Source organism: Bombina bombina, chromosome 4, assembly GCF_027579735.1.
Source record: "Bombina bombina isolate aBomBom1 chromosome 4, aBomBom1.pri, whole genome shotgun sequence".
NCBI classification, from domain to species: domain Eukaryota; kingdom Metazoa; phylum Chordata; class Amphibia; order Anura; family Bombinatoridae; genus Bombina; species Bombina bombina.
Window position 1 is genome coordinate 1,025,483,451 of NC_069502.1, and position 144,179 is coordinate 1,025,627,629.

The window sequence follows — 144,179 nt, forward strand, 5'->3', positions numbered from 1 at the left end:
GTTGCATCTATTATTATTTTTATTATTATTAATGTTGCTGTTTTTTTGTAGCAAAATAAATATGTTCATCAACTGGGAAAATAAACTTTTTTTGTTTTTATGAATTTGGGGTGTTACTTTCCAATAGAACTGTGGGGGGTTTCTTTATCAACCAGTGAATTTCTATGCCACAGGCCTGTAATACATGAACATGCCCTAACTGTTATTTTTAAAATTAAAATAAACTGCATTGACTTAACCTGCCTTCATGCAAAAATATTGTAACGTTTAATTAGTGCTCTCATATTTTAGAAATTAAAATGGAAATAATAATAAATAACCTATTAAGAACGTAATAGAAAATAAACCTCCGTATGCTTTAGTACATAATATTTTCTGATAAGAATGTCACATATTTGCCATGCTAGCAGCACTTTATAGTAGTGTTAGTGAATGAACCATTGTGTAAATAGCACAGAAGTTGAAAGAAAGAATAAGGGCCCCAGGTGGCAAAATAATGTTGCTTCCAACTCCGAATGGTCACGTTTGACAGTATTTAATAGGAACTTTATGGAACAGTCCCCTGATAAAGGTTAAACCTATAATGGGTTGAAGCACTCAGAGAATAGACACAATGCTGTATATTACATGAACCTTAGGGTTAGTTATAGCCGGAGTACTTAAATCAAGTAGTACCAGTGCCGTGGTTATCATGTCAGGCTTCTGTAATTTCTTTTCTTAGCATGAAGGCCAGTTAAGCTAGTTGTCAGCATAGAAGTAGCTCTGACCCTGGAGCTCTATTTAGTACGTGTATGTAATTCTTGCATCGTGAAAGACTTCTAGAAAAAGATGGTTGCTAGCAATGTTTTCCGTTTATAATAATCCTAAACTTCTACTCTACCGACATCTTAAAAATACCTAGCAGCTCGGATTCAAAAGGATATATTCAAACTCTTAGTTGGGATACTACATTTATTATTGAGGGTGTTTACCATACACAACACCCACCAATTATTGTCATTGTTGTCACCACCCTTCCATTTTGTGGCATACATAGTATTTTCAGCCATGTTGTGTGTACAAATACATTCAGTTTTATTTTGTTAGATTAATGGTTTTCATACTTACTAACTGTCCAATTTTTCCTTGGACAGTTTCAGTCTTTCACCTCCTGTCCTGTGGTAAAATTGTCCTGAGAGTCTTTCCTAAATTGAAAAATATTTACCTGAGGTTTAGGCTTAGCATATATGTCTGGCTGAGTGTATTTGTTGGTCTATTTTTTTTGTATATTGTGACATCTGATTCTCCTGTAGTTTATATAATGTAATATAATTTACATATTTTATAAAAATTTACTTTGTTCTCTTGGTACTTATTTGTTCAAGACTAAACATAGGTAGGCTCAGGAAAAATGCATGTTTTAAGAACTATATGGCATCAGCCTTTGCAACAATGTTTGGAACAATGTTAAAAGTCACTAAAATGTATATTAAAAAAGCAGAATATCTGAATAAAATATACCTAAAAGTGAATATCCTAAACTTTACTGTCTTGCAGAAGTTGGGCTGTTTGTTTAATTAATAAATATATACTGTAATAGGAATTTTTATATGCAGAAATAAAACTGTTTAATATTCTATTGTGTGTCACTGTTTGTAATATTAACTGTTTACAAATACTGTGCTCTATTAAAAATTACAGTGTGATTTAAAATTAAAATTGAATGTACAAATTTCTTACAACCTTGAAGTATTACAAAATGATTATCTTTAAAAATCACATGCGTTTTGGCATTACACGCGGCTATATAATAGGAAAAATTGCCAGTTCTCCAAAAAGCTAAATTATAAAACTATGAAATGAATATGTAGAAGATTAATGATCACTTTGCAAAAATAGCCTGAAGAAAAAGAGATCATCATTAAAGGGTCAGTGAATGTCTGTGAAGCAAGAGCACATTTTCAAAGCTTTTGTAGATATTTAATAATAATATAAAGTCTTTTTTATATAAAGGGGCAGCTGAAAATTTGATTCAGTCTCAAAGCAGTCAGATACTAATATATTAGAAATGGTGTATAGGAAATCTTTATTAGCAACTGAGTATTACTGGTATACAACCCTCAGACTTTTGCTATAGCTGATATCAGTGTGTTCATTTGTTAATTAGAAATTTCTCTACAAAGGGATCCAGAATTGACTAAAACATAGCAATGCAATGTAGAAACAAAAATAATGATTTTTAGGGACAAAAAGTAATTTTTTAAATAAAGATGTATTATTATTATTATTTATAATACACCAAAATATTCTGCAAAGCTATACAGATGATATAGTGGATAATAACAAGAAATGGATAATCAAGGAGCTTGACTATAATGTGTCCTACAGAAATAATTTCCATTGGTATTAAGAAATATTCTGGCAGTCATTTTTTTAATTTTAAAAGAAATTTCAAGTGTGTGGATAGAATGTGTAAAATGTGTGAAGTAATAAAAATCGGCAATACCTTCAAAAGTGCAGCTACATGAATACAATTTGAGATTAAAGGGACAGTCAACCCAAAAATTACTTATTTAGATTAGTTAATTAACAATCTTTACATCAAACTCTAGCCCAATTTTCATCTAAATACACTTTGGCAGAAAATACACTTACTAGATCTCATCTGGCTGTTTTGAAATGGCCACCTGACTCCTCCTTCTCTGACGTCTCTCAAAAGCTTGAGCTGCAGCAATAGTACAGAACCTCTCACGCTCCTTTCATTCAGTTCATTGGGACTGATTGGGACCCTGCTGCCAAAATGGCTAATTTGTGTAGTCCGTGCACATTTATCTTGCAGATTTTACACCCAGCTCTTTTTACCATTACTGTGTGACAAGAGTGCTGACTTACTAGTGGGTAAATGAGTTACGTTACTGGTGCAGTCACATGACACAGTATTTGTCACCATATCACAGCAGCGACCAGTGTGCACAGCCTAGGAATGAGAGGCGCTCTAATAGCTTGTTCCACGGCTGCGTTTTGTCTGACTCCCGATATACTAAGTGTAGCGTGTAATCTGCTACACCGTCCTCCTCACTGCCTGAAACGTTAGACTATGTATCACATACATACATTTGCTTCACTTGGCATAACCCGTATACGCAGATCCAGACACATCCCAGCAATCACTTTGTCTGCAGTTTTACCTCCTGAGTTATTCGTGGGCAGACTAAACTAATAGGATTAGTCAGGTCTTCGCTCTGTGTGCGGGTTTGCTGGCCAAGAAGGACCGGAGAACATCCACATGTGCTTTTTCCAGGACACATGCCACCTCCGCACACAGAGCGAAGACCTGACTAATCCTATTAGTTTGGTCTGCCCACGAATAACTCAGGAGGTAAAACTGCAGACAAAGTGATTGCTGGGATGTGTCTGGATCTGCGTGTACGGGTTATGCCAAGTGAAGCAAATCTCTGTATGTGATACATAGCCTAAAGTTTCAGGCGGTGAGGAGGACGGTGTAGCTGATTACACGCAACACTTAGTATATCAGGAGTCAGACAAAACGCAGCTGTGGAACAAGCTATTAGAGCGCCTTTCATTCCTGGGCTGTGCACACTGGTCGCTGCTGTGATATGGTGACAAATACTGTGTCATGTGATTGCACCAGTAACGTAACTCATTTACCCACTAGTAAGTCAGCACTCTTGTCACACAGTAATGGTAAAAAGAGCTGGGTGTAATATCCGCTTATACTGCAATGTAACAATAGACTGTATAAAAATAGAAATTACAAGCAATGCATTAAAATACCTTTAGAATAAAAATCTGTTTGTATTTGCATCTGTGACATGCTTTATAACTTCACTAGTGCTACTCTCAGCATGTGCAAGATAAATGTGCACGGACTACACAAATTAGCCATTTTGGCATCAGGGTCCCAATGAACTGAATGAAAGGAGCGTGAGGGTGCAGGGACGAGAGGATCTGTACTATTGCTGCAGCTCAAGCTTTTGAGAGACGTCAGAGAAGGAGGAGTCAGGTGGCCATTTCAAAACAGCCAGATGAGATCTAGTAAGTGTATTTTCTGCCAAAGTGTATTTAGATGAAAATTGGGCTAGAGTTTGATGTAAAGATTGTTAATTAACTAATCTAAATAAGTAACAGTATTTTTTGGGTTGACTGACCCTTTAAATTTAGGACACAATATGTGATCTACTTTATTGAATGTGACCTATGTCATCTTCAGTATGAAGGGCAAACATCCAGGGAGTTCAAATCAATGGGTAGAGAACATCTTATAGATATTTAAACACATAATAGAAATTTGGCGGCATTTGAATAAAATTAATTTTACCAATGTGCCAGCCATTTCAGTTAAAATAATTGATGTTGTTAGGCCCTTTCTTAGAGGTGGCAATAAGTAGATATGTGCAATTCATTTCCGATCGATTCGGAAATTCGGCAAATTCGGAGATTTGGATCGAACCGAATTTCCGAATTAAAATACTGTCGAATTTACCGAATAAATCCGAATTAGTTTGGATTTATTCGGTAAATTCGGATGGCCATGGATTATACTAGTATTGTACAGTATATTAGGTTATCTCACTCTGCTATGGGTTACACCTAATATACAGTACATAATACTAGTCTAATCCCACCTAACACTTACCGAAATTCCGAATTTCCGAACCGAATCAAACCGAATCCAGCCGAATTTCTTCGAATACGAATGAATCCGAAACGAATCCGAAACGAATCGATTCAAAATTTTCAAAATAGATCCGAACCGAAATTTGAAAAATTCCGAATCGATCCGAACCGAATTTTTTCGCCATGCACATATCTAAAAATAAGTTCATAATGTTGATGAAGAAAAAGAAAATGTTTGGATTTATAATTTAAGAGATTTCATCTATTTTATTGATTGATTGTATCTGCTGTATATGTAAGCCTTTAAGTAATGCATTCAGCTTGTTTATTTTCTTTTGAAGAAAATGTAGATATTTTGATAAGTTTGCATGTGGTTAACTTAAAGGGACAGTCAACATCAGATTTGTTTTTGTTTAAGAAGAAAGATAAAGAAAGATAAGAAAGGTAATCCCTTTATTACCAATTCCCCAATTTGCATAACCAACACTGTTATATAAATACACTTTTTACCTCTGTGATTACCTTGTATCTATGCTGCTTAAAACGGACCCCTTATTTCAGTTATTTTGACAGAATTGCATTTTAGCCAATCAGCGTTCACTCCAGGGTAACTTCATGTGCATGAGCTCAATGTTATCTATATGAAACACATGAACTAATGCCCTCTAGTGGTCAAAATGCATTCAGATTAGAGGCAGTCTTCAAGGTCTAAAAAATTAGCATATGAACCTCCTAGGTTTATCTTTCAACTAAGAATACCAAGAGAACAAAGCAAAATTGGTGATAAAAGTAAATTGGAAAGTTGTTTAAAATTGCATTCCCTATTTAAATCATGAAAAAAAATTGGACTTGACTGTCCCTTTAACCTAAGAGATAGGGTCTACATATTGATTGGATAGTCTACCTTTAAGTAGTGAAGGTTGTTTGTGAGATATTTTCTATGGCTAAGAGCTAGTTTAGCACAAAATATGGAGAAACTTCAGCTTCCATAAGTAAATTTAAAAGGAAATGTCAATAAAAGTTATTGTTTTTAATGTGTTTAGCTACAAAGTTCAAACTCACTTTTTGTTTATATTGTCAAAGCAATGTGTCTGATGGGGTTTGGAAATGTACGGTCATACAAAAGCTCCTCTAGCAGACTGGAACATAGCCCTTAATATAGAGAATTAGCAGTGAATCTCATTTTAGAATGACTATTATTTTTCTTCTAGCAATATTGTGTACCATTGGCAAGTTTTCAGTTTATTTTATTTTTTGAATGTAATGAGAGATGAGTGAAATAGATGATACGCTGATCATGCAAAAGTTACTTGGCCATAGCCCCTCCTACTGAACATTGTAGTCAATTTGTTTTATATTTTTATTTTTTCTGTCCTAAATAAATGAATATTGTCTTGTCACACTTGCAGATGTTTGTAGAGGCTGGTCATTTTTGTCTTATATGGAGCGGAAGTAAAAAGGGCCTCTTAAAAGTACCCCTAGTCTGTGAATTATTTGTCTTTGTTATGACCATCATCTGACAGTTGAATAGACACAAAACCACTCAAATATAATTGATTCAATAAAACAAGAGGTCTCAACTATGTATTTTGGGGGTGTATGATAGGGCATACCCCACACCCTGATGTTGTTCCATGAGGGCCAGGCTGGTCTATTGAGACAGCAGGGGATTTCCTAATTGGCTGCAGCAGCCAGCGCTAGCCAGTAATAAATAATTCATGGAGTCACTGCCACTGCTGCTTGCTACTGCTACAATAACTGGTCCGATATCTGTAATTGGATTTTTCCTACTGTGGATGGTTAGTGGGAAAATCAGGGAGCTGTAACAGTATTGTGTGAGCCCTAGATAGCACCTTCCAGTACACAGGCCCCTCCAGCTCAGAGAAGGCTTCTCTAACAGGGAAGTGGACTATCAGTGTGCTCTGCCATCCCATTTTCCACCAGTATTCACGGAACAGCTAGCCTTGGAGTGAGTAGTGCTGTTTAAAATTATTACTGTGACATTATTCTTAGTGGCACAAAGAATTGATGTTTTCAAAATATTGATGACTTTAACTCTAACATCGAGTCAACAGAGAGAGCATTACTATTTCCCAAGATGTTTGACCGCGTCTATTAGTCTGTTTACTGTGAACATTTCCCTCATGCACACCCCATTAATCACTTCTAGAAATATAAAGAAACACCAAAAGGATGCAGTTTAACTCAGGAGAAGGGGATCAATATATGAACAAGGGCATACATATAAAAACATAATAGATAAAGGCTATGTATATTATACAATAGTCACAGCAATTAACATTTTAATTATCACTGAACTCCAACTAAGAAGTACTTATAAGTTACCAAATGTACGCTACATTACCAGCTACTACTTTTATGTAGTTTCATCTAAAAAATATTTAGCTTATAAATGTCAAGTGAAGTTCCCAAAGATACACTTATTTACTAATGTAGTTTGTCCACAAAGATAAGATGAGATGGGGATACTGAAAGTCTCACATCAGAGAAAAGAACAGCATTAATAAATTATTCAGTATTTACCTTTAAAGGAACACTAAAGTCAAATGCAACTTGATGCAGGCAGAGCACCAAATTTTAGACAAAATGTTTAATGGCCATACCCGGACTTGAACCTGGGACCTGGTTCTCTATTTGCTGCTGCTGTTTTCCTGTCTAACCTCTTCACCACCAGCTGGCGTGTATACAGGATAAGGTTTCTGGGATCTAGGATCTTGCAGCTCTCACTCTCTGGATCCACCAGCCTGCCAGCTGTAGGTAATCATGTAATCAGCAGTATGCTATTTAAGGCAGGTTTGCTGTGATTTATGTACCCTAACATTAGGAGTTCTACTCTGTCTGAGCCTCTGTTCCTGTTTCCTTGACTGCTCATCTGTTAGATTTTCTGGTGCCTGATTTCTGATTTGTTTGTGATTTCTCTTCTGGATTATCCCCTTGGCACTGTGGCTTTGATTTGGACTGATTTCCTGGCATCTGACCCTGGCTAGTGTTCCTGATATTCTTCAAGGGGTTGTCCTAGGTACTTTCTTTTTTTCTGAATTCCTGATTGTCAAGTGTCTACAATTTCCTGCCTGCATCTTTTATCCTGTCTAAAGCATTGCAAGTATTAACCTTGGCTTCTCTATTAACACTTTTAATGAAAACTGTGGCATTCAGCACTCCTTTTCGCAACATACTCAAGTACCCTGATTTGCTGCCTGCATCTTGTATCCTGTCTACAGCACTGCAAGTGTTAACCTCAGTTGCTCTATTGACACTAGTCCTGGAAGCTGTGGTGTTCAGCACTCCTTGTTGTAGCATATTCAATTATCCTGTTTGCCAAGTATTTTCAAGTCCTCTCTGCCTTTGTATTTCCTCATTGCTGCATTCCTGAATCTCTTCCTGTATGGTCTACGCATCTGATACTTATTCATCTGTTTATATTGTGCCACTTGCCTTCGTCTTCTGCCTGCCAGCTTTGAGACTGTCTGAACTGTGTTACCTGTCTTGTACACTTGCAAAGACGCTTTCCTTTCTTCCAGTTTGTATATTGTATTTATCTGCATTGCTAATATTTCTGTTGATTAAACTCTGTACCTTTAATCTCTGGACCTTGTACTAGTTTTCATCATGCCTAGGAGAGACTCATGTAGTTACCACATATCTCTAGCTCCAGAACACCTCCGCACAGTAGCTCCCAATTCCTGAACCTGCTCCCACAAGGAGCATGACAAAGTGTGCACAATCTTTTTAAATGCACACTCATTGAGGCACCAGCTCCTACTAAGTGCTGTAGTACCTACGTCCAACCGTCTGGTTCATGCTGCAGTTCCAGCTGTCAGCTTTGACAGCGAAGACTGCAGCCAGGGGCAGAAGGCATATGCCTTTATTTGGTAAGGAAGAACTGACTGTTCTTTCTTTATCATATGAAGGCAAATCGCCGATACAGACATTGAAATTCTGTCTCACTGTCTGTATCGGCTTGCGGTGATGCTGTGGGTGGTGTGGGAGGGAAGGAGAATGCCGGGTAGGTGGCGCATAACAGAAGGGGGAGAGAGGGGAGGAAGGGAGGGTACCCTATGCTACAGCAAAAGGATTTAATAAGGGATAATGGAGGGTTCCCTATGCTACATAAAAGGGGAATGGCAGGGGAGGGGGGTAGGAACAATGGCTTGGAGGGTAGAGGGGGATTCCCTACAATACAATTTTTAAAAAAAATTTAAGAAATATATTTTAAAAATATTACTATAAGGAGAGATCAGCGAGGTGAGAAGGTTGAGGAGGGATTCCTACAGTGAAAAGAAAAGTAATTTTTTTTTTTTTAAATGTACTAAACCTGTATACTGGCAGACTGTTTGCCAGTACCTAAGATGGTGGTCACCAGTGGGAAGTGAGGGAGGAAAGAGAGCTGTTTGTGAGGGATCAGGGGGTGGGAGGGTAATCTCTACACTAGAGCTAAAATTAATTTTACAAGCTAATTAATAAACCCCTTCACTGCATGCAATATTAGAAGTGTTGTGTGCAGCTGCAATTAGCAGCCTTCTAATTACTAAAAAGCAATGGCAAAACCATGCATGTCTGCTATTTCTGAAAAAAAGGGGAACCCGGAGAAGCTTTTACAACCATTTGTGTTATGATTGCACAAGCAATCCAAACTTTGTAAAAAAAGTTAACAATATTTTTAATATGATCGCATTTAGTGGTGAAATGGTGGCATAATATATACCAAAATGGGCCTAGATCAATACCTTTGGTTGTCTTCTAAATAAATACAAATGGCTAGATTACGAGTCTTGCGTTATGAGTAAAAAAGCAGTGTTAAGCCTCATAACGCTGCTTTTTTACTACCGCTGCTATTACGAGTCTTGTAGGTACAGCTGTCCCGCACACTTATTTGGCCTTACCGCAAATCAACTTACGCAATTTGCGTATAGTCTATTTTCAATGGGACTTCCATAGCGCCGGTATTACAAACTTTTTTTTTTAGGCTAAAAAGTGAGCGATACAGCCTATCCCACAAGATTTGTAACACATTCTAAAGTCAGTAGTTATGAGTTTTACACTACAAAGCCATAGCATAAAACTCACAACTAAAGTGCTAAAAAGTACACTAACACCCATAAACTACCTATTAACCCCTAAACCGGCACACTCCCGCCTCGCAAACATTAGTTAAATATTATTAACCCCTAATCTGCTGTCCCTAACATCTCCGCCACCTACCTACATTTATTAACCCCTAATCTGCCGGCCTCAACGTCGCCGCCACTATACTATATTTATTAACCCCTAAACCAAAATCTAACCCTAACCCTAACACCCCCTAATTTAAATATAATTAAAATCAATCTAAATAAAACCTACTATTAATAACTAAATAATTCCTATTTAAAACGAAATACTTACCTGTAAAATAAACCCTAAGCTAGCTACAATATAACTAATAGTTACATTGTATCTATCTTAGGGACCAGGGTTTATTTTTATTTTACAGGCAAGTTTGTATTTATTTTAACTAGGTAGAATAGTTAAAAAAAAGTTATTAACTATTTACTAACTACGTAGCTATTAATAGTAGGTTTTATTTAGATTTATTTTAATTATATTTACTGTAAGTTAGGGGGTGTTAGGGTTAGGGTTAGACTTAGGTTTAGGGGTTAATAAATATAGTATAGTGGCGGCGACGTTGGGGCAGCAGATTAGGGGTTAATAAATGTAGGTAGGTGGCGGCGATGTTAGGGACAGCAGATTAGGGGTTAATAATATTTAACTAGTGTTTGCGATGTTGGAGTGCGGCGCTTTAGGGGTTAATATGTTTATTCTAGTGGCGGTGATGTCCGGAGCAGCAGATTAGGGGTTAAGAATTTTATTTTAGTGTTTGCGAGGCAGGAGGGCCTCGGTTTAGGGGTTAATATGTTTATTATAGGTGTCGGCGATGTCCGGAGCGGAAGATTAGGGGTTAATAAATATAATGTAGGTATCTGCGATGTCGGGGGCGGCAGATTAGAGTTTAATAAGTGTAAGATTATGGGTGTTTAGACTCAGGGTTCATGTTAAGGTGTTAGGTGTAAACATAAATTTTGTTTCCCTATAGGAATCAATGGGCTGCGTTATTGAGCTTTATGCTGCTTTTTTGCAGGTGTTAGACTTTTTTTCAGCCGGCTCTCCCCATTGATGTCTATGGGGAAATCTTGCACGAGCACATTCAACCAGCTTACCGCTGACTTAAGCAGTGCTGGTATTGGAGTGCGGAATGGAGCACAATTTTGCTCTACGCTCACTTCTTGCCCTTTAACGCCGGGTTTATAAAAACCTGTAATACCAGCATTGTAGGAAAGTGAGTGGTGAGAATAACATGCAAGTTAGCACCGCACCCCTCATAACGCAAAGCTCGTAATCTGGCCGAAGGTTTTTATAGGTAAATATTTCTGTTTAAATCAAGTGATATCAAAAGTTTTTCTCTAAAATTCACGGTCTTAAAGGGAGTAAAAATAACTTTGAAATATGGTAGAAAAAAACTACTAGCCATTCGGAAATTCAGACTAAGAGCTACATTTATCATATGCTCAGTGGACAAGATTCACTCTCAGGAATCTCCTCCACTCGGAATTGTGGCAATCGGGCAGCATCCACTGCTTGTGCAATGCTGCAACCTCTTTGTGCATGAGCAGGGGCTGTCAGTAATCCCGATCTGATATGATCAGGATGATTTAACACCACCACACTTTAGGTGAGAGACTAAGTAGCTGTGGTATTAAATGCTGAGGTCCCAAAGCTGCAAACACAGCTTAAAAATTGGGCCACAAGTACATACAAGTCTTTTTAGTACGCATACTGTATTTAGTGGTTCTTTAAGATACAACTGATAAAATTATGGTAACTACATACAGGGAGACTTGTTCAAATATATGGTGTCACATAAGAGACCCTGACCTGGACAGTAGTCTTAAAGGGACATTAAGCACTTTGAGATGGTGATATAAAATGATAAATTGTATATAATAAAACAACTCTGCAATATACTTTCATTATTTATTTTGGCCTGTAATTCCATTCTGAAATTGTGAGCTTTTCAGCTCCTGTTAGAAATGGAAGTGCAGAACACTGTTAAATCCAGCACAACCATTGGCTGCACACTCTAGTGACCTATTTATAACTGACCCTAATTGGCCACAGCAGAGAAGGTAACACAAGTTACAACATGGCAGCTCCCAGTGTTTTATAGACACTAAAACTTTTACACTTATTTTGTCACTTTTTAAACAACTAATGAAACTTTAAAAAATACATCTACATGTTACTCATGGACTAATCTTTTCTTTGAATGCATCATTCTATCTAGCATGTATTTAGTGTTTAATGTCCCTTTAAGCAGCATCCCTCAGACATTATGCATTGCATTTACACTCAGTGACTATATCCAGGTACCTGTCCAACTCCACATAGCCATTGAGTGAGTTAGTAAACATGACGGAATTTTTTTTGTGTTCAGGAAATATAAAGTTTTAACCAGGCATCCCCAGGCTTTCTCATTAAGCTTAACATCATTTTAATTGTTAGATATTTTTATTACAAATGCAGAGGCATCTGCAGTAAAAAATTGACATTTTTATAAACGTAAAATAATATATGTAATAAGATTGCTAAAATGAAGGATGTTTCCAATTTAATTTAGTATTTTTTTCACTAAAGCAAGAGAAGACTCTCAGTTTCTATGTTATTGTCAGACACCAATATAGATAGGGCTGGTCTTCTATTTTTTCAGAGCTGCTTTTTGTTCCCAGCCTGGCCTTGTGTTCTGTATGCCTATGGTTCTTTCACAGGGCATTACAGCTAGTTGATGTTGAAACAATAGGCTTTAGTCTCCTTTCCCCACTGACGTGTGGGGTTTTCAAGCATCTGGATTGGAAGGAAAACTCCAGGACAACATGTTGTCATCCTCCCCACTGTGAGGTTAGTGCAGAGGGGGATATTATTATTATCATTTATTTGTATAGCGCTGCCAAATTCCGTAGCACTGTGTACAGTGATAGGGGTACACAATGACAAAGATTTGTGATAAAATACAAAACATAACAAAGCTAAACAAATATAGTACAGGAGGAAGAGGGCCCTGCCCAGGAGAGCTCACAGTCTACAGGTTTAGGGTGCAGAGACATAAGGTTGGGGTAGCTTGTTACATAGGTTGTATTTGCAGCAGTGAGTCAGGCAGTTCATGTATTAGTCTGGTTAGGATGAGAGATGGAGGAGACAGTCTTATGGAGCGGGTAGAGATTTCCAGAGGACAGGAGCAGCACGTGCAAAGTCTTGGAAACGGGAGTGGGGCGTAGAGATAACAGGAGTGGAGAGACGTAGGTCAGAGGTTGATAGAAGAGGACGGGATATACTTGGTAATTCGACTGTTGAGTGCTTTGTAAGTTAGGGTTAATACTTTAAATTGTATTCAGGAGAAGTACATTGCAATAATCAATGCGTGACAAAATGAGGGAATGAATAAGTATTTTTGTAGTTTTTTGAGTAAGGAAGGGATGTATTCTGGAAATATTGCATAGGTGTGAATGGCAGGATTTGGTAAGTGCTTGTATTTGTGGGTTGAATATGAGTTCTGAGTCAAGTGTGACCCCAAGACAGCGGACCTGGGGTGAGGTTTGAGAATAGAGTCTCCAACCGTCAGAGAAATGTCAAGTGTTGGATGTCTTGAAGAGGAGGGAATATAACAATCGGGATCAGAAGAGGGACACCCCAAGACAACATAATATCATCCTCCCCGCTGTGAGTTTAGTATGAAAGATGACAACATGACATCCTCTATGCACAAATAGATCATGAAAATGTTTTGATCTTTACGTTAGCATCCTTGGTTAAAACCTGTTATAAAAAGTGTGATGTCTCTTAAGGTTGTTTGTATGACATTGCTACTAGACATGGATGAAAAATTTATTTTGTCTAAAAGATTCTTTTCAGATTTTTAAAAATGTTTGGTTCGGCCAAATTTCGTCCATGCAGGCATTAGGTTTGGACAAATATTGGATTCTTCACCATAATTTCCAATGGGAAGAGCTAATATAGACAATTAATATTAACAAAAATCTTACATTATAGGATTCAAACAATTAAAAGAACCTATCATTGAATGTTAAAAGAATATACAACTATGTATGACTAAAATTCAGTATTTAATGCCTGACCAGCTGTCCCTAACATCAATCATAAGTAATAGTATAGTATTGGATAGGGGACGATGGACAAATGCATGGTAAGACCCCCTAAACATTATTACAAACAAAGGAGCTTATTAACCAAAAAAATATAACTCTCCATTCTGGCTTTAAATGACATGAACAAATCGATTTTATCAAGCAATTATTTGTTTTTCATCCATTTTGTCCAAATAATATATTCAGCGTATATTGAAGCCCAAATGCACATCTCTGATTGCTACGCACACTGCTGAAGGCAAAAAGTGTTAAAGACACATGCAAGCTCCTGAGCCAATCTATATATGTTCTCACAGAAAATGGCCAAGCTTTAATCAAGGAAAAAGAGCCATATTTAATAAGAGAAGGAAACTGGAGCATTTTTAAAAACCTTTCACTGTTCACTGAATCATGGAAGTTTAATTTTGACTTCCATGTCCCTTTAGGCTGGGCTAATGCGATGGGCAAAAAGTCTAAAAGAAAATGAACCCAAAGGCAACCACTGAACGTTAAATGATTACTAAATATTTAGAATTGGATAAATGTCAAATTCACAATAAAAAGATAATGCAATATAACTTACTTTGAATTTGAAATGAGCAGTAAAATACTTTCTTGCTAATTTTAAAATTAATTACATTTTCCCTTCCCCTTTATCATGTGACAGCCATAACCCAATCACAAAATCCATATATGTATATACTGTGCACTTTTTTTTACATGATCAATAGGAGCTTCGGAAAATGTAAATATAAAAGGAATGTGCAGATTTTGATAATGAAAGTATATAAGAACGTTTTTTTTTTTAATTAATTGCTTTATCTGAATCATGAAACTTTAATTGTGACTTTAGTGTCTCTTTAATACTTAGTTTAGTAGTGTCTAGATAAGTTGTCAATAACAGCATATGCTGAGTTAATTCATTTTATTGTAAAGATCTCTTGCTTACCATACACACAGAAGTGATTTTATTTAGCGGCTGGCAAATCTCAAATATTTAAAATACACATTAGTTTATTACGTAACATTTTCAACTGATGTAGTAAATAAGTGATGTCAGTTAATGAGAGCAAGAAAACCATTCAGTGTTACTGTTTTAAACTGAGTTGAAGCACATGTTCTCTCACTCTCATTTAAACTGCAACTCAGCTAAACTTCCTGTAGAGTCATATAACTTTTGGTAAACTATGTTATTGTTTCCACTTGCAGATTCCCAAACTAAATCAGCTTTCCTTTGTCTTCATGTACAAATTTAAATTGGGTTGAATCGGGGCCAATTAAAGGCTCGTGCTATGAAAAAAATCAATTAAAAATTTCTTGATTTAAAAAAAATCATAATCTTAAAAAAATAAGTAAATCTTTTAATTAATTGCATATTATGTGGCACCAAATTTTTGTCTCCTCTTTATCCTAATTTATCATAGGGATATGAAACCTAAAAAAAAATATTTTGTGATTCAGGGGTCAATTTATTATAGTGCGAGCGGACATGATACAATGTAGCGTATCATGTCGGCTGCACATCGATAAATGCTGACAGCATACACTGTTGGCATTTATCATTGCACCAGCAGTTCTTGTGAACTACTGGTGCAATACCGACCCCTGCAGATTCGCTAGCAGGGGGTGTCAATCAATTGGATTTCCGAAGCTCTCATCCTATTGGCTAATTTGAACAATTAATAGGATTGCAGAAGCTCTCATCGTATTGGCTGATTTGAATTTGAAGAATCAAATCAGCCAATAGGAATGCAAGGGACACCATTTTGAAACGGCTACCTTGCATTCAGCTTCAGTGTACGGCAGTGACCGTATGAAGAGGACGCTCCGCGCAGGATGGGATCGGCTTCTAGTATGGCTCCGCTCCATGCCGCTGGGATGAAGATAGAAGACGCCCCCGGGATGGATGAAGACCTCGCCGCCTGGATGAAGACTTCTCCCCACCTGCATGTCCAGACTTCAGAAACCATGAGTAGATCTTCTGGGGTTAGTGTTAGTTTTTTTAAAACATTTTTTGGGTGTTTTTTTTTTTAGATTAGGGTTTGGACTTTTAAAAAGAGCTAAATGCCATTTTAAGAATGCCTACACATATTCTCTTTAGGGGCAATGGGTAGCTTAAGTTTTTTTTAAAGTTAGGTTTTTTTTTGTGTTTTTTATTCTGTTGGGGAGACTGTATTTTTTTATAGGTAAAAGAGCTGATTTCTTTAGGACAAAGCACTACATAAGGCCCTTTTAAGGGCTATTGGTAGTTTATTGTAGGCTAGGGTTTTTTTTATTTTTTGGGGGCTTTTTTATTTTTATAGGGCTATTAGATTAGGTGTATTTGTTTTTGTTTTTGATCATTTCATTTTTTTATTTTATTTTTCGTGATTTTAGAGTTTATTATTTTTGGTAAACTTCGTAGGATTTGTTTTTTTTTAGTTTTAGGTTTTTTAAATTTGTAATTTAATTATTTTAATTGGTAGTTTTTTTTATTTTAATAGAATAGTAATGTTAGTTTAATATATTTTTTAATCTTAGGGTTTTTTTATTTCACAGGTAAGTTTTTATTTATTTAAAGATAGTTATATTTTAATTTTAATTTAAAGTTAGGAGGGCGTTAGGTTTAGAGTTTAATAGTTTAATTTAGTGTTTTGCAATGTGGGGGGCGGCGGTTTAGGGGTTAATTTTTTTAGTTTTTAGTGGCACAGATGTGGAAGGCCAGAGGTTTAGGGGTTAATAACTTTATTTAGTGGCGGCGATATCGGGGAGTGGCGGAATGGGGGTTAATAACTTTATTATAGTGATATCGATGTCGGGGAGCGGCGGTTTAGGGGTTAATAAATTTAAATAGTATTGGAGATGTGGGCAGCAGATTAGGGGTTAATAGGTTTATTTAATAGCCGCGATGTAGGTGGACGGCAGATTAGAGGTTAATAGGTTTAATATAGTGTTTGCGATGTGGGAGGGTGGCGGTTTAAGGGTTAATAGGTAGTTTATGGGTCTTAGTGTAATTTGTAACAGTTTAGTTATCAATTTTGTGAAACATTTTTGTTACACAAAATCCATAACTACTGATCTCAGATGGCGGTATGGATCGTGTCAGTATAGGCTGTAACGCAAGCATTTTAGCCTGAACGCACAACCTGTAATACCGGCGCTATGAAAATCCCACACAAAAACTACATTTGTTTGAGTGCGGGATTGACGTTGCGTAACAGGCTAAAATACTTGCGGTATAGCTATACCGACACGACTCCCAATACTGCGTTCCTGCTTTTATGTTGAAATTGCCATTTTTTTCAGTTTTAAAAGCCGCAACGCAAAACTCGTAATCTAGGTGTTAGAGAGATACAGAGCTTTTAATGAAAAACTAGACTTACGGCGGTGTCATTGTAGAAGTAAAACACCTTTTTATATAATCATTTAATTTAATATGTTGTCTGTGAATGTATCCCACCAACTAGATAAAAAAAAAAATATTTAATTTTATTTAAAAATCAGAACTCACTAATCCGAAGCTATTAAAACTAATTAAATATATTAAAGGATACAAATCTAATACTATAAAAAAAAAAGAGCTGTACATAAAGAAAGCTGATAAATTATGGTACAATTTATATTTAAAATGATGGTAGGGAGAAACAAGATAAAGTATTCTTTATCAAAAAATGCAACAAAAAAACTTCCTGGATTAATAGGTTTTGAACAAATTCTTGTAGCATACCAGGATGTGATAATTTATTAACAGGATGTATCAGAAGCAAACAAAAGATTGTTTATCAAAGAAAACAAGTTTAATGTTAAATTTTTTGCCTAAGTACATAAAAAGCAAATTATGCATTCCAAAAAAAGCTAATGGTGCTTAAAAAATTAATTACATATTCACTGGAAATGATAGATACAGTTATCTGTGCCAAATTGAAGTTATTTCAAATGAATATATTTTAAAGTAAAGCAGTTTAAATGGCCAGAGGCACAACAAAAATTATATCTATGTCACCTGCAGGCACACTCAGTGATGGAGCTAATAAACAAAATGTCTCAGTGCAAGAAATATTTTTGCCCCATATCTAAAATTTAAATAACAATAATAACTCAAGCTGAACCATGGATAAGGATATAAATACATAAAAGAATATTTATTTAAGTAGTGTCAACATCACAATTTTACATCCTTTTTACAGCAGCCCCCACCCTCCTTAAAAGAAATCATTTTAAAAACAAATTTACCCGAGCTCTGAAATTTCATAAGCAACGCATTTAAAAATGAACTTGATTTTGTTGGGGGGTTTTTTAAATCCAAAGTGCAAAGTTGGTTATAAAATATCTGCATTTTAATTTACAACCAGTTCACCTAACAACCAAAGTGTTAACTTAAAGGGACACTGAACCCAAATTTTTTCTTTTGGGATTCAGATAGAGCATGCAATTTTAAGCATCTTTCTAATTTACTCCTATTATCAAATTTTTCTTCGTTCTCTTGCTATCTTTATTTGAAAAAGAAGGCATCTAAGCTTTTTTTATTAGTTCTGAACCAATCAGCAAGAACAACCCAGGTTGTTCACCAAAAATGGGCCAGCATCGAAATTAAATTCTTTCATTTCAAATAAAGATACCAAGAGAATAAAGGAAATTTGATAATAGGAGTAAATTAGAAAGTTGATTAAAATGTCATGCTCTTTCTGAATCATGAAAGAAAACATTTGGGTTCAGTGTCCCTTTAAAGGGACAGTCAAGACAAAATTAAACTTTCATGATTCAGATAGGGCATGCAGTTTTAAACAACTTTCCAACTTATTTTATCATCAAATTTGCTTTGTTCTTATGGTATTCTTTGATGAAGGATATAAGGTTTTTGTGTGATACACAGTCTAGCAGTATTAACCCACAAAGAGGAGTTTGTGGAGGGTGCTAAGTGCTAGAGAATGAAATAATATGGTAAATAGGAAAGAAGCACCATCTAGAGCACTCACTTGTAAGAAATGTATATACAAGGATAGAACTTAACACATTAAAAATGAACTTTTAGGGGGGCGTGTCCGGACGGCAGCCATGCTAGATCATTTTCTTTGAAGCTCCTAAAAGGCTCTTGCTTTTTTGCTCTATATTTTGTTCCCTAATGATCTTGGAAAGCAATACATTGGATCATTTGTAAGGGGAAGTTATCCTGATCAGTTTGATACCCTTATTGGGATCTTTATGTACATATAGCACAGGTCCGGACTATCATAATCTCAGGAAGCGGCCTAGTGCCGAGAATTCAGGCCCTCCACCTCTCCCTTGTGGAAGTGGGATAACACGACGCTTATTAAGCTACTTGCTACTACAGAATACCTACACCTCAACATTCAGCATGGGGGAGAAGTGTGAACTCCTGCAGCTCTTACTGTCACGATTGGAAGCTAAAGTGGACGACTATATGGAGGATCTTTCTGCAATCGTAAGAGGCACAAGGCGGGAGAAACCTATGAAGAAGGCGCAGCCCCTACAGCATACGGGATCTTGCTCCGAGATTGCCTACCGGGTCACCTCGACCATTTGCAAAGATCTGGATGTCCCTGAGGTATTGCGCTATACTGCCAGCCAACCCTTGAGATATAGCAGTGTCCAGAACCCCTATGATACGCTCGTACAAACTCCGGTTATGGAGTATTTCCACTCACCTATCTATGGCTTGCTTTTCTGGAGAAATACAGTGACGCATGCCTCGGCTTTGTCCAGAGACCGGGGAGGTGCGGCCGACTTCCGCGGTCCAGGGAAGACACATTTTGAAGCTCTATTTGCTTCTGAGACTGTGCTGCGTGTCTCCGCTGCCACATACTGGTTGCGGGTAAATATGCTCAGTTGTAGTGACTCCATACATAGAGGACGCTTATCGGAATCATTCCTCAGAATGGGCATAGGGTGAGCTATGGTTGGTTACCTGATGTATATCTGTAGACAGTTTGCTACACTTCTATACTGGGAACAGTGACTTTGAAAGTAGTTTCAACGCACCAATATTTAGACTTGTATGTTTCATTACACAGTCAGTTTTGCTCCATGCCGTCTTCCCGCTCTGTATGTACTCTTATGCCAGATGTAAACTCTAATCCCCAATAGCCACGGACAAATAAGTACAGTCCATTTTAAAGTCCACAATGGCTTCAATCACTAAAGTGTCGATGCCCCCATTTGTCTAATATCATAGAAGTTTTCATGTTTGTTGTAATGGTGATGTATGTATGGTTCTGCTGAGCTCGTTCTGAGCCTTCATTTACACACCTAATTATATGATATTATTCTGTAAGTTCATTGCATATACTATAATGTTTAACACTTGGTAGCATATTTCATGTGTCATAGGAATGTTCTTTTATGTCTGCTATATATATTTTATTATTGTTTTATCATACTTGCATGCCACATTTAAGCCACAGGTCAATCCCATGTTACCCACAATCACTTATTATAGATAATGCAGACAGAGATCTGGTCCTCTTACATATGGCTCATAAGTTCATAAAAATCCACAACCTTCTTCTCTCAGCCGGCAAGAGTGGAGGGGTCTTGTTGTATAATCCTAGGCATTAAATGGTATGTAAATTTAGATGAGGAGCCTTACTTAGACATAATAGCATCTTAGCTTAGTTACAGTGGGTACATGGGCCTTAGTTGAGAGATATTTACCTTTTATAGCAGACGTATCATTATATTTGTTATGCTCTAATTTATATGCTCCTATCTCACTTTTTGTATTTGATAATGTTCACTTGAATGTCGTCCTTATTCCACAACTGTACTTATACAGTTTTTAGCGGTATTAATCCGCTCCTGATATTAGTTGTGTTTCATCTCTATTCCATAAGAGTTAAGGTTCCAATTAATATGCTATATAGTACCTCCCAGGGAAAACAGTTCCCCCTTTTTTTTCTTTTTTTTTAACTGGAGCAATATTCTGCATATCCTAGATTAAAGTTTCATACTAATAGGCTGCAGATTTTGATAAAGAGGTACTATGGCAAAATATTACAAAAAATATAAAACTATGAGGTATCAATGCAACTTACATCATTTATATATATGATGCAGTCTAGCTATGTAGTTCCCTATGTTACTATAAGAATGATTGTCGTGATTTGCCTATGATATCAGATGTGTTTGTCTAGAAGTAACATATGTCTCAGCTTATGTTTGCCTCTCATTTCACTAATATGAGGTACCTATGTAACCTATATCATATATATGTTTGAGGAAGTTTAACTTGGTAGTTTGCTATGTTTACCATATGATTGTTTGTTATGATTTAATTATGATATCAGATGTGATTGTCTAGAAGTAACATATGTCTATGCTTATGTTTGTTTATTATCTTACTAATTACCTCAATAAAAAACTTTGATTTAAAAAAAAAAAAAAAAATGAACTTTTATTAGGTATCAAAAGCAATAAAATATCCGCAATTAGCGGAGGTGTAAACACGACATACATACACAAATAATTTAAAAATGGCAAATATTAAGCCTGTTTGAGACTGCTAAAAACAATCAGTCAACTAGAAATCCCAAAGGATGAATGTCAATAAAAATAGAGGACTCCCTATATTAAACTATAGTTACAATTTAATGCACCATATCGGGTAGGGACATGGTCCCAAATAAACAATGAACCTAGTAACTAAATACTCCTAAATAAGAGCCCATTATTAGCACTCATATAGCTAGCTTATAACGTATGTGGAACAAATTTCACACATAGGGGCATATTTATCAAGCTCCGTATGGAGCTTGATGCCCCATGTTTCTGGCGAGTCGCCAGAAACAGCAGTTATGAAGCAGCGGTTCACAAAGACCGCTGCTCCATAACCTGTCCGTCTGCTCTGAGTACGATCGAGTTGATTGACACCCCCTGCTGGGGGCCTATTGGCCATGAGTCTGCAGGGGGCGGCGTTGCACCAGCAGCTCTTGTGAGCGGCTGGTGCAATGCTGAATACGGCGAGCGTATTGCTCGCCGTATTCAACGAGGTCTGTCGGACCTGATCCGCACTGTCGGATCAGGTCCGACAGACCTTGATAAATTGGGGCCATTGAGAGGACTTCCTGTATTAAACTGTAGTTACAAATTATTGCACCATAACAGGTAGGGAAACGGTCCCAAATAAACAATGAACCTAGTAAATAAGTACCCCTAAATAAGAGCCCACTGTTAGCACTCATATAGCTAGCTTATAACGTATGTGGAACAAATTTCACACATAATCAGTAGCTCACATCAGGTAGCGGTCGCATGATGCATATTTCACCGTAGCTTTTTCAAAGCCGAACATGATTCAAGTCAGTCCTACCCTTAATAAGTGTGTAGTAGCCAATCCAGGTGAGGTATGTGAAACACACCCTCATTGCAGCCTATCCAACTAGTTTAAACCCTGATTGGTTACGCCCATCAAATTCTATTGGGCAATAGGTAATAATAATAATAACTAGTATTTATATAGCGCCTTTCTCCCAGTGGGATTCAAATCGCTTTTTCAGCGCTCGCTCTCGGAATTAACCAAATCGGCAGCTGAATAGTAATAGTTGTTATTATTACCCAATTTAATGGTACTCATTTTATCGACCTCGGAAGGATGAAGGCCTGAGTCGGCCCTGCCGGGATTTGAACCTGTGCATTTACCAACTGAGCTACCTCACCAGCCTAGGTGAGGGTGTGGAAGTTGAATGTATGTGTATTAACGCAGGACCCTGTCACAAGTATATCCACTCGATTTAGCACCAAGCCGCATAAATACCGGTATAGACTATTTATTCATCGATTTGGAAATAGCGCATTGGTTTATATTCTGGTATCATACCTAAGTTTATATACGCCACTATATTCACATAACATTGACACTAAGCCCAACTGGCATTCCGACCAGCATATGAAAATAACTAATTTTATGACATATATAAACCATCAGAGGAACCTTATTCAGTGAATCGGATCTCATGGTTTAAAACACATTTGTATATACAAAACCCACAATGAATAGACATACACGATTCACATTTTTATATGTAAAAAATTACAGTGAAGTACATTCTTAATAATAAAGTTAAAAGGTATAATCCTTACTACCTGATACTATGTGTGATACTGCTTGTGATCCCCTAGTTCTGGTCAGACTCACATCAAGTAGCCCCCCTATTGAACACGGGTACTCTATGAGCACAGGGTAACCTGCATATCCATATTTAAAAAAAATGCGGAAAGCAGAGTGTAAATTCTGTTACTTGTCCTGTTGATATTTCATTAAACCAAACTCTGGGTACCAAGGTGACATAATTGGATATGCAGATTATCTTTGATGAAAGCTAAACCTAGGTAGGCTCATATGCTAATTTCTAAGACCTTGAAGGAAGCTTCTTATCTCAATGCATTTTGACAGTTTTTCACAGCTAGACAGTGCTAGCTTAGATTGCACCCCAACCTGAAAGACTTGCATCTGTCATAATTACAGTTCAATTTGGACAGACAAAGGATGCCTCTGAAACAATAAACTAATGATTTTTCTACCAAGACAGAGATGGTCTTGTGAAATCTAGAAAAATCTTCTGCGACAACTGAGTGTAATCCTAATGAAGCATACAATGTTGAAGAGGTCTTATGTGAAACCGAACAAATGGAGTATAGCATCTGAATCTGCTATCATGAGACCTAATACCTCCATGCAAAGAGCAACAGAAGGAAAAGGAACAGACTGAAGATTTGCACGAGCTGAGAGAAGTTTAATCTTTCTCTGATCCATCAACTAAAGTATCCTAGAGACTGAATCTATTATCACACCTATAAACGTAACCTTGGACTAAGGAGTAAGAGAACTCTTTGGAAAATTGATTCTCCAACCATGCTTTTGGAGACGCAACAAAAGTCTGTCAGTATGAGATACTGCTAAATGTAAAGATGGAGCCTGTACCAAGATATCATCCAGGTAAGGAACCATTGAAACACCTTGAGCTCTCATTACTGAAAAGAGAGTTCCCAGTACCTTTGTAAAATTTCTGGGAGCAGTAGCCAGACTAAATGGAAGAGCAAGAAAGAAGACCCTTCACATGATTCTTTGGAACATGAGACAGAAGAAGCCTTCCCGAGGGGGGTCTTCAATTTGAAACCATTTCTGTATCCTTGGGAAACTACATTTAGAACCTAGGGATTGTTATCAGATCCACCTGAAAAAAGGCATAATCTGCTCCCTACCTGAAGATCTGAATCATGGGCCGTAACCTTCATGCTGACTTGATAGACAGGTTTCTTAGACTGCTTTGACTTGTTACAATTAGGATTTGGATTCCAAGAATATCCAGAAGAACCCTGTTTTTAAGAGGAAGAAGAGGACTTATGGATCCTAGACTGGCTAAAGAAACAAAAATTATTAGAAGCCCTGGTTTTACCCTTAGTCTTCATATCCTGAGAGAAAAAAACTTCCTTACCTCCATACACAGTAGATATAATAGCATCCAGACCAGGTCTTAACAAAACTTTTCCATGAGAAGGAAGGGATAAGAGTCTACACTTAGAAACCATGTCAGCTGACCATGGTTTCATCCATAAGGACCTCCTGGTCAGAACTGCTAATGCCATATTCTTGGCATTGATCTTAATAATGTCAACAACAGCATAACAAATGAAAGCATTAGCTGCCTTTGTTGGTCTAAAAAGAAAACATGCTTGTTGAAAAACCTTTCATGAAAAGACTTTAACTTTCTATACATAGGATCTTTAAAAGAGGTACTAACCTCAAGAGCAATAGTAGTACGTTTAGCCAGAGTAGAAATATCTCCATCCACTTTAGGGATAGTGTCCTAAAGCTCAATATTAGAAGCAGACAAAGGAAACATCTTCTTAAATTTTAAAGCAGGATACCTGGCTTCGACCATTCTTAAGAAATTAATTCAGAGAATTTGGAACTGGAAAAACCTCTGGAGACCTATCACCAGAAACCTTGGTACCCTGAACCCACAAGATACATAACACTTCTCTTTAAAGAGAACAAAGATGCTCACGCTTAAACAGAAAAAAAAAATAACTCTGTTTCTTGATCAGAAACTGACTCTAGATCTTCTGAAAATACCTCACCCTCATAGGATAATTCAGAAGCACCAGGTACAGAGGCATGCACCTTAACAGACTTAGATCTATTTAAATCAGATAAGCTAGAGGAGGGATCATCAGTTACCAACTTTTTACGCTTACTTGAAGGAAATATAGCTGTCTCAAATCAGTCTGAGGACCCCTCTCACTGAAGAACTCCCTTCTATAGAAAACACAAAGGGAATGTAAAAGCAGCTTTGGTCTGCTTAGAATTCATTAAATGATCCTTGCAAGATTTTTAAAGCTGAGCAGGGGGTATAATATCAACAAGCTTAAAAAAATACACACTTACTATAAGTAGGAAAGTGTTCAGTGGATCTAGTTTCTGAGAAACTAACATTAACAGTGGTGGGGACAGATTCAGTATGCTCCATAATGAAGCGAAAACAGGCCTAAGAAACCACAGAAAACATAATTAATGTGGAAACAAATATAAATCAATGATTAAAGCATAATAATCATAAATAAGGAATAAAGGCAGGAAAAAGAAAACACATGAGTCTTACACCACATAAAAAGTTCTTGGCAGAATTGAAAATCTTACCCCCTCCTCAAAATAAGGCTGAAACAAATGAAGGAATGTTAAGCATTCATCCAGCAGCGCTGAAGAAATGATGAGCGCTAACCTGACACAGCATAGAGGGGGAAAAACTAAAGTCAAGCAAAAGGATTGAAAAAAAAACAACTGACAGACGTGCAAGTGAAAAAAATAAGCTAATTAAATAGACAACACAGGCGAAAACCAAAAAGCACTAAAAAGCCGACATGCACGGCAGCAGCGCATTAAGGAAACTAGATACATGCATGCATGCACAAACCCGATGCACTCTAACCAGTCAGGCACTAAAAAAGCTGAATCACGCAAAACAAAAGCGTGCAAATACTTAAAACGCAGAGCGCTATATCGGCTAGATTTAGAGTTTTGTCAGTAACGACCCGAAAAGCTAACGCCGGCTTTTTTCTGGCCGCACCATAAAAATAACTCTGGTATTGAGAGTCCACATAAAGGCTGCGTTAGGCTCCAAAAAAGGAGCGTAGAGCATATTTAACGCAGCTTCAACTCTCGATACCAGAGTTGCTTACGGACGCGGCCAGCCTCAAAAACGTGCTTGTGCACGATTCCCCCATAGGAAACAATGGGGCTGTTTGAGCTGGAAAAAAAAACTAACACCTGCAAAAAAGCCGCGTTCAGCTCCTAACGCAGCCCCATTGTTTGCTATGCGGAAACACTTCCTACGTCTGCACCTAACACTCTAACATGTACCCCGAGTCTAAACACCCCTAACCTTACACTTATTAACCCCTAATCTGCCGCCCCCGCTATCGCTGACCCCTGCATATTATTATTAACCCCTAATCTGCCGCTCCGTAAACCGCCGCTACTTACATTATCCCTATGTACCCCTAATCTGCTGCCCTAACATCGCCGACCCCTATATTATATTTATTAACCCCTAATCTGCCCCCCACAACGTCGCCTCCACCTGCCTACACTTATTAACCCCTAATCTGCCGACCGGACCGCACCGCTACTATAATAAAGTTATTAACCCCTAATCCGCCTCACTAACCCTATAATAAATAGTATTAACCCCTAATCTGCCCTCCCTAACATCGCCGACACCTAACTTCAATTATTAACCCCTAATCTGCCGACCGGAGCTCACCACTATTCTAATAAATGTATTAACCCCTAAAGCTAAGTCTAACCCTAACACTAACACTAACACCCCCTAAGTTAAATATAATTTACATCTAACGAAATTAATTATCTCTTATTAAATAAATTATTCCTATTTAAAGCTAAATACTTACCTGTAAAATAAATCCTAATATAGCTACACTATAAATTATAATTATATTATAGCTATTTTAGGATTAATATTTATTTTACAGGTAACGTTGTAATTATTTTAACCAGGTACAATAGCTATTAAATAGTTAAGAACTATTTAATAGTTACCTAGTTAAAATAATAACAAAATTACCTGTAAAATAAATCCTAACCTAAGTTACAATTAAACCTAACACTATCATTAAATTAAATAAATAAAATATCTAAAATTACCTACAATTAAACCTAACACTACACTATCAATACATTAATTAAATACAATATCTACAAATAACTACAATGAAATAAACTAACTAAAGTACAAAAAATAAAAAAGAACTAAGTTACAAAAAATAAAAAAATATTTACAAACATAAGGAAAATCTTACAACAATTTTAAACTAATTACACCTACTCTAAGCCCCCTAATAAAATAACAAAGACCCCCAAAATAAAAAATGCCCTACCCTATTCTAAATTACTAAAGTTCAAAGCTCTTTTACCTTACCAGCCCTGAACAGGGCCCTTTGCGGGGCATGCCCCAAGAAGTTCAGCTCTTTTGCCTGTAAAAAAAAAAACATACAATACCCCCCCCCAACATTACAACCCACCACCCACATACCCCTAATCTAACCCAAACCCCCCTTAAATAAACCTAACACTAAGCCCCTGAAGATCATCCTACCTTGTCTTCACCTCACCGGGTATCACATCGATCCGTCCTGGCTCCGATATCTTCATCCAACCCAAGCGGGGGCTAGACATCCACTGAAGAAGTCCAGAAGAGGGTCCAAAGTCTTCATCCTATCCGGGAAGAAGAGTAGATCCGGACCGGCAACCATCATCTTCCAAGCGGCATCTTCTATCTTCATCCGATGAGGACCGGCTCCATCCTGAAGACCTCCACAGGGGACCCATCTTCATCCGGCGACGTCCAACTGAAGAATGACGGTTCCTTTAAGGGACGTCATCCAAGATGGCGTCCCTCGAATTCCGATTGGCTGATAGGATTCTATCAGCCAATCGGAATTAAGGTAGGAATATTCTGATTGGCTGATGGAATCAGCCAATCAGAATCAAGTTCAATCCGATTGGCTGATCCAATCAGCCAATCAGATTGAGCTCGCATTCTATTGGCTGTTCTGATCAGCCAATAGAATGCGAGCTCAATCTGATTGGCTGATTGGATCAGCCAATCGGATTGATCTTGATTCTGATTGGCTGATTCCATCAGCCAATCAGAATATTCCTACCTTAATTCCGATTGGCTGATAGAATCCTATCAGCCAATCGGAATTCAAGGGACGCCATCTTGGATGACGTCCCTTAAAGGAACCGTCATTCTTCAGTTGGACGTCGCCGGATGAAGATGGGTCCATGGTGGAGGTCTTCAGGATGGAGCCGGTCCTCATCGGATGAAGATAGAAGATGCCGCTTGGAAGATGATGGTTGCCGGTCCGGATCTACTCTTCTTCCCGGATAGGATGAAGTCTTTGGAGCCTCTTCTGGACCTCTTCAGCCGCCGGAAGATGGATCGCCAGCTCCCGCTTGGGTTGGATGAAGATTTTGTAGCCAGGACGGATCGGTGAACCTGGTATGGTGAAGACAAGGTAGGATGATCTTCAGGGGCTTAGTGTTAGGTTTATTTAAGGGGGTTTTGGGTTAGATTAGGGGTATGTGGGTGGTGGGTTGTAATGTTGGGGGGGGTATTGTATGTTTTTTTTTACAGGCAAAAGAGCTGAACTTCTTGGGGCATGCCCCGCAAAGGGCCCTGTTCAGGGCTGGTAAGGTAAAAGAGCTTTGAACTTTAGTAATTTAGAATAGGGTAGGGCATTTTTTTATTTTGGGGGGCTTTGTTATTTTATTAGGGGGCTTAGAGTAGGTGTAATTAGTTTAAAATTGATGTAATATTTTTCTTATGTTTGTAAATATTTTTTTATTTTTTGTAACTTAGTTCTTTTTTATTTTTTGTACTTTAGTTAGTTTATTTCATTGTAGTTATTTGTAGGTATTGTATTTAATTTATTTATTGATAGTGTAGTGTTAGGTTTAATTGTAGTTAATTGTAGATATTTTATTTAATTAATTTATTGATAGTGTAGTGTTAGGTTTAATTGTAACTTAGGTTAGGATTTATTTTACAGGTAAATTTGTAATTATTTTAACTATTTTAGCTATTAAATAGTTCTTAACTATTTAATAGCTATTGTACCTGGTTAAAATAAATACAAAGTTACCTGTAAAATAAATATTAATCCTAAAATAGCTATAATATAATTATAATTTATGTTGTAGCTATATTAGGATTTATTTTACAGGTAAGTATTTAGCTTTAAATAGGAATAATTTATTTAATAAGAGTGAATTAATTTAGTTAGATTAAAATTATATTTAACTTAGGGGGGTGTTAGTGTTAGGGTTAGACTTAGCTTTAGGGGTTAATACATTTATTAGAATAGCGACGAGATTCGGTCGGCAGATTAGGGGTTAATAATTGAAGTTAGGTGTCGGCGATGTTAGGGAGGGCAGGTTAGGGGTTAACAAATATAATATAGGGGTCGGCGGTGTTAGGGGCAGCAGATTAGGGGTACATAGCTATAATGTAGCTGGCGGCTCTTTGCGGTTGGCAGATTAGGGGTTAATTTTTGTAGGTAGGTGGTGGCGACGTTGTGGGGGGCAGGTTAGGGGTTAATAAATATAATATAGGGGTTGGCGATGTTAGGGCAGCAGATTAGGGGTACATAGGGATAATGTAGCTGGCGGCTGCGTGCGGACGGCAGATTAGGGGTTAATAAGTGTAGGTAGCTGGCGGCGACGTTGTGGGGGGCAGATTAGGGGTTAATAAATATAATATAGGGGTCGGCGGTGTTAGGGGCAGCAGATTAGGGGTACATAAGGATAACGTAGGTGGCGGTCGGCAGATTAGGGGTTAAAAAAAATGAATCGAGTTGCGGCGATGTGGGGGGACCTCGGTTTAGGGGTACATAGGTAGTTTATGGGTGTTAGTGTACTTTAGAGTACAGTAGTTAAGAGCTTTATGAACCGGCGTTAACCCAGAAAGCTCTTAACTACTGACTTTTTTCTGCGGCTGGAGTTTTGTCGTTAGAATTCTAACGCTCACTTCAGACACGACTCTAAATACCGGAGTTAGAAAAATCCCATTGAAAAGATAGGATACGCAATTTACATAAGGGGATCTGCGGTATGGAAAAGTCGCGGCTGAAAAGTGAGCGTTAGACTCTTTTTTGATTGACTCCAAATACCGGAGGTAGCCTAAAACCAGCGTTAGGAGCCTCTAACGCTGGTTTTCACGGCTACCGCCAAACTCCAAATCTAGGCCTATGAAAATAAATAATAAGCGGACAAGCACAAAACTATAACATGATTAAATATCCTACATACGCTAACAAAATATATAGGGTGTAAAATTATATTAAGATTCCTTCACAATAGTCCCCTGGCTATGATGTACAACCCCAAGTGCCTACAATAACAAACCTCATACTTACCTAGTAGGAACCCACACTACTGGATTACCACCACTTGCAGGAAAATACTATTTCCAGTAGACAGCCAATCCAATGCTGTTCTTGCAAGAGCAGAGGATCTATGTATATGGTGTATAAAGTTGACCCAGAAAGAAAAATAGAAAAAAGGAGCACTCCACAAGGGAGCAGTGCAAAACTAGAGAACAATAGACAAAACTTGATCTAAATATTCGATTAGAGACTTAGAACATTATCTTGAAATAAATAAGATAATAAAAATACACTCTAATATAGGCTTAAAAATAAGGCTAGTTTATTCATAAACAATATATATAATACTATTTGGTTAATGTACCTTTAAAGAATGGGACGTCTCCCAACAAAACATAAAAGGTTCAGAGTAATTAACATACAATGTGCATATAGTGCTAGTGAGAAACCTAAAATTGTGAAAAAGTTAACATTTTTTTTTATTTGATTGCATTTGGCGGTGAAATGGTGGCATGAAATGTACTAAAATGGGCCTAGATCAATACTTTGGGTTATCTACTACACTACACTGAAGCTAAAATTAACCCTACAAGCTACCTAATTAACCCCTTCACTGCTGGGCATAATACACATGTGCTGCGCAGCGGAATTTAGCAGCCTTCTAATTACCAAAAAGCAATGCCAAAGCCATATATGTTTGCTATTTTGTGAACAAAGGGGATCCCAGAGAAGCATTTACAACCATTTGTGGCATAATTGCACAAGCTGTTTGTAAATAATTTCAGTGAGAAACCTAAAGTTTGTGAAAAGGTGAACTTTTTTTTTTTATTTGATTGCATTTGGCGGTGAAATGGTGGCATGAAATATACCAAAATGGGCTTAGATCAATACTTGGGTTGTCTACTAAAAATATATATATATACATGGGAAGGGTTATTCAGGGATTCCTGACAGATATCAGTGTTCCAATGTAACTATCGCTCATTTTGAGAGAAAAAATGGTTTAGAAATAGCAAAGTGCTACTTGTACTTATTGCCCTATAACTTGCAAAAAAGTAAAGAACATGTAAACATTGGGTGTTTCTAAACTCAGGACAAAATTTAGAAACTATTTAGCATGGGTGTTTTTTGGTGGTTGTAGATGTGTAACAGATTTTGGGGGTCAAAGTTAGAAAAAGTGTGGGGGTTTTTTCCATTTTTTTCATCATGTTTTATATATTTGTTTATAGTAAATTATAAAATATGATTAAAATAATGATATCTTTAGAAAGTCCATTTAATGGCGAGAAAAACTGTATATAATATGTGTGGGTAAAGTAAATGAGTAAGAGGAAAATTACAGCTAAACACAAACACTGCAGAAATGTAAAAATAGCCCTCGTCCTTAAGGGTAAGAAAATTGAAAAATGGTCTGGTCCTTAAGGGGTTAAAGTCAGCTATTTTACCAGATTTTCATTAGAGAGACATGAAACTCAAAATGTTTCCTTCATGATTTAGATAGAGTGTACAATTTTAAAAAAATCCATTCTAGTACCCAATATACTTCATTCTCTTTTTTAATAGCATACCTAGGTAGGTAGCATGCACATGTCTGGAGCACTAGATGGCAGCAAAGAATGTTGTCATCTAGTGCTCCTTCAAATGTATAACATTGTTAAAATTATTGTTGCAAAACTGCAGCCATGTAGTGCTCCTGGCATGTGAACATTCCTAAGCCTACTTTCTGCTTTTTAACAAAGGATACAGATATATATATATTTTTTTTAAATGGACATTCTATCTGAATCATAAAAGAAAAAGTTTTGGTTTTAATGCCCCTTCATCTTCTATAGTGCAAACTTGCACCACTTTCAAGAGACCCATCTACATTTTAATAAAGCAGCAGAGAATAACTAAATACAGACATAAGTGGCAATGATTGTGAAAGATTGCTGGACCTAAAATCACAATGCCTATTAAAAGTTAAAAGTGACTTTATCATTTTCATTTTTTGACAAATGTCAGCTCTTTCAAGGCTCTAGTAAACATTATGACTGTGACTGTTAAAATGTAATATAGTTACAATTCTGCAAGTATACTGCAGTCAATGAACAATTGATTTTTCTGTGTAACTGTTATAATGTTTACATTATTAATACTAGGTCTATTGCAGAGAAAATAAGTATTTATTGTATACAATATCTACATAAAACAGAGACGCCATCACTGTACACATTTTCTACTATTAACAGCTAGTGGGGCTGCTGCCATTTCTTATTTCTATTGAATTTTTTTCTATAGATTTATTCCTACTGTTAAATGTTTGTTTCTTTATTGTTTGTTGTTAGACTGTTGTTTTTTTTTGTTATGATATGACATGACCGGTAAACACAGAAAAAAACACTAGATCAAAGACCAGCCCAATATACAGAAAACTATATCCTATCTGCACGTAATATACTTTATGTAGAACTGCTTACCAGTGTTCCCTCTAAGGCCAGTTTGTGCTATATCTAAATATTAGTTTGTAATTGGTTAACACCTGGGTAGCGCTTGCTAATTGGTGGCTACATTTAGCCACCAATCATATTACAAGTTGAAAGTAAACGGTTTTTGCTGTTGTGCTAATCCGACGCACGTAAAAAGCCGAACTTAGGATATCAAGCGCAGAACATTGGAATGTGAAATATTTACAGTAAATACACAGTATAACACTTTATTAAATATGAATATTGCATAAATATGTTTTATCTACTTAACTGCAAAGGGCTCCAATGCACTTATATATATATATATATATATATACACAGTATATATGGAACTATATATAAGTACATATGTTTATATGTGTATATATGTCTGTAAATACATATATACACATATAAATACATTAATACATCTGTACACAAACACATATATAATTAATATAAATATATACAGTGGGGCAAAAAAGTATTTGGTCAGCCACCAATTGTGCAAATTCTCCCACTTAAGAAGATGAGAGAGGCCTGTAATTTTCATCATATGTATACCTCAACTATGAGAGACAAAGGGGGCTACTTATCAAGCCGTCTACTTTTCTGGCTTCGCCGGCCCAATACGTCCGCCTAAGCTCGCCTACCTTCGCCGCCGCGGACCTTGAATACGTTCGCCTAAGTTATCAAATAAAGCTGTCAAAAAGCCGCGGGGCGATGAGCAGCGGACTGTGACAGTTATCACTCATCCGATCTCGCTGCCCTTCGGCTTTTTCCCAGCTTTATTGCTAGCCTGTCACTAAGCACTCACACTAAACTACACTGTTCTACCCCCTATACCGGCGCCCCCGGAGGCCCCCGCAACTAAATAAAGTTAATAACCCCTAAACCGCCGCTCCTAGACCCCGCCGCAAGTCTTATAAATGTATTAACCCCTAAACCGCCGCTCCCGGACACCGCTGCCACCTACATTATACCTAGTAACCCCTATCCTGCCCCCCCTATACCGTCGCCCTCTATTATAAAATTATTAACCCCTATCCTGCTGATCCCGCACCTCTCCGCAACTAAATAAATAGTTTAACCCCTAAACCGCCGCTCCATGAACCCGCCGCAACCCATAATAAATTTATTAACCCCTATCCTGCCCCCCACTACGCCGCCGCCACTGTAATAAAATGATTAACCCCTAAACCTAAGTCTAACCCTAACCCTAACGCCCCCCTAACTTAAATATTAATTAAATAAATCTAAATAAATTAACTCTTATTAACTAAATGAATCCTATTTAAAACTAAATACTTACTTATAAAATAAACCCTAATATAGCTACAATATAAATAATAATTATATTCTAGCTATCTTAGGATTTATATTTATTTTACAGGTACCTTTCAATTTATTTTAACCATGTACAATAACTATTAAATAGTTATTAACTATTTAATAGCTTACCTAGCTAAAATAAAGAGAAATGTACCTGTGAAATAAATCCTAACCTAAGTTACAATTACACCTAACACTACACTATACTTTAATAAATTATTCCTATTTAAAAATAAATACTTACCTGTAAAATAAACCCTAAGATAGCTACAATGTAATTAATAATTATATTATAGCTATCTTAGGATTTATATTTATTTTACAGGTAACTTTGTATTTATTTTAGCTAGTTAGAATAGTTATTAAATAGTTATTAACTATTTAATAACTACCTAGCTAAAAGAAATACAAAATTACCTGTAAAATAAATCCTAACTTAAGTTACAATTAAACCTAATACTACACTATCATTACATTAATTAAATAAATTAACTACAAATAACTACAATGAAATACAATTACATAAACTAACTAAAGTACAAAAATTAAAAAAAGCTAAGTTACAAAAAATAAAAAATTAAGTTACAAACATGTTAAAAATATTACTACAATTTTAAGCTACTTACACCTAATCTAAGCCCCCTAATAAAATAACAAACCCCCCCAAAATAAAAAAAATCCCTACCCTATTCTAAATTACATAAATTTCAAAGCTCTTTTACCTTACCAGCCCTTAAAAGGGCCATTTGTGGGGGCATGCCCCAAAAAGTTCAGCTCTTTTGCCTGTAAAATAAAAATACAACCCCCCCCAACATTAAAACCCACCACCCACATACCCCTAATCTAACCCAAACCCCCCTTACAAAAACCTAACACTAATCCCCTGAAGATCATCCTACCTTGAGTCGTCTTCACTCAGCCGAGCCACCGATGGAACTGAAGAGGACATCCGGAGCGGAAGAAGTTAATCCTCCAAGCGGCGCTGAAGAAATCTTCCATCCGATGAAGTCATCATCCAGGCGGCGCTGAAGAAGTCTTCGATCCGGCCGATGTCATCTTCAAAGAGGCGCTGAAGAGGTCTTCTATCCGGGCGAAGTCATCTTCCAAGCCGGGTCTTCAATCTTCCTTCCGCCGACGCGGAACCACCTTCTTCACTGACGGACTACGACGAATGACGGCTCCTTTAAGGGACGTCATCCAAGATGGCGTCCCCTCAATTCCGATTGGCTGATAGGATTCTCTCAGCCAATCGGAATTAAGGTAGGAAAATCTGATTGGCTGATGGAATCAGCCAATCAGATTGAGCTCGCATTCTATTGGCTGTTCCGATCAGCCAATAGAATGCGAGCTCAATCTGATTGGCTGATTGGATCAGCCAATCGGATTGAACTTGAATCTGATTGGCTGATTCCATCAGCCAATCAGATTTTCCTACCTTAATTCCGATTGGCTGATAGAATCCTATCAGCCAATCGGAATTGAGGGGACGCCATCTTGGATGACGTCCCTTAAAGGAGCCGTCATTCGTCGTAGTCCGTCGGTGAAGAAGGTGGTTCCGCGTCGGCGGAAGGAAGATTGAAGACCCGGCTTGGAAGATGACTTCGCCCGGATAGAAGACCTCTTCAGCGCCTCTTTGAAGATGACATCGGCCGGATCGAAGACTTCTTCAGCGCCGCCTGGATGATGACTTCATCGGATGGAAGATTTCTTCAGCGCCGCTTGGAGGATTAACTTCTTCCGCTCCGGATGTCCTCTTCAGTTCCATCGGTGGCTCGGCTGAGTGAAGACGACTCAAGGTAGGATGATCTTCAGGGGATTAGTGTTAGGTTTTTGTAAGGGGGGTTTGGGTTAGATTAGGGGTATGTGGGTGGTGGGTTTTAATGTTGGGGGGGGGGTTGTATTTTTATTTTACAGGCAAAAGAGCTGAACTTTTTGGGGCATGCCCCCACAAATGGCCCTTTTAAGGGCTGGTAAGGTAAAAGAGCTTTGAAATTTATGTAATTTAGAATAGGGTAGGGATTTTTTTTATTTTGGGGGGGTTTGTTATTTTATTAGGGGGCTTAGATTAGGTGTAAGTAGCTTAAAATTGTAGTAATATTTTTAACATGTTTGTAACTTAATTTTTTATTTTTTGTAACTTAGCTTTTTTTATTTTTTGTACTTTAGTTAGTTTATGTAATTGTATTTCATTGTAGTTCTTTGTAGGTAGTTTATTTAGTTAATTTAATGATAGTGTAGTATTAGGTTTAATTGTAACTTAAGTTAGGATTTATTTTACAGGTAATTTTGTATTTCTTTTAGCTAGGTAGTTATTAAATAGTTAATAACTATTTAATAACTATTCTAACTAGCTAAAATAAATACAAAGTTACCTGTAAAATAAATATAAATCCTAAGATAGCTATAATATAATTATTAATTACATTGTAGCTATCTTAGGGTTTATTTTACAGGTAAGTATTTATTTTTAAATAGGAATAATTTATTAAAGTATAGTGTAGTGTTAGGTGTAATTGTAACTTAGGTTAGGATTTATTTCACAGGTACATTTCTCTTTATTTTAGCTAGGTAAGCTATTAAATAGTTAATAACTATTTAATAGCTATTGTACATGGTTAAAATAAATTGAAAGGTACCTGTAAAATAAAAATAAATCCTAAGATAGCTAGAATATAATTATGATTTATATTGTAGCTATATTAGGGTTTATTTTAAAGGTAAGTATTTAGTTTTAAATAGGATTCATTTAGTTAATAAGAGTTAATTTATTTAGATTTATTTAATTAATATTTAAGTTAGGGGGCGTTAGGGTTAGGGTTAGGTTTAGGGGTTAATCATTTTATTACAGTGGCGGCGGCGTAGTGGGGGGCAGGATAGGGGTTAATAAATTTATTATAGGTGGCGACGGTGTAGGGGGGGCAGATTAGGGGTTAATAAATGTATTATAGGTGGCGACGGTGTAGGGGGGGCAGGATAGGGGTTAATACATTTAATATAGGTTGCGGCGGGTTCAGGGAGCGGCGGGTTAGGGGTTAATACATTTATTATAGTTGCGGTGGGCTCCGGGAGCGGCGGTTTAGGGGGTAATAACTTTATTTAGTTGCGGCGGTGTAGGGGGGGTCAGATTAGTGGTGTTTAGACTCGGGGTACATGTTAGGGTGTTAGGTGTAGACAGCTCCCATAGAAATCAATGGGATGTCTGTCAGCAGCGAACTTGTACTTTCGCTATGGTCAGACTCCCATTGATTCCTATGGGATCCGCCGCCTCCAGGCTGGCGCTTTGAAAACCAGGTACGCTGGGCCGTAAAAGTGCCGAGCGTACCTGCTAGTTTTTTGATAGCTAGCAAAAGTAGTGAGAATGTGCCGCACTTGTGTGCGGAACATCTGGAGTGACGTAAGAATCGATCTGTGTCGGACTGAGTCCGGCGGATCGAAGCTGACGTCACAAAATTCTACTTTTGCCGGTCTCGAGCCTTTGATAACTAAGGCGTATCAGCCTCGCCACAAATACGCTGCGGAATACGCAGCGTATTTGAGGTTGACGGCTTGATAACTACCCCCCCTTATGTGGAAACAAATACAGACAATCACATTGTCTGATTTGGAAAGAATTTATTTTCAAATTATGGTGGAAAATAAGTATTTGGTCAATATCAAAAGTTAATCTCAAAACTTTGTTACATATCCTTTGTTGGCAATGACAGAGGTCAAACGTTTTCTGTAAGTCTTCACAAGGTTGTCACACACTGTTGCTGGTATGTTGGCCCTTTCCTGCATGCAGATCTCCTCTAGACCAGTGATGTTTTGGGGCTGTTGCTGGGCAACACGGACTTTCAACTCCTTCCAAAGGTTTTCTATGGGGTTGAGATCTGGAGACTGACTAGGCCACTCCAGGACCTTGAAATGCTTCTTATGAAGCCACTCCTTCATTGCCCGGGTGGTGTGTTTGGGATCATTGTCATGCTGAAAGACCCAGCCACATTTCATCTTCAATGCCCTTGCTGATGGAAGGAGGTTTGCACTCAAAATCTCACGATACATGGCCCCATTCATTCTTTCATGTACACGGATCAGTCGTCCTGTTCCCTTTGCAGAGAAACAGCCCCAAAGCATGATGTTGCCACCCCCATGCTTCACAGTAGGTATGGTGTTCTTTGGTTAACTTGCAACTCAGCATTCTCTCTCCTCCAAACACAACGAGTTGTGTTTCTACCAAACAGTTCTCCCAATCCACTTCTGGATCATCCAAGTGCTCTCTTGCATATGTACATGTACTGGCTTAAGCAGGGGGACACGTCTGGCACTGCAGGATCTGAGTCCCTGGCGGAGTAGTGTGTTACTGATGGTAGCCTTTGTTACGTTGGTCCCAGCTTTCTGCAGGTCATTCACTAGGTCCCCCGTGTGGTTCTGGGATGTTTGCTCACCGTTCTTGTGATCATTTTGATCCCACGGGGGGAGATCTTGCGTGGAGCCCCAGATCGAGGGAGATTATCAGTGGTCTTGTATGTCTTCCATTTTCTAATTATTGCTTCTTCACACCAAGCTGCTTGCCTATTGCAGATTCAGTCTTCCCAGCCTGGTGCAGGTCTACAATTTTGTTTCTGGTGTCCTTCGACAGCTCTTTGGTCTTCACCATAGTGGAGTTTGGAGTGTGACTTTGAGGTTGTGGACAGGTGTCTTTTATACTGAAAAAAAGAAGATACAGGTCTGTGAGAGACAGAAATCTTGCTTGTTTGTAGGTGACCAAATACTTGTTTTCCACCATAATATGCAAATAAATTCTTTCCAAATCAGACAATGTGGTTGTCTGGATTTGTTTCCACATTTTGTCTCTCATAGTTGAGGTATACCTATGATGAAAATTACAGGCCTCTCTCATCTTCTTAAGTGGGAGAACTTGCACAATTGGTGGCTGACTAAATACTTTTTTGCCCCACTGTATATGCATATTTATCAAGCCCCTTGCTCTTTGGCGGCAGACAAAAATCAACTCGATCGAATACGATCGGGTTGATTGACACCCCCTGCTAGCGGCCGCAAATCTGCAGTTCACAAGAACTGGTGGTGCAATGATAAATGCCGACAGCGTATGCTGTCGGCATTTATCGATGTGTAGGGATGTGCAGCGGACATGATATGCTACTTCGTATCATGTCCGCTCGCACATTGATACATATGCCTTTAGTCTGAACTTAAACAAGTAGTAGATTTTTTTCTGTCAAATTTTGTCTATTTCCACTCCTACATGTGACAGCCATCAGCCAATCACAAATGCATATACATATATTCTGTGATTCTTGCACGTGCTCAGTAGGAGCTGGTGATTCAAAAAAGTGTAAATATAAAAAGACTGTGCACATTTTGTTAATGGAAGTAAATTGGAAAGTTGCTTAAAATTGCTTGCTCTATCTGAATCATGAGAGTTGAATTGAGTTTCCCTTTAAAGCCCTTTGCCTGCTTTTTTCCCTAACACCGGAGAACTCATATCTGTGAGCCCTAATAACTTGCAATATTGTTTTAAATATTTTTTATTATATAGTGTTATTATGAGTTTATCTCTTCTTTGTAATCGATTTTTGATGTGTTTTGTGACACTTTTTGTTTTGCAAAACAGTTAACCAGAGCTCTGGTGTTGCTCTAACCCGACACACAACTTAAATTGCGCTTAAGCAATCACGTTTACTTTCAATTTATAATAGGAGCAAAGAACCTGACGCACAAACAGCTGCAATAAAACCCTTATCGCTCACGTGTAACTGTTAAAGCACCACTCATAATATGGCCCATAATTGTTAAAAATACATGTACAAATTATTCTCATGATTTATTTAGTGTGTCATGTTCCTTTAAAGGGACAGTATACACAAATGTTCACATAACTGCATGTAATAGACAATACTATAAAGAAGAATATGCACAGATACTGATGTAAAAATCCAGTACGAAACCTTACTTAGAAGCTCCCAGTATATCACTGTTGATGACGTTAAACTGGGAAACCCACTAAAAGGGGCTGAGAAAGCAGGAAGATCAGACACCCCACCTTCCCCCCCCCCCCTCTACTGCATATGAAAAGACCCATTACACAAACAGGAGCAAGCAGCAATCTGTAGACTTGGGTCTACATCTGATACTTTATAATAACCAGAACAATGTTATTATAAAAAAAGCCAAACTATACATTGTTACAAAAAAACTCCCAGATGGGCTGTATAAATGGATCATCTACAAAACATTTATGCAAATAAAAATCTAGTGTATCTACAACATTCTTGCACTGTTTTTAAATGTATAACAGATTAGCTTTCTATCACATAGTATCCTGTACATATTCCCACATAATGTTTATTGGGATGTTGCATGGAATCTAATTTTGTGTGCTTCTATTGTTTGGTGACAAACTCATATAAAATTCTCAAACGACTCATCAAGAACAATATCATTAACATTTTAGCAAATTAAAATTCAAACAATCATACAGCTAATAAATGTCATGTACAACATCACATGCAGCTACTTAAAACATGTCCCGCGGCAGCATAATAATTGTTTCCTCTATTTGCCTAGCCCTGTGCATTTAGGGGTTAGTGCAAAGCAGCCGCATAGCAATTATTTATTTACGTGGCTTGTTCTTTAAGTTTCCAGCTGTGTATAATATACAGAGGCAAAAGCACAATGTTAGTATATAGTACACATGTGGAGATATGTGTATATTTTCATTGTTTTATGTGTTAGAGGGCTTTATCAAAATTATACATAGATTTTAAGTTATATGTATTTATGTGCATAAAACTTGTCTATCGGTGACACCACATAGGGCTCTATTTATCAAGGTCTGGCGGACCTGATCCGACACTGCGGATCAGGTCCACCAGACCTTGCTGAATACGGCGAGCAATATGCTCGCCGTATTCAGCATTGCACCAGCAGCTCACAAGAGCTGCTGGTGCAACGCCGCACCCTGCAGACTTGCGGCCAATCGCCGCCAGCAGGGGTGTCAATCAACCCAATCGTACTCGATCGGGTTGATTTCCAGCGATGTGTGTCCGCCGGCTCAGAGCAGGGGAACAGGTTATGGAGCAGCGGTCTTTGTGACCGCTACTTCATAACTGCTGTTTCTGGCGAGCCTGAAGACTAGCCAGAAACACGGCCCTTCAAGCTCCGTACGGAGATTGATAAATATGGGCCATAGAATCAATTATCCATGTTAATGTACAGTATATCATGCTATGTTTTACCAGACATTCAATATCTAACAAAGTCCTTCTATGTAGAAATGAAGAGTTTGGGGCCGATTTATCAAAGCTTCAACTGATAATGCGTTGGAAGTTCACGTCAAATTTGACGCAAATTTGATCTGCCGTAGTTAACAAAGCATCAAGAGCGTCAAAAGTTGAAATGTATGACATAATATACGCTCCCGTGAATATCCGACGCAGATCAATGCTTGTGTTTTTCGAGCGGAATACTGATCATCCGCCATCACATTCAACTCCATTTGACCCTCTTGTCAATTTATCAAACATTCAACAGGTATGCTCACGTCAATTCCGACGCAGTGTACCTATCGTTCAAACTGCCACCCTTGAGGCTGCGAATGCCATAGAAATCAATGGGAGTCTGAAAACACAGGAAGGTTATATTCGATACTGCAAGAGAATGAAGCATATTAGATAATAAAAGTAAATTAGAAACTTTATTAAAATTGTATACCCTTTCTAAATCAAACAATATTATTGCTCCAAATTTGGTGTGAAGTACTGCTCCAAAATTGGTGCACTAGTAAATATAGGGATAAAAATGAAATAAATACATTACAACTTATTGATTATGTTACATCTTTGTCTCTTATTACAAAGCAAGGGGACAATATTATTGCTCCAAATTTGGTGCAAAGTATTGCTCCAAATTTGGGGCACTAGTAGCTATAGAGATAAAAATGAAATAAATTCATAAAATAATAGATTTATTTTATTTTTTGGGGGGATAAATCTAATTGCACCCTGTTTAAGGCATGTAATACAAGCCCGATTCTCCACTTTGCACCAAATGTGACGCAATACTTAAAAACAACCCACAAATTAGTGAAATTTTCCACCACTTTTGATTGGGAAATGCATAATCACATGATTTATGACATAAGCCAATCTGATTTAAATATACATTTTTCTACTATCACTAATGAATCAAATTGCTTGATACTTGTGTCATTGATTAGCGCTGTTGAATCTGTTGGCGCTCTACAAATAACCGATAATAATAATAATAATTGATCACTCATCAGAACTTGTAAGTGCCATTCGTTACATTGTGTATTATATATTATTATACTTTGAAAGTATGTATATGTGAAATTAGTATTAAAGTTAAACATTGATGATGATATTAGGACACACAGTGTAATATTTTAGACAATGATTTTAAAATTTAAATGATGTTTGATTCAATATAATCTTAAAATGATAGCTCAAAGGGATAGTCTACCTAAAATTAAACTGTCATGAATCAGATACAACAGAAATTAAAATCAAATCTTTATTGTCATGCTATTTTCAGTGTTTTTCTTCCTTCTCTTGAATTTATTTTTTATTAAGAAATGTCAACCTGTGTAGGGGTGGTGTTTAAAACTAGACTGCAATCAGGAGGGGTTACACAGGTGCAGAGAGAAAACTAGCCAAGCTCTTAAAATATCCATTGATTGCCAATAAATACATATGATACCCTGATTACATGTTATATTCACAATCATTCCTGCTCAGAATAATAATACATTTACACTAAATACATATAGTGGTATAAATAAACACAGAGATATGAAAGACAACATTGTTTAGAACAAAAAAGGTAAATTAGGGACATGTAAATATGTTTGCAAAAGATTTCTGACATAACACACACACACACACATATATATATACAAGTATGTGCAAAGATATATGTAAAATTATAGCATTAATAATCATTTTAAAAAACAAAAAAACATGAGATAGGCATATCATAATTTCTAGAAATACAAATACACATTAATTTATGTGAAAATATCATATATCAGTTTTTTTATATAACAAATACATAGAAAATAACTTTTTATGAGATATTATTGTTTGTTCAGGTATAAATCTAGCTATTTCTTGGACATTACCATTAACATATGAAAAATAAAAGCTTAACTTTAGAGAAATGTGCTTGTTCATGGACAGTAATGAAATTATATAAATATAGTTGGAAAAAACAGAATATCTGCAACATCGATGACACTTATTTATCAAGAATCAGATGCCAATCGCTCTATACTTGACGCACGTGTTTTTAACAGACATTTTAATAAATAAGGCCGTCATATGTAGATTTGCGGCAGCAATGTCTGGCGAGCATATTTACTCCAGTTAATGCGTTGAGATTGATGCAATGATAAATAGGCCACTTTGAGTTAATTACAGTGCCTTGGCATGTTGCTTCTTATAGGTAGAGGTTGCTTTTTTGATAGCATGTTTCATTAGCTGGAATAAATCTTTGGCAGAAGTAATTTAAATTGAATAGCTTGTTATTGATTTGGTAATAATTTGTGTATCAACTTCTCCAACAATCATAAAAACTTCCAAATAATGATGTCTTAAAGTAAAGCTTCAAAAAAATAATTTATGTAAGAACTTACCAGATAAATTAATTTCTTTCATATTGGCAAGAGTCCATGAGCTAGTGACGTATGCCGTATGGGATAGAAATACCCAAGATGTGGAAGTCCACAGAATAGTCACTAGAAAGGGAGGGATAAAAAAAACAGCCATTTTCTGCTGAAAAAAATAAATCCACAAAAAAATAAAATTTTATCATAAATTTAAAGAAAAAAACTTAAAACATTAGCAGAAGGATCAAACTGAAACAGCTGCCTGAAGAACTTTTCTACCAAAGACTGCTTCAGAAGAAGCAAATACATCAAAATGGTAGAATTTAGTAAATGTATGCAATGACCACCAAGTTGCTGCTTTGCAAATCTGATCAACTGACGCTTCATTCTTAAAAGCCCAAAAAGGGGAGACTGATCTAGTAGAATGAGCTGTGATCCTCGGAGGCAGGGACTGTCCCGCCTCCAAATAAGCCTTATGAATCAAAAGCTTTAACCAAGATGCCAAATAAAAGGCAGAAGCTTTCTGACCTTTCCTAGAACCAGAGAAGACAACAAATAGGCTAGAAGTCTTCCTGAAATATTTAGTAGCTTCAACATAATATTTCAGAGCTTGTACAACATCCAAAGAATGCAAAGATCTTTCAAGAGTATTCTTGGGATTAGGACACAAGGAAGTAACAACAATTTCCCTACTAATGTTTTTAGAATTCACAACCTTAGGAAGAAATTTAAACAAAGTCCGCAAAACAGCCTTATCCTGATGAAAAATCAGTAAAGGAGACTCACAAGAGAGAGCAGACATTTCGGAAACTCTTCTAGTTGAAGAGATAACAAAAAGAAACAACACTTTCCAAGAAAGTAGTTTAATATCCAAAGAATGCATAGGCTCAAAAGGAGGAGCCTGCAAAGTTTTCAAAACCAAATTAAGACTCCAAGGAGGAGAGATTGATTTAATAACAGACTTGATACGAACCAAAGCCTGAACAAAACAGTGAATATCAGGAAGCTTAGCAATCTTTCTATGAAACAAAACAGAAAGAGCAGAGATTTGTCCCTTCAAAGTACTTGCAGACAAACCTTTATCCAAATCATCCTGAAGAAACTAAAAAATTCTAGGAATTCTAAAAGCATGCCAGGAGAATTTATGAGAAGAACACCATGAAATATAGGTCTTCCAAACTTGATAATAAATCTTCCTTGAAACAGAATTGTGAGCCTGTATCATAGTATTAATTACTGAGTCAGAGAAACCTCTACGACTAAGCACTAAGCGTTCAATTTCCATACCTTCAAATTTAACAATTTCAGATCCTGATGGAAAAACGGCCCTTGAGACAGAAGGTCTGGTCTTAAAGGAAGTGGCCGAGGTTGGCAACTGGAAATCCATCCATAACATCAATTTTGATGATATCAAAAATGGCATTGCAGATAAAATGATTAGCATGTTGAAGCAAACAAACAATGCTAGACAAATCAGGATCTGTTTCCTGTTGCGCCAGGCTATCCAACCAAAAGGTTGATGCAGCCACCACATCAGCCATAGAAATGGTAGGCCTGAGAATATAGCCAGAATATAAATAAGCTTTCCTTTGATAAGATTCAAGTTTCCTATCTAAAGGATCTTTAAAAGAAGTACTATCTTCCATAGGAATAGTAGTACGTTTGGCAAGAGTATAAATAGTCCCATCAACTTTGGGGATATTTTTCCCAAAACTCTAATCTAGCTGCTGGCAAAGGGTACAACTTTTTTGGGGTTTGGGAAACTTTGCCCCTCCTGGTAGGATTGTATATCCCATATGTCACTAGCTCATGGACTCTTGCCAATTACATGAAAGACATTTCCTGTATTGTGGTGGATATTCTCAGTTTGGGAGCTCTGTACTGCTCTCTCTTGCCTGGTCATGCTCCTCAACAGTTTATTTAATAGCAGACCCTGTAACCATTATAAATCTGGTTGCAGACGGACTCAGCAGGATTTTAACTGCTGAGTTTTTAAAACTCTTAAACATATGCATGCACATATAAACAAACACACATACATGCACATACACACACATATAAACAAAGACATATACACAAACACACACGCACAACACACACATACACACACAACCAACCAGGTGCACATATACAAACATACACAAACCTACATGCACAAACACATGCACATTTACAAACATACACATGTGTGCGCACACACATATACACAGATTAACTGCTGAGTTTTTAAAACTCCTAAACATATGCATGCACATATAAACAAACACTCATACATGCACATATATACAAACACACACAAGCACATATACAGACACATGCACATATACACACACATACATACATGTGCATATACACAAACACACACATACATACACATACACAAACACCAAATACACACATATACACACACATGCATAAACATATACACAAACACATATAGATACGCATGCACATATACACAAACACACACATATACATATGCAGATATACACATATACACAAACATACTCACACACACATATACACAAACACACATATACATGCAGACAACCACACACAGACATACACACATGCACATATACACAAACAAACAAATTTACATAAACTGCACACACTACAGCCCAACTTTCCCAAATCCACTAACCCACTGGTTTTCAAACCTGTCCTCAGGCCTCCCTAACATGCCACATTTTGAGGATTTCTGAACTGGAGAACAGGTGAAAAAAATCAGCTGATTCGTAAACATGGTTATTTTACCTGTTCTCATCCAAGGTTATCCAGAAAACTTGGCCTGTTGGGGAGGCCTGAGGGCAGGTTTGAAAACCAGTGCACTAACCCAATTAAGTAAAATCTTATCCCCAGCAGTAAATCACCTTTGTGTTAAGACAAGGAGGTAACTTGCAGGGTGGGAGACTGGGAGCTCAGGCTGGAGAGCAAATACCAGTGCAAAGAAAGAGAGCTCTTCATCTAACAGCACAATCTGCTGGCCTCCAAGATAAAATCCTTTGTAAAAGTATCATAAATGTTCAGTTTAGCTCTGTGGCAGCGTGTGCCTCATCTTTCACCTGTCTGAGTGCTGGTCATTAACACTGGATATCACAGTGACAGCTACCTCTCTCGTTTTGCTGTTGGGTGCAATTGCCTAATTGCCCCTGCCCCAGATGCGCCACTGGGTATGACATCACACTATGGAGGTTAGTCAGCCAATTGGGACTCCGGCTGGCAGTGATGGTGGAACAAACAGCAGCAACATGTCAATTGACAAGTAAATCTCATGCTTAGTTGTCCAGCTGCTGCTGAATGTGTTTTCCATCAATGCCTGTAGGACAACTGCAGTCAGTAAAACAAGTACACTAGCGTTAGATCAGTCCTGAGGCCCGGGCCCCCTGAGCCCCTCACACCAGTCACTCATTTCACCCCTGATGATGACCCTGGCACCTATTTCCTTATACTTAGAAGTCAATGGAACAAAAAAAAAAAAACCTAACACTCTACTTGCTATGTATACACAATCCCATATACTCAAGTGTGCTAACCAGACATGAAAATATGAATATTTCACATTCCAATTATCTATTTATTCATAAATACATATTTCTATATTTATCATGTTTGTTGGCACAAATATATATTTATACATGATTATATAAAGGTATAAATATATACATATATATTTATATATAGGAATATCTTTTTATAAATACTTAGAACTTATTCTCCTATGTGCAGAACATTGGAATGTGAAATATTTACAATAAATAAATAGTTAAAACCTTCATTAAATATAAATATAGCATAAATATGTTGTTTCATGTTTTTATCTACTTAACTGCAAAGGGCTCCAATACACTTCTATATATGTGTACATATGTATTTATAAGAGTATATATGTCTGTAAATACATATATGCACATATAAACAGATAACTACATATGTATATATATATATATATGTATATATATATATATATATATATATATATATATATATATATATATATATATATATATACATACATATACATCGTTAGAGATGTATATGTATGTATCTCTATGTAAAAGTCCCTTGCCTGTCTTTTTGTTTTCTAACACCTGAGATCTCATATTTTTAAGCCATTATAACTTTTTTGTTCAATATTTACTTTGAATAATTTTTATTATATAGTGTTGTAATTATGAGTGTAACTGTACTTTGTAATGTATTTTTTATGTGTTTTGTGACACTTTTATGTTTCGCAAAACAGTTAACCAGAGCACTTAGATCATGCTAACCCGACACACGTTAACTTAAATTGCGCTCAAGCAATCACATTTACTTTCAACTTGTAATATAAGCAAATAACCCAACGCGCAAACAGCATGCAACTGTTAGCGCCACCAATAATCTAGCCATTTATACTACATACTCACGCTGTTTGATATCCCTTTAACTGATCTCAGGAAGATGGAATTTGGCTAGTATCTTCATGTAAACATAAACTACTGCTAGCACAATAATTATCATACAACTATTAGCATAATAGCAATTGCCTACATGCAACTTTTTCTCTATTTCTCTCTTTATTTAAATATATATATATATATATATATATATATATATATATATATATATATATATATATTACACTATTAAAATGTAATATGCTTTCTAGATACATATTTCCTCTTGCAACTTTTTTCTCTCTTTCTCTAAATGTAATTATACTGTATAATATATATATATATATATATATATATATATATATATATATATATGTGTGTGTGTGTGTGTGTGTGTGTGTGTGTGTGTGTGTGTGTGTGTGTGTGTGTATATATATATTTCCACTATTCAGATGTAATATGCTTTTTAGATACATATTTCTTCTTGCTGCCATTTACCTACTAGAGGAATGTATGTTTAGACTACTTCAAACCCTTTGAGTATATAGCAGCTCTATTTCATAACCTTATATAAATGATGTTCCATTGTGATATTCTATGCACAGAAGTTACAATACTGTTTTGAAGGCTATTTATTTGACACTTTATGCTATGTATGTCTTGAAAACACCTTTATGTATTATTTCCTGGCATGACACCCTACTTGCTGAACAGAAGAATAAATAATTGCTTTAAATCCTGCTTATATTCTGAGCTACAGTATTTATCTAAAGCTGTGTATTTTTTCAGAACAGAATACAATGTGAGGCTTATAACTGAAACATGGTCTTAACCCTTTCACTGCTGAGCCATTGTCAATGTTCTTAGTTGTTTGGTCCTCATTGCATTTACATATAAATGTTAACTTTTTTTCTGTCTTTTTGCACACATGTTATACCTATATTGTTCTATTAAAATTACTACATTACTACATTACTACATTTAGTGCTTGTTGTTCCATATGTTTATGGTTCTGTAAGGTGATTAATGTTAACATTGTGATCAATGGATAGCCACCTAGGCCTGGGCCCCTATCTTTGAAAAAGTGACATCTCCTCTTTCAAAAGAGGGGTCACTTCTCCTATTGTAGTGCTTACTTTGGGGTCCTAGGGTCCATTTTATAGCATAGAGCACCATAAAAAGCACCAAATAGACAAATGATTGATAGGTCTATGGCACTTCAAAATGCCCCTTTTTCATGTTAAGAGTACTGTACATATGCATCTTGTCTTTAGTGGATAGGCACTCCTTTGGGGCCACTGCCCTGCATACAGTAAAGACATTAGATAGGTGATTTTTATGTAAAGTGCCTACTATTGACAGATTTATGAGACCTCACACTGGAGAGAGAGGTTCCATTCTTCTCAACTGGGGTATCATACCCCTCTATGTTTCATGGGGAAATGGGAGCTCTAAAAATGCCCCATCCACCCTTAAACACAATATACTGTAGGTGTATACTTGAGGCAGGTAATTACCATAGTAGAGTTTGCCCTTTTAATAAGGGGTCAATTGTCCCTCTAGCACAAACAGCAGGGGATAGAGCATTAGAGCACCCTCCTCCACATATAAAACAGCACTTTTCATGTTGCTGTAGGTAATTGCTATTTTCACAGTGATCACCTGCATCTTACAGGGACTTGTGACCCCTCATTTAGAAGGACAGTCTTCTTCTGTGGCTGCAGTGTATGGGATCCCCATGATTTGGATCAGAAGGGAGACCCCAGGATAGTGACACATGGTCATCATCTTCACTGCAGAATAGATACATCTTTTGCCAACATGTTATTATGCACAGCTCAGAGGTTAATAATGGAGTATTAAAGGAACAAACATTATACTTACCTAATAAATTTAGTTTCTCTCATGATGGTTAGAGTTCACAAGTCATCACGTGGGAATTCTAATGCTGAGCACTAGGAGGAATCAAAACATACTCAAACACACCAGAGTTTTAAATTCCTTTAACTTCCCTCAGACATAAATAAACCCATGCAGATGAGGTAAACAGAAAATCAGGAAAGATGAAGAAGTGGGACAAAAGAAGTGCAAAACATGTACCTCCATCACCTGAACAGAAAGATAGGGTGGGACTTGTGGAATCTCACTATTATAAAAGAAATTAATTTATCAGGTAAGCATACATTTTCTTTTCTTTCATCAGATGGTGAGTCCACGAGTCATCGCATGTGGGAATCAACACTCAAGCAGTGAAGTCCACATTATCACTATGAAATAGGAGAAGACAAACAGTGAGGGTAGGAATATTACTGAACAGGCAAGATGGCCCACAGAACTTTCTTGCAAAAAGCAGCCTCAGAAAACTTCAAAAAAGTGTGCAAAGATAGCCAAGGTGTCTGAGGACAGTGCAATGCTACATTGTTGTAAATGTTACTATTCATCTTATTTTAATCAAATTGATTGGTTTTAATACATTTGTAATTGTAAGAGCAATATTTATCTCATGACCACAGAGAACAGCAGTGGAAGATATCCCTTCACCGTGACTGCAAGGCACAGGCTGAAAGTTCCAAAAGCCTTCTAACAGAAAAAATAAATGAAAAGGATAAACTCCAGAACAAGGTAAGATCAAAAGTAGGCACAGTAATACCATGCACAGCCTTAATTAAACATTAAAAGTATAACATTTGTTAGTATGCTTTAAAAGTTGAAGTAGCGGTTAGCTGATGGTGATGTCACCTGACGCGTTTCGTGCGAGTCTTGCTTGAAACGCATCAGAGGTGTCATGACCAGCTAACTGCTACTCTGTGAGTTCAACTTTAAAGCATACTAATAAATGTTATACTTTTAACGTTCAATTAAGGCTGTGCATGGTATTACTGTGTTTACTTTTGATCTTACCTTGTTCTGGAGTTTATCATTTTCATTTATTTTGTCCACTGCCTTTGTGTAACTGCGGTTTTGAGGAACGCACTGGGTCTGGAGGTGGTTACTAGTGTGGAGGGACGAAACGCCTACTCTCAATACAAGGTTTTATCTTAACTCATATCTTGAGGAAATGTGTATCAGGCACTGTTAGGTGCATACCTTTGTCCTAACAGAAAAAAATAGCCAGAAGAAAAATAATCTTCCATAAAATCTATCTCTGTCAGCCCCCAACGTCTCACAAGCTGATTAAAACATTTCCTGATTTAAAGTCTAGTTTCCTGGTGAAGAGACTCTCAAATGTTCAAACCCAGAATGTGGATGGCAGAAAAGTTGCAATGATAACGTTCTGCACACCTGATGATGCAGGATACTCATTGATAAGAAACTGTGAGTTCCCCCCTGATTGATGTAAGCCACTGTTGTGACACTGTCTGACTAGAACTTGAAGAAAAGATTCCTGTCTGAGGTCGAGCCAGCTCTGGACAGCCATGAAGATTGCACAAAGTTCCAGAATATTTATGGGTAAATTTGCAATTTGATTCTCATAAAAATGTTGTGAAAATCACCATGAAAGGGACAGTTTACCCTAAAACTTTCTCTCCTTTAATTTGTTCCCAATGGTCCATTTTACCTGCATTACTTCACATCCAGCTCCACCCACTTCACCCCAAAGTACCATGACTCCAAATTACAGTGACTTCACCAAAGATCTCTCTGACTAGCCTTTTAAAGTATTTTAATCACACTGGGCAAGGTCATAATCCTGTTGCTAGAAACAGCAAAAAAATAAGCACCTCCTTTTTAATACTTTTTTCTTTTTCTCAACATATCACAATAAGAGGGTTGTTTTATTTATCAGGGATCAAACGATACGCTGGTATTAAAAATACCAACTCTCTCCATGTCCTTTATTTTTAACTCCAATTAGTTTTTACACTAGCTGGCCCATAACTCTTGTAGCATTGTCCTTGTGACTGTATTGACATGCAACCAATAAGCTGGCTTTGTGAGACCATAAAAAGTGCAGCCAGCCACAAAATAATTCTGTCAATATGAGGCTAGTGATATGTTGTTTTTAGCAACAGTACTACTGGTACCAGATGCAGCAAGAGCAATAACTAGAGTATTTGTCGCAAAATCTTTTGACAAAATTGTGAATATAACACAATTTAAACAGAAACTACAAATAAATGTATATATTTGATGCTGTAACATTACATATAAAACTCTTCCATGTAATGCAACAGATCTAATCAAAGCATTAGCTAGAATTAAATGTACTTTGCACACACATACACAGACACATACACACACACACACAAGCACACATACACAAGCACATACACACATATACACACAAGCAAAAACATACAAACACACATACACAAGCACACACAAACATGGACTCTCAATAAATTAATTAGGTTAGGTTATTTGTTCTTTATCGGGCTCTCCTCTTCAACAAGCTAAATACTGAGGGATTTATTCAGTAATTTAATCTTATAATAAAAATAGTATTCTTCTATCAGGATATGTGCATTGATGAACTTATAGTACATATCATAGTAAAGGAGACTCTGTATATATGTCTGTCTTGGTTCCCCATTGCAAAACAATGTCAGGATGATAAATGTACTGATTGACATTTTTTTATATTAGAAGGGTATGTTACAAGTAACAATATTTCTAAAATTTGCTCATCAGCGATGTGAGCAAAAACCCCAAAAACTTCCAAGGCATCCACGAATGTAAAAAGGTTGGTTACCTCTGCTTTACATGATTAGGATACTAGCAATTTGTTTGCTTAAACAAGAATGGATGTTTTGGCAAAGACTGATGAACTTGAGTTATTTAATCAGACAGATTATGTGACATGCATTAAATTTGGGACTGGATTGGTTTACAGAGAATAAGAGAAATGCAAAGCTCTGTTTTTCTTTTTTTCCTTAAACAGCCATAAGACTATAGTATTTTCAAACCAGATGAATCTGAAAATGTTAACCCAGACAATAACAATCAGTTCAAAAAAACAAAATTATATATACAGATATAATAATCTCATGATATCCCCACGTTTGAGAAAGAAAGGAGCACTCACTGCACTTGATATGATTGGTGATCTCAACACAATAAACCATTTATATACACGCACACACCATGGGGCCGATTTATCAAATATCTGTCCAACATGATCCGCTCAGTGGATCATGTCCGACAGACATTGCTGAATGCTGACAGCATATGCTGTCTGCATTTATCCTTGCACAAGCAGTTCTGGTGAACTGCTTGTGCAATGCCGCACCCTGCAGATTCGCAGCCAATTGGCAGCTAGCAGGGGGTGTCAATCAGCCCAATTGTATGAGATCGGGTGGACTGATGTCTGCAGCCTCGGAGGCGGCAGACCAGTTAAGGAGAAGAGGAAACAGGGGCATCAGGGGCCATTTGGCCCTTGATAAATCAGCCCCCATGACTGGTTATATTCTTTGTAATACACTCTCTGAGTAGTTAATATGACAAATATATAGGTTCTTCTAATAAAAATTTTTGTTGTTAAACACATAGGGGAGATTGCAGGTAAAGCAATACTTTGGCAGCCATAGTAATGGCCATAGATCCTATTGCTTAATTTAAAATTTTCAAATCATCCATTGGATGAAAGCTAATTCTATATTCTAATGTGTCAACCAATAGGATCAACGGTCATTACTATTTGTTGACCAAACAACATACAGAAGACTTCATACAGGAAGTAGAATTTGCTTTTTATTTTTTGGGAGGTGAATTACTTTTTTAAAGTACATTTTTGTGATATATATTTTTTAAAAACTATGTTGTAATAGCATTTTTTTATGGTATCTTTTTCAGTATTTTTTTCAGTGAGGTCTTAAGTTAGTGGTCAGTTTAGGTAGGGTTACCTTGTGAAAGAGGGTTGATTAGTGGTTGGGGGTTAATAGAGGCGGGAGTGTTTCAGCATAGGTTTTTTTTGCATTGTTGGTGGCATTTTAGGGGTTAATTACAGAGGAGGTTTAGTATGCATGGTTTGTGTTGGGGTAGTGGAAGGTTATGATTTAATTGCATGGGGGGTTGCATTTGGGTTGTGGTGCTTTAGGGGTTAATAGGGGTTACAGTTTTTTACTTACCACTGGGGCATTTCGGATACCTCCAAGAGGTCTAAATGGGGGTTTGACTCCAAAATCGCTCTAAGAGCTAGGTAAAATCCAAACAATTTTATCAGTAAGTCTGCATATGGTTCTACTGCAAGTGTGAAGTTTCTACTGAATTCTCAGAAAAATTAAATAAATATTTTGCCCCTTTACCTACCTCAGTCATGTTCATTGTTATTTATTCTTGACCATTTTTATATTTTATTAGTCTAACCTAAATTGGAAGAGGAGTAAGCTAAATTGTACCTGAGATACTGAATTACGTACAACAGAACCTTTGTGTTGGGCTGATAAATTCACAGTAGCCACAGATCATCATGAACAATTCTAACATCATGCGCAGTAAAAAATGGTACTGCTTAGAAATCCAATGCTGTTCACATAAAGAAGATGCCTATAGATAAAAAATGGATCTCACTCTGCAGTCTGGCAGTTAAATGTTTTCTTTGCAAGTGAGAAGGAAACAGAATATTTCATAGGCTGGGACAAGTATAAATCACATGCTTTTCCTCCATTCAGAAAAGATTACAGAAAACAGCTGCGGCACTGACAATGCTCATGCCAAATGTAAGCCAATATTGCTTTTTAAGTGTGACATGCATACTTAAATATTCTATCATGTTTTACAACACAGTAATAATGGAAACAAATTGTGCCACATGTCAAACCTGGAATCAGGAGACAAATTAATATGTCATGACATTACTAATCTGTTTTGCTTCTAGAGTATGTTTAAATATTTTATGTTTGATGGTGATTGCGCATAAGGAACTCAAATCCAATTTGTTACTTAAAGAGTCATGAAACAGTTTTTTTTATGATTCAGAGCAAACAATTTATATATATAAATAAAAACTTTCCAGTTTTCTTCTATTATCACATCAACTTCATTCTATAGGCATTCTTAGTAGATAGGCTTAGGAGCATGCACTTGTTACGAATACTATAGGGTAGCGATTTTGATATAATGCTTTAAACAATGTTATACACTTTGAACAACAAATATGTAGCACATTGTTAAAAACATTAACAATGTGCTACATATTTGTTGTTCAAAGTGTATTTGTTGTCCAAATGTGCATGCTCCTGAGACTACCTACGCATGCTCTTTAACAAATGATGCACAAAGAACAAAGTAAATGTGTGTATTGGAAAGTTATTTTTTTGGGCTAGATGACGAGTGAAGCAGTAATTACCGCTCTGTCTCGAACACTAACTCTGCTCGACTTCTGCTTTTTGTGCACATCGTGTAGCACACATATTACAAGTTGAAATGAATTATTTTTTGCTTGCGTGCTAACCTGACGCACACAAAGAGCAGAAGTTAGAATATGGCGATCACGTTAATGTACTCCACAAAATCCTCGCTACACTATTAACCCCTACGCTACCACAATCCCCATTGCAAACTACCCCTCAACACTATTAACCCCTAAACTGCCACAATGCCCACAGAAAACTACCCGTCTACACTATTAACTCCTAAACTGCCACACTCCAACATCACATACTTCCTCTCTACACTATTAACCCCTAAACTGTCACACCCCCACATCACAAAATACCCACTAACATCTAAACCAGCTAACCCCACTAACCTAACACCTTCTAACTAGGTAACCCAACTAACTTAACACCCCCTAAGTTAACTAAAAAATTACCTAGCCTTACCTGGAAAAAAAACCTACTTAACTGAAAATAAAAAAAACTAACATTACATGAAAAAAAACTAACATTACAAAAAAAAAAAATTACCAAAAAAAAAAAATTAATTTTATGATTAAAAGGACTTTTTGTAGGGCATTGTACTAAAGTGATTTAGCTCTTTTTTAGTAAAATAAATAATAACCCACTCCCCAAAAAAAGGCTATAAAAAAAACCTTCTCTAAAAATTGCTCTGAAAAGGGCATTTGGATGGGCATTGCCCTTAGATGTGCATTTAGCTCTTTTGCTGCCCACTAAACCCCCAAAATTTAATCCGGCTCCTACATGGTGGCGGTCCATCTTCATCCTGACAGTGGTCCAGCTTCATGCCGGCGGCCGTCCATCTTCACCTCGGCGCCGGTGTTCTATCTCTATGCAGGAGGCAGTCTTCTATCTTCATCCATCTTCTTTTCTTCTGAACTTCTATGCCCGAAGTGCTATTTATGCGGTGACCCATCACATACTGAATTTTTAATACAAGGTACCTCTTATTTTTTTTTATTTATTCATTTTTATTATCATTATTTAGCATCATGGTACAAAAGGATGTCATTGTTGATACAAAAGTTTAAACAGAAACAAAAGAGGGAGAAACCATCAGTCTCCAAAGAAAAGAGAACATACTTCCGTATAGTAAAATGAAATAGTAGAGCTAGACTGTCCGTGATAAGTCCATTTGAAAACAGTAGCCCCACTCCATATAAATGCATGGTGATTGACAATGACACCAATGTACAAAACTTAACTCAAACAACAACAAAACTATGCCGAAATTTCTTAATTTAAGATCACTTTGTATATATTCTACACATCTAGTGGTATCCCTCGACTTTGTATTTAACTATCAACCTTTGAGAGAAGTGCTAAGCTAAAGAAGTCATTATTAGAGTATCAGGCAGGGGTGGGACCACGTCAGCCATACCCCTCTAAGGTAACACTAGGCCTGTCATTCCTCCTAGGTCACTCCTGTAACTTGTGTAAAGCTCCCCCCTTCTATCCTCAGATAATTTTGGATTTCATCCCAGATGAATTTTAAATCATGGAAGAATCCTAACCTATTCGATTTAAAGAAACCGTATTCTTCCATTCTCAAGGTATCCGTCATGTGAGAGTGCCAGTCCTTTAGGGTCGGGCAGATTTGAGATTTCCAGAGCCTAGCGACTAAGGATCTAGCAGAATTCAATGCCAACTGAATTAGTCGTGTTCTTAATTTACATTACGTAACAGGTTCAGTAGGGCCGTTGTCGGGTCTAGCTGATAGGAATCCCCCCGCCCCATTATGGCTTGTAGGATATTCTGTATGCCCTCCCAAAAAGGTGACAATTTAGGACATGCCCACCATATGTATGTCATCGTCCCCCTTTCCACACAACCCCTCCAACAAAGGTCCGACGACGCAGGGAAAATGCATTTAAGTCTGGTAGGTGTCAAGTACCACCTAGTCAGGAGTTTGTAATTTGTCTCTAAAAATCTAGCTGAGGATGAAGATTTTCTTGTGTTATTAAAATTTTTAACCCACTCTGCTTCTGTGATAGTCTTATTCAATTCCCTATGCCAGCGTTCTATATAATCAGGAAGTTTCGAGCTCTGTGCATTAACTAGGAGTCTCTTAGCCCACGATAAGGTGTGATGTGCTGAACTTGTCATAGCGCATGTCTGTTCGAAGGGTGTGAGATTTCTTGTAAGTGACTGAGAGGTTGGGTATGGAGGAAATGGTGAACTTGGTTATATTTTAGCCACCTAACAAAAACTCCACCTAGGATGTCTGTAAGGTCTGACCTGTTTTTGAGTTTGCCCTCACTGAGTAAATTAAATAGGGGAACCGTGTAACCCATCTCCCAATTATTCAGGTTATTCCTGTCAAACATTACCCCCTAATAGCTCAGCATTCGGGGAAATTGGGGACATGGGTGATCTGAGTGTTGATATTCCTGGGAATCTCTTTATCAAAGTGTCCCATAATTCAAACACATGGTGTGAAAGCGGGTATGCCTTCAACCATGGGGGTCGATTCTGCCCTGCTATCCAACATAAAGCTCCCGGAGAGGGGGAGTGAAGTATATGTGAATCTATTGGAATCCGAGCCTTAGAGTCCCTATTTCTGTGCCACTCTATGATTCTCTGTAAGCCCGTGGCCTGGTAATAAGTTTCTATCTTAGGCAGACCCAACCCTCCCTCTCTGGCTGACCTGTACATAGTTGCCTTCTTAACTCTGGGTTTTATGCTACCCAAAATGAAGGAATCTAAAGCGTGTTGTATCTGAGTAAGGAGGCCCTGTGGTAGGGTGATAGAAACAGCTTGAATCGTGTACAGCAATCTAGGGAGTACATTCATTTTCAAAATTTGGAGTCTACCCCACCATGAAAAGGGACGGTCCTTCCAAGTCTTTAAATCTGTCGAAATAGTATTAAGTAGATTAGTGAAGTTAAGCTCTAGGAGGGCTTTCGTGTTTGGAGCAAGATACATCCCCAAATATTTGATCGCTTGTGGTTGGTGTTTAAGAGTGCAGGACTGTAAAAGGGTCTGAAATTATTGAGGTGGGAGGGAGATATTTAAGATTTCTGACTTTTGTTCATTAATCCTGAAATTGGAAAAGTCACCAACTTGTTTGAGAACTTTCAGGACCTAAGGGACAGATGTCTGGGGTGATGATAACATGAACAGGACATTGTCTGCGTATAGCGAGAGTTTACAGTCTAAAGGGCCTACTTTAATGCCGGAAACCAGCGGATTATTTCTTATTTTCTGTGCTAAGACTTCCATGCTGATTATGAATAAGATAGGGGAAAGCGGACAACCCTGCCTTGTGCCATTGTGGATAATGAAGGGATCGGACATCATATTATTTACTCTAACCCTTGCTGATGGTGCATGATAAAGGCTCTGAATTCTACAAAGCATACCCTCCCCCAGACCCACCTCCCTAAGTGTAGCAAATAAAAAATCCCAGTTTAGGTGATCAAACGCTTTCTCAGCGTCTGTGGAAATAACCACCATATCCGTGTTTGTATGTTTAGCTTGATCTATTAATTGAAGTGATCTGATGGTGTTATCCCTGGCCTCTCGACCAGGCACAAAGCCAGAGTGGATAATCTGTGGGAGTATTCGGTTCAACCTATTAGCCAGTATTTTTGTAAAGATTTTTAAATCAGTGTTCAATAAAGAGATGGGCCTGTAATTACAGGGATGCGTGGGGGATTTACCTGGTTTGGGAATAACTGAAATCTGTGATTCTAAGTATTCCGGGGGGAGATGTCCTTCCTTATCTATATACCTATATAACTCTAATAGATGTGGCGCTAAGATATCCTTATATGTTTTGTAATATTTGTTTGAAAACCCGTCTGGTCCAGGACTTTTATGTGATGGAAGGTCATTAATAACTTTCAGTATTTCATGTAGTTTGATCGGTTCATCTAAGCTCTCTTTGTCCTCTCTTTGAATCTTACTCAAATCTGCACTATGAATATAAGTGTCTAATAATTCTGCTTGCGTTACCCGCTCCTTACAGGGGAGATTGTAAAGATTCCCATAATAGGTCATGAATGATTTAGCTATCAGATTTGAGTCCGATGTTTCCATGCCGTCATCTGTTGTTATCTTGAGAATGTAGTTGTGTAATGTTTTACGCTTTAAGGCCCTAGCAAGCAGGGTACCAGATTTGTTACCTCCATGGAAGTATATCTTCCTAAGATATAAAGCCTTTACGCATGCCTCGTTATGTAAGTAGTTTTGTAGCTGGGATCGTGATGTGGCTAGCGCCTGCAAAAGATCCTGTTTCTGGGGATTACTTTTATGTGAATTTTCGTCAGTTTGTACTTTCTGTAGTAGTGTTTTGTATTGTGCTAGCGAAGAACGCTTTATAATAGCTTTCTGTTTCAGCAACGACCCCCTGAGAACATAGTTTAGGAAGGGATAAGTCCAAAGGCACTACTAGTAAATATTACAAACTTCCTTAAGCTCAAATAGAATAATAGAGTAAAAGTTGATAAACTTGTATTACATGAGCTGATGGGTGCTGTGTATAATCAAACTTGACAAAAACAGAAATAGGAGATAATTATCTCCTAGAGAAAGTATACACTGATAGCACTCCAAGGAATAGAGTTAACTTATTAGATAACTGCAAATTGATTTTCAGTATTACAAAGTCTCTTAGGGTGGTTGCCAATCGCATATGTAATATGGACAAAAGGCAAGACGATTGATAAAATATAACTTTTAATAGAGTTGTATTAAAAAAAGAGGAGAGGAAGATACTAAACTAAAAACACTAACACAAAATCCAAGTGTTGTGAAAGTACATTCTGAATGGTATATCAATATGTTACCATGTTGGTGCAACAGAAATGACCCCCTGAGAACAGCCTTATGTGCGAACCAAGTCATTGGAGTGTACGTCGTGGAGTTGCAGTTTAGCTGAAAGTACTCTGTCTAAGCTTCCTGGGTTTGTTGTATGACTAGTGGGTCATGTAGCATAGCCTCATCCAGTCTCCAGTGAAACAGGTGTATTGGTACCGAGGGCCAGGTCAGAGACAATGATATTGAGGAATGGTCAGACCATGTTATTGGAGAAATATCAGCGTCTGAAACGAATGGCATATTACTATGGTTAATAAACCAATAGTCTATGCGTGAGTATGATTTGGCTGGATTAGAATAAAATTAGTAGTTGCGTGCGGTGGGGTGAAGTGTGCGCCAGGTGTCCAAAAGGGTGAGGTTCCTTAATGTGTTAAGAATTAGATTTCTAGTTTTAGACGTAGTGATACTGCGGCCTTGTGAACAATCTAAAGTCGGGAACAATGCTACATTTAGATCTCCCCCTAACAGGAGTGTGCCTTTTTGGATCTCTAGGAGTTTGTTACTGACTGTCGTCAAAAAGTGAGCTTATCCTGTGTTGGGTGCGTATACGTTAGTTAGGGTAATTGGTCTATTAAACAACATACCCACTAGTATTAAATAACGACCTTCCATATACACCAATTTCTCCAACAGCTGGAAGTGTGTATTTTTATTGAATAATATTCCCACCCCATTCTTTTTCTCTGTGTTAGAGTGAAGGTATGAAGTGGGGAAGTCTCTAGATTTGAATATAGGTTCTTTGTTGGTGACAATATGGGTTTCTTGAGCAAAAATAATGTTAGCTTTTTCTTTTCTCCCCCAATTAAGTGCTATGGATCTTTTAGTTGGGGAATTTAGGCCCTTACAGTTTTGAGAGATTAGTTTAATTTCCTTAATTTGTGTACCTGCGTCGGTGTTGTGGGATAAAGCTCATTACCTTACGTCAGAGGAGTTGCCCAGTCATGTAGCGTCTATACTCAGCCATCGCAGTGTCAAAGAAAACGGCACCACTGAAGTGTTGGTCTGGCCCACCCCTGCCTGTGGTTAGATAGTGGATGGAAGTAACTCTCTTATACGTGTATACAAAAACATCTCTTAGTTCTGGATCATAAGTAAGCAATACAAAAGTATCATTATTTCGGCATAAAAAAACAAAACAATAAACAATGCAACCAAACAATAAACCTGCAAACAAAAAACATTTCATAACAAAAATTCCCTGTAAAACCTTCCCAAGTAATATTGGGGTTCATAGGGGAATTGGTTCAACCTAACGAGGTTGAAAGGCACCTGTGAAGGAGAGAAACAGTGTTAAATGGGAGAAAAGGGGAGAGAGAAGACCATAGCATAAACAATCTATCTCAAGAGCAAATGAAACATAGCACCAAAGTAAGACCATTATAATAATCATACTTAAGGCTAATCTCAGGAATGTCTCTTCACTGCCAGAGGAACTGTATAGATAGTCTAAACTTGGGTCTAGATCTGCTGGCCCTTTCCGTTGTTTTGATGTGTCATCTCTAGATCTTTTCTTTGCCGTTTTCGTCCATTGAGGACGCTGAGGTTTTGGAGGTGCTGAATTTCTTTGTGAGTCAGAGATATCCGAAGGTTCCAATGAAGTGAGGGTAGGTTTTAGTATGCCCAGTGTTTGGCAAAAGTGGTCTAGATCTTCTAGTGTCCTGTATGTTGCAAGTTTTTTGTTCTTCAGTACTCTCAAACTGAAGGGGAATCCCCATCTGTAGGGTAGTCAGTGATCTCTCAGATGAAGCGTGAGGAATCTTATTTCTTTGTAGTTTTGTAAGGTGATAGGGTTGAGGTCAGCGTAAAATTGAAGCGTGTTACCATCCAAAGTGAAGGATTGTTGTTTTCTTGTAGCATTTAATATTGCTTCTTTATCGGTGTATCTGTGAAACCTCAGGATTATATCCCTTGGAGGCTCCCCATCCCATGGCATGGGTCTTAAGGCTCTGTGCGCCCTGTCAATCGCTACATCAGGTAGCTGCTGATTATTCAGTAGTTGTTTGAAGATGTTTTGTAGATGTGAGGGGAGAGTGTCACTCGTAACTTTTTTCAGAGACACCCCGAATGCGTAAATTTTGTCTCCTACCCTTGTTGACAAGGTCTTCTAGCTTGGATTGGAGAGATTCAATTTGTGATTCCTGGGTCTCCATTTTCCTGTTGATTAGGTCCATGTTGGATGTAGTCTCTTCCTCTAATTCTTCCAAATAGGCCACTCTGCCTCCCAGATCCCCAACATCTTTCTTTATTTCTGTTAAACCCTCTTTCAACATCTTACTGACCTTTTGAAAAAAAGAGGAGAGGTCTGCTTTGGTCGGGAAATCCTTAAGGTCAGCTTTAGTTATAGGTGATTCTCTGTCAGGAGGAATTGGGTCTGCTACTGCAGATAAACAGTAGCTATACCAGGTTATAGAGAGAGGTGTGGAGTTCAGTCAGAGCATATACATATATATAGTATGATGTTGCAGACTTTAAATTGCAATGAGATGAATGCAAAAAAACGATTCAGGTAATAATCCCCTATCAAATGACAGTCTCTGTGTTTATAAACAGATTCCTCCTGTTGCTGAGATTATCTGTGCTGTGCTTCAATTGGGGTTTCTGATACAGTCATGCAGGGGCCCAGTAAGTGTGCTTATTAAGTTGTTAAATGCAGCAAACACCAAGCCTTTTAACAAATCAGTTAGGGTTTCTATACACCAATATTTGATCTTCTGTAGCTAAACAGGATTGTAAGGGCCTGAGGCTATAAATTTAGGCAAGGCCTTAATAGGGTTTCCCTGGCAATTCAGCAGGTGCCCGTTTTTAAAAGGCTTTTATTTCAGATTTTTTCCCCCTTAAACATATGTTCATGCCCTCTGTCTACCTGTAGATGACCTCCGTTGGCTCTTCTGCCCCTCTGATGACCGCTCTGATCATTAGATCATTAGAGTCCAGTTAGTTGTGATGTTAAGAATAGCTGGTATGGGGTTTCCAGGCAAAACAGCAGGGGTGCATCATGATAGAAGGCTCTAACTCAGTCAAAACAGCTCCTTTCTGCATAAAAAATATGCGGTCTTGTTCCCCATTCTCTCCCCTCACTTCTTACTTGGTTCTGTCAGTCCAAACATGTCTGGACCAGCGATATTCTCCATCAATGCCAGGTCAAATGTGGAGCTTCAGCAGGAAATGTCCATGTCAGTTCATGGCTAGCTCCGCCCCCCCCCCCCCAAGATACCTCTTTTATATAGGGATAACCTTGCATTCCTATTTGCTGATTTTCAATTTCAAATTCAAATCAGCCAATAGAAAAAGCTCTCATTCTATTGACTTATTTGAATTTGAAAATCAGTCAATAGGAATGTAAGGGTACCCGTTACCTCCCAGTCAAAATTCAGTGTGCGGCGGGTGACCGCATGAAGAGGACATCGGGGATGGAAAATCCGAAGCTAAGAAGATGGATGAAGACTGCCCCCGGGATGAAGACAGAAGACCACCACCAGGATGAAGATAGACTGCTGAGAACAATTAAAATCTAAAGCGCCAGTACAGGCAAAATATACCCAAGAAAAAGAGAGCATGCAATTTAGTGTTTATATAAAAAATAATTTATTCTTCAACAAATGTCACAAAAAGAACCTAAAAATAGACTTTAGATTTTAATTGTTCTCTGTTGTCCTTTCCCCTGGGGATTTAGGAGAAATATCCCCTTAAATCTTAAAGCATATATACCCTAACCTTTGCGCAGTCTGTATAACCTTTTGTAGATTATTGAAGATAGACTGCTGCCACGTAGAAGCCAGATTCAGCATTTGTAAGTATAATATTTGGAGTTTAGAGGGGGGGGGGGTTTGGGGGTTAGAATAGTTGTTTTTTAATTTTTATTATTTTTTTGGCCAGCAAAAGAGCTAAATGCCCAACCAAATGCCATTTCCAGGGCAATTTTTTGAGTAGATTTTTTAGATTTTTTTGGGGAGTGGGGGTTAACTGTAGAATGGGTTGGTTTTTATTTTATTGAAAAAAGAGCTAAATCACTTTAGGGCAATGCCCTACAAAAAGTCATTTTTAAGGGCTATTGCTATAGTTTAGTTTAGTGTTAGTGTTAGTATAGGTTTTTTTATTTAAGGGTGTTTTTTTTATAAATGGGGCTTTAGTTTTTGAATAGATATAACTTTTTTTTATTTTTTGGTAAAAATTTTTATCTGTAATGGTAGTTTTTTCATTTTCTATAATAGAAGATTTGTATCAGGTAATGTTAGTTTGTTTTTTTAAATTTTAGGTAAGGTTAGTTTTTTTTTGGGGGGGGTAACTTAAAAGTTGTTAGGTTAGGGATTAGATTAGACTAGAAATACTATTTCGAATTTGAATGCTACATTCGAATTCGAATGTAACATTCAAATTCAAATATTACACTTATACAATACAGTTGTAGACTAGAAATACTATTTCGAAGTCGAATGTCACATTCAAATTTGAATATTACATTTATAAAACACTGTATTAGACTAGAAATACTATTTTGAATTTGAATGTAGCATTCGAATACTACATTTATTAAACACAGTTGTAGACTAGAAATACTATTTTGAATTTGGGAAAGTGACATTCAAATTAGAATGTCACATTCGAATTTGAATGTTACATTTCGAAATTGAATGAATACATAGAACATTCTATTATTCGAACAAATATTTTCAAATTTTATTGAAAAAATTGAAAACGAAAATTCAAAAATAGAATGTTAGAATGTTGTATAAACATTCGCAATTCGATTCGAATGAACGAATGTATCAAAATTCGTTTTAAATTTTGAATTTTTATAAACATTCGCCCATCCCTATTCCTGAGACACAATTTATAAAATTACTTGTTTGCGGCTTATGGAGTTCATAATTGTTTAATTCCAAAATTTCTTCTTTACCCAAATTATTTTTATATTTATCAAACAAGTACAAACACAGAATGTGATTACCATTTAAAAAAGTTTCCAATTTACTTCTATTGTCAAATGTGCTTCGTTGCCATGATATTCTGTGTTGAAGAGATACCTAGGTAAGTGACTAGTGCTCTTGCAAATGGACAACATTTTCTAACACCTCTGCCATATAGTGCTCTACAAATGGACAGGCTTGTAAGCATACATCCCTGTTTTTCAACAAAAGATACCAAGAGAACAAAGAAAATTGTTTAAAATTGCATGCTCTATTTTAATCATGAAAGAAAAATGTGGAGTATTATATCACTTTAATATTTTTTTTAAGATCTTTCCCATCTTATAGAGAACTATAAAGTGAAATTCAGAAAACTATTCTAATATTATAGCAATCTTGATTATTAATGTATATTTTGTTTATTTTGCAAAGAATAATCATAAATTTACTAAAACACTTTTTTGATTTTTGTACGATTTAGTGCCATTTTAGAATGAGTTGCCCTTGCGGGATCTTCTCATAATCAATGTGGTTTTTTTTCTTCGTTTTTTTAATCATCTTTTCTATTAACTGATGATAATTTATGGCAATCAGATTTCTAGCTGCAGGTTAATAGAAGTCACATTTCTACATTTGTCTAGGGGTTACACAGGTTTTTGTAACATGGCATAATGCAATTTATTAACATCAGTGCATTTAAACAAGATTTATAAGTGCAATAGGTTAGTTTTCTCAGTACATATTCAGTACTGGTGGTATGTAGTCTGGAATTAATTTTTTAAACGTAAAAAACTGCAAGGGAATTTTAGGACACTTTAGGGTATTTAGGTATTTCTCAAAATATAGCCCTCTCTTTTTTCTACTACATAAACAAAACATCCCTCATATGAAGGAGTTTTAAGCGCCTCTAAGAAGCAAATAACTGTCATAGGCCTTACCGTCATACTGCAGAGTAATATGAGGTTTGAGAGGAACCCTTGCATCAATATATAAGCACTACGTGCTAGATTATGAGTGGCGCATTATTTAGCACTCACGTGTTAACTTCGCAAGACAGAGGCTTTTTGTGTACACTCATATTATGATTTGAAAGATTACATATGTCTCCGCCATCCTGGATAGCTCTGCTCCGCGCCACCCGGATGAAGAAAGAAGACGTTCCCGAGATGGATGAAGGAGTCGTTGCCTGGATGAAGACTTCTCGTCACCTGGATGAAGATGGATCTCCGGACTTCAGGAACCATGAGTAGATATTCTGGGGTTAGTGTTAGTTTTTTTTTTCATTTCATTTTTTGGGTGTTTTTTTTTTTTAGATTAGGGCTTTGGGCTTTTGTAAAAGAGCTGAATGCCCTTTTAAGGGCAGTGAAAAAGAGCTGAATGCCCTTTTAAAGGGCAATGCCCATAGAGTTAGTTTTTTTGGGGGGGGAGTTGGTTGGATGGTGGGTTTTACTGTTGGTGGTACTTTGCATTTTTTTTACAGGTAAAAGAACTGTTTAACTTAGGGCAATGTCCTACAAAAGGCCATTTTAAGGGCTATTGGTAGTATATTGTAGGCTAGGGGGTGTTTTTATTTTGGGGGGGCTTTTTTATTTTTATAGGGCTATTAGATTAGGTGTAATTGTTTTTATTTTTGATAATTTTGTTTGTTATTTTTTGTAAGCTTAGTGTTTTTTATTTTTCGTAATTTAGTGTTTATTATTTTTTGTAATTTTAGATTTTTTTATTTTTTTCGTAGTGTTAGGTTTTTTAAATTTGTAATTTAGATTTTTTAATTGGTAGTTTTTTATTTTATTAGAATAGTTATGTTAGGTTAATTTATAGTTTAATGTTAGATTTATTTTTATTTCACAGGTAAGTTTTTATTTATTTAAATATAGTGAAATTGTAATTTTAATTTAAAGTTAGGGGGGTGTTAGGTTTAGGGGTTAATAGGTTTATTTAGTGGTGGCGATGTGGGAGGCCGGAGGTTTGGGGGTTAATAGGTTTATTTAGTGGCGGCGATGTCAGAGAGTGGCGGATTAGGGGTTAATAGCTTTTATTAGTGTCAGCGATGTCAGGGAGCGGCAAAATAGGAGTTAATAACTTTATTATAGTGTCTGCGATGTCGGGGAGCGGCAGAATAGGGGTTAATAACTTTATTATAGTGTCGGCGATGTCGGGGAGCGGGGCGGAATAGGGGTTAATAAATGTATTTAGTGTCGGCGATGTTGAGAGCGGCGGATTAGGGGTCAATAGCTTTTATTAGTGTCGGTGTTGTCGGGGACGGCGGATTAGGGGTCTTTAGACTGGGGGTTTATGTTAGGGTGTTAGGTTTAAACGTAACTTTTTTACCCCCATAGACATCAATGGGGTTGCGTTACAGAGATTTTTCACTCCACACTTCAGGTGTTAGTTTTTTTTTCTAACACTCTCTCCCCATTGATGTCTATGGGGGACAGCGTTCATGAGCACGTAAACTCAGCCCTTAGCTTTTGTGCAATATGGAGCTTAACGCCACCATATCACATGCACAAGGAGGTTTTTCAGTAACTCATAATAGCAGCACAATGGAGAATGAAATAACGCAACTTTTTTGGCGTTAGTTTCGCACCCTGTTTAGCGAAAAACTCGTAATCTAGCGCCTAGATTTAGAGTTTGGCGTTAGCCATCAAAAGCAGCGTTAAGGGCTCCTAACGCTGCTTTTTACCGCCCGCTATTATTTAGAGTCAGCCAGGAAAGGGTCTAACGCTCACTTCCAAGCCTCGACTTTTCCATACCGCCGATCCCCTTACGCCAATTGCGTATCCTATCTTTTCAATTGGATTTTCCTAACGCCGGTATTTAGTCTTGGCTGAAGTGAGCGGTAGAGCCTCTACCGACAAGAATCCATCCGCAGGAAAAAGTCAGTAGTTAAGAGCTTTCTGGGCTAACGCCGGTTTATAAAGCTCTTAACTACTGTGCTCTAAAGTACACTAACACCCATAAACTACCTATGTACCCCTAAACTGAGGTCCCCCCACATCGCCGCCACTCTAATAAAAAATTTTAACCCCTAATCTGCCGACCGGACCTCGCCGCTACTCTTATAAATGTATTAACCCCTAAAGCTAAGTCTAACCCTAACCCCAACACCCCCCTAAGTTAAATATAATTTTATTCTAACGAAATAAATTAACTCTTAACTAAAGTATTCCTATTTAAAACTAAATACTTACCTGCGAATAATTATATTGTAGCTATTTTAGGATTTATATTTATTTTACAGGCAACTTTGTATTTATTTTAACTAGGTACAATAGCTATTAAATAGTTATTAACTATTTAATAGCTACCTAGTTAAAATAATTACCAAATTACCTGTAAAATAAATCCTAACCTAAGTTACAATTAAACCTAACACTACACTATCAATAAATAAATTAAATCAATTAACTACAAGTACCGATCAGCCAATAGAATGCGAGCTCAATCTGATTGGCTGATTGGATCAGCCAATCCGATTGAACTTGAATCTGATTGGCTGATTCATTCGGTTTAGAGGCAGGATTCATAGATGAAAAGGAGTATGATTTTATGAATGTGCGATACCTGATAATACCGGTATTATATTTACTACCCAAAATTCATGTAACTGGAGAATCCTCCTGGCAGACCTATTGTGTCTGCCAGAGGATCCCTTTGTTCCCATGTGGCTGAATATATTGATTACCATCTCCAGCCAGTAGTAAAGGAGTCCTTTTCCTTTTTGCTTGACTCTGCCACCCTCATTAGACATCTGTTGAATGTCACGTGGCTTGAACATGATGATTTACTGGTCATGATGGATGTTGACAGCCTGTATACGGTCATTCCACATGTGAAGGGTATGCAGGCTGTCAAATCCATCTTGAGTACTTCTTTGGCATATGCAGGTCCACCCATTGAATAATTTTGTTGGAATTACTAACATATTGTTTAGAAAATAACTATTTCAAATTTGAACATGATTTTTATCTCCAGACAACAGGAACGACTATGGGTTCAAATATGGCACCCGCATTTGACAACTTATATATGCTATGGTACGAAACACATGTCATGAAAACGCTAACTGTTCCCCAGATGAAATTCTATGTTAGGTATATTGATGACGTGTTCCTGGTATGGAGGGGGTCCATACACTCACTCACTACTTGGATAGGCATGTTGAACAATATTAGTTATCCTATCAGGTTTAAATTTGAATTTGATAGAGTCAAAATATTCTTTCTGGATCTGAATATTATCAAACATGAGGACAATGAGAACATTACTTTCACCACAACACTATACACTAAGCCTACAGATAAAAACTCTTTATTATCTGCACAGAGTTTTCACCCATTACATCAAAAAAAGAGTGTAATCTCTTCTCAGCTCATGAGGGTGGCATGTAACAACACACTGGAAGAAACAAGGAAGACACAAGAGAAAGATATGATGACTAAATTAAAACAGAGGAGCTATTATTCTAAAGACATCACTAAGGTCCATAACCAACTTACTGACAAAACGCAAATGACACTATTGCACAAAATACAATCTGAGAGAAGTAAGACAGAGAGAGTGAACTTTGTAACAACTTACTTGCCTCTACATAATGTGATTGAACAATCCATCAAAAAGAATTGGAACACAGTCAAGTCAGACAAAGCATAACCATTCACTCAAATTGAGGCACCAAGAGTGGTCTACAAGAAGGCACCCAACTTAAGGGATTTATTAGTGCACAATGATCCTGTGACCTGTTACCAAAAAGGCACCTGGATGGATGGGAAAAGAAAACTGGGATGCTACAAGTGTGGAGACTGCACCAACTGTAATAGCATGCTCACTGGCCTGAGCTTCCATCACTCATATACGGGGAAAAATACAAGATACATCACAGATTATCCTGCACGAGTGATTTTGTTATATACACACTATCTTGTCCGTGCTCCCTGGTGTACGTGGGTAAGACCTCAACCTCATTCAGAGAGAGGATGGCAAACCATTGCTGTTCCATTTGTGAGGGTATTAATAAAGGAACCTCTGATCAGCCAGTTGCACAACATTTTGTGCAAGCAGGCCACACTGTGGCCAGTATGAGAACTATGCTGATAGATCATGTACCTCCCTTGAAGAGAGGAGGTGATAGGCATAAGAAGTTGTTACAAACCGAAACACAGTGGATATATTGATTGGATACAGTTAACCCTAAAGGGCTGAACACACAGCTGGATTATAGTGTATTCTTGATGATTGACACTTTTATGACTGGACGGTCTAGGTTGTATCTACATTACCAACAAGGATATAATCCATGAGGAGGATGTATCTGAGTATCCCACTTGATTTGGGACTGTGTCAACTACGCATGCCATATTCACACAAATATAATTATGGGACATTCTACTCTAGATTGATGTCTCCATCTAACGGATGGTATTAATTTCGATGCATGGCTTCAAATCGTTTTACAAAGAAGTATTGGTCTATTGGGACAATACCTTGGTACATATAAGTCACCATTGAAGTGGTGTAGTGTTTTACAATGCTGTGAGAACAATGTGCCCCTTCATTGCAGAAGAGTCCTAAACTGAAAACAGAACTACCATACGAAGTTATGAAAAGCCACAGTTTTTATCATACTCCTTGAGACACGTTGTGTCAGCTATGCAAGGCATTCAGCCACTTCTGTAATATTGTTTATGTGATCAATTTTTTGACAGCCTAGGACTTGTCTGTGACAGGCTGAGTGTTTTACTATATATTTACCTTAAGGTTGGCGTGAAGGTGATGACACCCATGACGTAGCTAGCATCGAAAGGTTGGTATAATTAACCATGTGCTTACAGGGGGCGTGTTATTCTCCTGATAGCGCATCACACTGCCCACGCAGTATGTATCGACATAGTCTAAACATCGGATACGTTTCTAATTTAGATAGTGACAGGATTGGGGCTTATTCTCACCATGATCTTGTATGTAATCTTTGAATGATGTGATAGTAATGGTGATGACGGTTGAATAGAAGGCTGTTAGGGAAAAGATAATGTATTGCTACAAGATTAGTACTAAAAGGTATTAAAGATCTTGGATGATTGGCCCTAGTACTGTGAACTAAGAGCACTATGGGTATTTATAGAGGTGGGGGTAGTGACACTATACATTTTTTGCACTTTAGCTCCCAGTGAACAAGGCGCCAATGGGTGCCGAAACGTTTGGGGAAGTTTTAACTTTGTATTAATAAAAGGACATTTTATTTTACAGAAAATCTGGTGAGTGCAGTGTTTCTGTTCTGGATGAATGGATTTCAACTTGGCTATTTTCTACACAGCACCCCGGTACTACATACTTTGGATTGGTGAGTGTATTCTTTTGGACATTGCTATATATATATATATATATATATATATATATATATATATATATATATTTAGACATGTACAGCATATGTATTATCTCTATGTTAAAGCCCTTTGCAGGCCTGAGACCTCATATCTTTGTTCCCTTATAACTTTTAATGTCATTTTTAAAAATATTTTTTTATCAGAATGTTATCATGAGTGTAACTGTACTGTTAAATGTATTTTTGATGTTTTTTGTCTCGCATAACAATTAACCTGAGCTCTGAAGTCACACTAACCTAATGCACATTAAATTTGATTGCACTCAAGTGATAATATGTGAGCTATATTCGTCAAGCACAAACAGCTAAAAAATCTAATATCGCTTGCACGCAACAGTTAGCGCACTCGTAATCAAGCCCTAACTACAAGTAACCCATCTTTTGCACAAAGAAATACCCCTATTTTAAATGTGGTATCATGTGGTGTCACATGCACAAGTGATGATTACTATGGCAATAATGATTTACCTGGTAGAACTGTATTTATGAGGAACAAAACTCATTGGTTGTGTAACCTCTCACCTATTATAATACACAGAGGAACATTAGACCCCTTATTTGAACTAGGCAATCCTTATTATCTGTATACTTTCCATGTGATTTTCATTACAGTGACAAACAACACTAGCCCGACATCAGGGTGTGTTAATCTTATTACACGCCTCACAATAGACATATATCATGACTCCTCTTGTAAAAAAGATGAGTGTCCCTCCAATCAAATAATACAAATAAACAAGAATCACATCAGCATAATTATCTTGATTGTCATGTGAATTTGGAAAAGATTGGGAAAATTAATGCATTGTCAAAATGAGTAATATTGCCAACCTGTGAAACCAGAATTTTGTTTAGTTTTAAAATGTATCTAACATATGTTTGATATTTTATTCCTACATACTTTGTGCATAAAGTGTAAAATGGTGTTAACTGACAATAATGTACTTTTTACTATTTTGTATTGAAACACACAGATATGTAATTCTAAATTGTTGGTGTTTTTAGAAAATGAATTAATGCGCAACATAGGGGTCAAAAATGTTTGATTCAAATATTTAGGAAATAATTGATCTAGTCCTGTTGTTTACAAACAATTTGCCTTGATAATAGTCTCCCATATATATGGAGTTCCCATATACTGTATGCTAGTATTTTTACTTGTGATATTCAGTAGAATATATTGTGCTATGTTCACATAATGATACATATTACAACATAACAGTGGTGTGAAGCAGAAAATGCCTGTGGTTTAATTTTAAAATATATATATTTATGTCTTATCCATTCCCAAAACTGAGGTTATATATAGTAAGTTAAAAGCCTGCTTGGGCTAACTGGTCCCAGTAATGTGTGTTATTTTTCACTTTCAAGTCTAGAGAGACCAGCAGAGCCATTTGACCAAATTGTCCAGTTTACCAATAGGATGACAAGATTAGAGCGTTTATTGCTAGAATTATGCTGACAGTGAACACAACAGAGAGTTCAGAATGTAATTCTTTTTAATGTTGTTCATTTCATTACAGTATAGCTGACATAGCAATGTTTAGGTATAACACCTTGACTTCCAAGAAAAGCTCTAAAGTAATGCAGATCTATGAACATCAAGTCATAATTGTCAGCTATTTAGTTATTCATTCTTACTGTAAGTCCCTTAAACACACATTCTCCAAATCCTAAACTTACCCCTTAAACCAAATTACCATTTTATAATTTTGGGAGTCAAGAGTTAGGAAGCATGAGGTTAACCCATTTCCTACCAGGAGATAGAATCCAAGGAGGTAATCTCAAATGAGATGATTTTTACATAGCCCTGATCTAAATCACAACCAGTGTAGAATAGTATAGGATCTCTGTAGGGGTCCAAATCTTTTCAGTGTGAAATTGTGCACTCCTTTTATTGGCAGGTGATTAAAATGTCAGTCACCTACTGTAAAGGATTTGAAAAGTCCATGCACAAATAAATAAAGAATTAAAATATTAAACATGAAAGCTGTTCGTTTTCTTTGCTTTTAGAAAAACAAAACAAAAAAAACCACACACTTACTTCCAGCCTCGCTTACAAAAGGTTTATTTACCTTATCCTCTGCTTGCTGTAGCCTTTGGAAGATATTATTTAGTGCAAAAAGTTTTAATTCAGATCTTAGCATGAGAACTAACCCTGGTTATGACTAGCACCATTTTTAGATGGTGCATGGAGGGGGGGGGGGGGCAGTGCTGCTAGGGGAAAGTGCATACATTTTGGAGTAACAGAGAACTAAAGCACCAGAGTCAAACACTGAGAGTTAGATTAAGAACTGAAGTAAGAAGCACACAGTCAAGATACTGATGGGTTGTGTGCAACACTTTGTTTTTAATTAAACCTAGTAATATTTAGAGCAATTATGTACCGGAGTCCGCACAAAAAAATTGTAACAAAGAGCTGTGGGTAGGTAGTAGATAGCAGAGGAGCTATTTTGGGGGCTTATTTATACATGCACAACGTGTGGTATGTGTGTGTGGAGGATATATGTACAAATGCCAGTCTTAACATACAGAGTGGAAGAAATCCAAAGATCACATAAAGCAGTGGAAAAAGCGTTTGGAGTTATAATTATTTATCCCTCATTAGACACGCTTTGTTTGTGATAAATGTAAATTCAAGCCCTTATTCAAACTGTATGCTGTACTGATTGCACAAAGCAAATGATGAGGTATTCCAATGATATTGGTGCGTGTGTGTAGAGACCAAATGGCAGCAGCACCTGGGGGAAGAACAATCACTCTACGTTGACCAGGCAGCAATACAGTGCAAACTTGTTTTCAATGCCTCCTGAGGTGAAAAATGTGCTGCTCACTCTGCTAGCACTTTCCGCTAGCTCACACCACTATATAAATGAATAGCACCATCAACAGTTCTATTAGTCCTGTTAATGCTCAAAATTGAGCGTGGTCTTAATAACGTTGTGCTTGGAATCAGCTGTAACTTACAATCCTGATTAGCACACTCCGCTATCACTGACAGGCAAGATTTTAATAAAATAGCACAGTCATAGTTTTATAAATACTCACAATTGAGCGTGATCCTTTTTGTGCCTAAAGAAATCTGCTGCAGCTTGTGGCTTGCGGTCCCGGCGTCCTCACTGATCCTCCTACTACACACACACTCTGTTCGGCCCTAAGCTCCTCCTTCCAGCCTCCGGTGTTGGCAGCTCCCTTGTCAGCTACCTTCACGGTATACAGGAACTTTTGTGCGCTGAAGTGGAGTCCCAGAAATCCACAACGTAAATTAAGAAAAAAGGTTTGTTCCAAAACCCAATTGCAAATAAGTCCGTGTTGCTGACATTCAGGTTATATAAAAGATATAAACTTTATTTAGGTAATCCATAGACATACAACTGGACACCAGGATTAAAACAAGGGTGAAGACAGTGTTTGAACGGTTTCGGTCCTCAGACCGTAGTCATAAACCTAAAATCATGCAACATGTGCATGCTATTTAAAACAAATAGGCTGCTCTAATTGGAGAAGCACAACACACCCTAAATTAACCCTTTAGTTACTTGGCTAAAATATGAGTGTAAAATATAAATATAAGCATACTAATATCTTCTCATCATAACTATTAATGCTGTAAATAAACAGGTGTAAGTAAAACCATCCAGTAAGACCTAACCCAAAATAGTAGATAAGAAGTATGCTTATATTCTCTGTGAGATTAATCTCATACATACTGTACTCACAGCTGGAATAATTTGTCTCTTATGGAGCACAAAAATTGTTTGACTGCTTTAAAAACAGATAGTCACCAAACATACCAATATTTAGGGGATACTCATAAATGCATACGGCAGTATGCAGCAAATATATTAATAAAGTATATGTATTCATATTATGGGGAATAATTATAGCTGAATATAATTTAAACTGAATGTAGCTCAAACAATGAGGGGGAAGAGATAGTACACAATGTACAGCAGAAAAAGAAAAAAAAAAGAAAGAAAATATAAATGTACATACATACAATTTTGTTGCCAATGGTTTAGACATTAATGGCTGTGTGTTGAGTTATTTTGAGGGGACAGCAAATTTACACTGTTATACAGGCTGTACGCTCACTACTTTACATTGTAGCAAAGTGTCATTTCTTCAGTGTTGTCACATGAAAAGATATAATAAACTATTTACAAAAATGTGAGGGTTGTTCTTACTTTTGTGAGATACTGTATATATATATTTTTATATATATATATATATATATATATATATATATATATATATATATATATATATATATATATATATATGTGTGTGTGTGTTTTAATTTTAATTTATATATATGAGTATAATACTTTATTTTAATATGTTTTTTATGTGGTTTGTGAAACTTTTTCTAATGCTTAGGGGCCGAATTATCAAGCTTTTGGGGGCGAATAATCCAAGACCTCTGCTCCATAACTTATCCATCTGCTCTGAGGCTGCAGACAGTAATCAACCCGATCGAATATGATCGGGTTGATTGACACCCCCTGCTAGCGGCCGATTGGGAGCGAATCTGCACGGGGCGGCATTGCACCAGCAGTTCCCAAGAACTGCTGGTGCAATGATAAATGCCAACAGCGTATGCTGTCGGGATTTATCGATGTGCGGTGGACATGTTACGCTACATCGCATCATGTCTGCTCGCACATTAATAAATAGGCCCCTTACACCTTACTTCAGGTCTCAGATCACGACAATTCTTCTAGTAATAATAGCAACCCATAACTTTCAAGTAGTAATATCAGCTATATTTAGCAATGTCACGATATATATTGAAAATGTGTGCGCTAAACCAATGTTGGCCGAGCAAAACCTTCAATGATAAAAAGTATTGCATAATGTGTACTTATCTTAAGTTTTCAATACAACAAAATGTATACTTACTTGATAAATTAATTTATTTCATGATGGTGAGAGTCCACAAGTCATGATCAAACTCCAGTCCCCTAGGAGGAGGCAAAAACACCCAACATAACAGAGTTTTTAATCCCTTCCACTTCCCCATGAACCCTCAGTCATACATATGGCCAAGAGAAAGAGGAAGTTAGAAAAGCAGGAAAGGCATAACAGGGTAAGTGAAGTGCAAACCGGTAATGCTGCAAACTATACAAAAACAAAAAACAGAAAGGATCTGATGAACTTTAACCATCATGAAAATAGTGCATTTATCAGCTAAGCAATGCATTTTGTTTTATTTCATAAGATGGTGAATGTCCACAAGCCATCACATGTGGAATCTTATACCCAAAGCTGTGGAGTCCACAAGACCACCATGAAATAAGGTGGGAAAAGGTTACATTTTTTCTTTCATGATTTAGAAAGAGCATGCAATTTTAAACAACTTTCTAATTTACTTATAATATCTAATTTGCTTTATTTGCTTGATATCCTTTGCTAAAAAGCATATCAAGATAGGCTCAGTAGCTACTGATGAGTGGCTGCACATAGTTGCCTTGTGTGATTGGTTAACCCATGTGCATTGCTATTTCTTTAACAAATGGTATCTAAAGAATGAAGCAAATTAAATAATAGAAGTAAATTGGAATGTTGTTTAAAATTGTATTCTCTATCTGAATCATGAAATATTTTTGGGGGGTTTAATGTCCCTTTAAGGCAGGTATGGTACTAAATAGGCTTTCCTGTTAAGAAAGTATGTACAGAGGATAAAGTGGCTGCCTTACAAATTTGCTCAATTAAAGTTTTGTTCCTGAAAACCCAAGAGGTGGCAACAGCTCTAGTAGAGTGAGCAGTATTTCACTCTGGGGGACACTTCCCCACTACCTATTAGGCTTTCCAAATTAAGACCTTAAGCCAAGTGGCTAAAGCATTTGCTGTAGCTTTCTGGTTCTTGTGGAGACCAGAAAAATAAAAAAATAAGGAAAAATTATTTCTAAATTATTTAGTAGCCTGAAGATAAAATTTCAAGGCAATGACAACATCTAAGTTGTGAAGAAGTCTCTCTTAGAATTTTTAGGAGTAGGGCAGAGACTAGAAACCATAATATCCTGATTATTGTTATACAAAGATACTATCTAAGGCAGGAAAGAATAGTTGGTTGTCAAAACTGTCTTGTCCTAATAAAAATAAAAAAAAAAGTAAGGAGATTTACAGGATAGGGCAGAAATTTCAGACACTCTCCTGACTAAGAAAAATGGCTAAGAGAAATAGAACCTTCCAGGATAACAGTTGAATATCTAGACCGTGCATACGCTCAATGGTTGAGCTTGTAAAACTCTCAGAACCAGCTTAAGATTTCATTATTCTGACCAAGGCTTGAACAAAGGCTCAAATGTCAGTACGCTTTTTTTTTATACAAGACCGACAAGACTGAAATTTGTCCAGTATGGGAACTTGCTGATAAAACTTTTACAGACCATCCTATAAGATATGTAATACTTGAGGAATTCAAAGACAATACCAATGGTATTTATTAGATCCATATTCCATACCAGGTAAGGAAAGTCATCCACACCTGGTGATAAATGCACCTGGTTACATGATTTCTTGCTTGAATTAAAGTATTAGTTACTTGGTCAGAGAAGATTAGGTGGTTAATCTTTAAACTGTCAAATTTAGAGATTTGAGGTCTTATATCTTTTTTAAACAACTCATCAATGGCATAAATGAGTGGTGGGAAACATTCTTACAAGGTAAATACAGTTATTATTATTATTATTATTCTTTATTTATAAAGCGCCAACAGATTCCGCAGCGCTGTTCATAGGTAACAAAGATAAAAGGACAGTACAATATGAGACACCAGACAAAATTTAACAAACAAATACAGGAGGAATTGGGAGCCCTGTTCCCGTGGGAACTTACAATCTAAATGGGTAGGAGGGTGAGAAACAGGAGGTGGGGACTGCAAAGGTGGGAATGATGTTAGTGTGAAGTTAGATGAGGGCAACTATTAGGCAAGTGGAATTCATTAGCTACTGATTTGGTTATAGGCTTCCCTGAACAAGAAGGTCTTTAGGGAGCGTTTAAAGGAGGAGAGGTTGGGGGAAAGTCTGACAGCACGAGGAAGTGCGTTCCAGAGGGTTGGTGCAGCACGAGAGAAGTCCTGTAGTCTAGCATGAGAGGAGGTGATGGTAGAAGAGGCAAGAAGTAGATCGTTGTTGGTTCTTAGGGGACGGGCTGGAGTATATTTGTTGATGAGTGAGGACAGGTATGGGGGGGCTGCATTGGTAAGGGCTTTGTAGGTCAAAGTGAGAATTTTGAATTTAATTCTGCTGTGAATGGGGAGCCAGTGAAGGGACTCACAGAGGGGTGCGGCAGATACAGAGCGTCGGGAGAGGTGGATTAGCCTAGCAGAGGTATTTAGGATGAATCCACAGGATACACTGGCAAGCTGACCAAGGGAATGCAACCGAAGACGCCCCAGAATTATATAAAATATTTGTATAATAAATCATTGCTATCTATACAGTGTCTGTCCATTAGTAAATCAAATTTAATTAACACATTTTTGTAAGTAGTGGATTGGATAGTACTTCCTCGACCCATTTTGCTGTAACTCTTGGTTGCATACGGGTGGTTGGACACAACTACTATATAGCGTGCAAAGCTCTCTCCCATGAACTCTAAAGAACAGGCTAAGGGCCTGATTTGGCTGAATCCGCCCAAGGTTTCCAGGTCACCGGTAACTGAAGTTAAGAAACAGCGGTCGTAAGAAAGCTGCTCCTTAACTTCTCCGCTACCTTTTAGTTGGTGGACTGCATGATTGACACACTCTGCTAGCAGCCGATTGGTGCAAATGTGCAGTGGGCGGCATTGCACAAGCATTTTAAAGCTACATCTGTCTGCCCAGCACTTGATAAATTGTCCCCTATGTAACCACAATTTGTGCTTACATGTGGGAAATCATGCTCCGTTTGTGCATGCGACCATTTATAATTTAGTACATGAAAGAACATGAAATCCAATTCGATTCAGATAGAGCATACAATTTTAAACAACTTTACAATTTACTATTATCTAATTTAGTTGCTTCTCTTAGTATCCAATGTTGAGAAGCAGATAAGATCAGGAGCAGCAATACACTACTGGGAGCTAGCTGCTGATTGGTGGTTGCACATATATGCCTCTTGTTATTGGCTCACCCATTGTGCTCAGCTAGGCCCCAGTAATACATTGTTGCTCCTTCAACAAAGAATACCAAGAATATGAAGCAAAAATGACAGAAATAAATGTTTTTAAAACTGTATGCTCTATCAGAATTATAAAAGAACAAAAAAATACCTCTTTCTGGGGCAGTGGAAAAACATAAATTATGGGTGAAAGGTGCCAGAAGAATAAAAGGACACCCTACATAAAATTACGGGTGGGGAGCTGTGGACTCTTTCCATCAGAAGAAAAGGAAATTATCAGGTAAGCATAATTTATGTTTTTCTTCTTAAATGGAAAGAGTCCACAGCTGCATTCCTTACTATTGGGAAAACAATACCTTAGCTATAGAGGACACAAAATGCCAAGACAGGAGGGTACAAAAGGCGGCCCATACTGAGGGCACTAAGCCTGAACCTCAACCCAATAAAAACCATGCTTCATCTGAAGCCGATAATTTTTTTTTAAAGGAAAACCCCCAAGGACACTGACTCGCAGCTAGTCCAGAAGCCAAGCTAGAGCCCGCAAAACGTACTTGACTGAGCCAACAGTCCTCCAGGAGACACTGTCACCCAACAGACGGTCCCCAACCACTCACCCTCCACTAATGAAGGGAACATCTGCCATAACCCCTAAGGGGACAAGGCAAAGGAGATCCTAGGAAACCAAAAGATCCCCTCCAAAAAAGAACACCTCCAATAGTGAGCCCAACTTACAAAGAGCCAAAGGGGCCCACACAGGGAAAGGAGGCCACGCCTATACCAGCGAAACCCAGGATAAAACCGGGCACAGAGACAGAAAAACTTCTCTCCAACATCCTGCAAGTACTCAATGCAACCAAAAAGGCAAAGTCCTCCCAGTGTCGGAACATAGAATACCAAAGTATTCTTCCACAAAAAAATGTGTAAGAGACCCAGTCGAAAACCCCAAGTTGGAGAACACAGAGTCCATAACAGGACGACAGAGGGTACTTGCGTGAAAAAAGAAGCAGTCAAGCAAGAGAATACTGCAAAAGCAACCCCCAGACAGAGGGCACGCACCAGGCAACCTAAGCCGCCGGACCCACACACAGGTCTCTAAAAAGGGGAGCACAAAACCTCAATCAAGGCCCCCTGAGAAGGAGAGTATAGCTTCAGAGCCATAAGGAAGAGGAAACCCCCCTTTTTAAAAGCAATGGAGCAAATTGAAAGGAAAACCATATCTTAGCAGACTGAGCTAACAGGATAGACTCAACAAAGCCCACACATCAAGAGGAGACTGCGTCCTGAACGCAGTGCCTCAGACTACTCAGCCATCATGACCTGCAGACCCCACTCAGCTGAACCAACCCAGCCACAGGGATCCCTGACCGGGGAACAGAAGAATCCCGAAACAGGTACAGGAACGAGCTTAAGGATAGCACAGCATTCCCCACAGAGTACCAGTACAACACGACTCTGAAAACAGACAACAGGACCATAGACCTAAGGATCTAACAAAAAAAGGCCCAACAAGTCTGACTTGGAGCCAGCAAGACCCCAGGGGAAATCCATCCCTTTCAACCTCCCAACCAGAAAAAGACACAAGAAAGGACTCCGTCTCCCTATAGAGGAGAATATCCCCTAAAGAAAAGGGAAGAGGCCAAAAGGGCAAGAACTTTTCTCAAGGCCTGAAGCCACCGGCTAATGGGAAGAGAAATCCCCAGAAATCCTAGAAAAGAGAAATCCTAGAAAAGGACCCCCCAAGTAGCTTGCCAAGCAGAGACACAGCCAACCTATTCACTTGCAGAGCAGAGAATCCACAGGATACACTGGCAAGCTGACGAAGGTAATGCAACCGAAGACGCCCCAGAAGTTGGACATCCAGCACCAGCAGCTGGGTATGAACCAACAACTCTTGAGGTGCAAGTCACAAAGCTAACCCTAGAGCACCTGGGCTGCTCTGTTGCAAAGAGTAATAAATACTCCGAAAACCTGGCCACCATGACCAGGTCAGATAGATGGAGCAAGGACATAGCCCAAGTTCCCACTACTGTGGAACACCCCGACCAGCACTGAGATCCAAGATTCCAAAACAACCCAAGACTGGGTCAGGAAAGCCAAGCGAAGCCTCAGCAACCGGAAGTCTCAGGAAGAAAAACAGGTCCAGGCACCTAATAGTTCAGGCAACCTTACCCTAGAACATAACACCCCAACTGTCAAAAAAGCCAGACACAAGAGATATAAATGCATATTCAGAGAATACGGATAGCGAGAAGAACTCGAAAACCCAGACCAAAGGAAGGAACCACCCCTAGCTAAAGTCCAACGCTCCAAGAAGCAAGGCTAGAGGTCTTATGAAGAGACATCTCAAGGCCTCAGGACAACATAAGTGATACCTAGAGGTCAAAAAACCCTTCTAGCAGGGCTAGTCTCCCCATCACTTCCACATCAGCAGAGGACACAGGGAAGAGAAAGGCGCTAAGCCTTCCTAGCTTTGGGAAACCCCAAGCTAAGCAAAGTCCCCACAGGGATCAACCATCACCCGGAAATACAGATCCCTAAAAGGAGATCGAACTCACCCAGAAACAATGGAAGGAGACCCAAAGGTCTCATCACTCAAACAGACAGTACACGTCAAGAGTAAGAGCTGTATCTAGATACACTATAAATAGTGTATGCGCACACCTGCAAGGTGCCTAGAGCTGCAACTGGTTTTAAAATGAAAACCCTCCGCATGCTAGACAGCCTGTTCTGATACAAGCTGTTGGATCAAGCCCACAAGGGCAATCCAGAGCCCTAAAACCGAAGGCCAAAACGGTCAAATTGCGGCAATGGGGCGCTAAGCCCTCCAACCCTCCACCGCATGGGGGGAAAACACTAGGTTCTGATGATATCAGATGTCAGATAGAGTGACTCAGCGGAAAAACTCCCCTGACCCGGTCATCTATGACTGAAAGCTATAAGGACTGAAAGAACCCTTCCCACCTTACGGACCTCTCAAATGCTTAGTTGAACATGAAAACCAATGATAACCTGAGCACTCGCCGCTTCTACCATACCAGCCAAGCAGAACAGCGCCACGTGTCTGAACAGCTGCAAGACTGAACGGACCCAACAGGACCAGCCTGCACTTAGGGTCCTGACCGGCAAGCTGCATAAATTCTCCCTCATAGGGGAAAAAAAGAAAACAGACATTTTAACATTGGACTAACATGTCCAAAACAACTTCTGAAGAAGAACAAAGAGTATCGATCACAGAGAGTTCCCGAAGGAAACAAAACTAAATAAAAGACATCCCATCAGATACAAATGAAAAATAAGGCAACCTGGAGGTTAGCACCCAAAAAGACATAGGCCTACCCATAGGACCAGCCAAACGGAGCCCTATCTTCCAAAAAACTGAGAAAGATCTCAATCAAATGACAATCAGGAGATTACCTCATCCCCACATGTCTAATGAGGTGTACCATTCGAATTAGCAGACTGAAAATCCCCGTACCTAGTAACGATATGGTCATTCAATAACTGAAAAACATGTCTGAGCAATACGCGAAGGCGCGCAATCCTGTAACGAAAGGCACAGTACTCAACTGTAGAAGCCCTCCCCATGACGGAAGGTCCGGGACAATAGGGCACAAGCACATTCTCAAATGCCTGGACTCTGCAGAGGAACAATTGCCAACATTATGTGGAAACGAAAACGTGCTGCAACATCCGGGGGGAACACGCCACCCTGCATGGAGGAATCATAAACTGGGTTACCCGCATGTTTAGAAGTATGAATTGGTAGGGAACTCGCCTCTCGGAGGACAGGACCCCCAGAGGCGGATGGCTCAGCTGTCCCTTGATTCCCCGAGCCCGAGGAACAAGGCACTCTCATATGGCATACGGAACAAAACTGGTTGACGTGTCAACGAGGCCAATCCGGATTCGTCACCGGACACAGAATCTGAAATCAAAATCTTAGAATCCTCCGTAACTGAATCTGAAATTAGCACAGTCTCAGCATCAGAATCCTCCATAACTGGATAGAGGATACATAAATATGGACTTAAGTAAAACCCAAAAACGGCACCTGACACCCACAATGGCTGGGGCACTCACCACCTCCTATGACCAGACCCCTGCGGACTAGAATATTTCCTTCGACACACGGTCAGGAATGCAGAAATGGAAAACGGAACGGAACCACGCCCGATCACAAGGTGAACCGTAACAGTCCAAAAAAGTGTGCATAGTCAAAAGGCTGCGTCGCTTCCAAAGGCATCAATGTTCCAAACCACGAGCCCATAAACATCACACATAAGCAGGTTGAATCACATAACACACATGATTATAAACCCCCCTGTTCAATAACCCCCCCAAGGATATATTAACCCTCGATTCCAAAATACTAAAAGAGACTCACTGAGACCCTTATGTTAAGTTAGACCCCCAAGGTGGTAGCCTCTCGGGAAAACATTCACATTACAGTACATTCAGAAATAAAGTAAAATTAAACGATTTTACCGGAATCTACGTCGTGGAACAAGAACACAGCCTTTCAAGTGTGACGAATAGTAGCATCGCCTCCGCCATGGACTTGAGAGAAGAAAGCAGACAGCGGAGCGAAGTTCGACAACGCCGATTGCTTGATGAGCTGTAAACATGAGTCGGGATCGTTTCGCAGAAAGACTCTCCCTGCATCTCCGGACTCTAACTTTCATCCAAGCCCTCACTGAGAGACTGACAGGACTACTTAAAACTCCTGTCCCATGCTGAAGAGTACTACCCTCCATAAGAGACAAAAAACAAAAATTAAAAATTCTGACACTTCTCTGCCAACCTCCTGGGACGAAAGGCAAAGAATGACTGGGGGGTGAGGGAAGTGGGAGGAGAATTTAAGCCTTTGGCTGGGGTGTCTTTGCCTCCTCCTGGTGGCCAGGTTCATAATTCCCAAAAGTAATGAATGCAGCTGTGGAATCTTTTCATTTAAGAAGAAAAACCACAGTTTTCAAAGTTAAATTAGAGAAAAAGCAGGCAAATAATAATAAAAAAAATAATAATGAAAGTACATTATAATGTATTATTTACTTTACACAATGAATCATTTTACAGAGAAATTAGTTTTGAGGTTACTGTTCTAGTCTAGTATATGTGTAGGCCAGGTAAAAATACAACATTAGAGGCATTAAATATATCATTTGTTTAATCTAAAAAGACATTTCAAAGTATTGTAAAACAGATGTTCTATGTTTAAAAAAAACAACACTTTGTTTGGGTGTATCACTGTCCACCAATGAACCCAAGGGTCATCATCACCTTCTTTACTAGACAACAGGGAGGTACATGAGAGAGATGATGGGGAATTGTGTGCAGCCACTGCCTCCCTCTCTCTACCAATAAGAGAGCAAGAGCCCCATCACTTTTCACGCATAAGGTAGAATATACTACTGACTGAAGTTTAGGGATAACTTGAAACTGTAGATATCAAGGAGGCAATGTCAAAGGGAAGGAGGACAACATATATATAGTCACAGTTATAATGTTAGTACAAATGTATGGTTTTGCCGTTGTTAGCAGATAAAGTCAATTAGGGAAATGTATGTAGCAGGGTTAACCTTAAAAACCAGCAGGGTGCATTTACATTTCTGACAATTTAAACAAACAAACAAAAAAAATAACTCAGAGCTAAATTACATGAAAGGTTGCAAAGGTCTCAGTTGAAACTGGGTCATACATCTAGATGGCCCATCTGGCCTAATCCGTAGAGGCATTGCTATCAGGGGCCTGGTAGGCTTGGACTCCACCTGCATCCTGTCTGGCCCCTCTGTGTTCTTCTATCCATGCAAAAATAAGGGCTCCTAGTGTGCAGAAAGTGTAAGGATTCACCTTTACAAACATATTGACAGGGTTTCCATTCCAAGATAGCAACCAAAGTGTTGTCGTCCAGAAAAAACTGCAACCACATTTGTACATTAATGCAGCACAAGCACATATAATCTGGTGTGGCTTAACCAATGGAGAAAGATGACTCACAGTCACATAGAAGTAGCTCATCTTGCAGTTGCTGGCTTAGCCTCCATTTATTGCAAACAGCCAGAAAGGGAGCTATTGAAATGGAGAGGGGAGGGGAGGGGGGAACAGCTTTTGCCCTGGTGCCTAACAAGGTCTAGTTATGCCCCTCAAAGGGGGGCAATAAAATAATGAAAGTATAATGCAACATTATGCACATTTTACATAAAAACCTCAAGGCATTTACTGTCCCTTTAACTCAACAATACATACTAACAGATGAATGAACACAAATAAAATAATCTAAAGGACAAATCATAAGTATAAAATTAATAGGCAATCCTAACAATTGAGCTATTTCCACAATTTTCAACAAACGCGTTAAACAAAAGGTCTATTACCACCTTATGTAAACCAAAATAATCCACAAATTATGCTATAGCAATCAGTGTCATTGTTTATTTAAATTAGGGACACAATTTCAAACTTTTACTCATTAACAAAGGAAATAAATAAAAAATGCTATGCAAAGAATTTGCTAACAGTCCACACTATCTTAATTTAAGAATTATTTAAGCAGCTATTGAAGTTGAAGAGTACAAATATTTCTGGCACTTATGATTAAAAGATAATTAGTAGTTGATCTTATAGTATTTTTTTTTTATTACAACATATTTGTTCTCCTCAAAGTATTTCATGGCATATTTAAACCATCGGTTATCTAAGTGTACGTGGGAGATAATCTTTAATACGTAAGGAACATGTACAAAATGTGCCTTTAATAGTCATTTAGAATTGTATTTATAGCTACTCTATTTCTGTACTTCTTGCTGATCATCAGGTAAGAGCCCTGGATTACATAATTTCTACTTTTTCTGCTGGCTTTTCAGTTGCTATAATTTGTTGAGCAACATAATATTAAAAGGAAAATAATTACAAGACATTTCAGTTGTCTTTTTCTAGAATTATATATCAGCCAAGTCTAAACATTTTTTTTAAAAATTAACATCTTATTACAGCATTTGTTTTTTAACAGCCAAACTGCATCCACCACTCTCCTTATTTGGAAGAGCCAATTTGGGCTTGAGTCTGTAGACAACAAGGGTAGCCACAGTCATAATATTAGTATAAAAAAAAACATTAAATGAACATTAATTGTTCTGCAATTAGGGAAATATATGTAGCAAGGTTACACTTAAAGGGACAGTCTACTCCAAAAATTTAAAAATAGATAATCCCTTTATTACCCATTCCCCAGTTTTGCATAACCAACACAATTATATCAATATACTTTTGACCTTGTATCTAAGTCTCTGCAATCTGCCCCCTTATTTCAGTTATTTTGACAGACTTGCATTTTAGCCAATCAGTGCTGACTCCTAGGTAGCTCCACAGGAGTGAGCACAATGTTATCTATACGACACACATGAACTAGCTGTGCAAAACTGTCAAAATGCACTGAGATATGAGGCACCTTTAAAGGCTAAGAAATTGGCATATGAGTCTACCTAGGTTTAGCTTTCAACAAAGAATACCAAGTGAACAAAGCAAATGTGATTATAAAAGTAAATTGGGAAGTTGTTTAAAATCGCATGCCTTATCTGAATCATGAAAGTTTCATTTTGACTAGAATGTCCCTTTAAGGGAGTAAAATAATTAATAAAAATACAGCAGTTATTTTGCTATGGATAACTAAAGATTTTTTTAAAATTTTAGGATGTTTACTGTCCCTTTAACAGACAAAGTCAATGTGAACACTAGCATACAAATCATTACATACACTGGGGGTAGATTTATTATATGTTGGACGAACATGTCCGCCTGACATTGCTAAATGCTGACAGCATACGCTGTCGGCATTTAACATTGTACAAGCATTTCTGGTGAAATGCTTATGCAATCCCGTCCCCTGCACATTCGTGGCCAATCAGCCGCTAGCAGGGGGTGTAAATCATCCCGATCTGATCGGGATGATTGCTGTCTGCCACCTCAGAGGTGGCGGATGAGTTAAGGAGCAGCGGTCTTAAGACCGCTGCTTCTTAACTTAAGTTTCCGGTGGACCTGAAACTTCGGGGGTAGATTGCAGCCTCTGCTGCTTGAAAAATCTACCCCGCTATATCAACAATTACTACTTTTAGCCATCAATCAGTAAGCGCTACCCAGGTGCTGAACCAAAGATGGGCCGGCTTATAAGCTTACATTCCTGCTTTTTCAAATAAAGATACCACGAGAACAAAGAAAAAATTATAATAGGAGTAAATCAGAAAGTTGCTTAAAATTGCATGCTCTATCTGATTCAAGAAAACATTTGGGCTCAGTGTCCATTTCAGCGCTGCATTACAAAAGTTTTAAAAGTAATGAAACAAAAGAAAGATTTGGTGTTATATTTTGAAAAGTGGAATGAGCAGATACGTTTATTTTTTATCAAATTGGTTCAGTTTATACCATGATATTCTGACTTTTTCTTGTTAAAATAAGTTTACGTGCAAATGCCTATATTTTTAGATATACCTTACCACATAGGGGCATATCTATCAAGCTCCGTATGGGTCTGGGTCTGAAGAACGCTGCTCCATAAACTGTCCGTCTGCTCTGAGGAGGAGGACAGACATCGCCACAATTCAACCCGATCGAATATGATCTGGTTGACTGACACCCCCCTGCTAGCGGCCGATTGGCCGCGAATCTGCAGGGTGTGGCGTTGCACAAGCAGTTCACAAGTGTTGCTGGTGCAATGCTGAATGCGGAGAGCGTATTGCTCTCAGCATTCAGCGAGGTCTGTCGGACATGATCTGCAATGCCGGCTCATGTTCGAAAGGCCTTTCATAAATAGGCCCCATAGAATCAATGTTGTTCTTACTTAGCTGGTAACTATACCATATCATGACACTATAAAATGTTCTATTGGTTTTGTTTTGATTCATTTATTTTATTCTTTTTATTTTGATGTTTCATTTTTTTTCACAAGATACAACGGGGCTGATTTATAAATGTCTAGCGGACATGATATGCTGTAGCGTATCATGTCCGCCAGACATCGCTGAATGACGACAGCATACGCTGTTGGCATTTAACATTGCACAAGCAGTTCTAGTGAACTGCTTGTGCAATGCCGCCCCCTGCAGATTCGCGGCCAATCGGCCACTAGCAGGGGGTGTCTTAAGACCACTGCTTCTTAACTCCTGTTTCCGGCAAGCATAAAGGCAGGGGTATTTGGCCCCATTCTGGCCATGATAAATCGGCCCCAAGATGTGCATTTGCTTCACTTTGTGCACGAGTTGCCGAATATGTTTGCAGGCAGCAGAATTTGTCTTATTTCAGAGCCGTATTTCTCTTTGTGAAAATGCAACACACAAAGAACTGGATTTGCACAGATCTCTGTGTGTTACACTTTTACATGAAGAAATACGGCTCTGAATGTCAAATGCTGCTGTCCATAACCATAAAGATACAATGTAATAGCTGTTCTATATTTTGGGAATGTCACAGACAATTTAAATAGTCAACACCCTTCATATTAGGCAGCTGAAACACTCCTGCAGGGAAGAAACTTTGGGGCTGAATTATCAAGCTCCGAATTGAGCTTGATGCCCCTGTTTCCGCACGAGCCTTAAAGGGACAGTCAACACCAGAATTGTTGTTGTTTTAGAAGATAGATAATCCCTTTATTACCTATTCCCCAGTTTTGCATAACCAACACTGTAATATTAATATACTTTTTACCTCTGTGATTAATTTGTATCTAAGCATCTTCTGACAGCCCCCTGATGACATGACATTTTATTTATTATCTATTGACTTTAATTTTAGCCAATTAGTGCAGTGTCTGCCACAATCCACGGGCGTGATCACAATGTTATCTATATGGTTTACATGAAGTAGCTCTCCCCTGTTGTGAAAAGCAAATAAAAAAGCATGTGATAAGAGGCGGCCTTCAAGGGCTTAGAAATTATTATAGCATTCCTAGGCTTAGTTTTCAACTAAGAATATGAAGAGTACAAAGCAAAATTGGTGATAAAAGTAAATTGGAAAGTTGTTTAATATTACATGCCCTATTTGAAACATGAAAGTTTTTTTTGGACTTGACTGTCCCTTTTAGGCTCGTCGGAAACAGCAGTTATGAAGCAGCGGTCTAAATAAATATTGAAAACTGCCATTTTTAAGCTAAATTTGAGGGATTTATTTCTTCAGAGCAGCCCAGTGTTTCCTTTTCTTAAATGCAGAGTGGATTTTGTGTTTCTGATTTCCTTTATATGGCTAACCAGAGGCACCAAACTAAAGTGAAATTGGAGACTCTGTGTAGCATTACCCTAAGCACAGATCATAACAGAATAACTGCAGTATGCACTCCAGATGTCAAGTCTCTCTGGGAGAGGGGGAAAACCACAATTTGCAGAGGTAAATTACAGCCAGCATCAAAGAAAATAAATATATTCTGTGCATTTTTTTTAACTATGTTTAATTAAAGGGATAAAAAAGGTCAAAATTGAAATGTACAAGGGTGTATTTCAATGTGAAATAGAAGCATTTTTGGATATTCTTCCTTCAGCAAAAAATGCTTCTAGTAAAAGTTAATATTGTTTTTCTGTGGCATATGCACATAGCCTGTAAGGGCTTGTGCACCAGTATTCAAACACCACAAGCAATACACACTATATTCAGCTCTCTGAGCTTGAATACTTGTGCACAGGCCCTCACAGGATATGTGTGTTTGTTGCAGAAAAAAACATAATAACTTTATATAAAAGCATTATTGCTATTGGATGTATATTGCAAAAATGCTTCTATTTCACATTGAATTCCTATCCCTTTAAAACATTCTATGGAGGGGTTAGGTTTGTGTATAATGTCCCTTTAAATCTAGTAATTGTATGTTTACCTTGAGGACAGGATAGTGTGTCTGTAATCCAGTGCTCTGATGCCTATAAAATTGCACTTTCTGCTTTGCCCATGGCATTGCTGGATAGTTCAGAGCATCCTGTAACATTACAACTAGCTAGACTAATTGTAAAGAAGTACACAATTCAGTATAGAAGGATTAGCTCCACAATAAGAAGTATATATTAAAGGGACATAAAACCCAATTTTTTTCTTTCATGATTCAGATAAAGCATGCAATTTTAAACAACTTTCTAATTTACTTCTATTATCAAATTTGCTTCATTCTCTTGATATCCTTTGCTGGAAAGCATATCTAGATACGCTCAGTAGCTGCTGATTGGTGGATGCACATAGATGCCTCGAGTGATTGGCTCACTCATGTGCATTGCTATTTCTTCAACAAAGGATATCTAAAGAATGAAGCACGTTAGATAATAGAAGTAAATTGGAATGTTGTTAAAAATTGTATTCTCTATCTGAATCATGAAAGAAAAATGTTGGGTTTAATGTCCCTTTAACTCAGCAAGACTGATTAGGAATTTATTAGAAACATATTATTCCATTGCATTCACACATTACTATCTTTATTAGAAAATATAAGTCACAGCCAGGAATAATCATTCATACAATAGCTTAAGCTAAGTTTAAAAACACTTTAACCAGGTTAGTATTAAATATAAAGTTGTCAAAGAGATACTCATGGATAATAAATGTCAGCCAACAGTTAAAAATAAAATAAACTAAGCCCTTACAATCCGAGGGCTAAATTAAGCTTATATTTTTATAATTAATGAGACTGTTGGGCTGAAGTAAGTAGTAAGAGTATACCAGTTAAAGGGACACTGAACCCAATCTTTTTATATCATGATTCAGATAGAGCATGCAATTTTAAGCAACTTTTTAATTTACTCCTATTATCAAATTCTTTTCATTCTCTTGGTATCTTATATTTGAAATGCAAGAATGTAAGTTTAGATGCCGGTCCATTTTTGCTGAACACGCTGTGTTGTTCTTGCTGATTGGTGGGTAAATTCACCTACCAATAAACAAGTGCTTTCCATGGTTCTGAACTAAAAAAATAGCTTAGATCAGTGATTTTTAACCTTTTTTTTGCTGTGGCACACTTTTTTACATTTAAAAAATCCTGTGGCACACCACCATCCCAAAATTTAAAAAAAAATCACACATTGTAGCCTAATACAGCATATATATATACACATACACACAAACACACACATACTGTATGTATTGTGCTGTTATGCCATTCCTCCTACAAACTACCCCTGCACTGGGAGTAAAAAACAAGCAAAGTTTAAAAAATATGTCACACTGTTGTCAGTCTGCCGTGGCACACCTGAGGATCTCTCACGGCACACTAGTGTGCCACGGCACACTGGTTGAAAAACACTGGCTTAGATTCCTTCTTTTTCAAATAAAGATAGCAAGAGAACGAAGAAAAATTGATAATAGGAGTAAATTAGAAAGTTGTTTAAAATTGCATGCTCTATCTGAATCATGGAAGAAAAAATTTGGGTTCAGTGTCCCTTTAACTATTATTTAACCATGGTATCAAATGCCGGGCGGACATAATTCACTGTAGCGAATCATGTCAACCCGTCATCGCTAAATACCGACAGCATACGCTAGCAAGGGGTGTCAATTATCCTGATCGTATCTTACGACCGCTGCTTCTTAACTTAGGTTTCACCCTATATCTGAATTATGAAAGTTTAATTTTGACTAGACTATCCCTTTATTTTTTTTTACTTTAGTGTCAAAACTGACAAACCACTAAATTAATATTAAAGGGCTTAGTAAAACTGAGGCTATGGGTATTTTACATAAAATGGAAAATTCAAGAACAAGGGGTCATGATCTCAAGCTAAAGGGTAGTAGATTCAGGAGTAATTAGAGGAAGCACTTCTTTACAGAAAGAGTGATTGATTTATGGAATAAACTTCCTCAAGAGGTAGTAATGACAAACACTGTTGGGGTAACTTGAATTAAGATTAAAGTGATTGCACCTCTTACTAGAGATTTAACATAGGGTCTGTTACCGTTCCAAATAAGGTTGATGGCCCTGGATTTACTCAGTTATATGTGGTATGGTGATATGTATCATAAATACTACATTACAAGTTTGTTAGTTAAAGGAACTAAACACAAAACAATACTCTATAAGCCCCCAAAAAAGACCCCTAAATCAATTGGAGTTAGAAAAAGAAAAGCACAAATTAAAACATAAATCTTTATTAGAGCATATAAAAATCTGGGTATATTAAAACTAAAATGCTGGCGAAAATTCCAGTTAAAAAACTGGATATCATAAACTAGAGCACTGTAATATTGGTATAATGGACTGTCAAATTGGCAAGACTAATGAACTACTTGGCCTGCACTATTAGCCACTGAATTATACAGATTAGAGTCAAATAATTTATAAATTCGTCAGTGAGTTATGAAAATAAATTAGACTCTAATTACTGATGTAATCATAAAACTATCTATGTATTTAGCTGTGGTCAATAGCGGGTAAAAAACTCCACTACTAGATTATCGCCTACGATAAACACATAGGTAAAGTAGTGAAGCAGCCTCAATATTAATGGTGCTGTCTTGTGATTATTCTGACTAGATTTATAGATAAATTGAAATTCAAGAAATAATCAGTATGATGAAACAGCAGATTGTATTTAATGTTTTCTTGCATTCATAAAACCTGGTATAGAGGGCTTAGTAAAACTGAGGCTGAGTGTATTTTACATAAAATGGAAAATTCAAGCACAAGGGGTCATGATCTCAAGATAAAGGCTAGTAGATTCAGGAGTAATTTGAGGAAGTACTTCTTTACAGAAAGAGTGATTGATTTATGGAATAAACTTTCTTAAGAGGTAGTAATGACAAACACTGTTGGGGACATTAAAAATGCCTGGGACAAGCATAAGGCTATCCTACAAATTAGATAAGTTTATACTGTTAGGTAATATTGGGCATATTTGCTGGACCTAATATGTTAATGTTTATACTGTTATGACCATCCCTTTACTAAATGCCATTTTCCCCACTTTTCTTCAGCAAGGAGTACAACCCATGAGAAGCTATATTTGCCACAGAAAAGAGCTCCAGTCCTGGCAGTGTATTCAGTTCTGCATACCAGTCACCCATGCTCAGATACATGGAGTCACGGTGAGAGTGTCAGCACTGGAGCAAGCTCAATGCAGTCTATAGAACAGCGGGAAGGTTCTATACAGCAGATGAACCGGGGGGAGGTATCTTGCAGAGGGGGCATTACAAGGTCAATTTACGATAATAAAGCAGTGTTATGCTTTCCAGCTTTAGCATCAAGGATGGTTATGTGTAACAAGCCAGAAATGTTTTTTTCCTGTTTATTGTCCCTTTAAAGGACCACTCAATGCAGTAGAATTACATAATTAACAAGTACTTAAAGGGACAGTCAACACCAGAATTGTTGTTGTTTTAAAAGTTAGATAATCCCTTTATTACCCATTCCCCAGTTTTGCATAACCAACACAGTTATAATTATACATGTTTTACCTCTGTAATTATCTTGTATCTAAGCATCAGCAGACTGCCACCTTATTTGAGTTCTTTTGACAGACTTGCATTTTAGCCAATCAGAGCTGTATCCATGGCAAACTCACGTGCATGAGCTCAATGTTATCTATATGAAACACATGAACTAATGCCCTCTAGTGGTGAAAAACTATCAAAATGTATTAAGATTAGAGGTGGCCTTCAAGGTCTAAGAAATTAACATATGCACCTCCTAGGCTTAGCTTTCAACTAAGAATACCAAGAGAACAAAGCAAAATTGGTGATAAAAGTTAATTGGAAAATTGTTTAAAATTGCATGCCCTATTTGAATCATGAAAGTTTTTTTTGGACTTGACTGTCCCTTTAATAAAAAGACAATGCAGTAGCACTTTAAAATAAGAAGTAGATTTTTTTCTGACAAATGTATTTTTTCTACCATTTTCCAGCCCCCTGTATCATGTGACAGACATCAGCCAATCACAGACTAGTATACGTATACCCTGTGAGCTTGTGCACACGCTCAGTAGGGTCTTGTTCCCCGGAAAGTGTGCATATAAAAGGACTGTGCAAAATCTGAAAATTTAAGTAAATTGGAAAGTGTCTTAAAAATGCATGTGTTACCTGAATCATAAAAGTTTATTTTGACTTGAGTGTCCCTTTAAGAATAAAACTTATAGTACTTACAGTAAGTAGCTATAGATGGACGATATTTTGGATTTCCTTTAAAACTAAAGTGTTGTACTAGGAATAAGAGGTACTACTACAAGACAGGAATTACAGGCGCCAAACAAAGTTGCTGACATTTAAAAAAAAAGAACATATTTCTAACAAAGAGAATGTTCTACTAAGGCATGCCTGACACTTAATTGTGATCAATCATATAGCTGGTTAATGTTTTCTGGCAGTTATTAAGCTTCTGTTTCCAAACAAAAGGATTATCTACCAAAACAGACACATTCATAGAAAGGTGGATTTAACACTTTGTTCTGACAACTCATTAAGACAAATTAGAAAACAGTTTAGCTTACTCTCTTGCTCTCCACATTACTTGGTGAAGACTTGCAGTGACCCACATCTGTAACAATAGGAATTAAGTTAAAGGCCACTGTCTATGTAGTTAGAAGCAGGGCATTTTTTTATTGTCTATGGTCATCCAACACAACAGAGCAAATTGCCTGCTCATGAATTTTGGGCTTTCATCTGTAGTGGTGGGAACCTTTGCCCTATCAGTGTCTGGATTAAAATGTAATCCTTTCTGGTTGTATGTTTAACATGTAACAGGCACACAGAAAAACAGATATCCATTGGCAACATTTGTAGAGTTTCTGGAATTTTAATGTAGTCACAGTTGCAGAATAATATTATACCATCTCTATTTGTGTTAAAAGTTTGGTAACTATATCAAATGTATTCTGTACATTTGTTTAAAATCTGCTGTAATCTGCTGATACAGTAGCAAAAAGTTTCAATGCTGAATCATTATTTAGAGTACATTAAAAAAAAGAATCCTACATTTTATAATATATTTTTTTAAACATCAACATGCAGTGCAATCAACATGCAGTGCAATTGTGCAGACGTAATCCTCAATTTAAGTGAAAAAGGAGTTGTGTAAATGCCTCTTTACTCAGTGGTGGTATGGCAAAATATTACAAATAAATATATATAATCACTTTCAAGAATAGAATTGTAAGTACTTCTTGTTTTTTTTTTTAAAGAAACTTTCAATCTGAATATTCCAAGGCTTCGGTTTTTCAGCCTCTTACTTAAAACCATTTGTTTGTAGAAAATATCTTCCCCTACTGATTTTACAAGTACAAGATGTTCTTATTTTCAATGCAATAAAAAACATAATAAATAGAATAAACTATTTTACACTTAAAACTGGGAGAGTTGAGGTTTAAAACATGTGTGGAAAATGTACCTTTATATATGTTTATATATCCCTTTATTACCCATTCCCCAGTTTTGCATAACCAACACAGTTATAATTATACACGTTATAATATATATTATTTGCTTTATATATAAATATACATGATACTTGCACTTAAATATAACATACAGGGGTCGTGAATTCCTTGTCTAGCATCCCTTTATAATTAACAGAAGTGAAATTACAATATTTAAATTGTACTTAAATGTAAAGTTACAATGGGTTAATGAAGACTTAGGCCTCAATGTACTAAGCAGCGGATGCTGGCTTTGAGCCCTTGCGGTACAAGCTTGCACATGTGACCACTGCATACCTTTTCCACCATCATTAATGTGGAGGAAATAAAGCACCCCAAACACGTTCGTTCAGGGGGGGGGTTGACAGGCTTAGGTGCAATGGTACATGCAGGCAGTAGATGTATAGGCCCCAAGTTATCAAGGTCTGGCGGACCTGATCCGATACTGCGGATCAGGTCCGACAGACCTCGCTGAATACGGCGAGCAATAAGCTCGCCGTATTCAGCATTGCACCAGCAGCTCACAAGAGCTGCTGGTTCAATGCCGCCCCCTGCTGACTCGCGGCCAATGGCCGCCAGCAGGGGGGTGTCAATCAACCCGATCGTACTTGATCGGGTTGATTTCCGGCGATGTCTGTCCGCCTGCTCAGAGCAGGCGGACAGGTTATGGAGCAGCGGTCTTTGTGACCGCTGCTTCATAACTGCTGTTACGGGGCATCAAGCTCCAATCGGAGCTTGATAAATATGCCCCATAGTGTCCAACGCCCATTCGCCATGATGTTAGGTGCACAGGTTCCCATATTAGGAATCTCGTCCACCCATCTTTAAGAAAAAAAGGCCTATAGTCTAGTCAGTGTTTTTAGAAAAATAACTTGGTTGTAGTTGCTGGTCAACGTGTGACTTACTAAGAACTTACTTATACAGAGAACATTTACTGACTAATTTATGTGATAATTATATATGCTATCTGAGGATGCAGAAAGTCAGACTTTCACTTTTCCCAAACAAGTGTCACAGCGACACCTATTAGTATCACTGGCACCCTGAGCATGCACAATCAGGTAATATTAATGCAAGCAAACCTATGACCATATGTTACTAGGTTAAATGAACTGTAGGAATTTACACAAAAATAGAATATTTCTAATAGAATTTTAATCTGTGATTCATTTCAAACAAATACAAAAGTAATAGTTACTAAGTAACAATAAGGGGGCACACTGGCAAAAAGCAATATGTGGCTATATATATATATATATATATATATATATATATATATATATATATATATATATATATATATATATATATATATATATATATATATATATATAAGTAAAGGGTAGTAGCAGGCTTACATCACTCAAACTAGCCGTTGTATTCCCATACAAGGGTAACTTCACTTTTGAAATTGAACTTCCTTATTATTGTGCTGGAAATTGAAAAAAATATTTCTGTGACTTTAAACAGGAACTGTCGATCTCTTTTTTTCATTTTTTGGATTTGAGAGCTCTCTCAATTATTGATGTTTATTTATTTAACTATTTATTTATGTTTGGGGATTCATAGTGCACTATGATAGGAAGTTGCAATATTTATGTCAATTTATGCCCTGTGGTTGCTCCAATAAATGCCTTATATATGCTCCTCCTTTGTTAGTTGTGATTTTACTGGTATTAGACATTGGTAACCCCTTTTATTGGTACATTGAGGTCTCTTAGAATCGCCAAGGCAACTCTCTTCCACTGTTTTGGCAATCCCGTAAAACTGAAAAATATAAATGACAAAAGGTGCCTCATAGGGTACTTACATCTACAATGGGTCAGACGAACAACAAAGTTACAAATGCATAGAAATGTGCGATTCGTTTCGGATCGATTCGGAAATTCGGCCGAATTCGTACAATTCGGGATTCGGATCAGATCGAATTAAAATAGTGCCGAATCTACCGAATAAATCCGAATTAGTTCGGATTTATTCGGTAGATTCGGATGGCCATGGATTACACTAGTATTGTAAAGTATATTAGGTTATATCACTCTGCTATGGGTTACATCTAATACACAGCACATCACACCTAACACTTACCGAAATTCCGAATTTCTGAACCGAACCTAGCCAAATTTTTTCGAATCCGAAACGAATTCGAACCGAATTGATTTGAATTTTTCCAAATTCGAATCGATCTGAACCGAAATTCGAAAAAATCTGAATCGATCCGAACCGAACCAAATTTTTTCGCCATGCACATGTCGTACTTTCGTGAAATTGAATGCCATCAGTAGTGCTCATGGAACGTGCTGGAAGATTAGAGATTTCCAGCTAAACTCAGCATGGCAATGCTGGAACAAAGCGGTCAAGGTGAAGTATCGTCCTCCTCCGTCCACAAAAACATCTGATGTTGGCGAGTGATGTCACCAAGTCAGTTAAAAGTTATTAAAAAAAACATCAGCTATCAGCTTCCCTGATGATCAAGTTGGATTTCTCCATCAGGGCAGAGAGGCCCTGTCTCTCAGGATAACTCAGATTGGACCACCTTGTGGGAATGGCAAGGCAAACATTCAAAATCCCTAATCACAGATTCTCTAAAAAAGGATATATAATGTTCTTGTTTTAAATTGGGGAAAGATTTATTTTGAAGGTCAGTGTGTATATAGTTTTCATATACAGTTTCATACACACAGTGACCTTCAAAATAAATCTGCCTTTCCCCCAATTTAAAACATACCCCAGATACCCCAACATACCAGAAAGGAAAGATAAAGCAGGGCAAAAGAAGTGCAAAACAGCATCGGGCACGCTGTTTAGTCACAGCTGGGCCGATCGCGCCATTTAACTAAATGTATCTTGCTCCTGCTACCAGACCAGAGCGGGAGAGAGCAACATTTAGTTAAATGGCATGATAGGGCCGGCTGTGACTAGACAGCGTGCCCGATGCGCTTAGGAAAAAACAGATCCGCTCAGTAGAGCCAGGAGTGGTTGTCTGTAAAAATAACTTTCGTAGGTAAATATCTCTTCTTTCCTTTGCTTAAGAAAGCTGACACTAGGCAAATGTTATATAATTCTGCACTATGTGCAGAATTATATAACATTATTTGGTGGGTTTACTGTCCCTTTAAATGGTCATATTTGTCTTAAACACTGTTAGCAAAAACAATCATACACACATCACTTCAAAATCTAAAGGATTTATTTTAAGGAACCAATTTTTCTTAACATTTGTATTAGCAGGCACACCTAGTCGCTCACAGGCATTCTCCTACCTGCAAGCGTCTTGGAACCGAGCCCAATCAGCCGATTTCTGACGAATAACCTCTAACACTAGAAATTCCAATCATGCAGTACTAACAGTCACCTAGATTTAGAGTTTTGCGTTAGAAGGGGTGCGTAGCTATGCGTGTTTTTTTTCCCCGCACCTTTTAAACAACGCTGGTATTTAGAGTTCTCTGAAGGGCTGCATTAGGCTCCAAAAAGGGAGCGTAGAGCATAATTTACCGCCACTTCAACTCTAAATACCAGCGTTGCTTACAGACGCGGCCAGCTTAAAAAACTTGCTCGTGCACGATATCCCCATAGGAAACAATGGGGCAGTTTGAGCTGAAAAAAAACCTAACACTTGCAAAAAAGCAGCGTTCAGCTCCTAACGCAGCCCCATTGTTTCCTATGGGGAAACACTTCCTAAGTCTGCACCTAACACTCTAACATGTACCCCGAGTCTAAACACCCCTAACCTTACACTTATTAACCCCTAATCTGCCAACCCCGCTATCGCTGCCCCCTGCATTTTATTATTAACCCCTAATCTACCGCTCTGTACACCGCCGCAACCTACATTATATGTACCCCGATTCTGCTGCCCCTAACATCGCCGACCCCTATATTATATTTATTAACCCCTAATCTGCCCCCCCCACGTAGCCGCTAACTAACTACACTTATTAACCCCTAATCTGCTGACCGGACCTCGCCGCCACTATAATAAATGTATTAACCCCTAATCTGCCCTCCCTAACATCGCCGACACCTAACTTCAAGTATTAGCCCCTAATCTGCCGGCCGGACCTTGCCGCTACTCTAATAAATGCATTAACCCCTAAAGCTAAGTCTAACCCTAACACCCCCTAATTTAAATTTAATTTAAATCTAACGAAATAAAATAAATCTTATTTAATAAATTAATCCTATTTAAAGCTAAATACTTACCTGTAAAATAAACCCTAATATAGCTACAATATAACGAATAATTATATTGTAGCTATTTTAGCATTTATATTTATTTTACAGGCAACTTTGTATTTATTTTAACTAGGTACAATAGCTATTAAATCGTTAATAACTATTTAATAGCTACCTAGTTAAAATAAGTGCAAAATTACCTGTTAAATAAATCCTATCCTAAGTTACAATTAAACATAACACTACACTATCAATAAATTAATTAACTAAACTATCCGATTGGCTGATAGAATCCTATCAGCCAATCGGAATTCGAGGGACGCCATCTTGGATGACGTCACTTAAAGGAACCTTCATTCGTCGGGAGTCACCGGAAGAAGAGGATGGATCCGCGTCAGCTGCTTCAAGATGGTCCCGCTCCGCACCGGATGGATGAAGATAGAAGACGCCGCCTGGATTAACATGTCTATCGGTCCGGATGTCCTCTTCTTGCCGGATAGGATGAAGACTTCAGACCCTCTTCTGGACCTCTTCTTGCCGGATAGGATGAAGACTTCGGACCCTCTTCTGGACGGATACCCGGCGTGGTGAAGATAAGGTAGGGAGATCTTCAGGGGCTTAGTGTTAGGTTTTTTAAGGGGGGTTTGGGTGGGTTAGATTAGGGGTATGTGGGTGGTTGTAATGTTGGGGGGGATTGTATGTTTTTTTAAAATGCAAAAGAGCTGTTTTCTTTGGGGCATGCCCCGCAAAAGGCCCTTTTAAGGGCTGGTAAGGTAAAAGAGCTGTTAACTTTTTATTTTAGAATAGGGTAGGGCATTTTTTTATTTTGGGGGGCTTTGTTATTTTTTAGGGGGCTTAGAGTAGGTGTAATTAGTTTAAAATTCTTGTAATCTTTTTTTATTTTTTGTAATTTAGTGTTTGTTTGTTTTTTGTAATTTAGTTTAATTGATTTAATTGTAGATAATTGTAGATAGTTTAGTTAATTAATTTATTGATAGTGTAGTGTTAGGTTTAATTGTAACTTAGGTTAGAATTTATTTTACAGGTAATTTTCTACTTATTTTAACTAGGTAGCTATTAAATAGTTATTAACTATTTAATAGCTATTGTACCGAGTTAAGATAAATACAAAATTGCCTGTAAAATTAAAAAAATCCTAAAATAGCTACAATATAATTATTCGTTATATTGTAGATATATTAGGGTTTATTTTACAGGTAAATATTTAGCTTTAAATAGGATTAATTTATTTAATAATATTTATTTTATTTTGTTAGATTTAAATTATATTTAACTTAGGGGGGTGTTAGTGTTATGGTTAGACTTAGCTTTAGGGGTTAATACATTTATTAGAGTAGCGGCAAAGTCCGGTCGGCAGATTAGGGGTTAAAAAGTGTAGGTAAGGTAGCGGCGACGTTGGGGGGGCAGATTAAGGGTTAATGAATATTATGTAGGTGTCGGCGATGTTAGGGGCAGCAGATTAGGGGTACATAGGGATAATGTAGGTTGCAGCGGTATGCGGTCGGCAGGTTAGGGGTTAAAAAATTTTATTAGAGTGGCGGCGATGTGAAGGACCTCGGTTTAGGGGTACATAGGTAGTTTATGGGTGTTAGTGTACTTTAGAGCACAGTAGTTGAGCTTTATGAACCGGCGTTAGCCCATAAAGCTCTTAACTCCTGACGTTTTTCTGTGGCTGGAGTTTTGTCGCTAGAGTTCTAACGCTCACTTCAGCCAAGACTCTAAATACCAGTGTTAGGCAGATCCCATTGAAAAGATAGGATACACAATTGACGTAAGGGGATCTGCGGTATGGAAAAGCTGCGGCTGGAAAGTGAGCGTTAGACCCTTTCCTGACTGACTCTAAATACCAGCAGGCGGCCAAAACCAGCGTTAGGACCCCTTAACGCTGGTTTGGACGGCTAACGCAGAACTCTAAATCTAGGCGAGTGTAAATAAATTATACATGTAAACTGAAGCGATATGTGCATGATTGTTTTGTTAGGACATATGACCATTTCATGTACCTTCTAAACTGATCCCTGGTATGTTTAGCCGAACAGAGATTTATATTGTGTGTGTGAGAAGAGAATGATAGAGGTCCCCTCCTGTAAAGCTCTGTGTTTGCTTTTCTTCCTTTTTTTTTCTTTTGTTTGTCAATTTTAGAATTTTGTGAATAAAATTATAATGATTTTAAGTATCCATAATTACATTTCCACTTATTATTTTCTTTAATTTTGTATTAGAGTGTAATTATGCACAGTGGAATTAAATCCACTATATCCTGTAGAGGGCTGTGGAACCCACAAGGAGCATTTCACTGTAGACCAGAGGATTGGTGGACAAGTCTACATTTCCCCTAGGAGGCTTGTGACATTTTCATTAAGAAAAAATCTTACACTGCCTGGCTGATAACTCCTTGTCTGCCTTTCTGAACCACATGTTACTGCGAGGAGGAAATATGCCTCGCTTAGAGAACGCCTCCCAAAGACAAGTAGATCTGCATTTCACTTTCACCTCACTCCTCATCAAGGAGGCAAAGAAAAATGACAGAGGATCATGGGAAGAGGTGGGAGGTATTTAAAGCTCTTGTGTTTTGGAGTAGTTTTGACTCCTCCTAGTGGCCAGGAGAGGAATTTCCCACAAATAGACTTGTACCATCTGATGAAAGAATTTATATTTTGATTAACTTTTATTCATTGCCTTCTGACTAAATTGCTTTAATCACATTTTAGTCTTTTTAGCATTGTACACTTTTACAGTCACTTGTAGTTATAATTAAACGTCAGATAAATAAATAAGGCATTGATGTAAAGTTATAAAACCCATATTAATTACAATACTCTGTCCATCAGTTTGTGACATTTTTATTTCAGCTATATTTGATTTGCGAAAACGAAAGCACATCTTCATCACAGCTTTTGTCATCAAATTTTTATTTTGCTTTTGTCTCAAGTTTATCACAGAACAAAAAGTTGCAGAAATACTTTTTCAGTCATAGCTTTTGTCAACTACATTAACTATTTTTCTGGGTGTTCAGCACTTATAGACAGACTCAAGCCACACAGTTATGTAACTTATTGATACATTAATTTTAAAATTGCAGTACATGAGCACATGCTTTGCTCTAAAATATAAAAAAAAATCATTTATTTTCTGCCAATTTCTGGCATGTTTATGACAGGAATCACTATTAGCTTACGCTAATAAGGACACAGTCCCTGAACTCATTTCTACCACCTGCTTCCTATAAGAGATTTTTCCCTTTTACAGAATATTCTAATCCTTGTTGCCAGGGTGCATTATCTCTGGGTATGATACCAGCCTGAGATCGACGATCACATGTCTGAAGCATATAATTAAACAATCACTTTGATAACTTGAGTGCTATCATTTTAAGAAGTACTTATTTCTGTATTCTAGATATTAACGCAGCTGCACGATGGATCCTTAACCTCTTTACCGCTGAGGGATAAAAGCCCTTTCCTACTGAATCCACTCAAAAGAATTCTAACTACACCACTGGCCCTGGGCCCGTCAAGGACTATAAGAATTAATGAGACTGCCAAATGTTGCTGACACCTTCAGGGCACCTAGCAGATACATGTAATGCCTTGTGTTTTATTCAATCATATCTCTGTGCTATGTATCCAATTTATTTATTTTCATACGCTCTTCAAGCCCAGCTGTAGTGCAGAGCACTGCTGCCCAATGCCAACCTCTGCAGGAAGGCTCATATATATTTATACAGCCCCCCCCCCCTTTGCATAATGTCTATGTTCTGAGGGGAAACATGAACTAGTGATCCCATGCAAGCAAGACAGATGAGGATAGGTAATAAACATGAAGAGCAATAAAACATGCATTATGGAAAAGACGCAGCACATCTACGGGCACTTGACTGTTTCAATTTTCTTTCCTCAGCATGGCTGCAGTGAGCACGCGTAGGTCTTGCAATGAGTGAACTTGCCTGCCTTTGGCTTGGTTAACATTTTGCAAATGCTGTGCACAAATTTGTGAGGTGTATTTTCTTACATTGCCTTAAACAGAAAATTGTCACTTGCAGATGTGAAGGGAAATTAAACGCAAACTTTATAACATTTTAATAAAGTGTTTAAAATGTATTAATATTTATGTGAATATTTTTTTATCAGAAAGTGTATATATAAATGTAACACTTTATTTTAATTTATTTATGTTGTGTTTGGTGCACATTTTTTTTAACCCTTACACTTTACACTAGGAGGTCAACTTCTACTGTGTGTATATATATATTGTGATTAGCTGATGGCTGTCACATGATACAAGGGAAGGGAAAACTGGATTAATGTTAAAATTTGCATGAAAATATTCTCCTGCTCATTGCAAATTTAAAGTAAGTGTTATTGTTATGTCTTTTTATTGTGTATTTGTAAATAATTCAGTTCAGTTGTATTAATGGTCATTTAAAGGGACATTAAAGTCAGTTTGCTTAGCCTCCTGCACCTCTTTCATGTAAAAGGAACAATATAAAAGTGCCTAAGCATCATAGGAAATGTAGTTCTGAAACATCTGGAGTCCCAAAGTTTGCCATCACTGATCTAGGCACTCTGCTGAATAGCACTGACAGTCTGTTGACTCCAACTAGTGAGCCTTTTGTGATTGGATGCCATATGCAACCCAGATTGTGATGTCATCAGTGGATGGAGCTTGGCAGTCATTTCAAGGTGGCCAGAGATAAAATTAATTTAAAAATATTTTTTTTTACCGTTTCTGCTGCATGATATAGAAAGGGGTGCAAGAGTATATTTGCAGCTTAATCTAAGGTAAGACTTTAAGATGTTTAAGATGTAGACTGTACCTTTAAGTAAATAAAAAATGACATGCTCAAATCCATTAGAGCATGTACTTTTAAGACTATAAACCCTACACTACTGTGTATTTAACCCCTCCAAAAGGAGTAAAAATGCATAGAAATACCGCTCGTGACTCGCAGAACACTGTTGGTCCTGAGTTCCATTCAATCAACAGCGCTAGTAACACTAGTCCCGAACGCTATTTCTACTGTGAGTTTAACCTTTTTGCTGGGGTTAAACACACAGTAGTCTAGGATTGATAATCTTTAAAAAAAAAAAAAAAAAAAAAAAAAAAACATGCTCTAACATATTAGAGCCTTTATTTTATTTTTTACTATAATGGCCCTTTAAGAGGCTGGAAGCCTACATCTGGGGAAAGACTAGGAACAGCCAGCTGAATAGCTGCTAATATGCTCAGAGGCCTTTTATATCACCTGGAGGTGCATTATATTTATGAGTAGTGCGTGCCATTTGTTATAGGTATTGGGTAGTCAATAATTTGCTGCTGCATTATAAGGCATTTCTTTTTCTTGTTTTCTAGCCGCCATACTTTACTTCCACATTGACAACATATACTTTGCTAATCTGTGGGTATACGGAAACCTTCACATAAAAACTTGAAATGTATCAGAAAAGCCTTTTTCTTATGGTTTTGCACGTTTTTACTCAAAGTGATAGAATGTGCAATTATAAACATCTTTACAATGTAATTATATTATCTACTTTGCTTTGTTCTCTTGGTATCCTTTATTGAAACATACAAGGTAGGCTATGGAGCAGCACTGCACTTATGGGATATAGCTGCTTATTGGTGGCTGCACATATTTGCCTCTTGTCATTGGTTCGCCTAATGTGCTTAGCTAGCTGCCAGTAGTGCAATGCTGCTACTTCAACAAAGAATAGCAAAGGAACAAAGCAAATTTGCTAACTGAAGTAAAGTGGAAAAGTTTATGCAATCTCAAACATAAATATTTTTTTGTTTGTTTCATATCCCTTTAAAGGGACACTCAAGTCAAAATTAAACTTTCACAATTCAGATAGAGCTTGCAAATTTAAACAACTTTCCCATTTACTTCTATTAACAAAATGCACATTATATTTACACATTTTAAATCACTAGCTCCTAATGAGCAAGACTTCACAGAATATTCATATATGCATTTGTGATTGGCTGATGGCTGTCACATGATGCAGTGGGAGTAGAAAAGACATAACTTTGAAATATGTCAGAAAAAAATCTACTACTCAAGTTCAGAATAAGTGCTATTACCTTATCTTGTAATAGTTGATTACGCAAATCTACTATATTTACTGTTCCTTTAACTAAGTGAAACAGCTGTGCTTCTAGTAGGTTGGCATCTCATACAGAATAAAGAAAAAAAAACCTTTTATTTCAATACACAACTTTTGTAAGAAAAATTGGACTGGAATGGCAGCAATTATTTGACTAATTATTAGCATGCATGATTCTTCTTAGTATCTGCTTAGTCTCTCATCAATTAACCCTTGCTGACTTCCAGAGGAAAACTGACGTGATTGTCCAGTTGTTGATATGCTCTAGATATAGACAAGCATGAAATGATTTATGGGGGCCTAGTTATCAAGCCGTCAACCTCAAATACGCTGGAATTCCGCAGCGTATTTGTGGCGAGGCTGATTCGCCTTAGTTATCAAAGGCTTCAGACCGGCAAAAGTAGAATTTTGTGACGTAAACTTCGATCCGCCGGACTCCGTCCGACACAGATCGATTCTTACGTCACTCCAGATGTTCCGCACACAAGTGCGGCAAAATCTCACTACTTTTGCTAGTTATCAAAAAACTAGCAGGTACGCTCGGCACTTTTACGGCCCAGCGTACCTGGTTTTCAAACCGCCAGCCTGGAGGCGGCGGATCCCATAGGAATCAATGGGAGTCTGACCATAGCGAAAGTACAAGTTCGCTGCTGCCAGACATCCCATTGATTTCTATGGGAGTTGTCTACACCTAACACCCTAACATGTACCCTGAGTCTAAACACCACTAATCTGCCCCCCTACACCGCCACAACTAAATAAATGTATTACCCCCTAAACCGCCGCTCCCGGAGCCCACCGCAAGCTACTCTATCCCTATTAACCCCTAAACTGCCGCTCCCGGAGCCCACCGCAACTATAATAAATGTCTTAACCCCTAAACCGCCGCTCCCAGAGCCCACCGCCACCTACATTATACCTATTAACCCCTATCCTGCCCCCCCTATACCGCCGCCCTCTGTAATAAAGTTATTAACCCCTATCCTGCCCCCCCTATACCGCCGCCCTCTGTAATAAAGTTATTAACCCCTATCCTGCCCCCCTATACCGCCGCCCTCTGTAATAAAGTTATTAACCCCTATCCTGCCCCCCCTACACCGTCGGCACCTATAATAAATTTATTAACCCCTATCCTGCCCCCCACTACACCGCCGCCACTGTAATACATTTATTAACCCCTAAACCTAACACCCCCCTAACTTAAATATTAATTAAATACATCTAAATCATATTTATATTATTAACTAAGTTAATCCTATTTAAAACTAAATACTTACCTATAAAATAAACCCTAATATAGCTACAATATAAATAATAATTATATTGTAGCTATCTTAGGATTTATATACATTTTACAGGTACCTTTCAATTTATTTTAGCTAGGTACAATAGCTATTAAATAGTTATTAACTATTTAATAGCTTACCTAGCTAAAATAAAGAGAAATTTACCTGTAAAATAAATCCTAACCTAAGTTACAATTACACCTAACACTACACTATACTTTAATAAATTATTCCTATTTAAAACTAAATACTTACCTGTAAAATAAACCCTAAGATAGCTACAATGTAATTCATAATTACATTGTAGCTATTTTAGGATTTATATTTATTTTACAGGTAACTTTGTATTTATTTTAGCTAGTTAGAATAGTTATTAAATAGTTATTAACTATTTAATAACTACCTAGCTAAAAGAAATACAAAATTACCTGTACAATAAATCCTAACCTAAGTTACAATTAAACCTAACACTACACTATCATTAAATTAATTAAATAAACTACCTACAAATAACTACAATTAAATACAATTACATAAACTAACTAAAGTAAAAAAAATAAAAAAAGCTAAGTTACAAAAAAAAAAAAAAGTTACAAACATTTAAAAACATATTACAACAATTTTAAGCTACTTACACCTAATCTAAGCCCCCTAATAAAATAACAACCCCCCCCAAAATAAAAAAATGCCCTACCCTATTCTACATTAAAAAAGTTCAAAGCTCTTTTACCTTACCAGCCCTTAAAAGGGCCATTTGTGGGGGCATGCCCCAAAGTTCAGCTCTTTTGCCTGTAAAAGAAAAATACAACCCCCCCAACATTAAAACCCACCACCCACATACCCCTAATCTAACCGAAACCCCCCTTAAAATAACCTAACACTAATCCCCTGAAGATCATCCTACCTTTAGTTGTCTTCACTCAGCCGAGCCACCGATGGAACTGAAGAGGACATCCGGACCGGCAGAAGTTATCCTCCAAGGGGCGCTGAAGAAATCTTCCATCCGATGAAGTGATCCTCCAAGCGGCGCTGAAGAAATCTTCCATCCGGGCGAGGTCATCTTCCAAGAGGCGCTGAAGAAGTCTTCTATCCGGGCAAGGTCATCTTCGAAGCCGGGTCTTGAATCTTCATCCCGCCGACGCGGAACATCCTCCTTTCCCGACGAACTACCGACGAATGAAGGCTCCTTTAAGGGACGTCATCCAAGATGGCGTCCCTTCAATTCCGATTGGCTGATAGGATTCTATCAGCCAATAGGAATTAAGGTAGGAAAAATCTGATTGGCTGATGGAATCAGCCAATCAGATTCAAGTTCAATCCGATTGGCTGATCCAATCAGCCAATCAGATTGAGCTAGCATTCTATTGGCTGTTCCGATCAGCCAATAGAATTTTATAGGTAAGTATTTAGTTTTAAATAGGATTAACTTAGTTAATAATTTTTATAGGTAAGTATTTAGTTTTAAATAGGATTAACTTAGTTAATAATATAAATATGATTTAGATGTATTTAATTAATATTTAAGTTAGGGGGGTGTTAGGGTTAGTGTTAGACTTAGGTTTAGGGGTTAATAAATTTATTACAGTGGCGGCGGTGTAGTGGGGGGGCAGGATAGGGGTTAATAAATTTATTATAGGTGCCGACGGTGTAGGGGGGGGCAGGATAGGGGTTAATAAATTTAATATAGGTTGCGGCGGGTTCAGGGAGCAGCGGTTTAGGGGTTAAACTATTTTTTTATTTGTGGCGAGGTGCGGGATCAGCAGGATAGGGGTTAATAACTTTATTACAGAGGGCGGCGGTATAGGGGGGGCAGGATAGGGGTTACTAGGTATAATGTAGGTGGCAGTGGTGTCCGGGAGCGGCGGTTTAGTGGTTAATACATTTATAAGACTTGCGGCGGGGTCTAGGAGCGGCGGTTTAGGGGTTAATACATTTTTAATAGTTGCGGCAGGGTCTAGGAGCGTCGGTTTAGGGGTTAGTAACTTTATTTAGTTGCGGGGGGCTCCGGGGGCGCCGGTATAGGAGTTAGAGCAGTGTAGTTTAGTGTGAGTGCTTAGTGACAGGCTAGCAAGAAAGCTGTCAAACAGCCGAAGAGCAGCGAGATCGGATGAGTGATAACTCTCACAGTCCGCTGCTCATCGCCCCGCGGCTTTTTGACAGCTTTTTTTGATAACTTAGGCGTATTTTTTCAGGTCCGCGGCGGCGAAGGTAGGCGAGCTTAGGCGGGCGTATTGGGCCGGTGAAGTCAGAAAAGTTGACGGCTTGATAACTACCCCCCATGGTGTTAAACAAATATGCTGTTCTGACCACTTTCAAAAAAAAAATTTGAAACCTAAAATCCTGAGGACAGTCTCAGTGGGGCACAAAGAAAATTAAAGAAGTTATGTAGACATGAGAAATTGAATCTCAAAGCAATAAACAGAAAAGTGAGTATTTAAAGATTAATTATGAAATCAAATGTAAAAAGTCATAGTTGACTTTTGGTTAAAGGGAAAGTATACACTTATTTACATATAACTGCATGTAATAGACACTACTATAAAGAATAAAATGCACAGATACTGATATAAAAACCCAGTATAAAACTGTTTAAAAACTTACTTAGAAGCTCTCAGGTTAGCTCTGTTGAAAAGGTAGATGGAAAGCCCACTGCAAATGAGAAATAAGACACTCCCCCCTCCCACTTCTTTTGCATATGAAAAGAATGACCCTTTACACAAACAGGAGCAAGCTGGAGTAGGTAGCTGACGGTATTCACATAAAACTTTGGGGGTTGGTTAGGAGTCTGAAAATCAGAGCAATGTTATTTAAAAATAAACAAAACTATACATTAAAAAAAAAAAAACTTAATGGGCTATATAAATAGATCATCTACAAAACATTTATGCAAAGAAAAAATGAGTGTATAATGCCCCTTTAAGTGCTTTTCAGATTTGGTCCTGGAAGCTATAGCTAGAAGCTTATGAATTGCAATTGTGATACTCAACATTAGAAGGACACTTCCTTCCAGGACCCACTGAAGAACAAGAAAAATAGACGATTACTTCAGTACAGGTCCAATCTAAGTACTTTTATCCAGTAGAAAATACAATGTTATTCAGAAGTGACTCATGAAAGGAAATGGGGGAAAAAAGTACAAAAATATCCTCAGTTAAAGAGAAATTCTTATGATTTTTGCACCATTGGATTGTGAACATTCTTTCAGTAACATAATATTATGCAGATACAAGCTTTATATTTCACAGAATAAATATATGAAGCTGCTAATGAGCTCCTGAGATCCCAAATCACCCATTTGTTAAGGCAACTCTATTGTGTTATTAGTAACTAGAGAAGCATAAAATTCCTGAGCATAGTTCCCTTCATTTAACCTGTATGGAAATGTCTATTACAACTGATATCCAATGCTGATTTTGCTGAAATAAAATAAAGAAATTAGTTCATTTTATTGAGTTCAGCTGGACACCAAAACATATAAAGAGATGTGCAAAATGAAATTTGTGATATATTAGTATATTTTGTACACATGAATGCATTTCATATTTTTATATATATATATATATATATATATATATATATATATATATATATATATATATATATATATATAGGTTCAGTACTGAACCTACCAAGGTTTTTTAACAAAGAGTAGCAAGATAACTAAGTAAAGGGACACTAAAGTCAAAATTAAACTTTCATGATCCCGATAGAGCACACAAGGTTAAACAACTTTCCAATTCACTTTCATTATTTAAATGTTCACAGTCTTTATATATACACACTTTCTGAGGCATCAGTAGGCGAATGTGCAAGATTCATAAAATATACGTATATGAATTTTGTTGCATGATGGCTGTCACATGATGCAGTTGGAGGGAAAATAGAACTAACTTTAAAATTTGTCAGAAATAAAACTACTGCTTTTTCATTGTCTTGTTATTATGCATTTACTGATTATGCTATTCTACCGTGTTTTGTGGCCATTATATATACAGTAAGTAAATTGGAAATGTCAATCATGAAAGCTTAATTTTGACATATTTCAACTGTATTTTTTGTGTGTTTTTTTAATGTTTGTGTTTTATTCAATGAACCCCTATCCCACAGGACAGCTGTATAAAGACATGCAATTATTTCCAAAATCAAAACAAATAGTTTTAACTTTTTAAAGTGCTGGTAAACCCTAGTGTTTGTTAAATGCTAGGATTTACAAGTGCAACAAATAAAGAGGACTTTCAGTCATGAAATATAAAATACTTCATGCTCAAAGTTCCTTTATTTGTCTGCAGTTTGCCGCGCTGACCGCCTCAGGCCCCCAAGGCAGAACGCTATTTTTCAGAGAGCTGATCTTAGCCAATAGCGTGCTAGTTATCTTGCATAATGCCAGCTGGATCGCATGGCTATTGGCTAAGAGGTGGAAACGTCACCTCATTGAAAAAGTAGTGTTCTACTATGGGTGGTGAACTCTGCAGACAAATAAAGGAACTTTCAAGCTTGGAGTATGTTATATTTAATGACTGAAAGTCCCCTTTATTTGTTGCACTGGTAAATCCTAGCATTTCAGAAATGCTAGGATTCACCATCACTTTAATTATCATGAAAATATATATATTTTAACATGATTCTAATATGAAGAATAAACAAGAATGTTACAGTCCTTTTAACTTGTCTCATTTAATGAGTAAGAACTATTAAACTGGCCTCTTATTTAGTTTTCATTAACTGCATGTTAAGCAGTCTGGACAATATTATACAGCATTAATTTCACACATCATAAACATATAAATTTGTATCATAATGCTTTAATTGATGAGGAATATTAAAGAATGATCAAAACAATCATCTCCACTTATCCTAATCAGAATTAATTTTATTAGCAACATAATACAACATAAATTCATTAAAACAGGCTTAATAGTAAATGTGAAGACAAAACCTTCCAGTTCATATACTCCTGTATGAGACATTAAAGTAAAAATTAGCCATCGTGGATATGTAACATCAGCAATTAAACATGTTAAAAAAAAATTTTTTCGCAGTTAAAAAGTTGTTAGAATTAAAGGAACATAAATTCAAAATTAGTTTTGATAGAGCATGCAATTTTTTAAAATATTTCTAATGTATTTCTATTATTATTATTTGCTTAATTTTCTTATACTTTGTTGAAGAGAAAACCTTGTTTTATTTTTATTATTATCATCATCATCATAAGGGATTAAAGACCCAAGTTGGCATTAATGGAGTAGATAAAACTTAACTTAAAGTGAATGTCAATTTTGATGCTAAAGTGCCCAGTCAGGACTTCTCCTGACAGGCTCCAAACTTGTGAAACTCTCTGACTCGCTCCACAAGACTCTCCCTTAGTTTTGAAAGCTTCAAGCATCCCCTAAAGACTCTACTGTTCAGGGATGCATACAACCTACACTAACCTTTCCTAACCCCAGTTCCTCTCCATTGCTATCCCCTTGAACCCCCTTAGCATGTAAGCCTATGAGCCCATCATCTTCATAAGAGCTGACTACAACAGTGCAACTCTCATATACCGCCTATGTTTTCATCGCTGCAGAATCTATTGGCACTCTACAAATAACTGATAATAATGTTAATTTATTTATTTTTTCCTATAGACTTAAAATATTGCAGTGGTGCTTATTATTGCAGTGTTGATGGCATCCCTGCAATGACATTTCTAATCCGATTTTCCTTCACCTTCACTATTTTCCTGAGCTGGGACAGTGCAGCAGTCAGTCTAGGTTATAAAGGTCAGGCAGGCAGTAGCGCATGCAGGGCCGGTGCTAGAATATTTGGCCACACAGGCGAGGATACATTTTGCCGCCCCCCCCCCCCCCATTACATACCGTCCCATTGCTAGTTAAAGGGATATAAAACCTAATTTTTTTTTTAGAACATGACATTTTAAGCAACTTTTTAATTAAAGGGACAGTCAACACCAGAATTGTTGTTGTTTTAAAAGATAGATAATCCCCAATTTTGCATAACCAATTTTGCATAACCAACACAGTTATAATAATACATGTTTTACCTTTGTAATTACCTTGTATCTAAGCCTCTGCAGACTTCCCCCTTATTTCAGTTATTTTGACAGACTTGCATTTTAGCCAATCAGTGCTCACTCCTCGGTAAATTCACGTGCATGTGCTCAATGTTATTTATATGAAACATGAACTAACGCCCTCTCCTCTAGTGGTGAAAAACTGTCAAATGCATTTAGATTAGAGGCGGCCTTCAAGGTCTAAGAAATTAGCATATGAACCTCCTAGGTTTAGCTTTCAACTAAGAATACCAAGAGAACAAAGCAAAATTGGTGATAAAAGTAAATTGGAAAGTTGTTTAAAATAATATGACCTATTTGAATCATGAAAGTTTTTTTTGGACTTGACTGTCCCTTTAACTCCTATTGTCAATTTTTCTTAATTCTCTTGGTATCTGTATTTAAAAAGCAGGAATGTAAACTTAGGAGCTGGCCCATTTTTGGTTCAGCACCTGGGTAGCGCTAGCTGATTGGTGGCTAAATTCAAATCAGACAGTAGTAGTGCTGCATAACAAATCAGACAGTGGTAGTGCTGCATAGCAAATCAGACAGTGGTTGTGCTGCATAGCAAATCAGACAATGGTTGTGCTGCATAGCAAATCAAATAGTGGTTGTGTTGCATAGAACATCAGACAGTGGTTGTGCTGCATAGCAAATCAGACAGTGGTTGTGCTGCATAGCAAACAAGACAGTGGTTGCACTGCATAGGAAGTCAGACAGTGGTTGTGCTGCATAGCAAGTCAGATAGTGGTTGTGCTGCATAGCAAGTCAGATAGTGGTTGTGCTGCATAGCAAGTCAGATAGTGGTTGTGCTGCATGGATCTAAGGTAGAGGGTTAAGCTATGACATTTGCATATAACATCTGCAGTCTGTCTAACTAAGTTCAGACTCAGAGACTGGTTAAAAGTGAGTGACACTGACATCAAATAATTCACATCACCTAGCCAAGTTTTGGAAATCAGCTCCTCCATCTTATGTGTATGTGTAGCGCAAATTAGAATACCACTATCTTAGATCCGAATTAACAGCAAACATTCTGGATAGACGATATCAATTCATAATAGAATGGGAACCCTACAGAATGTTTCAGGAGGAAACAAGAAGATTGAATGGGGAAAGGGAGGTGGGAACATAAGTTAGAAAGATTATTATTATTATTATTAATTTTTGTATTGACATCGGGTCCATAGTCAACTTAGTAAAGACTGTTAAATTAAAGTCTAAATTTGATTATCTGTTGTAACTATTTAATATGCGATAATTGTGTACGGCTGTGCACTTTATTCTTTTCTTTTGTACTATTTTACATAACATTAAATAAAGAAAAATTATTTCATTTAAAAAAAATTCACATCATCAATCTCTTCTCACCACCCAGTGAGTCACCCACATTCCCGCCACCAGTCACTCAGTCTCACTGCCGGCTGCCATTGGCCCTGCCTGGCCGACCTGCCCTGGCTGTGCCACAGACAGTCCAGAGACTCACAGTTGCTGCTTGTCACCTCCACCTCACAAATTGACTGTTGTCAATGTCACCACCCATGAGCACTGAGTCACCGACCATGCATATTTTCTGCCGTGCCAGCCAGGCTGCCCTCAGAGAGGCTCCCGCCACGTCACCATTCCTCCTAAGTTCTTACCTACCTCAATCTCTCTGTACTTAACTCATCTGCGGTGTGCGGTCTCGCCATCTATGATCTTAATTTCGCTGGGTGGCGGTGGGCATCATCACTCTCCTCTCCCACCAAACGTGGCATGGCTGATTTTCACAGTGGTGTAGTGGAATGTGAGTCTCAATCACATGGTGGAGCCAGGAATACCGCATTCCCTCTCAGTCCAGGCCAGACAGCCGCAGCTGCGCAAGTGTGCTCCGCCTCCACTGTCACCATGTTATGTGCACCCACATACATTCCCATAGGCTATAGCAATAGCCGGGCTAGCCAATGTAATTTGTTGATTTAGCCTCCCAACGTCATCCTAGGTCAGGTCTGTAGCCTTTAGGAGACCAGGAGGAAACTTCAGGGCGGGCGGCAGATGATAAACCTCGGCAGTCAACGCCAATCCTGGTGCCCCCCTGCTGGGGGCAATCTAAGGCTTCTGCCTATACTGCCTTACACAAGCACTGGCCCTGAGTGCATGTGCACTGCTAAGATAACTTACATCCAGTAGTGGCGGGCAGAACACTGGTGAGTAACACCTGCTCTGACTGTTTTCTTTTAAAACCTATGGAATTTATCAGGATGTTAAATGCCAAATTAAATAGCGCAAAGGGCATAAGGATTAGAGATCAGTGATGTGTGGGATGGAACAATTCCATAAAAAATATTTTTTCTTCAAGTAAGTTGTGTTCAAGTTTCTAAGTAGAATTTATTCTTATACTTGTTCACTTTACTCTAGATAAATATTTGCATATTGGATATAATTAAAGGGAACATACATTCCAAAATATGAACACAATATTATACTAAGCATATTTCTTTTCTATATTCCAGTTAGTTTAGTTTAATTTTATGTTTTTAATGTTAGGAAAAAAAATTTGATTTCTGTTATCATGCAGCAGGTCTCCTCTTCCATATTAATGTCTTGTGCAACCATAGTGGCTACTGAATAAGTGAATATACAGTGTTTACTGATTTTGTTAGGATGAGTTGCCCTATTAAAGGACATTAAGAAACCATAACCTTTCTTTTGTGCTTTCTTGTCATTGTTGCTCCTTCAACAAAGAATACCAAAAGAATGAAGCAAATTTGATAACATAAGTAAAATGAAAAATTGTTTAAATTGTATGTTCTATCTGAATCATGAATGAAAAAATCTCAGTAGCCTGCTTTGAATCTCTGTAACACTTGATTTGAATTACACACAATGAAACTTATGAAATGCACAATTTGAAAATGACCCCTGCCAAATGGAATGTTATATAGTGTGCCATACAAAGTTAGGTACTAACATGTGAATTGAAGAGTTTTTAGTTCTCTGAGCCGGTTCTTGGCAGGTGATGTGAAATTATTTCCCAAACCTATGGGAACTACAGTTCCCTGCATGCGTAAGACTAAACATTGCAGTGTGGTTTTGAGACCAGGAGGAGTTTGCATATGGCTTCTTGTATGTGTCTCTGTGTGCCTGTTTAAGTGCATGTCATTGCCTGGTTTTGTGTATGTTGGTTACTATGTGTGTGGGTGTGCATGTGGATGTCTATGAATGCCTGTGTGTGTAGGTGGATGTCTATGGGTTCCTGTGTGTGTAGGTGGATGTCTATGGGTTCCTGTGTGTGTAGGTGGATGTCTATAGGTGCCTGGGTGTGTGGAAATGTGAATGTTTTGGATGTCTGTGTGTTACCTAGGTCTACCCTATGTTTATTCTTCACAAATGATATGAAAATACATATGAAAATTGAAATAAATTGATTATTTATTTTTGAATCACAAAAGTTTAATTTTGACTCTACTTTTCATTTAAAACTTATACTGAATTTATCAGGAAATGTATGTTCATGCATGGTTGATAATCAACTCTCAGTTGCTCATGAAATAATAGGGTTAATCATAAAGTGTTACATTTTGAGTTGAATTTTATTAACCAAAACATTTACATTTACCAGAAAAGCTTCTGTGACAAACAAGTGTACAGGACACATACTGCAAGGTAATAGTAATGGAATCGCAAGTTTATTTGACCAACAAGGAAGGTGAACTTATATATAAGGTACCCCTTGGCAGTTGCTTACATTTCAAATCAGAGATCATCCCCAACAATTAGTAGTTTGGCAAAAAAAGTGTTTTAGGACAGACTGCATTTACAGTCTATATGGATGCTAACATCATGTTTAAACAGCTATGTTTTTAGTCAATAATCTAGAACATTTCTGCCTACTAGTGCATATAAGGAATCAATAAGGGCACTAAAGAGCTGGATTACAATACAAATATTGGTTATGTGTCATTCATTTGTACTGTGATCGATTGATATATAAGTGTGTCCTCAAAAGAAAAAACCCTAAACAATATGACATAAAATATATGACAGATATATTGAGATGTTTTAAAGGATGTAAAAGCTATTGCTTTTGTTCTCTTCCATCATGCAACTAAAGGAGATCATTACAAAATCAATGTAGAATAGGGAGTTATCCTATTGGCCAATTTACATTTGTACAGCAGTATAAGCTATGCACAACATATTTCATGCTCATTTGAATATAGCATGAAAGATTCATTATTTACTCGTTTTCCTGGCAAAGCAATATCTAAACACATTGAAGAGTTTTTTTTTCCTCAAGAGCATTTTGTTACATTTCACAAAAGCAAATAGTGTTCTACAACAAAATTGCTTAAATAAATAAAAATACATATATAAATGCATTAATAATTATATATATATATACATACAATATAAAGTCTCAGGGTATGTTTGTTTTTATCTAGGGATTGAATGGTATACATTAAGCAGATGGAGGTACACATCTATTGTAAACAATTTCAATTAAGTCATTTTTAATTTCAGCCATGCTTTGATATCTATTTATCTTCAAGAATGCTTCAAAATGACATTTGAAAAGAAAGACTGTCACCAGATGGCTCTTACTTATCATGAAAAGAATCAGCCAGTAAGTATCGTCTCACTAATTTCCCATGAGGAGTCCAAACTTCTAAATACAATAAGATAATGGTAGTGATGCCAATACATTATATGTCTCTTATGGTTCATTCATTCACCCTCATCATTTGTTCTTTAATAATAAATGTTAACCCCTTTAACTAGCATTTGGGACAGCAGCAGACCCTAATAGGGAAACCACTGGATTAAATTAATTAAATTTACGCTTCAGATTGAATCACTGTCTGATTGGTAACAAGATAAAAAATACATTCTTTTTTTTCCAAGGAACACAAAGAAGGTACACTGTATTTTCTGCAACATAAGACTCACCAGCAGTATTTTTTGTATACTTTTTCCTTTTTAATTAGTCGTATCCCACAAAAATATGTGCCCATAAGGCTATAGTGCATCCTGCATCTTAGCTGCTAGAAATAAAGAGTATTTCACTAGATTCTAATATTATTCTAATATTATTTTGTTTATAAAATATAAGATGTTATTTACATACTGAAAATTTTCTTGAGGCTTTCCCAGACAGTGAGTTAAAGGGACACTTTACTCAAAATTTTCTCCCCTTTAATTTATTCCCAATAATCCACATTACCTGCTGGAGTGTATTAAATTATTTACAAGTAGCTCCTTTAGCCTTATATTGGCATTTGAAATAGTTGATTTAGCATGTGGTATCCCCAAGTTTGTGGCCGCAGGTCCAAGCTATAGATAAGCTTTGTAAACACAGCCAGCAGAACAAATTACACTCCCAGTGGGATATAGCAGCAATAAGGTAATAAAATGTTGATTTTCCATTGTTATCTCCAAGTACTGGTGATTGCTTTTGTAAAGAATTAGGCTATCTGTGTAGTAACTATGTTAGCCAGGCTACGGTATATCCAGAAATATGTCAGAATAATGTATAATAGACAAAGTTAACTATAGGAGAATTTGTGTCACAGTGATAACCTGACAGAGATTTCCCCATTTATCAGTGTGACTTGATATATGCCAGAGAACGGTAAGTAAAAAAAATGAGAGACTCTTATACTTCACAACAATATTTGGCAACAAGTACCTTTTACCTTAGGGGAGTAGGGGCAGGCCTTAAGGAGCTGGTGGTAAGGCTCACGCTATGTCCGATGCTGCCGGAGATCTGAACAGTGTACACAGAGAGCGCTGACGGTCCGTAGCTGATGACGTCAGCAAGAGCTCTCAGGATCTTTCAGAGTGACAGGGTAAGGATGCGGAGGAACAGCTGATGTGGCTCTGGTCTAGGAGGGAATCCGAGAAGCTGTGAACAAGAGCTAAGGTACACAGCCAGATTAGTGAAAATAATCACAGAGCTTGCAAGGTTCAGCACAGAGTAGATTGGCTACTACTCGCAACTCAATTTGCCAGCAGTGGAAGCCAGTAGGAGGAGCCTTAAATAGGGAGAGGAGGTATGAATTAAAGAAACAGTATGTAGATATATGTATAATAACAGAATAGTCCTTACATAGGCCCCCAAAAAAAGAACCACAGCGAGGTTCAAGGTCTCGGTCTCTCCGGATTCCTCCTATGGAAAATAGAAACCAACCTGGGAGCGGTCACATTGGAGGCGGGTTTCCAGGTATCCTCCTCATAGCCATAACCCTTCCAATGAATAAGGTAGAATAACCATTCATGATGAAGACGTGAGTCAAGGATGTTGTGTACTTCATATTCCACATCATGAACATCAATCCGAGGAACACCTGTAGTCAGAGGATCAGATGGAGGTGAGGTGCAAGGCTTGATCAAGGATATGTGAAACGTAGGATGGATCCTGAAAGATGAAGGAAGATCCAGAGTGATCGTGACTGGATTAACCATCCGAAGGATGGGATATAGTAGATGAACAAGTTCCCCAATTTCTGACTAGGGTATAGGAGTTTTAAGTTCTTAGTAGAGAGCCAAACACGTTGTCCCACAGAAAACTCAGGACCCTTCCTATGGCCAAGATTATAGTAACTTCTTTGGACTGACTGAGCCTGAAGAATGTTTTCCCGTACAGAGGTAAAGGTTTGGGATATGACATTTATTAGATCATTGACTCGTGGACATGGAGTATCCATCCTTGGAATAAGATCAAAACGAGGATGCAAACCAAAATTGATGAAGAAGGGACTGTAACCAGTCGAGGAATTTTTATTATTATTGTATGCAAACTCGGCTAGAGGTAGGTAAGCAGCCCAAGAATCCTACTGATGTGAGCAATAGCATCTTAGATATTGTTCGAGCCATTGGTTAACTCGTTCCGTTTGCCCGTTTGGGGGTGATAGGAAGTGCTGAGCCACTGATCGATATGCAGTGCCTTACATAGGTTTTTCCAAAATTGGGACGTGAATTGAGTCCCTCTATCACTTATAAAAACCTTGGGAATGCCATGTAACCGTATGATCTTTTTGATGAAAATGTCACATGTTTTTTCAGCAGAAGGTAAGGCAGTGATAGGGACTAAAGTGTGCCATTTTTGACAAAAGATCAGTAACAACTAATATAGTAGTGTAAGACATATAGATGGAAAGATCAACTATGAAGTCCATTGAGACCATTTACCAAGGAATATGTGGAACAGGCAGAGAGTGAAGCAACCCAGTGGGTAGTTGTCTAGAATGTTTTGTTGTAGCACACGGTACACTGGGATAGATATACTTTTAGGTTTTTAATCACCGAAGGCCACCAGAAGGTACGTTTTAGGAGGTCGAGGGATTTTGCAAGACCCATATGCCCCGCAAGTGGTGAGTCATGTACTAGTTTAAGTATAGAAGATCTAATAGAAGGCGGCACATATAACATCCCATCGTTTCGATATAGACCTTCAGAATCAAGTTGAAGAATATCTAGTGGTTTTGAATTATCAGTGAGTTGTGCCACTTGGAGATACAGGATTAAGTCCGTCAAGATACCAACTATGCAGTGCTTAGGTACCACTGTAGAGAGGGTCTGGAGAGTCGAAATTCTGTGGTCCTTTCTGGATAAAGCGTCAGCGTTACCATTTTTAGCTCCTGGTCGGTAGGTAATGATAAAACGGAATCTAGAAAAATAGAGGCTCCAACATAACTGTCTGGAAGAGAGTGTCCTATTGGACTGCAAGTATTGCAGGTTTTTATGGTCAGTAAAGATGACTATAGAATGATAAGCCCCCTCCAGTAAGTGACGCCAATGATCGAAGGGTAATTGAGTTCTGCAGGAAGCATGAGTCTTAAAAAGAAGGCCACAGAGTGTAGGGGTTCCTTAAAGGACTTCTGCGATAGAACGGCTCCAATAGCATACTCTGATGAACTGTTTATCCAAATCTGGGAATTGTAGGATCGGTGCTGATGAGAATTTTTGTTACAGGAGATCAAATACAGACTGCGTGTGACTTGTCCATTTAAATACTGAGTTCATCTTAGTGAGATCTGATAAAGGTATGGTTATTTTAGCAAAACCTGGAATGAACTTCCTATAAAAATTGGAGAAGCCCAAAAACCGCTGGACTTCCTTTTTGGAGGAGGGAACAGGCCAAGCCTTTATTGCCTGAACCTTATCATCCTGCATGCTAATACCTAGTGGTGTGATATGACACCCTAGGAAAATGATATAATTTGTGTCAAAAATACACTTTTCAAGTTTGGCATAAAGCTGATGTTCCCTTAACCTAGATAATACATTTTTAACATGTATTCTGTGTTGATTGAGATCTTGTGAATAAATCAATATATCATCCAGATATACAACCACATAGACATCCAGTATGTCTCTGAAAATGTCATTGATTAAACACTGAAATGTAGCTGGTGCATTGCATAATCCGAATGGCATTACAGTATACTCGAACAGGCCATATCTAGTCCTGAATGCTGTAAGCTATTCATCCCCAGCTCTTATTCTAATGAGATTATAAGCACCTCGGAGGTCCAATTTCGTGAAGACCGAGGCACCTCTCAATCTTTCTATCAGTTCTGGGATAAGTGGGAGAGGGTACCTATTCTTCCAGGTGCGTCTGTTTAGCTCCCTGTAATCAATGATTGGCCTTAAAGAGCCATCTTTGTTTGTAACAAAAAACATGCCTGCTCCAGCAGGAGAGTTGCTAGGTCTTATAAACCCTTTTCTGAGGTTTTCATCAATCTAGCTTTTGAGATGCTCAAGCTCAGGTTTGGATAACGGGTTGATATGCCCAAATGGAATGGAAACCCCTGGGAGCAGATCAATTGGGCAGTCGTATGCCCGGTGATGTGGCAGAGTTTCAGCATCTTTTTTATTGAATACGTCTGCAAAATCTGAATAGTTTCTTGGTATGTCACTACCTGTTAAATGCAATAAGGGAGTTCTACAATTGTTTGTGTCAAGGTGTGTGATGGAAGGAAAAATGAGACTAAGGTTAGACCAATTAATCAATGGTTTATGTAGGCGTAACCAATGGATACCTAAAATGACACTAAACATAGGGGAATTAATTACATCTAGAGATAACTCCCCAGAAAACATATGTGTCTATTGAAAGATGAAGTGGTATAGTTTGATGTGTGATGGGACCTGCGGACAAAGATTTACCATCAATGTCTTTGACAGAGACAGGATTATGCTTACACAACAATGGAATTTTATTTTTCTTAGCGAAATCCCCATCAATAAAATTCCCACAAGATCCTGTGTCGACAATAGCTTAAGTCGTGATCTTGCTGTTGTCCCACTGTAAAGCAATGGTTGTGGTTATAAATGTGGGTGGTACAGATTTACATGCAAAATGTATTTGAAAATTGGACAACTTACTTGACTTCTGTTTAGTTAAAACAGGACAGTCCTTTACCTCATGGGTTGATGCTGCACAATACATACATAAATTCTGATATTTTCTCCTTAACTTCTCCTGGGGTGGTAATGGCCCTTTAACAAAACCTATCTACATTGGCTGAGGATAATCCTTTATAGCGTAAGATGGTGATGGGTTATATTTCTTTGAGGAGCTTGCCTTCTCAGATCGCCTCTCCCTGAGGCGTCTATCAATGCTAACGGCTAGAGAGAACAGTTCCTCAAGGGTTTCTGGAATTCCTATATGAGAAAGCTCGTCCTTGATCTCCTCAGAGAGGCCTAAGCGGAACTGGTTATTGAGAGAAAATGTGTTCCATAAGGAATCAGTGGCGGAGATCTTAAATTGGATTATATTAACGTCAACAGGATTTTTTGATTGTCTCAGGGATCTCAAATTATTTTCAGCAGATATCTGTTTGAATGGGTCGTCATATAAAATGGACATTTCAGCAAAAAAAACATCCAATGATCCTAAGATAGAATCTTGTCTCTCATAATATGAATTCGCCCAGGCTCTAGGTTCACCGCTGAGATATGAGAACACAGTCAATACTCTAACTCTCTCTGATGAGAGTTCTTGAATTCCCTGAATTGAGAGCGAGTCCCAGTAAATTTTTCAGGAGGTTCTGGATGTAACTCAGTCTGGTTAGGCTTTACAGAGAGTACTTCCCTGAGACAGGCTTTTAGAGCCTGATTTTCAATTTGTAGCTCATGGAAGGAGTTACTCATAAGATCCATTCTATCAGATAGAGCTTGGATCTGATTGGAGATGGCGTCTTGATCCATGACTGCCTGACCATAGTACACTGGAATTTCAAGTTACAAATGTAAGGAAATAGAATGCGAGCTCAATCTGATTGGCTGATTGGATCAGCCAATCGGATTGAACTTGATTCTGATTGGCTGATTCCATCAGCCAATCAGAATATTCCTACCTTAATTCTGATTGGCTGATAGAATCTTATCAGCCAATCGGAATTCGAGGGATGCCATCTTGGATGACGTCATTTAAAGGAACCGTCATTCGTCGTTCAGTCGTCGGCCAGGATGGATGTTCCACGTCTGAGTTCTTCAGGATGCTGCCGCTCTGCTCCGGATGGATGACGATAGAAGATGCCGCTTGGATGAACACTTCAATCGGATGGAAGACCTCTTCTGCCCCGCTTGGATGAAGACTTCTACCGGATGGAGGACCTCTTCTTGCTCCGCTTGGATGAAGAATTTGGCTCGGCTGGGTGAAGACGACTTAAGGTAGGGAGATCTTCAGGGGCTTAGTGTTAGGTTTATTTAAGGGGGGTTTGGGTTAGATTAGGGGTATGTGGGTGGTGGGTTGTAATGTTGGGGGGGGGGTATTGTATGTTTTTTTTACAGGCAAAAGAGCTGAACTTCTTGGGGCATGCCCCACAAAGGGCCCTGTTCAGGGCTGGTAAGGTAAAAGAGCTTTGAACTTTAGTAATTTAGAATAGGGTAGGGCATTTTTTTTATTTTGGGGGGCTTTGTTATTTTATTAGGGGGCTTAGAGTAGGTGTAATTAGTTTAAAATTGTTGTAATATATTTCTAATGTTTGTAAATATTTTTTTATTTTTTGTAACTTAGTTCTTTTTTATTTTTTGTACTTTAGTTAGTTTATTTCATTGTATTTATTTGTAGGAATTGTATTTAATTAATTTATTGATAGTGTAGTGTTAGGTTTAATTGTAGATAATTATAGGTATTTTATTTAATTAATTTATTGATAGTGTAGTGTTAGGTTTAATTGTTACTTAGGTTAGGATTTATTTTACAGGTAATTTTGTAATTATTTTAACTATTTTAGCTATTAAATAGTTCTTAACTATTTAATAGCTATTGTACCTGGTTAAAATAAATACAAAGTTACCTGTAAAATAAATATTAATCCTAAAATAGCTATAATATAATTATAATTTATATTGTAGCTATATTAGGATTTATTTTACAGGTAAGTATTTAGCTTTAAATAGGAATAATTTATTTAAGAAGAGTTAATTAATTTCGTTAGATTTAAATTATATTTAACTTAGGGGGGTGTTAGTGTTAGGGTTAGACTTAGCTTTAGGGGTTAATACATTTATTACAATAGCGGTGAGCTCCGGTCGACAGATTAGGGGTTAATAATTGAAGTTAGGTGTCGGCGATGTTAGGGAGGGCAGATTAGGGGTTAATACTATTTATTATAGGGTTAGTGAGGCGGATTAGGGGTTAATAACTTTATAATAATAGCGGTGCGGTCCACTCAGCAGATTAGGGGTTAATAAGTGTAGGCAGGTGGAGGCGACGTTATGGGGGGCAGATTAGGGGTTAATAAATATAATATAGGGGTCGGCGGTGTTAGGGGCAGCAGATTAGGGGTACATAGGGATAATGTAAGTAGCGGCGGTTTACGGAGCGGCAGATTAGGGGTTAAAAATAATATACAGGGGTCAGCGATAGCGGGGGCGGCAGAATAGGGGTTAATAAGTGTAAGGTTAGGGGTGTTTAGACTCGGGGTACATGTTAGGGTGTTAGGTGCAGACATAGGAAGTGTTTCCCCATAGCAAGCAATGGGGCTGCGTTAGGAGCTGAACGCGGCTTTTTTGCAGGTGTTAGGTTTTTTTTCAGCTCAAACAGCCCCATTGTTTCTTATGGGGGAATCGTACACGAGCACGTTTTTGAGGCTGGCCGCGTCCGTAAGCAACTCTGGTATCGAGAGTTGAAGTTGCGTTAAATATGCTCTACGCTCCTTTTTTGGAGCCTAACGCAGCCATTCTGTGGACTCTCAATACCAGAGTTATTTTAAAGGCGCGGCCAGAAAAAAGCCAGCGTTAGATACGCGGGTCCTTACCGACAAAACTCTAAATCTAGCCGTATGTTAGCCAGGCTACGGTATATCCAGAAATATGTCAGAATAATGTAGAATAGACAAAGTTAACTATAGGAGAATTTGTGTCACAGTGACAACCTGACAGATATTTCTCCAGTTATCAGTGTGACTTGATATATGCCAGAGAACGGTAAGTAAAAGAAATGAGAGACTCTTATACTTCACAACAATATTTGGCAACAAGTACCTTTTACCTTAGGGGAGTAGGGGCAGGCCTTAAGAAGCTGGTGGTAAGGCTCACGCTGTGTCCGATGCTGCCGGAGATCTGAACAATGTACACAGAGAGCGCTGACAGTCCGTAGCTGATGACGTCAGCAAGAGCTCTCAGGATCTTTCAGAGCGGCAGGGTAAGGATGCGGAGGAACAGCTGATGCGGCTCCAGTCTAGGAGTGAATCCGAGAAGCTGTGAACAAGAGCTAAGGTACACAGCCAGATTAGTGAAAATAATCACAGAGCTTGCAAGGTTCAGCACAGAGTAGATTGGCTACTACTCGCAACTCAATTTGCCATCAGTGGAAGCCAGTAGGAGGAGCCTTAAATAGGGAGAGGAGGTATGAATTAAAGAAACAGTATGTAGAGATATGTATAATAACAGAATAGTCCTTACAGTTTTATGGACAGATATAATATAAAGAAGCAGGTATATGTACACAATGTGGTACTGTAATGAGATCTGATTATATCTACAAGCTTAACCCATTTTATTAGGTCGTGGTTTCAAAACACAAAATCAGAGCATTAATATACACAAAAAAGCCTTAAAAAGCTAATTTTCATACATTTTTACTCTGCAGCTGGTAAAAAAAGCAATTGTAAACACATTAAGGGAAAAACTATTTTACAGTATACTGTCCCTTTAAGGGAGACTTGTGGGCAAGACTACAACAAAAGGGGTGGGGGTCATTGATTGCCATGGCTGTGCATTTCATGAACTGGTAGGATGAAGATAGGCATGTTGTGGGCAGGATGAGGCAGTTGACGGACAGTGGGCAGACCTCCCAAGCAACAAAATCCGGGCAAGGAGAATGTATTTATTTATAATAGATGAGTACAAAGATTTTTCTAAAAACTATGACAACACAGTGTGTGTTTTGAACCTGTGAATTACAATCTAAGAGTCAGGTACTCTCACTATTAATTTAAAAAAAATATATCTAAAAAAAAATTGTAACCTGGGAGGCGTGTCCTAACAGCAGCTCTGAGTAGTCGCACCTTCCTAGAGCTCCGGGTGATAAAATCATAATCCGCCGATTATAGATATTAACTTACAGCACCTACCAACAATATGATTGGTATTGCATACCTTCACATCACTTACTACAGATCTTACCTAAGCTGCTGTATTAATGAGCCCTGAGATGGAACTGGACAGTTGAGGCCTGTATCGGCGGCAATTCCAAAGGCAGTTGCCCCCCCCCCCCCCCCCGGATCCCCTGGTGTTTTGCCAGAACTGGTTGCTGGTAATAACCAAGTCAGAGCTTTAATTCAGGAGACACTTTTACCACCTTAATAATGAAAGCCTTAAAATAGCGCCTTCGAACAGTGAGAGACGTTGTGGAACTTAAACACAGCCATGTGGATTGATTATCAACCAGACATGATGGACCTTAGGTTCGCAAAAATAGAAGCTATGCTGCAGACCATACTTGACAGGATGCCCTCAGAGCAGGATATACAGAGTTAATTAAAAAAATATCACCCGCAAAAATCAAGGATTCAATCCCACAGCATAGCGTCCCTTTTGGCTCTAACCCAACATCGTGGCCAGGGGAGGGAGACCAAACTGATATGTTGACAGATGGAGAAGATATACAGCGAGGTAATAGACCTGTCATATCATTACCAATATTATTATCAATAACAAACAAAAGCCACATAACAAGGGATATAAATTCAACTCCTAAACACCTAATCTCTAATTGAAATCGGACTTTCTAGAATGGAGGCATCTAAACACCCACACTTGCTGTGTTTGGTGGAGTCTATCCAAATATCACTCTGCATTTTTCTTTGGATATCACATCATTGTCTTCCTGGGTGTCCAGTAAGCTGTGGAGTACAGTCAGCTGGGAGGCTGTGAAATCCCAGCCTGCTCTTACTGCACCTGGAGGTGCTTCAAATTCTGTAAGTGCAATCATTTACCTTATACCTTGTTTTCCCTGTCTAAATGGTATTGGGCTATGGTTGTTGGTTCTTTTACAGACAAGGAGACTACTATCTGATATGTTCCAGACCTGACTGCTGGGTGCAGGACCGTCTTTAACACAGGGCAAAAGGGGCAGTTGCCCTGGGCCCAGTCTTTGTTGAGGGGCCCAAGAGTCCTAAAAAAAAAAAAATTTTTTTTTTTTTTTTTTTTAGTTCATGCCAGACTGATGATGTCATGTGACATGGGACACACACACAGTCAGTGTTAATATTGTCACAGTCAAAAGTTCTCTGCTTATATTCATTTGTGAGAAACTGTGCCAGACCGTGCCAATGTCATGTGACATTCCAAGCTAGTGCCATGTGCTGTTTTAGATGTGCACTGTGCAGCACTGGATGTTAAGCCCTAACTAGGCATCCAGTCAATCCAACTGCATCAGAAAAGGTCCTGCTGGGGTTACCACTGTTACCAGGTAACTGCTCTGGTGGTGGGGATTGTTTCTTGGTAGGGCTTACTATAGGCTCATGCAGCAGAAAGCAGGAGTGGCAGGCACGTGAGGATTTGAGCATCTGTGCAGCTGCACACACCACTCTCTTCAGTCTTGAGGCTGTGTGACTCGTCTGTATCCATGCAGCCTTGGGCAGACAGCATCCAGTCTGCTGGTCCCCTTAGCCCTGCTCTTTCTGCTGTGGCTCTAAGATCAACTAACTGAAGTTTGTTAGGAAAACAGTTCTTTGTAGAAAGGTGTCAGTGGGAAGAATAAGTGAGTGTACACATGCCCCTCCCCCATGCAGTATTGTCTAGTGCAGGATAAGAGGGAACTTGTTCCTAGCAAAGTAGTGACATGTGCTGCTGTGGCTGATGTATAGTGTCATGCTGATACTTCACACATTAAGGTAAGGTTTATTTTTATAGTTTTTATTTCTCTCTGTTTCAGATTTTACAGCTTCCCATAGTAGTTCTACTGTTTCAGTCAGTAAACTTATATCTGTCTGCACCTCTATGCTTCCGCCTCAGTCTTTACCTTGCTTTGCTCCTGTTGGCTGCCCTAAATCTCTTTAACCAGCTAACCTCACACCAGAATCACATTCAAAAGCATATTAAATTAATCCAGAGTGGAGGAATTTATATATTTATAGGTCCAGTTTCACATATTGCAATTTTTTTTAATGATTAGCCCAGCAGTGGATGATCCACTGCTGGGCTAATAATTTAAACAAATATATAAAATAAATTGATTTAGTTGTTTTTTGGGATGTTGGGGTGGAGAGCGAAATCGAAATTGAAATTGCATGGGGGGGGGGCCAAGAAAATGTTTGCCCAGGGTCGAGTCAGTATTAAAGACGGCCCTGGCTGGGTGTAAAGCAGTGAGCTGGACTACTGCAGAAGTTCCAGCTTGCCTGAATAGCACCATTGGGTGCAATACTCTTGTGAGTATATTTCTTACTATATTAATTCACATAATTTGTTTTGGTGGTACTAGGCCATTGTGGTGCCTCTGTTTTTCTTTCTCCAGATTGCCAAGTGCCAGGATTCGACCATCCTTTGACAGAGAGCTGCCTATTTCATATTTTATGGACTTTATGTTTAAAGGGACAGTCTAGTCCAAAATAAACTTTCATGATTCAGATAGAGAATGTAATTTTAAACAATTTTCCAATTTACTTTTATCACCAATTTTGCTTTGTTCTTTTGGTATTCTTAGTTGAAAGCTAAACCTAGGAGGTTCATATGCTAATTTCTAATCCCTTGAAGGCCACCTTTTCTCTCAGGGCATTTTGACAGGTTTTTCACTACTAGAGGGTGTTAGTTCATGTGTGTCATATAGATAACACTGTGCTCACGCACGTGGATTTCCAGTGAGCCAGCTCTGATTGGCTAAAATGGATGTCTGTCAAAAGAACTGAAATAAGGGGGCAGTTTGCAGAGGCTTAGATACAACATAATCACAGAGGTAAAAAGTGTATTTATATAACTGTGTTGGTTATGCAAAACTAGGGAATGGGTAATAAAGGGATTATCTATTTTTTCTAAACAATAAAAATTCTGGTGTAGACTGTCCCTTTAAGTTTGTCTATATTGTCTGATTTTGTATTGTTGAGCTAACAAGAGGCTCCCTCTATGGGATTTTGTGTGTGCTTGGGCACACATCTTTTTTCCTTTTTTTTCTTAAAACTTTAAAGGCAAAGTTTTAATGTTATTATGTTCTGCTTTATACTCTATTTTGTCTTTGAATAACGAAGCACCAAGACAGCATACATTTTTTCTTTACCCCTTTTTTCTTATTTTGGTTATTTTCAAATATTTCAGCAAGTTGTAGCATAATAGAAATCCAATAGATCACTTATCACTAATATGCCTATACCCTCATAACTAGTTAGGTCTATCTCACTAGAAATTTTACTTAAACATGGGGGAAACTGTTTGATGATGAAGCTTTCTAAATGTGATATTTTGCTGACTGATCTGGCATTGTCAATGTTTTATCTGTATTTCTATATTATTTATTCTTTTTTTGGTAGGTGGTTGAAACATCAGTTCCCATACACTCTAATCACAATAATATAGGTGTGCAATACTTATTGTAGACACAATGATCACTGAGATATTTGTACATATTTTGATGTATGTCTTCTTGTCCTGGGGGTTTTGTGGGGGACCCCCGGTATGACATTCTATATATGGAATGTAAAACAGATAACGCTACTATTATTCAGTGTCACTTTGGTATGCAATATCTAATAAACATAGGCCTCTCCTCTGGGGCTAACGGCCGAAGCCATAGAGGAGACAAAAGTCAGTAAAGCATTATGTAATACCTATCAACCTATACTTGTTTGGGATTCCCATACTTAATATAATGATACCATTCACAGCATACTAGAAGGGACTTGCGTACACCTACTCATTATAGAATATGAAGAAATACTCTTTTTGAGTTAGCACCACTGCACATGACCACCGGATCAGCACATATATACACGGGTAGTATAATAATAAACTTGCTTCAAAAGTCATTAAAATATGTTGTAAAATATCTATTTCCCCTTAGTTCATCTTGATTTGGCTAGATAAACCACTAGATATTTTCAAATATAAATAGCATTGTAATATGGATTTCACACAAAACCAGTTCTAGTTAATGTATTCTCCAATATAATGACCAACCTAGTAAAATTTTGTTTTAGGGTGCATTTGTTTTTCTTTGTGTATTGATATTATGTTATTCCTTAAATATTGTAAATCTGCAAGAGCGACCTATATAATAGACAAGGGTAGAAAATAATGAGGAAATACTTTTTTTTAGGTACATCCCAATATGTCAATGATGTTAATATTTGAAGCCTTGTTTATTAAATATGATGTATGTATATTTTTTTCCTCAATAACATTTTATTTAAAAAAAATTGTAACCTTAAGGGAGACATGAAATGAGATTTGGTTGTCTTTAAATCATGCACACAAAAAAACATTTCAAGTCTTCCATTAACTCTTATATTATTACTTTAATATTTATATTACCAACTTTATAGAATTAAGAAATACACAATTAATTTAATTCTAAAATCAATGTAAGCACCAGATCGACATATCTTGCAAATTCAATATGAAATATATAGTGATCTGGAAATGGAAGCATATTCAATATAAAACGTTTTTCAATTTTCTAAATAAAATGTATATCATATAAAAATTTATTTTATCGTGTATTAAAATGGCATCCCTACATCCTCACTAAAAAAACTAAAAAAATCATTTCAACACTTTTCTCTTACAGCACCTGCCACATTAACATTAAAAATTGCCATTTTGAAAGATTATATCTCTGGAGCTACTGCCATTTTTAATAAAATAGCTACCCATTAGGTATGTCTCCATGCCAAGGCCCTATTTTATTTCAGAAACTTTATTAATATTTTCAGGTTAGTAACTGCCTTAGGGCAAGATTACAAGTCGCGCGGCAAATCTGTTTTTCGCAGTTGAAAAAACTATTTTAGAGGTATATGTAGATCTGCTGTTAGTGCACAGTGATGGTTTGTCATTTCTTAAAGGAACATTAAACACTTTTAGATGGTAATATGAAATGATGCATTGTATATATAAAACAACTCTGCAACATACTTTCATTATTTATTTTGTTCCTGTAATTTAATTCTAAAATTGTGATCTTTTTAGTTCCTAGTAGAACTGTTAGTGCAGAACACTGTTAAATTACACGCAGCCATTGGCTGCACACTCCAATGGCCTATTTATAACTGTTCTAATTGCCCACAGTGGAGAAGGTAACCTAAGTTACAACATGGCATCTCCCATTGTTTTATAGACACTAAGGCGCCAAGTTATCAAAGTCTGGCGGACCTGATCCGACAGTGCGGATCAGGTCCGCCAGCTTTCTCTGAATACGGCGAACAATACGCTCGCCGTATTCAGCATTGCACCAGAAGCTCACAAGAGCTGCTGGTGCAATGCCGCCCCCTGCAGACTCGCGGCCAATAGGCCGCCAGCAGGGGGTGTCAATCAACCTGATTGTACTCGATCGGGTTGATTTGCAGCGATGTCTGTCTGCCTGCTCAGAGCAGGCGGACAGGTTATGGAGCAGCGGTCTTTATGACCGCTGCTTCATAACTGCTGTTTCTGGCGACCCTGCAGGCTCGCCAGAAACACGGGGCATCAAGCTCCATTCGGAGCTTGATAAATATGCCCTTAAAACTTATTTTGTCAAATTTTAAACAGCTAATAAAACTTTAAGAATAACCTGTAGATGTATTTTTTAGACTAATCTTTTCTTTAAGTGCATCACTCTATCTAGTATTTGTTTAGGGCCAGATTACAAGTGGAGCGCTTATTAACACTCCGCTCGAGCATTAACTGCACTAGTAGTAAGCTTTTGCGCTCATCGGGTTGCGCTTTGAAAGCAAACTGTTTTCCCTCACGTGCAAATCAGACGAGTGCAAGCAGCCAAAGTTAGAATATTGCGTGCGTGTTCACGTATTCCCCCATAGAAGTCAATGGAGAAAAAAAAGAAAAAAAACACCTCACTTTTGCGCAATCCTGATTGCATTTTCTCATGTCAGCTCTGAAGTTGCGGTAATCATTCTAGCGTAAATCGCGATAGTGCTCAAGTAATTGCGTTTACTTTCAACTCGTAATACCAGCGATAAGCTCGATGAGCACAAACACCTGCGATAAACCTCTTATTGCTTGCGCACAAACATTTGTATTCCACTCGTAATCTGGCCCTTCATGTTTAATGTTCCTTTAAATTTCAGGCATCAAACATGCCAATGGCATCACTCTTAAAGCAGAATTTTTTTATTGTTTAAAATGATAGATAATCCCTTTATTACCCATTCCCCAGTTTTACATAACTAACACAGTTATAAAAAATACACTTTTTACCTCTGTGGTTACCCTATATCTAATCCTCTGCAAACTGCCCCCTTATTTCAGTACTTTTGACAGACATGCATTTTAGCCATTCAGAGCTGGCTCACTGGAACTCCACGTGCGTGAGCACAGTGTTATCTATATAACACACATGAACTAACACCCTCTAGTGGTGAAAAACTGTCAAAATGCCCTGAGAGAAAAGGCAGCCTTCAAGGGCTTAGACATTAGCATATGAACCTCCTAGGTTTAGCTTTCAACTAAGAATACCAAAAGAACAAATCAAAATTGGTGATAAAAGTAAACTTGAAAATTGTTTAAAATTACATTCTGTATCTGAATCATGAAAGTTTATTGCATTGGGCTGGTGCAATATGTGTGCACGTGACCCTGCCAGAATAATAGCTTTTACTAGAAGTATTCTTGTATAACTGATATAATAAGGGTATGAGGATAGTCACCCTTTATCTTATACAAGGCACACAATACTACATTTTACATATGTATAAATGCATTTCTATCATTTATTTGTATGATTTTTTATTATCCTTTTAAAGTGACATGATACCCAAAATTATTATTTCATGATTCAGATAGAGTATACATTTTCAAATTTACTTCTATTATCTAATTTAATTTGTTCTTTGGTATCCTTTGTTAGAAAACATACCTAATTAGACTAAGAAGCTGGGATCTAGCTACTAATTGGTGACTGCACATGTATGTCTGTGTCATTGACTCCTAGTAGTGTATTGCTTCTCCTTCAATAAAGGATACCAAGAGAATGAAGCAAAATTGATAATAGGCGTAAAACGAAAAGTTGTTTAAAATTGTATTGTCTGTCTTAATCATGAAAGAAAATTTAGAGTTTCATGTCCCTTTAACTTTTGTTGTGATGTCGGTATCAGCTGTTCATTGGAGTCAAATGTTCATTAGAAGCCTCTTCTTTGTACTGAATGAGTTAATTTCATATCCATTTTGTCACAATACCCATTTTACATCTTGCTCTGAATTTCCCTTCACAGAAACACACAGAAAGTTATGCAAATGCAGTAATTGCAGAGTAATTGTAAACCTGAATACAGTAATTGTTATGTTTCACAATATTTGAGGTATAACAATAATTTGGACATAATTCCAAAAGACTCACATATCTAGGAACCCCTGGGAGTTGTGTGGCAGGTGGTACTTACCTTGTCAGACGAACTACCTTCATTCTGAATGTGAAGTGGTTTGGACACGAAGAAGATTACCATGATAAAAAAACACGTCTGTCTCCAAACCGCCATGCCTTTTCATTACCAATACAATCAGTTTGGGTGCTTAAAATAATCTTAATAGCAGTTTCTGCATAACATACGGTAATTTGGGTTTAGAAAGATGGAAAAAAACTGAGGATATCACTTTAAATAATAAAAAAATGTATTATTACTTTGATTTATGGTAAAAAGCATACTAACGAATATTGCAGCTGAAGCCTTCTGTAATCTTGTATCATGAACGAGATCTGAAATGGACTTTAACTCATTCAGACATGTAAAAGAGCACTATTTAAAGGGACATCCCAGTGGAAACTATAAGCCCAACATTCATTTGTCAAGCAAGTTTGCAGTAAACTTGCAGATAAAATAAAAAGCTGTTTCACTATTTTTTGTGTATTTCAACTCAGATCAGCACATGGGGTAGATTTATTAAATGTCAGACAGACATGATCCGCTGTAGCGGATCATGTCCGCCAGACATTGTATTTAACATTGCACAAGCATTTCTGGTGAAATGCTTATGCAATGCTGCCCCCCTGCCAATCGGCCACTAGCAGGGGGTGTCAATGATTGCTGTCCACCACCTCATAGGTGGTGGATGAGTTAAGAAGCAGCGGTTCTTAACTTTTGTTTCGGGTGAGCCTGAAGGCTTGCACGGAAACCGCTGCAATTGCAGCATAGTAAATCTACCCCTTATTGTGCTTTAGGTACCAAAATCAGAGCGCTACCTTGGGATAGATTGCTCACTTGTTGAAACAAACAACTCTCTGATCTATATTTTTGGGCAGTGACGCATCCCACATGCATAAAAGCAAAAGTTATGTTTTTGATTTTCAGCACAATAATAACCATTTTTTTAACCCCCTTCCCGCCATTAAGACGTTCCATGCTGTCCTAACTGCCTTGGGCATTAGTGCCGTTAGGACGGCATGGAATGTGCTAAACACAATGGGATTGCGGCCTGACGGGCATGCATAGCAGCATAGGCAGTCCCACTTGACCCGATCCCATCATTGAAATCTTGCGATCACATGCACGATTGCGTAATCTCAATTTGTTTACATCAGAAATTTTTCAGATGTAGACAGATTCGGCCCATCAGGAAAGGTTTAAATACAACTATAACACATTTTAAAATGTCTGATTGTAGATACAACACAAGACAAACAAGGATATTGTATTTTTTTCTAGAATAAATTTGAAACAGAATTATTTAACCATGTTAAATAAATAAACATTATATATATTTATACACTACTGGTCAAAACACTTTTTGCCAGTTTTTATTGACCGTGACTACCCTGAAATGTTACAAGGTAAACAGTAAACTGCCAGAGGATAAAACATCTAACAAATCTATTCAAATAGAAACAAATACTGCGGGATCAGCTTTCTATTTCCTCCCAAACCTCACTGGTAGGTGAAGACAACTGCTTCTGTTTTACTGGTGAAGAAGGACCTTTAATTTCAGGACAACAAAACAAGTTAAAAAAAGAATTAAATACATTCTGCAATGCCATATTTAGATGAATACAAAGTCATTTTAATGTCAGGTTTTACCAAACAACTGAAACACAAGCATATACACATACAGTTACATTGTGTAACCGAGGCTATAATAAAATGTCAGTTATTGTGAATACCGGTAAAGATTTAGTAACATTAAACAGTGCTTCAAGAAGGTGCCACAATTGCTAAATAATGATTCTTGTTGTGCATATAACAATACGGTTGCTAGCTAAATATCGCAGCTGAGATGTTGTGAACCCAGTTTTCTAACTATAACCCCAATACTTGGCCTTAATCCTGCGATTTTCTGGCAGCTGAAATGCCACCATGGGCAAAATGTGGTTGCACCAATATCTCAAACATGGAAAGATTTTGATTGACAAAGTAAAAGGTCTTGGATGTTAGAGAGGGCTGCTTCCAGCAGTAAACTAAAATATATCCTCTCGAATCCAAGGAGCACCCAAGTTGGCCCTATGGTATCCAAGGGGTTAACCAAATCACCAGTCCAAAACATTTATCCCTTATCCTTAAAGGGACATTAAATTTAAAAAAATAAAATAATTAATGATTCAGATTGAGTATTCAATTTTAAACAACATTCTAATTTACTTCTATTGTCAAATTTTCTTTGTTCTTTTGGTATATTTTGATAAAAAGAAGGGACATAAACTCAGGAGCGTGCACGTCTGGTGCACTATATGGCAACAGTTTTTTAAGAATGGTGTCCATTTGCAAGAGAACTAGATGGCAGCATAATTTCCTGCCATAAAGTGCTCCCGATGCCTACCTAGGTATCTGTTCAACCAAGAATATCATAGGAACAAAAAAAATGTGATAATAAAAGTAAAATGTTATGCTCACTCTTAATTACAAAAGGAAATTTTGGGGTTTCATATAGATTTAACCAAAACTTCAATCCCTATCCACAATCTCTAAATCATAACGTCAATCCCAATTCATAACCCTAATTTAGATCAAACAAGATCATCAGCCACCACATTGGAGCATAAGCAAATGATTTCTTTCTGGGAGATACTGACTCCAACAATGTGGCTGATGATCGTGTGACCACAATCTTTCATGATTCAGATAGTATATGCAATTTTAAACATCTTTCCAATTCACTTCCATTATCTAAATGTGCACAATATTTTATATGCACACATTCTGAGACACTAGGTACTACTGAGCATGTGCAAGAATCCATAGTTTATATGTGTATAGATTTTGTAATTGGCTGATGGCTGTCACATGATGCATTGGTTAGGAAAATGGAACTAACTTCGAAATTTGTCAGAAAAAAAATCTACTACACATTTGAAATTCAGACTAAGTGCTTTTGCATTGTCTTTGTTTTATGTGTCTGTCAATCATGCAGTTCTACTGAACTGAATGGTCCTTTAAAGGGACAGTGTACTGTAACATAATGGCATACTAGCTGCAAAGTATAAAATGTATTGTTTTTTAGGTGTACCTTTGTATATGAAACACCTGTTTTATTTAGTGAAACAATAACCCATTAAAATAGACTATGCTATCTTATTGTTGTCTCTATAAACAAAGGTACTCTTATCTTATCTCTGTTGTATACACAAAGGCCAATGCTTCACAAGAGCAATTTAAAATGGGCATTTTAGTACCTATCTATCCCACCCCTCATTGGGAATGTAATTTCTTCTGCTGGATCATTTTACACAACTTTTCTATAGCTAATAATGCAGTATTGAAATGTTCAGTAAAGGTTTCAGCAAGTGAAAGTAGCTGTCTCAGATGACAAGATAAATATAAAGGAGCTATGGGTAAACAACTTAATACTATCCAGCATGTGAAATAGATAATAGCAGATACATAAATGGGGAGAACATTTTTACTTTCAACTTGTGATACGTACGCTACCAACCGCATGCAAAAAAGCTTCCATCGAGCAATGTTTATACTTGACTGGGAGCACTAAATAGCGCTCTACTCATAATTTAACCCTAAATATGGACAACATTATTCGTAATTTAAGTACACTAGATGTGCAAAAAACACTTCATACTTACAAACCGTAATTGTTGTCTTTTCATAAAATGGCCTGAGAATGGGTGTTCCATGGGCGTATCTGACATTTTCGCACTACAGATCTTACAGATTTTCCTTGCAAATTAAAAGGTGGCAATCTTTTCTCAAAACACTCAAAATACTTCTAACCCTAATAGAAAAACACATGCATGTGGATATAGGCGATTGTTCGATGCTATAAGCAGAAAGCAGCATCATGTGATTTATATTGGCTGCAGGATTTCATTTTTAAAGTGCGCCCCCTGTTCACTGCTAATTTCGCTCCACAGAGTGAAGTGTCCCTTCCCAACGAGCTCCATTCCTTTCAATAAGAGACATCTCACCACTCACAGGGACTGCCTCTTTTTACGATAATTCCACCAAGGCAGTCCCTGCAAGGGTCACGAGAAAAGCCACGTCTGATCTGGCGAAGTTGAGATCTCCGTGCTCTAAGTCTGAATTTTAAATGAATAGTAGATTTTGTTTCTGACAAATTTTAAAGATACTTCCATTTTACCCCAATCTATCACGTGACAGCCATCAGCCAATCAGAAAACACATATAAGTATATACTATGAACTCCTGCACATGCTCAGTAGGAGCTAGTACCGCAGCAAGTTTGAATATTAAAAGAAATGTGCACATTTTGATAACTAAACTAAATTGGAATGTATTTTTTCAATTGCATGATCTATCTAAATCAATAAGTTTCACTGTAACTTTAGTATCCTTGAAAGGACCACTAAAGTCAAAATTATACTTTAAGCATTCAGATAGATCACACAATTGTAAACAAACTTTCTAATTCCCTCCTACATATCCCCTATGTATCTGCAGAGATGATAAGATACCGCAAAACAATTCAAAATGATGGTGGCTAGAATTATCTACCCCAGTAACAAGCACAGATTGACTCCTACAAATAAGGCAAATGCTGGGGGACTTTGGATTAAAAATAGATTTAATAAACAAGCTGTTAATGTATGCAGAGCATTTTCACACTTGCTTGGTATGTTCATTTATTGCAAACTTTCAAAGATGTCTTGTAATTACAAGGTGTTTTGTGACCCTTAAAGGGACATGATACCCAAATGTTGAAGCACATGAAAGTGATGCAGCATAGCTGAAAAAAAGCTGACTAGAAAATATCACCTGAACATATCTCTATGTAAAAAAGGAAGATATTTTACCTCCAATTCCCTAAGTATTAACACCCCACTGTAAGAGACTTTAAGCAACCAGTAAGGGTGCTTGTCCCAGGACTTGCTAGAGAGTGTGCATCTGTCAGGTGCAGGCACTAGGGTTGCTACCTTGGCCATGTTTTTCTGGACAGCTATGAGTTACACATGCTGCAGGGTATGCAGGGAAGAACATGAATAGTGCTGTCCAAGATCACTATTTTGTATGCTGTCCATAGGAGCAATACATGTTCCCTTTTGCACACCTTGCAACATGTGTAACTCATAAGTGTCCAGGAAAACATGGCTGAGGTGACAACCCTAGCAGCCAGCACAGTCATGTTATTTTCCTATTTAGTTTGAGTAAGCTCACTGAAATCTCATGAGATCACAGCAAAGGCAAAGCATTACCTCAGCACTGCTGATGCCGATTGGCTATTTTTTTTTAATTTTTTTTTTTAACTTGCAGATGAACAGCAGCTGAAGTATAAACTGTTTACACAACATCTACTCTGGTGAGCTTAAGACATTTTTAGGTAAAATATCTTCCTTTTTTACATAGAGATGCTCAGGTGATATTTTCTTGTCAGCTTTTTACAGTTATGCTGCATCACTTTCAAATGACTTTCAAGAGAATTAAGTCCCTTTAAGTATCAAGAGTACTGAGATCACATGTATCAACAGCCTCTCCCTAATAAACACATTATTTTGTTATTACATCATTTTATGGTTTAAAAGCTGACAGCATTTTTGTAAGAAATCCCATCAGACATGTAATTTAATTGCAATGAAGGGAAAATTGTCATGCTATACATAAATAGGGCCTAATGCGACAACTAACCCAATTACTCAGCCTATGAAATTTCATTTTAAAAAAGTTGCAGCTTAAATGAACACTTTTTACTACTCTCCTGGGATACTTCAATACACCACTCTTGTTTGTTTTCAATAAAAACATTGCACAGTCAGGTCCCTGAGATAAGCTCAGTCACAGACATTCAGGATAACCTGGGTTGAAGAAGCAGAGACAGAAATGAAAAACTCCTCAGCAGCTACTTATACACTTGTTACCAGCATCTAGTGATCTGAGTCACTGCTATGGAATGCCAGAATCAGGCTCCCACAATGCAGTGCGTTTGTCCTCATGCTATCAGTTTAATTGTTGTCAAGATGGCATGAAAAGCAGTAGTGTATCTTAGTTAGAGAAAGTGTAACAGAGAAAACATGAGAGCATCTAAGTGCTTTAAATAGCCCCTGTTATATACCTTAGTTTTTTTCTGTAGCAATAAAAGTCTTAAAATATTTAGTTAATGCATTGAACCACTTATCAGATATGACATTTTATGTACGCTTTTTCCCTTTTCCAAATTTCTGGTGCATTAGTTTTCCGTTTGTTGCCAAGTGATTTTCTAAGGATAGCTATGGATTTTTTAACACAAATTTTTTTCTCAATGGAGTTTGTCCCACATTGTAAACATTTGTCCCTGAGTTGTAGATTTGGGAAAGGAATGTCACTGTGTGGATCAGACATGAGGTTGCTGATCATATGTATTTATTTGTTAGCATTGTATAGTGATATCAGAGTCGCTTTACAGAATAGGTTGAATAATACAATGTTATTTTCTTTGTTTCCTTTAAATTCTTTTAAATTTATTCTTTCATGATTCAGATAGAGCATGCAAATTTAAGAAACTTTCTAATTTACTCCAATTATGAATTTTTCTTTGTTCGCTTTGTAATCTTTATTTGAAAAGCAGAACTGAAAGTTTAGGAGCCAGCCCATTTTTGGTTCAGAACCTGGGTAGAGCTTGCTGATTGGTTGCTAAATGTAGCCACCAATCAGCAATGCTATCGATTGTGCTGAACCGAAAATGTGCCGGCTGCTAAACTTACATTCCTGCTTTTTCAAATAATAATAGCAAGAGGACGAAGAAAAATTGAAAATAGGAGTAAATTAGAAATCTGCTTAAAATTGCATAATCTATCTGAATCACAAAAGAAAAAAATTGGGTTTAGTAAATTACATTTTAAAATATATTTTAAAAAATTCTTTATTGCTCCGGTGATTCCCAAAACAATTTATTATTTATGCATGTTCAGATATGTTCTTATTTGCAACAGAGGTGAATGTTTACGAACTAGCGAGCTGCTAACACTCCAGTATCATTTGTGAACAATCATTTCCTATTAATTTTAATATTTATTTAACTGCTGTAAAAACATTTTCATGCAAAAAAGGTGCTAAACCTGCTATATCATAATTACTAATCATTTTATTCTATTAAGGTGTGATATGAAACAATGCTAACATTTTGCAAGATCAGTCTTTTTGCTTTTATATATAGATCTTAGTGTGGTGATCTTTCAGAATTGTGAATTATGCTTACCTGATAATTTCATTTCCATCGTGGGAGGAGAGTCCACGGCTTCATTCATTACCTGTGGGAAATCAGAACCTGGCCACCAGGAGGAAGCAAAGACACCCCAGCCAAATGCTTAAATACCTCCCCCACTTCCCTCATCCCCCAGTCATTCTGCCGAGGAACATAGAACAGTAAAGAGAAATATCAGGGTATAAATGGTGCCGGAAGAACAAAAAACTAAATTTAGGTCCACCCACTGGAGCAACGGGCGAGAGCCGTGGACTCTCCTCCCCACAATGGAAATGAAATTATCAGGTAAGCATAATTAATATTTTCCATCTAAAGGGGAGGAGAGCCCACGGCTTAATTTATTACTTTTGGGAACAAATACCCAAGCTCTAGAGAACACTGAATGAAAATGGGGGCAAGAGGCGGACCCTAATCTGAGGGCACCACAGCCTGTAAAACCTTTCTCCCAAAAACAGCTTCCACCGAAGCAAAAACGTCAAACTTGGAAAATTTTGTAAAGGTATGTAAGGAGGACCAGGTAGCCGCCTTACAAATCTGTTCCATAGAGGCCTCATTCTTGAAGGCCCACAAAGAAGCCACAGCTCTAGTCGAATGAGCCGTGATCCTCTGAGGAGGCTTATGTCCCACTATCTCGTAGGCTAAGCGAATCATGCTCCTCAACCAAAAGGACAAATAACTTGCAGATGCTCTCTGCCCCCTGCACTTCCCTGAATACACCACAAAAAGAGATGTAGTCTGTCTGAAATCCTTAGTAGCCTGAAGATAAAGCTTGAACCACATCCAAATTATGAAGTAACCTCTCCTTAGGAGAAGAGGGGTTAGGACACAAAGAAGGAACAACGATTTCCTGATTTACCCATACGAAGAACAGCCTTATCAGTGTGAAACGCCAGATAAGGAGGCTCACATTGCAAGGCCGCCAACTCAGATACTCTGCGTGCCGATGCAATAGCTAACAGAAATAGAACTTTCCAAGAAAGAATCTTAATGTCAACAGAGTGCGTAGGTTCAAACCCTCTGCAACACCTTCAGAACAAAATTCAAGCTCCAAGGAGGAGCGGATTGTTTAAAAACAGGCCTGATTCTAGACAAAGCCAGAACAAAGGACTGTATATCAGGAAGCTCAGCGAGCCTCTTGTGTAACAGAACAGACAATGCCGAAATCTGTCCCTTCAAGGAACTTGCGGCAAGCCCCTTCTCCAGACCATCCTGGAGAAAGGACAAAATTCTGGATACCTTAACCCTGTGCCAAGGATATCCATGCTTCTTACACCAGAACAAGTAAGTCCTCCAGACCTTATGATAGATGCAACGAGTGACCGGCTTCCTGGCCTAAACGAGAGTATCAATCACTCTCTCAGAGAACCCTCTCTTGGCCAAGACTAAGCGTTCAATCCCCATGCAGTCAGCCTCAGAGAATCTAGATTTTGATAATGAAAAGGACCCTGTACTAGCAGATCCCTGCAACAGGGTAACCTCCATGGAGGAGACAATGACATCCCCATCAGATCCGCAAACCAGATCCTCCGCGGCCACGATGGAGCAATCAGAATAGCCGAAGCTTGCTCCTGCTTGATGCGGGCCACTACACGAGGTAGAAGTGGCAACGGTGGAAAAATGTAAACTAGGTTGAACCCCCAAGGTACCGCCAAGGCATCTATCAGCTCTGCCTGGGGATCCCTGGACCACGACCCGTATCTGGGTAGCTTGCAATTGAGTCCAGATCGCTCGAAGTTCCAGAATATTGATTGGGAGGAGAGACTTTTCTCAAGACCATCTTCCCTGTGCCATCCTGGCACCCCAAACAGTTCTCCATCCTGCCAGACTCGCCTCCGTAGTCAAAATCTCCCAGGACGGATCCACCAAGAGAGGGAATCCCTTGCCCGATCGTCCAGAGAAATCTGTTGGGATAGATCTGTATGATCACCATTCCACTGACTCAATATGCACAACTGAAGAGGTCTGAGATGGAACCTGGCGAATGGAATGACATTGATGCTGGATATCATGAGCCTGATCACCTCCATACTCTGAGCCACAGAGGGACTGGAGTAGGACTGAAGGGCAAGACAGGCCGAGGCAATCTTCCAGCATCGCTGATCTGTGAGAAATATTCTCATGCATATAGAATCTATTATCGTTCCCAGGAACTCCACCCTGTTGCTGGGAATCAGGGAGCTCTTTCCTGAGTTTATCTTCCAACCGTGAGATTGGAGCAAAAGCAGAAGGGCCCTCGTGTGGTCCTCTGCGAGGCTAAATGACGGCGCCTGAACTAGGATATCCAGATAGGGCACCACAGCAATGCCTCTGGACCTGGCTACTGCAAGCAGCGCCACCAGAACCTTCATGAAGACTCTCAGGGCCGTTGCCAGACCAAAGGGAAGGGCCACAAATTGGAAATGTTGGTC